At 45.2% G+C, this 142,317-nt stretch overlaps 8 protein-coding genes and 1 pseudogene across 15 annotated transcripts; 4 read left to right on the top strand and 5 right to left on the bottom strand.

The window, feature by feature from the left end:
* Positions 1–35,169: 35,169 nt before the first annotated feature.
* On the top strand, positions 35,170–36,503 carry LOC123182927 (reticulon-like protein B9). Its single transcript, XM_044595610.1, has 4 exons — positions 35,170–35,371; positions 35,477–35,799; positions 35,931–36,000; positions 36,101–36,503. The coding sequence occupies exons 1-4, from the start codon at positions 35,236–35,238 to the stop codon at positions 36,274–36,276; spliced, it is 705 nt and encodes a 234-aa protein (XP_044451545.1). The 5' UTR covers positions 35,170–35,235; the 3' UTR covers positions 36,277–36,503.
* A 1,319-nt stretch (positions 36,504–37,822) lies between these two features.
* On the bottom strand, positions 37,823–46,092 carry LOC123182926 (putative disease resistance protein RGA3; annotated as a pseudogene).
* Positions 46,093–47,543: 1,451 nt separating this feature from the next.
* LOC123182925 (phytochrome-associated serine/threonine-protein phosphatase) lies at positions 47,544–51,739 on the top strand. The gene is made up of 10 exons (XM_044595609.1): positions 47,544–47,850; positions 48,031–48,177; positions 48,260–48,327; positions 48,902–48,959; positions 49,150–49,260; positions 49,344–49,394; positions 50,131–50,274; positions 50,350–50,445; positions 50,534–50,605; positions 51,378–51,739. The coding sequence occupies exons 1-10, from the start codon at positions 47,770–47,772 to the stop codon at positions 51,459–51,461; spliced, it is 912 nt and encodes a 303-aa protein (XP_044451544.1). The 5' UTR covers positions 47,544–47,769; the 3' UTR covers positions 51,462–51,739.
* Positions 51,740–54,431: 2,692 nt separating this feature from the next.
* LOC123182924 (E3 ubiquitin-protein ligase MBR2) lies at positions 54,432–57,441 on the bottom strand. Its single transcript, XM_044595608.1, has 5 exons — positions 56,622–57,441; positions 56,332–56,493; positions 55,096–55,191; positions 54,852–55,001; positions 54,432–54,750 (listed from the first exon to the last, which is right to left on the bottom strand). The coding sequence occupies exons 1-5, from the start codon at positions 57,120–57,122 to the stop codon at positions 54,619–54,621; spliced, it is 1,041 nt and encodes a 346-aa protein (XP_044451543.1). The 5' UTR covers positions 57,123–57,441; the 3' UTR covers positions 54,432–54,618.
* Positions 57,442–63,963: 6,522 nt separating this feature from the next.
* LOC123182923 (phospholipase D alpha 1) lies at positions 63,964–67,094 on the top strand. 3 transcript variants are annotated; one of them, XM_044595607.1, is made up of 4 exons: positions 63,964–64,198; positions 64,291–64,353; positions 64,429–66,313; positions 66,403–67,094. In XM_044595607.1, the coding sequence occupies exons 1-4, from the start codon at positions 64,103–64,105 to the stop codon at positions 66,840–66,842; spliced, it is 2,484 nt and encodes an 827-aa protein (XP_044451542.1). In that variant the 5' UTR covers positions 63,964–64,102; the 3' UTR covers positions 66,843–67,094. The 3 variants fall into 3 exon arrangements, with proteins under 3 accessions (XP_044451542.1, XP_044451541.1, XP_044451540.1); XM_044595606.1 differs by having other exon boundaries at positions 64,426–66,313; XM_044595605.1 differs by having other exon boundaries at positions 64,408–66,313.
* Positions 67,095–71,666: 4,572 nt separating this feature from the next.
* LOC123182922 (lipid phosphate phosphatase 2) lies at positions 71,667–74,451 on the top strand. Its single transcript, XM_044595604.1, has 8 exons — positions 71,667–72,271; positions 72,397–72,710; positions 72,815–72,902; positions 73,023–73,132; positions 73,213–73,306; positions 73,470–73,658; positions 73,760–73,819; positions 74,037–74,451. Exons 2-8 carry the CDS (start codon positions 72,462–72,464, stop codon positions 74,222–74,224), a joined length of 978 nt encoding a protein of 325 aa, XP_044451539.1. The 5' UTR covers positions 71,667–72,271; positions 72,397–72,461; the 3' UTR covers positions 74,225–74,451.
* A 3,530-nt stretch (positions 74,452–77,981) lies between these two features.
* Positions 77,982–79,894, bottom strand: LOC123175144 (homeobox-leucine zipper protein HOX7). Its single transcript, XM_044590147.1, has 5 exons — positions 79,609–79,894; positions 79,222–79,466; positions 79,062–79,141; positions 78,656–78,956; positions 77,982–78,155 (listed from the first exon to the last, which is right to left on the bottom strand). Exons 1-5 carry the CDS (start codon positions 79,856–79,858, stop codon positions 78,072–78,074), a joined length of 960 nt encoding a protein of 319 aa, XP_044446082.1. The 5' UTR covers positions 79,859–79,894; the 3' UTR covers positions 77,982–78,071.
* A 3,533-nt stretch (positions 79,895–83,427) lies between these two features.
* LOC123182919 (putative disease resistance RPP13-like protein 1) lies at positions 83,428–88,362 on the bottom strand. Of its 5 annotated transcripts, none has more exons than XM_044595596.1 (6): positions 88,113–88,362; positions 87,660–88,017; positions 87,305–87,587; positions 86,951–87,139; positions 83,835–86,475; positions 83,428–83,733 (listed from the first exon to the last, which is right to left on the bottom strand). In XM_044595596.1, the coding sequence occupies exons 5-6, from the start codon at positions 86,462–86,464 to the stop codon at positions 83,712–83,714; spliced, it is 2,652 nt and encodes an 883-aa protein (XP_044451531.1). In that variant the 5' UTR covers positions 86,465–86,475; positions 86,951–87,139; positions 87,305–87,587; positions 87,660–88,017; positions 88,113–88,362; the 3' UTR covers positions 83,428–83,711. The 5 variants fall into 5 exon arrangements, with proteins under 5 accessions (XP_044451531.1, XP_044451534.1, XP_044451533.1 ...); XM_044595599.1 differs by having other exon boundaries at positions 86,951–87,587; positions 87,660–87,851; positions 87,961–88,017; XM_044595598.1 differs by having other exon boundaries at positions 86,951–87,587; positions 87,660–87,818; positions 87,961–88,017.
* Positions 88,363–88,369: 7 nt separating this feature from the next.
* On the bottom strand, positions 88,370–92,438 carry LOC123182921 (ankyrin repeat-containing protein NPR4). Of its 2 annotated transcripts, XM_044595602.1 has the most exons (6): positions 92,352–92,438; positions 91,256–91,473; positions 90,464–91,140; positions 89,715–90,253; positions 89,264–89,601; positions 88,370–89,180 (listed from the first exon to the last, which is right to left on the bottom strand). In XM_044595602.1, the coding sequence occupies exons 3-6, from the start codon at positions 91,080–91,082 to the stop codon at positions 89,051–89,053; spliced, it is 1,626 nt and encodes a 541-aa protein (XP_044451537.1). In that variant the 5' UTR covers positions 91,083–91,140; positions 91,256–91,473; positions 92,352–92,438; the 3' UTR covers positions 88,370–89,050. The 2 variants fall into 2 exon arrangements, with proteins under 2 accessions (XP_044451537.1, XP_044451536.1); XM_044595601.1 differs by having other exon boundaries at positions 88,370–89,601.
* Between the last annotated feature and the right edge of the window lie 49,879 nt (positions 92,439–142,317).

Here is a 142,317-nt window from a genome sequence, read left to right as displayed (position 1 = left end):
CTGTAGAAGCAGATTTGCTTGATCCGGAGGGCTGAAAGAAGAAAGATCGATTCGTTAATATATCTTCAAATTAAAAAAAACATGTGATGATCACTAGATGCCTGCTTATATAAATATACCTCGCCGGTAGTCTTTGTTATTTCAAGATCAACATTGTATTCGTCATCATAATCATTGTCTGCGTCATCATAATCATAATCATAATCATAGTTCATGACTTCATCAGCTCGGTTGTCGAGATCGAATATCTTATCATCACCCTCCCCGGTATTGTTCAGATATTGGGAGCTGTCATTTGCTTCATTCAGATCATCTGGCCTGCTAGGGCTGCGTATGATCTCGAACAGGGCCTCTTCTCCCTCTCTGCCGGTATTGTCCGCCATAGCTTTTATTTAACTAATATAGAAGAAATATAAAACAATTTAGTATTCAAAATACAATGCATGGATGCAATCAATAAGGAAAAACTGAATCATATAGTACATAATATGCATCGCCTCAAATAATATATAATCTCAAATACATCATCTCGAATAATATATAATCTCGAATACATCGTCTCGAATAATATATAATCTCGAATACATCGTCTCAAATAATATATAATCTCGAATACATCACTGGCTAGGTAGCTAATAAAGATCGAATACTATAGAAGAATCTAGGCCACTCGCGGTTCCTAGGGCGCGGGCGGTGGACACCCAAAGACAAGGAACCATCACAGGATCATATCTCCGGTCATCTGCCCAAAGAACCTGCCAGGTATTGGAGAACCTGACGTCCATAGCAGCCATGTAGCGATGGACGTGCTCGTCCTCCTCCCTGACACGACGACGCACCACCTCCGGCAGGGCCGGCTCTCTCTGCACCGAATGTGGCCCACACGAACGCCACCAAATGAGATCAGGGTCGACGACGGGACCCGAGGCCGGGTTCCTCACCAAGCGTTGCGCCCCTCCAGGTAGCACCTCCTAGTGCCAGCCCGGCGGAGCCCAATCCCGGACATGGGTCCTCTGAAGCAGGACGTCGTCGCGAACGGGTCGACGGCGAGGATGCGGGCCGGGCATCGTCGACAACAAATACTATATGCCGCAAAAGTAAAGTAACATTTTTTAAATGTTTGGATTGTGATAACTAAAATTCTATATGCAAATTCTAACAATTTGACATTAATCTAATTCATCTAACTAAAACTAATTCTAAAATTTCTAACATTTCTATATATATATAACTAATATTTCTATAACATTTCTAATATTTCTATAACTAAAAAACAGAAAAATTGCTAACATTTCTGTAAATATTTCTATAACTTAAAAACAGAAAAATTTATAACATTTCTATATAACTAACATTTCTAATATTTCTATAACTAAAAAACAGAAAAATTTCTAACATTTCTCTAAATATTTCTATAACTAAAAAACAGAAAAAATTTCTAATATTTCTATAACTAAAAAACAAAAAAGTCTAACATTTCTATAAATATTTCTATAACTAAAAACATAAAAATTACTAACAATTTTACAACTAATTAACAATGTGTGTGTGTGTGTGCGTGTGGACATGGCGGCCGGGGCAGGCGCTCACCGGCGAGGCGAGGCGACGAGGGGCGGCGACGGGGACGGCGATGGGCGGCGATGACGCGGATGGCGACGATGGGGACAGGGACGGGGCGGCGACGACGAGGACGGGGACGGCCGGGGCGGCGACGACGGGGACGGGGCGGCGACGGGGGCGTCGACGAGGGGTGGCGACGGGGGCGGCGACGGGGGGCACCGGGCGACGGGGCAGAGGAGAAGAAGCAGATGAAAACTGATGAAATTTCTAAGTGCTGCTTATGTAGGATGGGCCTTTAGTACCGGTTGGAGCCACCAACCGGTACTAAAGGTCAAATTTGGCCAGCCCAAGCAGCGGGAAGCGCACCCCTTTAGTACCGGGTGGTGGCACCAACCGGTACTAAAGACCCCCCTTTAGTACCGGTTGGAGCCACCACCCGGTACTAAAGGGTGTGCGCTGCCAGGCGAGGGGCGCAGAAGTTTAGTCCCACCTCGCTAGTTGAGGAGCGCCAGGACCAGTTTATAAGCCCCGACGCGGGCACTGCATTGAGCTCCTCTCAATAGCAGGCCTTCTGGGCCTACCTCTCCTACTCTGCCTGTGGGCCTACTGGGCTTGCCGGCCTGCATCCTGGCCCAACTACAGGTTGGGTTTCTAGTCGTATGCAGGCCGCTCTGGCCCAGTAGGTGGGCTTTTTTATTTTCTTATTTTTTTGCTTTATTTATTTTTGGTTTATTTATTTTTGAGTTGTTTTTTGCTGTATTTAGAGTTTCTTTGGGAATATTTTTGCTTTAGGTACAAAAAATTACAAACTTTCTGTTAGTGCCGGTAGTTTACAAATTTGAATAGTTTACATTTTGAATTATTTGAAATTTGTGTGAATCACTAGTTTGTGAATAACTTAACTTTGAAAATAGATTTTCAGTGATTCTTTTTTCTTATGTTTAATATTAGTGTGTTTTATCATTATGTTCAATTTGGTAATGCTTAGGTTATTTAAAAAATGAAATCCCTTTGTAACGGATGAGTTTTCGTCCGAAACCCTGATACTTCGAAAGAGATTGTCCATTTTATACACGAAGTGCATCCAGTTTTTGCGGTAACCCTCTCTACTTTTTTGCACATGCTATGTGGGTGAAATTATGATACCATGCCAACTTTCAACCTTTTCTGAGTTCATTTGAAATGCTTTTCAATTTCAGGGTCATTTAGCTGAAAAAATCAGTAAATGCATAAAAGAATTTGTTTGCACATAAAATTTCTTCGCGTTTCAAATGCCAAAACACATAACTACCCTAACTATTATAGAGATTCCCTCCTGGGTGTGAAACACAGAAGAAATTGATGATAGTGAAGCCGATCACATCCCAGATCTTTGGGTGTGAAACTTTTTCTTCACGTATGTCCCTTTGCGCCGTAGCCATGGAAAATCTTCATCATTTAACTGGATGATCGGGTCAATATTCACTGTGAATGGAGCAATTTCATCAAACTTTTCATAATCTTTTGACATGCATGTCTTGTCATCCACTCCCACGATGTTTCTCTTCCCAGAAAGAACTATGTGGCGCTTTGGCTCATCGTATGATGCATTCGCTTCCTTATATTTTCTTTTCCTCGGCTTGGTAGACATATCCTTCACATAGAAAACATGTGCCACATCATTAGCTAGGACGAATGGTTCGTCTGCATACGCAAGATTGTTGAGATCCACTGTTGTCATTCCATACTGCGGGTCTTCCGTTACCCCATATCGTGTCATATTGACCCATTTGCACCGAAACAAAGGGACCTTCAAATCACGTCCATAGTCAAGTTTCCATATCTCCTCTATGTAACCATAATATGTTTCCTTTCCCGTCTTGGTTGTTGCATCAAAGCGGACACCACTGTTTTGGTTGGTGCTCTTCTTGTCTTGGGCGATCGTGTAAAATGTATTACCATTTATCTCGTACCCTTTGAAAGTCATTATATTCGAAGATGGTAACTGGGACAGCGAGTACAGGGCATCTTCAATAGAGGCGTCATGCATGGTACGTGTCTGCAACCAGCCGGCGAAACTCCTGGTTTGTTCACGTGTAATCCAGTCATCAGACCGCTCCGGGTGTTTGGAGCGTAGAAAATTCTTGTGTTCGTCCATATACGGAGCCACCAAGGCGGAATTCTGTATAACTGTGTAGTGTGCTTCAGTGAGAGAATGTCCGTCCATACATATTTTTTGATTCCTTCCTAGCGTGCCTTTTCCATCCAGTCTGCCCTTATGCCGCGATTCAGGAACACCACTCGGCTTAAGGTCAGGAATAAAGTCAATACAAAACTCAATGACCTCCTCATTTTCATGGCCCTTGGAGATGCTTCCTTCTGGCCTAGCACGGTTATGAACATATTTCTTTAAGACTCCCATGAACCTCTCAAAGGGGAACATATTGTGTAGAAATACAGGACCCAAAACGCTAATCTCTTCGCATAGGTGAACTAGGACGTGCGTCATGATGTTGAAGAAGGATGGTGGGAACACCAACTCGAAACTGACAAGACATTGCACCAAATCATTCTCTAACCTTGGTATGATTTCTGGATCGATTACCTTCTGAGAGATTGCATTGAGGAATGCACATAGCTTCACAATGGCTAATCGAACGTTATCCGGTAGAAGCCCCCTCAATGCAACCGGAAGCAGTTGCATCATAATCACGTGGCAGTCATGAGACTTTAGGTTCTGGAACTTTTTCTTTGCCATGTTTATTATTCCCTTTATATTCGACGAGAAGCCAGACGGTACCTTAATACTGAGCAGGCATTCAAAGAAGATTTCCTTCTCTTCTTTGGTAAGAGCGTAGCTGGCATGACCCTGATGTATGCCGTCTTTTCCATGCATACGTTGCTGGTCCTCCCATGCCTCAGGTGTCAGGGTCACGCAAAGATTATTCGTCACGTGCATCACGTCGATTGCAGAGCGGACCTCTAGATCTTTCCAATAGGGCAGTTTCCAAAATATAGATTTCTTCTTCCACATGGGTGCGTGTCCGTCAGCGTCATTCGGAACAGGTTGTCCGCCAGGACCCTTTCTAAAGACTACCTTCAAATCCTTGACCATATCATGTACATCAGCACCAGTACGGTGGCGAGGCTTCGTCCGGTGATCCGCCTCACCTTTGAAATGCTTGCCTTTCTTTCTTACGGGATGCCTGCTCGGAAGAAATCGACGATGTCCCAGGTACACATTCTTCCTACAATTGTCCAAATATATACTGCCGGTATCATCCAAACAGTGCGTGCATGCGCGGTATCCCTTGTTTGTCTGTCCTGAAAGGTTACTGAGAGCAGGCCAATCATTGATGGTCACGAACAGCAAGGCCTTTAGGTCAAATTCTTCCCCCATATGCTCATCCCACGCACGTACACCTGTTCCATTCCACAGCTGTAAGAGTTCTTCAACTAATGGCCTTAGGTACACATCAATGTCGTTGCCGGGTTGCTTAGGGCCTTGGATGAGCACTGGCATCATAGTGAACTTCCGCTTCATGCACAACCAAGGAGGAAGGTTATACAAACATAGAGTCACAGGCCAGGTGCTATGGTTGCTGCTCTGCTCCCCAAAAGGATTAATGCCATCTGCGCTTAGACCAAACCATACGTTCCTTGCGTCATCTGCAAACTCCTTCCCGTACTTTCTCTCAATTTTTCTCCACTGCGACCCGTCAGCGGGTACTCTCAACTTTCCGTCTTTCTTACGGTCTTCTCTGTGCCATCGCATCGCCTTGGCATGCTCTTTGTTTTGGAACAAACGTTTCAACCGTGGTATTATAGGAGCATACCACATCACCTTGGTAGGAATCTTCTTCCTGGGGCGCTCTCCCTCGACATCACCAGGGTCATCGCGCCTGATCTTATCGCGCAATGCACCGCATACCGGGCAAGCGTTCAAATCCTCGTACTCACCGCGGTAGAGGATGCAGTCATTAGGGCATGCATGTATCTTCTGCACCTCTAACCCTAGAGGGCAGACAGCCTTCTTTGCTTTGTACGTACTCTTGGGCAATTCGTTGTCCTTTGGAAGCATATTCTTTATCATTACCAGCAACTTTCCAAATCCCTTGTCAGATACACCATTCTCTGCCTTCCATTGCAGCAATTCCAGTGTGGTGCCCAACTTTTTCTTGTCAGCTTCGCAATTCAGGTACAACAATTTCTTTTGATCCTCTAACATGCGCTGCAACTTCTTCTTCTCCAAATCACTTGCGCAGTTTCTCTTTGCATCGGCAATGGCCCGACCTAGATCATCAGCAAGCTCATCTGATGCCTCTTCTTCAGCTTCTTCCCGCATTGCCAGCTCAGCTTCTTCCCCCATTGTTGTATCATCGTATTCAGGGAACCCATGGCCAGGATAGTTGTCGTCGTCCTCTTCTTCATTGTCTTCCATCATAACCCCTCTTTCTCCGTGCTTGGTCCAAACATTATAGTGGGGCATGAAACCGGACTTGAACAGGTGGACATGAATGGTTCTTGACGTAGAGTAATTGTGATCATTCTTACAGACTAAACATGGACAAGGCATAAAACCATCCGCCCGCTTGTTTGCCTCAGCCGCAAGCAGAAAAGTTTGCACGCCATTAATGAACTCGGGAGAGCATCGGTCATCGTACATCCATTGTCGGCTCATCTTCATTACACAACACCGAATAGACCAAATTAATACAAGTTCATGCATAAAGTTCATACAAGACTTAAATGCAACAAACAAATAACTCTCTAACTAAAGAATTTAAATGCAACAACAAATGCGATCAAGATCGCAACTAAGGTAACAATTGATCCAACAGCATAATGATACCAAGCCTCACTATCAATGGCATATTTTCTAATCTTTCTAATCTTCAAGCGCATTTTCTCCATCTTGATCTTGTGATCATCGACGACATCGGCAACATGCAACTCCAATTCCATCTTCTCCCCCTCAATTCTTTTCAATTTTTCTTTCAAATACTCGTTTTCTCTTTCAACTAAATTTAACCTCTCGACAATAGGGTCGGTTGGAATTTCTGGTTCACAAACCTCCTAGACAAAAATATCTATGTCAACTTGATGGGCATAATTTGTCATAAACACGAAATGCAACAACTAGTTTTAAAAGAGAATATACCACATCCGAATCATAACAAGGACGAGGGCCGACGGGGACGGATATCAAAACCATGGCACTATGTATAACAAACAACGTACGGGTAAGATAATTATACGAGTAACTATATATCCAAATCACACAAACATCAATTTGGTAATGTAAAACATTCATGAACAAGAGGCTCACCACAAGGTGGTGCCGGCAACGGAACGGTGCGGGCGATGGACTGTGGTTACGACGGAGATTTAGAAGGCACTAAGTAAACCACACCTACATATGCAAACTAAGTGTTAGTTTTGACCACAAATTGCATATAAATCAAATACTAGCACATATATTTTCTACCAAATTACTAAACTCATAAATTAATCACTATACAAAGCATTGCAAGAGCTAATCTAGCAATGAGAGATGAAAGGACAAAGTTGCTAACCTTTGTGATCATTTGAATGGATGGGGGCCTTCAAATCTTGACAAATTTTGGGCAAAATGTGTGATGAGCTCGAGAGGAAGAAGGGAAGAACAGAGAGGAGAGGGGAAAGGGGAAGAACAGAGCGAGCTCGGGTGGACGAAGGGTTTATGTAGGACGACCTTTAGCACCGGTTCGTGCCATGAACCGGTACTAAAGGTGTTGGAGGGGCCCCGGACTGACAACATCCTGCCACCACTCACTTTAGTACCGGTCCGTGGCACGAACCGGTGCTAAAGGTCGGCCACGAACCAGTACTAATGAAAGCGGCTGGCTAGCCGTTGGAACCGGCACTAATGCACACATTAGTGCCGGCTCAAAAGAAAACCGGCACTAATGTGCTTGACATTTGACCCTTTTTCTACTAGTGGGTGTATCTTACCTCACACATCTCGCTACTGCTCGGGAACACTGTCCAATTGATCCCTCTGTTCGCTCACGTACTATTTTAAGTGAATCCTTATTATAACATGCACACAAATTTTGGGCACTTGTATTCGACTTAAGTCAGTGTGCCAACGTATCTCATATACTTACTACTCCCTCCGTCTAGGTGTAATAAGTCACGTTAGAAGGTGCAACGGGACCAAGGTGCGTGCGTGTGCGTGTGTGTGTGTGTGTTTAACAGCATGTGTGTGTTAGAGAGAGCGACAGATCGACCTACTCCTACAGAGAGATGTTGTGTAGTGTACGATTTTAGCCGCGAGAGTCGGTGCATCCTCTCGTTTCCGGGCGTGTCCGGTAGGGACATGCGGACAGCTGCCACGCCCGCTCCTGACCAGCCTGGCCCACCCAAAGCCCCTCCATCGCCCGCGCGCGCTTCCCGCCCGAAACGGTCAGCGCCGCTCCAAAGAATCGGTGCCGCATTCATGCCCGGGCAGAGCGGACGCGACCTCTCACTGGCGCAAGAGTGATGGTTGCTTCGTCCGTCCAACTTACTGCTGGGTCTATGTGATTTGACGGCTCATTGGTCTTTATTACTGAGGTGGTAGGACTGCTGGATGTCCCACGCTTTCGGCGAAAGGAGGTACTACTACTAGATTACAATTTTCTCCATTCTTACAGCGGAGGCGTGCAAGAGCAGTGAAAACACGCAGGCTCAGTGATTACATGGCCCACCTCACACTATCACCGTGCGACACCTAACTCTTTACATAGTACTCCCTCCGTTCCTAAATATTACTAGATGAGTCCCCGCGCGTTGCCGCGGAACAGCGGTATATCTCTCTGCGCAAAATTATCGATTTCATAGAACTAAAAAAACTCTATAACCGCATGACAAATGTGGTAGCCAAACTAAATAAACTCCCATCATCATTTAGATCATCCCACGTAAGGAAAAAAGATCAGCCAACTCCTACTGCATAATGGGATTATATTTTTCTTTTTGACATGTTAATGGGACTTAAAAGCTCACTTACATGCATGCTACCGGTGCATGCTTGCATGCAGACATGTTGATGTGATTTAAAACCCACTCACATGCATGTGCCACGGTATTTCTGCATGCTTGCATGTGGCTTAGTGCGGAGCCTCTCAACGTCTAGATCAGACGGCTATTATGGACTGATTTACTTCATCTAACGGCTACATCAATTTTGATGATGTGGCTCAAGGAGAGGATAGAGAATTCCTAGTAGTGGGGGCTAGCTATTACTAGTAGATAAGTCTTTGTAGAGATTCCACTACATACGGAACAAAATGAATGAATCTACACTTAAAATGCATCTATATACATCCGCATGTGGTTCATGGTGAAATCTCTACAAAGACTTATATTTAGGAACGGAGGAAGTACTAGTATAGTACGTACTGTAATTTATCAGCGAGATAAATTTGTACAATGCTATGAAGCTTCCAGCTTCTGTTACATGTATCTTGCGTCCAAGGTTGCCCGTTGCAACATTTCATCAAATACAAAGGAGACTAACATGCATGCTATTGCATCTCAATGATTGACAGATCATAGCAAATATGTACTCCCTCCGTTCCAAAATAAGTGTCTCAACTTTGTGCAAACTTTAGTACAAAGTTGTACTACTACTAAAGTTGACACTTATTTTGGAACAGAGGCAGCTAAAGAAAAAACGATCCATGCAGTCCCTAGCCCTTGAACCGTGAACCCTGACCAGGCTTCAATTTGCTGGCAACGTTCGAGCTTCCTAATAAATGAAGTTTGCAACCTTTTGACCATCGGATCATTTTGTGCAGTTTCACCAAAATCGAGATGAGCATCCCTGTGGCAAAGAAATTGAAGAAGCGTGATTAGAATAAGATTACTGGGACTAGTTGATGAGACATAAACTCATCACAAATACAGTACGTAGAAGCCAGTAGAGGTATGTGCGGGGCAAAGAAGTAGAGAAATATCCACAGGGAGTGATGTGGGCAGCTGGAGCAGTGGTGCAAGCCGGCTGTAAAGGGAGTTGTACCTGAGGGACGTAGCTCAACCTTGAGGAGGGCGGCGGGAGGCGGCAACTGCCCACGTCGCGGCAGTGAGCAAGGGACGAAGGCAACCTCACCGGCTTTGTGAGAGAGAACGGCGGGGACCCCTGATCGGGACGTGCCGACAGTGGGTTTTCGCCGTCGGCGACGGCCACCGCATCTACACTAAGCATCCACCCCTTCCCCAAGCGGACGTGATCCGCCGGGATGTTAGAGATGTGGCCACAGTCGTTTTGTGCGAGAGAGTGTGAAGAGAGCAACCCCAGCAAGCAACCGTGTAGGCTGGCCCGTCCTGACTATGTATATAGTGGAGCGGTTTCCTTTTCTCTCCATATGAACCTATCATATTGCGTACGTGCCACTGAAGAAAAAAAACTTTATTTATAAATGACGCGGCACCTACTACTCGTTCTCCTATAACCTTGCGCTTGGCATCTCCAAAATATTAACCTTGCGATTGGCTCTTCGCCTCTTCGGGAAGTCGAGCAATAATGGTAGTGCAGTATATATCGTTCTGGCTATATGAGACCGAATGAATTGCTGCACGTCCACCACGTGGGCGAGGGTCGAGGGGCGAGGGAGAGTGCTACATACGGAGCAAAATGAGTGAATCTACACTCTAAAATACGTCTATATACATCAGTGTTTGGAGTATGTACTAGTAGTTCATATTGAAATCTACTAAAGGACATATATATTCCAAACAATATGATATAATCTCTATAACCAAGGTAGTAGGGACGAGGAGTAAACGGAGGGAGTAGTAAATTTTTCTCCTCGTCCTGCGAGCCACCGCGCGCATGGGCGAGGGAGCGGGCGTAAGGCGGAGCAAGCTTCACCTCATCCTGCGAGCCACCGCGCCCGTGGGCGGGGGAGACGGCGTACTAAGCAAGCTTCTCCTCGTTCTGCGAGTTGACGGGACACATCAAAAGTACTCCAGTGTATAGAGCCTTGCCTCTAAGGTAGGCCCCACATGGTTTGCCTCTTTTTTTAACATAACACGTCAAGTCGCAATTTGTTTGTTCACCCGTGGTAGACGATCCTCCCTCCACCAAGTGGACAACCAGTACACGTGCCAAATTACCACGTGGGCTGCCTTTTTCGTACAGAAATGAGCTCCACCGTGTACCCGCGCGGGTGTGGTTGGGAAAGAGACGGGAGTACGTGCGCCGTGCATGCACCTCTTCTCTTCGTGCACGTCCCCCACCTACGTGGGTGTGTGTGAGAGATACAAACCGCGTTCGTGAGTGTTTTTTGTTTTGGGGTGGGGGTGGGGTGGGGGTTGATTTCGTGAATTATTTGTGGGAATATGTGTCGATGACATCTCAAACAAAATTTTGCATGCAATGTGTGTGAAATGGAGGCCTATCCATATCATACATAGAGGGTCGGGCAATCCACGAGAAGAGAGGGAGCGGTCATAGCTATCGATAGAGTCGAAGAGAGGATCAAGTGGGTGGGTGCGAGATCGATGAAGAGAGCCATCGAAATTGTGTGTGTGTGCAAGTCAAAGATATAGGGCGACTGGCCTACCGGAACGTTAGAGGGCACATGTCAAGTTTGTGTGTGGCAGGGAGACATGACTAGAGCGCTCGATGTATCGGTGTGTGTGGGGGGGAGGGGGTGGGGGGAGGGGTAGGCAGAGGCCTAACTATAGAGGTAGAACGACTCGTATATGTGTTGAGAAGGAGAGACCCAGCTATGTCTTGAGGGAGATCGGTCGACATCCATACATAACTGAAGGACGGGAAATATGATGGGACAGAGAGAGAGAGGAGAGAGAGAGGGAGGGAGAGGGAGGGAGAGGGGTAGAGTGCTGGATGGGTGATGGAGTTGCTTCTCGAAGATGGTGGGAGAGGCCTACTAGACAAACTGAGGGTGGAACTGCAATGTTATCAATAAGAGTGGGGATGTGTTTCTGTGTGTGCCTGTGCGTGATAGATCTGTCGGGACGCATCCATGGATGATGAAGGGGAACCATGTGTTTGGTAAGCAAACCTAACTAGATCGGTAGATCAATTGTTGTTTGTCGGAGGAAGGGAGAGACACAACTAATGAGGTAGATCGATTGACGTGTGGGTAAAAACGAGTTATAAGGACCTAGCTAGCTATATGTATAGCGAGAGATCGGTCGGTGTACGTCCATTTGTTAGAGGCAAATAAGGCCCAGCGAGACGGATAGACAGAGAGAATGGAGCTAGGAGGTGGTGCGAGAGGCCCAACTACTAGCTAGATAGGGGGAGTGTGCGGTTGTGAGATCGATGAAAAGAGGGGCGAGAGTTTACACGTGTGTCTGACCGTATGAGAGACACGAGGCAAGGACACATAAAGGAGGAGATTGAAGGTGTGTGTGTATGTTGTAGGCAGGCATCGCTGGAGAGGTTTATCGATCGGTGTGTGTCGGAAAGGAGTTGTGGAGACTCTGGGAGAACGACCTAAAGAAAAAAATGAATGTGCCCGGTGGATAGAATGCCGAGGGAGGGGGAGGGCGAGGAGGGCGTGTGCATGCACGAGAGAAAGTTAGTGGTAGCTACAAAGGTTAGAGGATTGTGTGGGTGTAAGAGACTAACAAAGATCATAATTTGATATGAAAGCGGATTCATATATTTGAATAGGAGATCATAGTGTTTTAAACATTGCATGCATGAATATAGCGGTGATACACGTGCTGTGCACATGTTATACCATAATGTGATAATGCATGGCGTTTGCAACTCACAGCTAAATGCCGAACAATCTAAACCATACTATACATCAAACAATCTCACATTTTATTTGAATTTGTGATAATGTGTGGCGTTTGCAGCTTACAACTAAATATCGAACAATCTAAACAATACTATATATCGAACATTCTCACATTTTATTTGAATTTGTGGTAATGTGTGGTGTTTGCAACTCACATCTAAATACTTGTAGGCGTAGGGGGCGGGGCACCATACATAATGTGATAAACACATTATACATATGAGACATGGTTTAGATTATGAAGATCTAGCTAGAGCTAGAAATGTAATGTGATTTGAAATCAAAATAAAGTGGATTCAAAAAATCTAGTTCGAGTTCATATAGTACACATAGTTCATATGTAACTCGAGACTAATCATGTGGTGTGCTGTGAAGATAATACACAAACGATGGTTTAACTTGACAATAATGATGATTGTAGATCTTATTAAAACAGAGAAACGAATTCAAATGCTTTGACTTCACAACAATCATTACTGTAGATCTTATTCAAATAGAGAAACGAATTCAAATTTAGTTCATATTGAAGCGGTAGTATATACGTTTGGAATGCACTAAAACGTTCATTTGAGTAGTAGGTTGCATGCATTATACACGTAGCGAAATATTTTAATTGAACATAACATGAATTCAAAGTTTTGAATGACATTTGTAGTGCGCATTGATTTGGTACAGTACACGTTAGGCTTGTCCGGAAATTTCAACCCGCGCCTTGTTAGCCCGAAATATTTAAGATATATCTTTGTCTCGTTGTGCTCCGACAACTCCCTCCATCTCAACCCGCGCCTTGCTATTCCGAAATTACAACGCGCGCGAAAACTCCCACCTCCTGTGAAATCCCGACACGCGAAATGCCCGTGGTACCCCTGAACCGAAAGAACCGCCTCAAATCGGTGGGGGTACTTTCGTAACTTACCCCACATTTCGGACAAGCGCGTCTCTAAGCCATGGTTCCCCACTGCCATCCCATCCGCCCACCCATTCGTACACCGAGGCCGCGAAAACCCGCGACGAAACCCCACACCCTGCTCCGTCCGCCACCCAGCCGGAGCCTCTTCCCCGACGACGTCGTCCACAGCAACACCTCGACGTCCCTCATCCACCGTACCGGATGAGGATCCGTCGTCGATCTCATCGTCCCGCCGGTTCAGCCACCCCGTCCTCCACCTCCAAGGAGCTGCCCCGACGTTCCCCTCGTCTTTCGCGCCACCTCCATTCCCACACCGCCGTCTTCACCTGCACCACCGGAAGAGCATCATCATCACCGTTTCCTCGGATGAAGCTGCGGCCTAATCGGCGCCACCAAAGAGGTTGTACACTAATCGCCGCATTTTCTTCTTGATTCGATCTCACGGTGCTGCCGGCGCTCGGTCCCGAGCCGACACGGCGCGGCTCCATCCACGGCGGCGTCGCCGGCCACTTCCTCCACGGCGTCGCTCCCTCGGCGGCGACGTCCACATCAGTAGGAGCTGCTGCTGCTTTAGCTCTCGCTCGCGCTGCTGCTCTGCTCTTGCTCTCGGTCCCCTGCCTGGTCTGCTCTTGCTATTGCTCTTGCTCGCGCTGCTGCTCTCGCTCTTGCTCTTGCTTGCGATGCTGCTCCGATTTAGCTACACTTCAGTCGACTGAATCGACTTTTGGGTCAGTCGATTTTCAGGGGGTGGGGGGGCTCGCCGGGGTGAAGGAAGAACCAGCCGCAGCGGGGAGGGGGGCTCGCCGGAGAGGTACCCCACTATCTATCTTAGGGTTCAGGATGGGGGCGGTGGTCGCCGGCGGTGGCGGGGCGTTGGCGGGGCGGTGGCGTGGGGATCGCCGGAGAAAAAGCTCGGCACGGGGGGGCCTAGAGGGATGGCCGGGGCGGCGGCGGACCGGCGGTGGGGAGTGTTTTCGGGGCGGGCGGGGCGGCGCACCGCCGGCCGCGGGCGGCGGGGGGCTGCTGTTTGGCCGGTGGTGGCTGGCGGCTCAGGGGGGTGGAGGTTGAAGATGAACCGCAGGCCCTTGATTTCGTATCCAACGGCTGCAAAATCGACTGACCAGAGATGAAAAAGTCAGTCGACCGACGTGTAGCCTCACCTTGCTAGTGCGTTCAGTTTCGACAGCAAAATTCAGTTTCGACAGTTAAGTTCAGTTTCGACAGTTAAGTTCAGAGATGAGCGGCTGATGTATTTTACATCTAGCACTTTGTGGTTATGTATTTTACGTCATGTATTGGAGATGCTATTAGAATTCCACTCAGGTTAACGTTGTTCGTTGTCTCTCTTGTCCTGCTTCAGCCTCGGCGTCGTACAACTCACCGGAGCTGCTCCAACGACGAAACCCTCCATCACAGCGGAGCAGTACCTCGGGCTCCATCTCCAGACGCCTAAGATCTTCTTCCCCTCCTCCGACAGCAAAGTCAGCCGGAGCATCCTCACCGGCCAACCCAATCACGCTGAGATCGACATGGCTTCGCCAAAGAGGTTGTACACTTGTTGCATCTCTTTTTTACTCTACATGTTATATATATTGTCCACTGAGCACACGGATTTGTTCCTTTAGTGTCTCCTTGAAAGAAAAAACGTAGGAATTTTAATTTTCACTTGTCCTCCTTTTCAAATTCCTATTCATGAAGCACAAGACTAAGAGATAGTAGCATAATAGCATTATAACCGTACATTTTCTTGTGGTTTGACTTAATCTCACCATGCTTCTTTGCATCCTGTGATCTTCCAATTGTTGTGAATCAAACACCCAGATTGGCAGAAATCCTGTGTTTTTAAATTCTCTGTTTTGCACGTGCATTCCTATCCTATTCCTGTCTATTTCCTATCCCTGCATTGTTGGAATCCTCCAATTCAAACGAGCCCTTACAGAATTACTTCTCTTACAGATAGTTGTCAAAGAAAACCTTGCGTGGTTTGTCCCGCTCCTGCTGCGCCGTCGTCCACCCCAGCTCAGCTGCTCCAACGACAGAAGGGTCCAGCACAGCAGGGATCCGGCCTCCAGACTGTCTTTCGCCGCCTCAGATCTTCTTCCCCGCCGCTGGCAGCCATGAAAACTGCATTACCATCATCAACCGAGCAGATGACCTCGAGGACTACACGGGTCCGCAAGAGAGGTCGCACTCTTTCGTGTCTGCTTACGTTATGCATCGCTTAATATTACATGCTACTTTATCGTCCTGTTCACCGATTAGACTCTGAGTCAGCTCCAAACTAATGGTCAAACTTGAGTTTTTAAATGGTTGTGGGGTACATATCGGGGCCGCTATCAATAGTATCTATCTACTATCTGGTTAATCTCCGGTGTCTACTATGAGTTTCATGTTGGGTGGGAAACAAACAGTAAAGAAGCCATTATCTGTATTTTTTAACTGAAGCCATTATCTGCCTGCTATTATTGGTTTTGGGTCTATCCACAGGTTGCTACCATCACTCTGGATTTCTGCATGCACTCCTTACATAATCTCACTATGTTTTATTCCTATGCATGACAGTTATTGTAAACAATGGAACTGAACATGTAGAGCAAAAGAGACGAGCCTTGCGTGGCAATAAAATTTCATGCAGACGTCGCTCCATGGTAGGCGCAAAGGCAGCCCCCCTCCACGCATTTCGGATTGTAATCGAGAGGAAGATATCTGTTCTGAGGGGGATTCAGAAGGAGAAGACAACTCCTATTTACCCCCTGAGGTCTTCGCTCTAACTTGGCATGCTGATGTTGGTTATATCATGCATATGGTGTCTTGCATTGCTTACTTTATACATCAAATATGTCATCTGCTTAGTTTAGACATCCTTTGTGCGAATGCCATCTGTTTAGTTTATTCATCGTTTATGTGAATTATGCAACGCCATCTTGTTTAGCCAGGCATCATATATGTGAATTTTGCAATGCCATCCTGCTTAGCCAGTCATCTTATATGTAAATTATATCAGGCCATCCTTTTTTTCGTTACATATTACATTTGTCAACAATGTTAGTACATTCAACTGCTCTTCGTGTGCATCAGCCATTTGACACGGTGATGGCAAATTCTGGAGTGAAAACAAGGTCTTCAGAGCAGACTATGCTATCTGACGAAGCGCATATCTCGCTGGTTACGGATAGCTCCTCAGAGGAGGATTCAGAGACAGATGACCAGTCCTATTCCCCCCCCCCCGAGGTGTATGCTCTAACTTGGCAGGGTTATGTTGCTCATATCGTGCGTATGGTGTCTCGCATTGCTATGTCATTTGATTAGTTTAGACATGCTTTGTGTGAATGCCACCTGTTCAGTGTCTAATTACCATATATGTGAATTATGCATTGCCATCTTGTTGCAAGACATTATATATGTGAATTATACAATGCTATCTTGTTGCAAAGGCATTATATATGTGAATTATGCAATGCCATGCTGTTTAGCCAATCATCATGTATGTGAATTATATCATGCTATCATTTTTTTGTATTACGTGTTCCATTTGTCGACAACGTTTGTATATTCAACTACTCTTCCTGTGCATCAGCCATTTGAAGCGGTGATGGAAGTATCTGGAGTGAAAACAAGGTATTCAGAGCAGACAATGCTACCTGCTGAAGCAGACATCTTGCTGGTTACAGAGAGCTCCTCAGAGGAGGATTCAGAGACTGATGACCAGTCCTATTTCCCCCCTGAGGTCTATGCTCAAACTTGGCAGGGTTATATTACCCATGTCATGCATGTTGTCTTGCATTGCTTAGTTTTTACATCATATATGGATTGCCATCTGCTTACTTGCTTACTATATAAATCATATATTTGAATTATATCATGCCATCATGTTTACATAGTACATACACATCATCTATCTGAATTATGGCATGGCAACCCATTTAATAAAGACATCATATAGTTATATCATCTCATCCTGTTTAGTGTTTACAGTCATCATATTTTGAATTATGGCATTCTATCCGTGAATGTATGTGAATTATGGCATGCCAACCTATTTAATAAACACATTATATAGTTATGTCATGTCATCCTGTTTACATAGTCTCATATTTTGAACTATGTCTTTCCATCTTTTTTAGTTAGCCATCATAATGTGAAATTGTGTCATGCTATCCTGTTTAGTTAGCCATCATATATGTGAAATTGTGTCATGCTATCCTGTTTGGTTAGACAACATAAATATGAATTATTTCATGCCCTCTTTTATTCCCCACTATCCATTGCACCTGTCTATCATACAATGTCTATACTTTCAATTACTTTTCTTGTTTATCAGCCATTTGAATTGGAGAGCGTGATGGCAGTATCTAAGGGAGTAACAACACGGTCTTCAGAAAAGATAGTGCTACCAGTTGATGCAGATAGAACCACGGTTGTACTTGCCCAAGGACCAGATCCACCACACATAACCCAGACTCTCGCAGATTGTACCCCTACCCAGTTGGACAGAGAACCAGCTACACCCCTTCTAACCCCAACCCCGGCAGATAGTAACCCAGTTCCAGTTGACACAGCACCGTCTCCACCACAGAGCACCCAAACACGAGCAGTTAGTAAGGGAACTGCAGTGCCCAAAGCACGAGGACCACCACTCCGAATCCCAACTCAACGCTTAAAGGAGAAGAAGATTTGTTCTCAGGTCAGGTTCTGTAGCTATGGTTCATACTCCTTTGCTCTTGCATTACTGTATTTACTCATACCAACTATTTTCAAATTTGAAGGATGGAATTGAAACTCCAATGGCGCAACAGGTATGTTTTAAACCTGTTTCTTTAACTGGTTTGCTGTTGTAACCTGCTCTATGTTGATTTCAGTTTCAATTGAATAAACAGTTATGTTCTCATGTCATGCACATTACAAGTGTTGTTATTGCTCTATAGTTACCCACACTTATATTCTGTCTATTCTGCTTTGTCTTGAACAAATATTATTTGAACTGTGTCTCTATCTTGATTTGGCAACAAAAACTAGAATGATATAGACCATAAAGTGACCATGGTACATAGATATATGTTTGTTTCATGCTGTTATCCTGTCCACTTTACTACTGAACTCATTTACCAAAATGAGTTTCATATACAACATGGTAAACATGTGATGTGTCTGCTTGTTTCTCTTTTAGAATGCGGACAAAATATTGGAGAACAGTACCGCGTTATCCAATGGTAAAGGAAGTAATGCAGATAAGGTTCAAGATAGTGAGACATCCCTGTTGGTCTCCAAGAAAGCTGATAAAAACTATCTTGACGACAGTGAGGGAACCCAAAAGTCCTGTCTTGATGTAGTGTTCGAGTTACTGGCCACTACTGCTGGCACAAGCTCTTCGAACTCGCTGCCTGAATCAGTTCGTCTTCTTGAGTCTCAACTTCAAGTTGAAAGACATCGATCAGATGTGCTGCGACAGGAAGCTGAAGGACTGAGGAAGTCCCTGCAGAATTCAGATGCATATTTTCTGGTGCAACAGCAAGCGCTGGAGGATTTAAGCGCCAAACAAGAGAAAGTTAATAAGCTTGCTAAGCATCTTGCCAGCATTATGGGTACCCAGGATATTGTTTCTTGAGATCTTCTGAAGTGGTTTCAGTTCTGGATTTGTTTTGCTGCGGCGTTTATTTGCGCTGGTCGCCAACTTTGACAACCAGTGTATATGATATGCTGCTTTGTTCCCTATATTTGCACTGGTGGCGAACTTTGATGCCCAGTGGATGTAATATGTGTAATAGCCGTGATAGCCTAGCGTTAGTTGCTTGCTTATTTATTTCCTTGTTGTCTTGTTTATTTGTTTGCTTGTAGTCATTGCAGTTCTTTTTCCGCGGTTAGCTAGTGGCTGCAATAACCTATTTTTTAAAACTAGGCCACAATAACCATGGGCTAATATTTACTGTAGTGACACTGGGCCTCCTACTGGCCGTAGAAACAGTGGGCCTTCTACGGGCCGTAGAAACAATGGGCCTTCTACGGGCCGTAGAAACAATGGGCCTTCTGCGGGCCGTATCATCAATGGGCCTTATACGGGCCGTATGATCGATTGGCCAAACATGGGCCAAACAGACCGCATTATGGCCGTAAACGGGCTAGAGTTGGAATCGTCCGTTCATGGGCCGACCATAACGGGCCATCGTTAATAGGCCGTATTTGGTGATGCTATGAAAATGGCCCAACAGACTAACGGTCCACAAACGGGCCGACTGTAACGACGGGCTGAATTTGGCCCACAAGCAGAAAATGACAGTAACGGGCCGTAAGTAACCGAATGCTGCAAATGAGCCCAAGAATAAATGGGCCCTCAGAAGGCCGAAAGTTAACTTGGGCTGGAAACGGCCCAACGGAATAACGGGCCGTTAATGGGTATAAAGTGATACACTGTTCATTACGGGCCAGTTTCACCACGGGCCGTTAATGGGTGTAAAGTAATACACTGTTCATTACGGGCCAGTTTCAGCACGGGCCGCTAATGGGCCAAGAGTTACAAAGGGCCTCATATGGGCCGAAAGACGTCATGGGCTATACATGGGCCAGAAGTGAAAACGGGCTGGAATCATATTGGATGGCCCAGATGACGCTACTGGGCCTAATTCGGATAGGGCGTAACGGGCCTTGGGTTAGCGGGCTGTAAATGGGCTATATGCGAACAGGCCGTTAACAGGCTTTCCATGGGCCGGCCCGCCAGCTTTTGACCAAGTCAAACGGGCCGGCCTTTTCACAGGAATGGGCCACTGTTGGGCCGTGCCACGTGTCGACGTATCATAGGCGCCTTCTGTCCAGTGAGTGGATGACATCTGTCCCAACGATGAGCCGACACGTGTTTCCTCTAGCCAATGATGATTTTACACGTGGAAAATCCCCATTGGTCGGGGCTGTTAACGGGTTATCGGATCCAAAACCCGACCCGATAGCTTAACGGCGTTCCGTTACGGTGGATGCCACGTGTCGGTCACCCTTGACGAAAGCACTTCCGTGACGCCCGATTTATCGTCATGGAAGTGAACACTTCCGTGATGATAATTTTGGTAATGTCATGGAACACTTCTACGACAGCACAGGTATGACTATCTTGATTCTGTCATAAATTTGTCATGGATGTACATGCATGAAAAAAAAACACGACCTACTGTGACAAACACGTATCATCACGGAAGTGTAATTTTTTTCTAGTGATACATGGATCCCATCTCAGATTTCATGGCCTTAAACCATTTTGCGGAATCTGGGCTCATCATCGCTTCCTCATAGTTCGTAGGTTCGTCATGGTCAAGTAACATGACCTCCAGAACAGGATTACCGTACCACTCTGGTGCGGATCTTACTCTGGTTTACCTACGAGGTTCAGTACTAACTTGATTCGAAGTTACATGATCATCATCATTAGCTTCCTCACTAATTGGTGTAGTAGTCACAGGAACAGATTTCTGTGATGAACTACTTTCCAATAAGGGAGCAGGTACAGTTACCTCATCAAGTTCTACTTTCCTCCCACTCACTTCTTTCGAGAGAAACTCCTTCTCTAGAAAGGATCCATTCTTAGCAACGAATGTCTTGCCTTCGGATATGTGATAGAAGGTGTACCCAACAGTCTCCTTTGGGTATCCTATGAAGACACATTTCTCCGATTTGGGTTTGAGCTTATCAGGTTGAAGCTTTTTCACATAAGCATCGCAGCCCCAAACTTTAAGAAATGACAACTTTGGTTTCTTGCCAAACCACAGTTCATAAGGCGTCGTCTCAACGGATTTTGATGGTGCCCTATTTAACGTGAATGCGGACGTCTCTAAAGCATAACCCCAAAACGATAGCGGTAAATCATTAAGAGACATCATAGATCGCACCATATCTAGTAGAGTACGATTACGACGTTCGGACACACCATTACGCTGTGGTGTTCCGGGTGGCGTGAGTTGCGAAACTATTCCGCATTGTTTCAAATGAAGACCAAACTCATAACTCAAATATTCTCCTCCACGATCAGATCGTAGAAACTTTATTTTCTTATTACGATGATTTTCAACTTCACTCTGGAATTCTTTGAACTTTTCAAATGTTTCAGACTTGTGTTTCATTAAGTAGATATACCCATATCTGCTTAAATCATCTGTGAAGGTGAGAAAATAACGATACCCGCCGCGAGCCTCAACACTCATCGGATCGCATACATCAGTATGTATTATTTCCAATAGGTCTGTTGCTCGCTCCATTGTTCCGGAGAACGGAGTCTTAGTCATCTTGCCCATAAGGCATGGTTCGCAAGCATCAAGTGATTCCAAAAGCCCATCAGCATGGAGTTTCTTCATGCGCTTTACACCAATATGACTTAAACGGCGGTGCCACAAATAAGTTGCACTATCATAATTAACTTTGCATCTTTTGGTTTCAATATTATGAATATGTGTATCACTATGATCGAGATCCAACGAACCATTTTCATTGGGTGTGTAACCATATAAGGTTTTATTCATGTAAACAGAACAACAATTATTCTCTATCTTAAATGAATAACCGTTTTGCAATAAACATGATCAAATCATATTCATGCTCAACGCAAACACCAAATAACACTTATTTAGGTTCAACACTAATCCCGAAAGTATAGGGAGTGTGCGACGATGATCATATCAATCTTGGAACCACTTCCAACACACATCGTCACCTCGCCCTTAACTAGTTTCTGTTCATTCTGCAATTCCCGTTTCGAGTTACTACTCTTAGCAACTGAACCGGTATCAAATACCGAGGGGTTGCTACGAACACTAGTAAAATACACATCAATAATGTATATCAAATATAGCTTGTTCACTTTGCCATCCTTCTTATCCGCCACATACTTGGGGTGGTTCCGCTTCTAGTGACCAGTCCCTTTGCAGTAGAAGCACTTAGTCTCAGACTTAGGTCCAGACTTGGGCTTCTTCACTTGAGCAGCAACTTGCTTGCCGTTCTTCTTGAAGTTCCCCTTCTTCTCTTTGCCCTTTTCTTGAAACTAGTGGTCTTGTTAACCATCAACACTTGATGCTTTTCTTGATTTCTACCTTCGTCGATTTCAGCATCACGAAGAGCTTGGGAATTACTTTCGTCATCCGTTGCATATTATAGTTCATCACGAAGTTCTACTAACTTGGTGATGGTGACTAGAGAATTCTGTCAATCACTATTTTATCTGGAAGATTAACTCCCACTTGATTCAAGCGATTGTAGTACCAAGACAATCTGCGCACATGCTCACTGCTTGAGCTATTCTCCTCCATCTTTTAGCTATAGAACTTGTTGGAGACTTCATATCTCTCATCTTGGGTATTTGCTTGAAATATTAACTTCAACTCCTGGAACATCTCATATGGTCCATGACGTTCAAAACGTCTTTGAAGTCCCGATTCTAAGCCGTTAAGCATGGTGCACTAAACTATCAAGTAGTCATCATATTGAGCTAGCCAAACGTTCATAACGTGTGCATCTGCTCCTGCAATAGGTCTGTCACCTAGCGGTGCATCAAGGACATAATTCTTCTGTGCAGCAATGAGGATAAACCTCAGATCACGGATCCAATCCGCATCATTGCTACTAACATCTTTCAACTTAGTTTTCTCTAGCAACATATATAAAACATAGGGAAGCAACAACGCGAGCTATTGATCTACAACATAGATATGCTAATACTACCAAGACTAAGTTCATGATAAATTAAAGTTCAATTAATCATATTACTTAAGAACTCCCACTTAGATAGACATCCCTCTAATCCTCTAAGTGATCACGTGATCCAAATCAACTAAACCATGTTCGATCATCACGTGAGATGGAGTAGTTTCAATGGTGAACATCACTATGTTGATCATATCTACTATATGATTCACGCTCGACCTTTTGGTCTCAGTGTTCCGAGGCCATATATGTTATATGCTAGGCTCGTCAAGTTTAACCTGAGTATTCCGCGTGTGCAACTGTTTTGCACCCGTTGTATTTGAACGTAGAGCCTATCACACCCGATCATCACGTGGTGTCTCAGCACGAAGAACTTTCGCAACGGTGCATACTCAGGGAGAACACTTATACTTTGATAATTTAGTGAGGGATCATCTTATAATGCTACCGTCAATCAAAGCAAGATAAGATGCATAAAAGATAAACATCACATGCAATCAATATAAGTGATATGATATGGCCATCATCATCTTGTGCTTGTGATCTCCATCTCCGAAGCACCGTCATGATCACCATCGTCACCGGCGCGACACCTTGATCTCCATCGTAGCATCGTTGTCGTCTCGCCAATCTTATGCTTCTACGACTATCGCTACCGCTTAGTGATAAAGTAAAGCATTACAGGGCGATTGCATTGCATACAATAAAGCGACAACCATATGGCTCCTGCCAGTTGCCGATAACTCGGTTACAAAACATGATCATCTAATACAATAAAATTTAGCATCATGTCTTGACCATATCACATCACAACATGCCCTGCAAAAACAAGTTAGACGTCCTCTACTTTGTTGTTGCAAGTTTTACGTGGCTGCTACGGGCTTAGCAAGAACCGTTCTTACCTACGCATCAAAACCACAACGATAGTTTGTCAAGTTGGTGATGTTTTAACCTTCGCAAGGACCGGACGTAGCCACACTCGGTTCAACTAAAGTGAGAGAGACAGACACCCGCCAGTCACCTTTAAGCAACGAGTGCTCGCAACGGTGAAACCAGTCTCGCGTAAGCGTACGCGTAATGTTGGTCCGGGCCGCTTCATCTCACAATACCGCTGAACCAAAATATGACATGCTGGTAAGCAGTATGACTTATATCGCCCACAACTCACTTGTGTTCTACTCGTGCATATAACATCAACGCATAAAACCAGGCTCGGATGCCACTGATGGGGAACGTAGTAATTTCAAAAAAATTCCTACGCACACGCAAGATCATGGTGATGCATAGCAACGAGAGGGGAGAGTGTTGTCCACGTACCCTCGTAGACCGAAAGCGGAAGCGTTAACACAACGCGGTTGATGTAGTCGTACGTCTTCACGATCCGACCGATCAAGTACCGAACGCATGGCACCTCCGAGTTCAGCACACGTTCAGCTCGATGACGTCCCTCGAACTCCGATCCAGCCGAGTGTTGAGGGAGAGTTTCGTCAGCACGACGGCGTGGTGACGATGATGATGTTCTACCCACGCAGGGCTTCGCCTAAGCACCGCTACGATATTATCGAGGTGTAATATGGTGGAGGGGGGCACCGCACACGGCTAAGAGATCAATGATCAAGTGTTGTGTCTCTGGGGTGCCCCCCTGCCCCCGTATATAAAGGAGCAAGGGGGAGGCCGCCGGCCAAGGAGGAGGGCGCGCCAAGGGGGGAGTCCTACTCCCACCGGGAGTAGGACTCCTCCTTTCCTTGTTGGAATAGGAGAAGGGAAGGGAGAAGGAGAAAGAAGGAAGGGGGCGCCCCCCTCCCTAGTCCAATTCGGACTAGTCCATGAGGAGGGGTGCGGCCACCCTTTGGGGCCTTTCTCTCCTTTCCCTATGGCCCATTAAGGCCCAATACGAATTCCCGTAACTCTCCGGTACTTTGAAAAATACCCAAATCACTCTTAACCTTTCCGAAGTCCGAATATAGTCGTCCAATATATCGATCTTTACGTCTCGGCCATTTCATGACTCCTCGTCATGTCCCCGATCTCATCTAGGACTCCGAACTCCTTCGGTACATCAAAACACATAAACTCATAATATAACCGTCATCGTAACGTTAAGCGTGCGGACCCTACGGGTTCGAGAACTATGTAAACATGACCGAGACACCTCTCCGGTCAATAACCAATAGCGGAACCTGGATGCTCATATTGGCTCCCACATATTCTACGAAGATCTTTATCGGTCAGACCGCATAACAACATACGTTGTTCCCTTTGTCATCGGTATGTTACTTGTCCGAGATTCGATCGTCGGTATCTCGATACCTAGTTCAATCTCATTACCGGCAAGTCTCTTTACTCGTTCCGTAATACATCATCCCGCAACTAACTCATTAGTTACAATGCTTGCAAGGCTTATAGTGATGTGTATTACTGAGTGGGCCCAGAGATACCTCTCCGACAATCGGAGTGACAAATCCTAATCTCGAAATACGCCAACCCAACAAGTACCTTTGGAAGCACCTGTAGAGCACCTTTATAATCACCCAGTTACGTTGTGACGTTTGGTAGCACACAAAGTGTTCCTCCGGTAACGGGAGTTGCATAATCTCATAGTCATAGGAACATGTATAAGTCATGAAGAAAGCAATAGCAACATACTAAACGATCGAGTGCTAAGCTAACGGAATGGGTCAAGTCAATCACATCATTCTCCTAATGATGTGATCCCGTTAATCAAATGACAACTCATGTCTATGGCTAGGAAACATAACCATCTTTGATCAACGAGCTAGTCAAGTAGAGGCATACTAGTGACACTCTGTTTGTCTATGTATTCACACATCTATCAAGTTTCCGGTTAATACAATTCTAGCATGAATAATAAACATTTATCATGATATAAGGAAATAAATAATAACTTCATTATTGCCTCTAGGGCATATTTCCTTCATTGTGGCGGTTGCAAACGCCCGGCACGCGTCTCCGGGGTGTGGCCCCCCTCACGGACGGCACCGCCGCCGACACCTGGAGGGGGGAAACGGACGCGTCGGGTCTACACGGAGGGGATCTTGTTGTGGGTCTGGCCCGGATGTTGCTCGAAAGTGTTCCTACGGGCTGACCTAACACAACCGGGTGGATAGGTCCACTGGTGAAAGCCCGTCCGTGCAAAGTCAAAGGGCTAGATCCCGTGGTCAAACACTGCAGGGTTAGGCGGGACGGGGGACATAGGGGGTAGCAATGCCACCGGAGCATCGCACCGGGACCTCATACATGCCGTACGGTCTGGTGGCATGTCCGAAAAGGCGGCACGCCTCTCCGGGGTGTGCCCCCCCCCCCACACGGACGGCGATGACACGGTAGTAGACATTCTGCGGTAACGATGCGGTGTGAATGTTATTAAATACTCAGAGCGTGATAAAATCATGAGTTTTTTACATGACGTGGGCACATGTGCTATAGGACTGATGGTAATTTTTCATAATTTTTGGTGATGGAGAAGTATCTGAACACTTCCCTCTACGCGGATTGCTCTTCGCGTGTCTACGACTGTGGCCGGCGGCCTCCGGGGGCTAGCATGCCGCCAAATCTTGCGTAGGCGGCCTCTCACAAGTCTGGAAGTGTTGTGGCGGTTGCAAACGCCCGGCACGCGTCTCCGGGGTGTGGCCCCCCTCACGGACGGCGCCGCCGCCGGCACCTGGAGGGGGGAAACGGACGCGTCGGGTCTACACAAAGGGGATCTTGCTATGGGTCTGGCCCGGATGTTGCTCCAAAGTGTTCCTACGGGCTGACCTAACACAACTGGGTGGATAGGTCCACTGGTCAAAGCCCGTCCGTGCAAAGTCAAAGGGCTAGATCCTATGGTCAAACACTATAGGGTTAGGCGGGACGGGGGCCCTGGGGGGGTAGCAATGCCACCGGAGCGTTGCACCGGGACCTCATACATGCCATACGGTGTGGTGGCATGTCCGAAGAGGCGGCACGCGTCTCCAGGGTGTGCCCCCCCACACGGACGGCGATGACACGGTAGTAGACGTTCTGCGGTAACGATGCGGCGTGAATATTATTAAATACTCTGAGCGCGATAAAATCATGAGTTTTTTACACGACGTGGGTACATGTGCTATAGGACTGATGGTAATTTTTCATAAATTTTGTGATGGAGAAGTATCTGAACACTTCCCTCTACGCGGATTTCTATTCGCGTGTCTACGACAATTGCCAGGGGCCTCCGGGGGCTAGCATGCCGCCAAATCTTGCGTAGGCGGCCTCTCACAAGTCTGGAAGTGTTGTGGCGGTTGCAAACGCCCGGCACGCGTCTCCGGGGTGTGGCCCCCCTCACGGACGGCGCCGCCGCCGGCACCTGGAGGGGGGAAACGGACGCGTCGGGTCTACACGAAGGGGATCTTGCCGTGGGTATGGCCCGGATGTTGCTCCAAAGTGTTCCTACGGGCTGACCTAACACAACCGGGTGGATAGGGCCACTGGTCAAAGCCCGTCCGTGCAAAGTGAAAGGGTTAGATCCTGTGGTCAAACGCTATAGGGTTAGGCGGGACGGGGGCCCTGGGGGGTAGCAATGCCACCGGAGCGTCGCACCGGGACCTCATACATGCCGTACGGTGTGGTGGCATGTCCGAAGAGGCGGCACGCGTCTCCGGGGTGTGCCCCCCCCCCCCACACGGACGGCGATGACACGGTAGTAGACGTTCTGCGGTAACGATGCGGCGTGAATATTATTAAATACTCAGAGCGCGCTAAAATCATGAGTTTTTTACACGACGTGGGCACATGTCCTATAGGACTGATGGTAATTTTTCATAATTTTTGGTGATGGAGAAGTATCTGAACACTTCCCTCTACGCGGATTGCTCTTCGCGTGTCTACGACTGTGGCCGGCGGCCTCCGGGGGCTAGCATGCCGCCAAATCTTGCGTAGGCGGCCTCCCACAAGTCTGGAAGTGTTGTGGCGGTTGCAAACGCCCGGCACGCGTCTCCGGGTGGGTCCAGACGCCGGGAACCCTGGCGTCTGGCCCCTGGACTCCGTTAAGCGTGCGGACCCTATGGGTTCGAGAACTATGTAGACATGACCGAGACACCTCTCTGGTCAATAACCAATAGCGGGACCTGGATGCCCATATTGGCTCCTACATATTTTACGAAGATCTTTATCGGTCAGACCGCATAACAACATACGTTGTTCCCTTTGTCATCGGTATGTTACTTGCCCGAGATTCGATCGTCGGTATCTCAATACCTACTTCAATCTCGTTACCAGCAAGTCTCTTTACTCATTCTGTAATACATCATCCCGCAACTAACTCATTAGTTGCAATGCTTGCAAGGCTTATAGTGATGTGCATTACCGAGTGGGCCCAGAGATACCTCTCCGACAATCGGAGTGACAAATCCTAATCTCGAAATACACCAACCCAACAAGTACCTTCGGAGACACTTGTAGAGCACCTTTATAATCACCCAGTTATGTTGTGACGTTTGGTAGCACACAAAATGTTCCTCCGGTAAACTGGAGTTGCATAATCTCATAGTCATAGGAACATGTATAAGTCATGAAGAAAGCAATAGCAACATACTAAACGATCAAGTGCTAAGCTAACGGAATGGGTCAAGTCAAACACATCATTCTCCTAATGATGTGATCCCGTTAATCAAATGACAACCCATGTCAATGGCTAGGAAACTTAACCATCTTTGATCAACGAGCTAGTCAAGTAGAGGCATACTAGTGACACTCTGTTTGTCTATGTATTCACACATGTATTATGTTTCCAGTTAATACAATTCTAGCATGAATAATAAACATTTATCATGATATAAGGAAATAAATAATAACTTTATTATTGCCTCTAGGGCATATTTCCTTCACCTAGGGGGATAGATTGGTAGGAAAAGACCATCGCTCGTCCCCGACCGCCACTCATAAGGAAGACAATCAATAAATACCTCATGCTCCAACTTCGTTACATAACGGTTCACCATACGTGCATGCTACGGGAATCACAAACTTCAACACAAGTATTTCTACAATTTCACAATTACTCAACAAGCACGACTCTAATATCACCACCTTTATATCGCAAAACTATTGCAAGGAATCAAACATATTCAGTGATCTACAAGTTTTATTTAGGATTTTATGACTAACCATGTGAATGACCAATTCATGTCATCTCTCTGAATAGATATAAGTGAAGAAAGAGAGTTTAATTCTTTCTACAAAAGATATGCCCACGCTCTAACAAATATAAGTAAAGAAAAAGAGCATTCTACAAATGGCGGTTTTCTATGTGAAGAGAAACAGGCAATCCAAACTTCAAATGATATAAGCGAAGCACATGAAGCATTCTATAAAGCCATACTCAAAAGATATAACTGAAGTGCAAAGAGCATTCTATAAATCAACCATGGACTATCTCATACCAGCATGGTGCATCAAAGAAAAGTGAAAACTAAGTGCAAAAGACGCTCCAAGATTTGCTCATATCACATGAACGAAACGAATCCGAAAACATACCGATACTTGTTGAAGAAAGATGGGATGCCTACCGGGGCATCCCCAAGCTTAGACGCTTGAGTCTACTTAAATATTTACTTGGGGTACCTTGGGCATCCCCAAGCTTGAGCTCTTGCCTCTCCTCCTTCTCCTCACATCGAGACATCCTCGATCTTCGAACACTTCATCCACGCAAAACTCAACAGAAAGCTCGGTAAGATCCGTTAGTATAATAAAGCAAATCACTACTCTAAGTACTGTTGCAAACCAATTCATATTTGGTTTTTGCATTGTAGCTACTTTAATATAAATTTTCCATGGCTTAATCCACTGATAGAAATTGATAGTTTCATCAAAACAAGCAAACTATGCATCAAAAACAGAATCTGTCTTAAACATGACAGTCTGTAGTAATCTGAACATTCACCATACTTCTGGTACTCCAAAAATTCTGAAGTTTTTTGGAAAAATAAACAATTTGTATAGAAAGACAGTGCAGAAAGTTTCAGAACCGTTTGACGTTCCAGTAAAAAATGTAAAATCGCGCACTACAGCCAAAGTTTCTGATTTGCACCGCACAAACCAACAAGCAATGTAAACATCCTAAAGGCAAATCTTGGCACATTATTTTTGTTTTTAAACTTTATAAAATCACACAACAGAAATAAATGACTCTCTAAAACTTCCGGGTTGTCTTCCTGGCAGCGCTTTCTTTAAAGCCATTAAGCTATGCATATAGTGCTCAAGTAATGGATCCACCCGGATCCCAAGGTATATCAAAGACAATTTTAATTAACAATGATTTGTGATTTAGTAGTGAGCACAAAGTAACATATATCATCCGACAACGAAGTCTAACTCTCTTCCTATGTATCGGCATGTCATAAAAGAACAATTCATGCACACATAGTAAAGGCCAATGCATAGTATAAACAGTTTCTTGCAATTTTATCATATTGGAAACATGGAGAGGCGGAGATGTAGTTCCTCTCTCATAATAATTGCAAGTAGGAGCAGGAAGCACATGCATATTATATCTATCAAAATCATCATGTGTAGTAGTAAAACGCAACCCATCAATATAATCCTTAATAAGGGCAAACTTCTCCGATATAGTGTAGTCGGGAGTAATCAAAAAGATAATAGGACTATCATGCGTGGGTGCAATAGCAACAATTTCATGTTTAACATAAGGAACTATAGCAAGTTCATCTCCATAAGCATAATTCATATTGGCATCTTGGCCACAAGCATAGCAAGCATCATCAAAAAGGGATATTTCAAAAGAATCAACGGGATCATAACAATCATCATAGCATTCATCCTTCGGTAAATTCGAAGGGAAATTAAATAATGTATGAGTTGGAGAGTTACTCTCATTAGAAGGTGGGCACGGGTGATCAATCCGCTCTTTCTCCTTTTGTTCTTCGCTCTCCTCATCATCTTTTTCATCCAATGAGCTCACAGTTTCATCAATTTCTTCTTCCATAGACTCCTGCAAAATATTAGTCTCTTCTTGGACAGCGGAGGAGTGCTCAATATATGGTTCAACATAGGGATTAGAAGCATAATTATCATAACAATATTTAAGTATGGCAAAATTTTCATATTTGTAAAGAGTAGCATCATACGTTTCAATCAAAGAAGCAATTTCATAAGCACCCTTAAAAGCAACAAATTCTTCAATTTGTTGAACATCATAGTAATTATAAACACCCTTAGCATACGAAGATACGATTCCATTATCACTAAACTCACATTGGTAGGGAAGGTGTTTCTTAGGGTCTTCAGAACAACAAGTAAAATCATATATTTCACATAAATTCCAAGCATAGCATTGCAAACGATGAATTTGATCCAGTAAAAGTTTTCCTTTTTCAGATATGTGGTGTCGCACATAACAAGCATGCTCATCTAAAGATTTTCCCTCAACTAAGCTAGTTGGGGTTTCAGCACAAGCACATAGGGATCGAAGATGATCCAAGTAAAAAGCTTCAGGAGTGTGATAGATTTTGAGTGGTTCTTCAACCATTGGTGTAGTAGGTACAACGAATTTTTTTTGGTATTTTGCGTTTCCTACCCATAACTAAAGATAGAAAACAAGTTAGGACAGAAAATAAAAACTACTTAGTGATAAAGCAAACAAGCACACACGAGAATATTCACCCCACGCTATAACTCCCCGGCAACGGCGCCAGAAAAAGGTCTTGATAACCCACAAGTATAGGGGATCAATTGTAGCCTCTTTCGATAAGTAAGAGTGTCGAACCCAACGAGGAGCTAAAGGTAGAACAAATATTCCCTCAAGTTCTATCGACCACCGATACAACTCTACGCACGCTTAACGTTCGCTGTACCTAGAACAAGTATGAAGCTAGAAGTACTTTGTAGGTGTTGTTGGATAGGTTTGCAAGAATATAAAGAGCACGTAAATAAAAACTAGGGGCTGTTTAGATAAATACACAATAAAGTTAGTATAGCGAGTGTGGAAAAGTGGTGGTAGGAGTTGCGAAATTGTCCCTAAGCAATTGACTACTTTACTAGACCGATAGCAAGTTTTATGTGGGAGAGGCCACTGCTAGCATGTCATCCCTGACTTGGAATTCTATGCACTTATGATTGGAACTATTAGCAAGCATCCGCAACTACTAACGTTCATTAAGGTAAAACCCAACCATAGCATTAAGATATATTGGTCCCCCTTCAATCCCATATGCATCAATTTCTATGCTAGATTGAAGCTTCTGTCACTCTTGTCCTCCAATACATAGTCCTATTAACATACAACTAACCCTATGGTGTGATCCACGCGCGCGCTCATAAGATGGGCACCAAAGGGCAGCAACATAACCACAAGCAAATTAAACCAATCATAGCAATTCACCAATTACCGATAGGACAACGAAAATCTACTCAGACATCATAGGATGGCAACACATCATTGGATAATAATATGAAGCATAAAGCACCATGTTCAAGTAGAGGGTACAGCGGGTTGCGGGAGAGTGGACAGCTGTAGATAGATGGGGGAAGGTGATGAAGATGTTGGTGAAGATGATGGAGGTGTTGGTGCAGATTGCGGTGACGATGATGGCCCCGGCGGTGTCCCGGCGCCACCGGAAGAGAGGGGGAGAGGGCCCCCCTTCTTCTTCTTCTTCTTCTTCCTCAACCTTCTCCCTAGATGGGAGAAGGGTTTCCCCTCTGGTCCTTGGCTTCCATGGCATGGGAGGGGCGAGAGCCCCTCCGAGATGCGATATGTCTCTCTGCCTCTCTCTGTTTCTGCGTTCCAGATTCTGGCTTTTCACCGTTTCTTATATTCCCGTAGATCCGTAACTCCGATTGGGCTGAAATTTGAACACGATTTTTATCCGGATATTGGCTTTCTTGCGACAAAAGAAGGGCACCAACCGCCTTACGGGTGGCCACGAGGGTCAGGGGCGCACCCACCCCCTGGGGCACGCCCCCCTGCCTCGTGGCCCCCTCGGGCATCGTCTCGCGTTGATTCTTCTTCCTAAAAATCACATATATTCCAAAAAAAATCTCCGTCAGTTTTTATCCCGTTTGGACTCCGTTTGATATGGATTTTCTACGAAACAAAAAACATGCAACAAACAGGAACTGGCACTAGGCACTGGATCAATATGTTAGTCCCAAAATAGTATAAAAAGTTGCCAAAAGTATATAAAAGTTGTAGAATATTGGCATGGAACAATAAAAAATTATAGATACGACGGAGACGTATCAAGCAACAAGAGCAGTAACTTAGCAAAGATCAATATGAGCAAAATGTAGGCATTAGATCAGCAATGGATATTTGTGTTGGATGACATTCATCATGTGACAGTCACAACCTAGAGTGATACATAATAGCTCCAATTTATCAATTCAATGTGGCCATGTATTCCATATATAATCATACATGCTTATAAAAAGAACTTGCATGACATCTTTTATCCTACCCTCCCGTGGCAGCGAGGTCCATAAGAAAATCTAAGGGATATTAAGATATCTTTTCATAGAGAACCGGAACAAAACATTAACATATTGTGAATACATGAACTCCTCGAAGTACAGTCCTCCCTGAAGAGTATCCAATTATTGTCACCTTAGGGTCTACGGATCAGAATAATAACAAGTGCATACAACTAGTAGATAGGATCAAGAATTCAAATATATTCATGAAAACATAGAGGGTTTAAATCTGAAATCATGCCACTCAAGCCCTAGTGACAAGCATTAAGCATAACAAAGTCATAGAAATATCAATCCCAGAACATAGTGGATACTAGTGATCAGGCCCTAACAAATTGACTCGACTGCATGATAAATCTGATCCAACTCCATCACCGTCCAACAAACCAATGAAGAAATTACTCACTCCTAGTGGTGAGCATCATGAAATTGTTGATGAAGAAGAGTTGATGGTGAATACGGGAAAGAATCCCCCTCTTCAGAGCCCCGAATGGACTCCAGAATAGCCCTCCCGATGAAGAACATGAGGTGGTGGCTCTGTATCGTAAAACGCGATGAATTTTTTTCTCTATTTTTTCTCGGAAAACCTGAATTTATAAGCTTGGAATTATGTCAGACGGTCTCCTATGGGACCCATAAGGTATCAGGGCGCGCACTGGGGGGTAGGCGCGCCCTGTTGCCCTGTGAGCAGCTGGTGGCCCCCCTCCGATGGATCTTCGTTCCAATTATTTATTTTATTTATTCAATTAAAAATGTCCGTAAAGTTTTGTCCGATTCCGAGAACTTTTATTTCTGCACAAAAACAACACCATGATAGTTCTGCTGAAAAAAGCATCAGTCTGGGTTAGTTTCATTCAAATTATACAAATTAGATTTCAAAACAAGGGCCAAAGTATTTTTGAAAAGTAGATACAATGAAGACGTATGAGTGGGTTACGCCTGTTAGGTTGGGCTGCTCTTTCTGTCTCTCCCTCTCTTTTTTGCTATTTTCATGTTTGTCTTAAAACAATTTCACAAATAGTTTTTACGCAAGGAAAAGAAGCAGAAAATGTAGGGTTTTAATTTGAGATGAAAGAGGAAAATTCCTACAAAAGCGCGTCAAACGAAATGGAACATGATGAAGGCGAAGGTGCAGAAAACTAAGTATAACAAATTATTCTTACTGGTTGGAAACATATTTCAAAGCCTAAGACCATTACTTTTTTTTTTTGAAGTATTGATATGTTTATCTAAATTAATAACCGTGGCAATGCACGGGCATTTCAGCTAGTTATCAGGTAGAGGGGCGGTGTTGCATTATTTTAATGCCTGGTGAATTTGGCATCGTACATGCCGTGGATAAGCCTCCCGGTGGTTAATTATAACTGAAGAACAAAGCTTTTTACCAACAGTCTGAACTCTGAACCCAATGCCGTTGGTAGAAATGCTCGAGGCACAGGCAATGCAGGGGGGACACCCTTCGTCCAAGCAAAGTAGAAATGCTTTGACGGAGCTGCACTCACAGACGCACGTAGGAGCCAACAAGATGCAAACGCAAGACACTGTTTTAAAAAGCATGCACAAATCTTTTACTGTGAGAGAGTTGGCTGGCTCCCGAGTCTTGGAGGCTCTGGCAAGGGCATCTCCCCGGCCCCCGGCAAACCTCCGCCTGAAGCAAGCCTCTTGCCCCGGCATCCCTCCACCCCCCCCGGCACAAAGCTATCCCTTCCTTCCCGGACTGATCGACCTCCCATGCTCTTTCCGGCATGAACGAAGCGCTTATAAGTCGAGAAACTTGTGTGACCTGCATGCCCAGCGCTCACCAGATCAGAACTTCAGAACACCACCACGAGAGCGGCAGCGATGGCGACGACTCCGAGAGCCACGGTTCCTCACGTCCGGAGCGACTCCGAGTCCGACGACGAAGGCCGCCGGGCGCCCAACGTCAGCGTCTTCCGCCGGCAGCGGCCGGTGCACCGGTTCCTCGGCGGCCGGAAAGGTGAGGCGCTCCATCGAGCATTAACATTTTTTCTCCTCTGAGAACCGCACCGCACGCACTGTCACCTACTGACTGAATGCCGTGTGGTCTCTGAACTGTTGGCAGTGGCGGACGTGCTGCTGTGGCGGGACCGGAACCTGTCGGCGGGCATGCTGGCGGGGGCGACGGCGGTGTGGTTCCTGTTCGACGTGGCCGAGTACAACTTCGTGACGCTGCTCTGCCACGCCGCGCTGCTCGGGATGCTCCTGCTCTTCCTCTGGTCCGTCACGGCGCCGCTCTTGGGCAGGGCACCGCCGCGCGTCCCGGAGGTGATCGTGTCGGAGCACGCCTTCAGGGAGGCGGCCATGGCGGTGCACCGCAAGCTGGAGCGCTCCGTGGCGGTGCTCTACGACATCGCCTGCGGCAAGGACCTCAAGAAGTTCCTCTCGGTACCACAGTCTCTTCTCCCTTGTTTGCACGTGCCCCATGCATCATCTGACAGTGCCCGGCTATTTCCTTCGGCTTAGCCAAGTAGCTGACCGTCTCCTATATGGCTATATGTTCTTTTCCTCCATGCAAGGTGATTGGATCTCTGTGGGTGGTGGCGGTGATCGGGGACAACTGCAGCTTCACGACTCTGGTCTACGTTGGTAAGGATACATCACCAAAAAATTAACAAACAAAAAAAAAGCAGACATGATGATCGACGAACTAAGGATTTTTTGTGATTTGTTGTTCGTTGGGGTGCAGGATTCTTGTGTGCTCTGACGTTGCCGGCGCTTTACGAGAGGTACGGGACGGAGGTGGACCACCTGGTGGCCAAGGGCGGCGAGGACCTCCAGAAGTTCTACAGGAAGGTGGACGCCAACGTGCTGGACAAGATCCCCAGAGGCCCCGTCAAGAGCAAGAGAGCGCACTTCCACTAGGGTTCATCAATATATACATCGTGGTTGATTTCAGGAGGTCGTGATGGTGATAGTGCCGGTGCGTGCGTACGGGGTTTGGTTTCAGGGGAAATGGCAAATGGACTCACAAAGTCTAGTTCAGTTGCGAGTCGTGGCAAAGTGTGTGTATGTGTGTGTGTGTGTGTGTGTGTGTGCCTGTTATAAACTGTTAATTGTGCTACGGATATGATGGAAGTAATGAGAGTTGAGTTGAGTGATGTTCCTGTGAGAATTGCTTCTTGTTGGTGTCCCCCTTCTCAAAGTGAAACAAAACGCAGTGCCAAGCAAAGTAGAGAAGATGAAAAAATGGGAATGGACGCCACAGCACCGCGACCGCCATGTCATGGGCATAGGGCACGATCACCACTGTCTTCCCGCCGCGCCATCCAGCCTTCCTCTCCGACGGCCCCCATCCACAAACCAACATCGCATATGTCAGGCCTTCTACATCGGCGGTGCATCCGAAGACGGCTAAGAGTTTAGCCCTGATGTCGGGCACCATTGCGACCGAGCTTTCAAGAGGCAGCAACAACTAATTTCTCTCAAGTAGCACATAGCAGCATGAACCACTCTCAGATTTACTGCTGCAGCCTGCAGATAACTAGCTTGGTGTGCAACAAGGCAACCCAACCCATGGTACTTGTGGAATTTTGTTAGAATCACAAAATGTAACCAAAATGAATCCTATATGGATCAAGGACAAGCCCCTTCGATCCACACAACGGCTAACACTCGACGGAATCTCTTGCTTGCAGCAGAGCACCCAAACACACAATCCCACCGACTGCCTACAAACTCAAATTCAGAATTCTCATTCACTTTCACAACGAAGATGTGGGGATACTTATACTAGAGGCACATAGGCTTGGGAAAACTGAAAAACAGAGGATTAATTCGTGAGAAACAAGCTGTGAATGGAGCAAACTTGCGGAGTCTTGGCAGTAAGTAACTCTTGGGCCGCTTGCATGGAAATTGCATAAGTTTTGACTCGAAAGCTTAAATCATGCACATTTGTTGTGACATGCCAGATCAGCTCAAGGAAGACAGGGCTTAGTTCTGCCAACAAACTGAATGAAGTGGGGGCTCGACGCGGAGTAGCAACCGTTGGCGGTCCATTTCCATCAGACCCCATCTTGGTGCTAGGACTTGAAAACATCCTTGGGGTATGGGTTCGTCAACTGGGAGCAAATTGAGAGGAACACCTGGACGATCACACCAAAACGAGTTAGTGTCAAACGCCTGAACGATCACACCACATGTAATGTGAGCTCTGTAAACATGTGCTTACCACTTCTGACGGATGACACATCATCGCTTCTAAGCATCGGTAAGGGTGTGCCCACTGCCGAAAGCTCCCACACATTGTGGTTCCAGGGAAGGGGATTTCTAGACGCCTTTCCCTTGCTTTTTTTTTCCCTGCAAAGAGGCTGATTTGAACTCAGGACTTTCAGGACACAAGTGGAGATATTTTACCACTTTTTAGCTTTATCAGTAAAGAACAAACAGAAAAGGAAGATTGGCCTACTAACTTTTTAAATGGTCACTTCATGACTCCGAGGCTTGGCTCACTCAGAATATCAGGACGAATGTTTCATTTACTGTTATTATTCGGATAGAGGAGCTATGTCCTGAATGCCAACTACTCCCTCCGTTCCTAAATATAAGCCTTTGTAGAGATTCAACTATGGACCACATACGAATGTATATAGATGCATTTAGAGTGTAGATTCACTCATTTTGCTCCGTATGTAGTCCATAGTGAAATTTCTACAAAGACTTATATTTAGGAACGGAGGGAGTATAAAATTCACTGTTGGTTGTAATTGTTCTGCAGGGAGTAATGAACTTAAGGTCAGAAAAATGTACAAGGGAAGAAAACTCACGAGCAAATGTAGATGCTTAATCATTACCTAGAACACTGAAGGATGCCAGTGCAACCTCAGCTTATATGCAATCCACACCAGATGGCAGTTGGTAACCACAGGATCAGTACTTTGCCAGAACATAAACCTGATGGTAGCGCACACTGATTAAGTCCATGAACAGAGAATCATCACACACTGATATTGTATGAAATGTGTCTTAGCATTAAGCGGTTCAGACAAGGCTAAACAAACATCGTTGCATTAAACCAACAACAATAAGGGAGGTCTGCTACCTTGACCATATAAAGTAACAAGACAGAAGATGGAATGGAGGCAATGAAGCTTCACTACAGTTTCGGTGATGCTCATCCACCCAAATTGTTAATCTCTTAAAACAAATGCTATCCAAACACTAGGAATACTTGGCCAATGAGTGCACAAGCAAATTGTCCAATGCTCCAAGAAAGCAAAGAACAGAACCTGCAATTTTTGTGTAACATGAAGGTTACTAATAATTATGGTAGGAATACATAGCAATATGCTTCCATATTGTCAACTAATATTCGAATATAAATTCTCCTCCCGGGTCGCCCCCGCTCGGGCGGCTCCGGAGGCTCCCCAAACCCCAGCCAAAAAGCACCCCAGTGCTAGAGATCTCCGGCCGCTGCCGCCGCCGACCTGTTGATGACGTGAGGGAATGGTGGCCGGCGGGTGACGAATGGCGCCGTCGATGGGCGTTGCATCCTCCCGTCCAATGCGGGGAAGCGGAAGTAGGATTGGCAGCACGTCGGTCTGTCCTGGGTGTTGCTTGAGGTGGCCATCGTCCCCCTGCCGGCGGCATGGAATGGCCTCTCGTCGGTGGTGTGCTCTCGCTGCTGGCTCTCAATGGCCTGTGTGTGGACTGTGGGGATGATGTTGGGCTGGGAGAAATCCCGTCCTGTTGCGGACGACGGCGACGCTTCCGGGCGCCGTCACCTTCTTGAAGGCGTCGTTTAGGCCCTTATCACCCCCCTACCGTGCAACGGGGGAAACCTCAGATCCAGCTTACTGGTTCAGGCAGTGGCGGCGCTATGGCGTCGTTACCTTCTTGGAGGCGCTGTTCGGGTTGCTCGAGTCCTACGACAGTGCTTGCTGCTAGGGTTGGCCTCCACTTGGAGCGTGGGCCCCTAGGGCGCAATGTAGACTGATGCGGCATCTCTTCGACGACGCTCTCCTCAGGTCCAGTCGGGTCCTGCTGTCCATTCGCCACTCTCCTCTCGGCGTAAGGGTGGGCTGTACGTTGACACGTGCTTGGCTTGAGTTTGGGTTGTGCTTCGAGTTGTTTGCTTCGGTTGTGAAGCGGTCTGGTGGCTCTGTGTCCTGACCTCTCGCCATCTTGGCAGGGGTTAGGCAAGGCGTGCCCTTGTTGTTGTGCGTGTGGTTGTGCGTTGTAAGCCGATTGGCATCACTTGTATGGTTTTTGGGTCCGGTTTTCCTCATAAACTGGACCAACCTTCTATCTATTCGATGAATTTAGCAGTGATCCTGCTAACATTCAAAAAAAATTCGAATATAAAAGGCAATGATACCTATTTAAGAGTTATGGGTGCCTTATTACCTCCTAGGAGATAGTAGATCACCACGATCAATCTAAACTGTTGGATCAAAAGGAATGACCAGTCCCGAATGGTTTAGGAGCATCTTAAAATTGCTCAACATTTATACATTCTGTAGAAAAAGGGAACTTGCATAAGAATTATAGGGTGGCTGTATGTGCAAATACAGAAACACTGGACAATTGCGTACCAGCGATTGCTGCAAATTATTGTGGCAAACTACCAGCGGCCCATTGAACATGATGACATTCTAAGCTCCAGAATGCTCAGATAGTTGATCGTTCACAGGGACCGGAGAAATAAGACCGGATCATCTGAAACACCTTCACTTCACATTGCTATTTACTTCAAAAAGAAAAATTGTGGATTTTCTTCATTTTGTTGACATCTGACAGCAAAAGATAGGTGCCTCAGTATGCAGGGAGTTGTAGAAGGGTCATGAGAAGATAGCTGCTACTTGATACTTACTTTTCCCTCGAAATTGGCAAGCACACAAAGGATTAATAATTCCATAAAAGCAGAACTGGAGGCAAATTTGCAGAATCGATATGTGATGTCTCGTGTTTCATGTCCCATTATTCAGGAGTCTGCTTCCTGTCCTGAAAGAAGATTGCAGAATGCATCGCATTAAATTTTTGATACATGAGCAACTAGGTTGCAAATTCAGACGTGCAAGTTGCTTATTACCTGTTGAAATTCTGTTAAATAAAAATAGATTTACCATGCAGCTGGCAGATGAAAGCAGAACAAAGGCAAGTGTGGGACAAAACCTACCACACCTCCTGCATAAGAAATTTAATAGTTCTGGTTAGAAAAAGGGGAGCTGCATAAGAATTGATTATAGGGCAGCTGTATGTGTAGATACAGAAGTCATGAACGGGATGTGAATGAAATCATATAAATCGATGAGCAGAAGTTGGTTTTCCGTTACTTACTGGCAGATTGGCGTGTGCCTGGCAGCCTGTCAGATTTCAGAAGCTATGTACATATTGCAAACAAAGTGGAGCCTGCTAGCCTGTCAGAATGTACTACTAGAAGTTAAGATAAAGCACGAATAGGGGGAAGCCTCACTTTAGAGAAATAAGAAGAGGGAGGCGACAAGTGTTACCTTGGGCTAACAAGGCTCATAACAAAGTACTCGTAAATATGGATATGCTTCTTTCCATTTCTCAGCTTGCTCTCTTTGCTCAGCACTGTCAAACCCTAGAATTAGAACTTGCAGCGAAGTGGGGAAGCTCTCCTCTGGCACTGGCAGGCATCGGAATTCAGGACAACTACCGACATGTAATTCTTTGAGAGAAGAAAGGCATTGTAATCCTTGAGGGAGGGACTGCAGAACCGTGCAATCAAAAAATCCTAGTGTCTGGAGGGAGGTGAGGAGCTGAAGCGCATTCTCTTGCTCTTCCGTGAAACCTGTTGCCCGCTTATCATCATAGAATTGCAATTTGTGGAGGGTAGCAGAGAGGTGGTTGCAAATGGGAGCAACCAGCGCTGCCGAGATGCTATCCACCTCCAGTGTCTCCAATTGGAAGGAACCCGCATCCATTAATTTGGACCTTGCTACCTCTGAGAGCAGATCTGCTGCTAGAGAGTTGCCGCTCCAGTTCCGGACCTCCAATTCCTTGAGGTTGACCATGATGAGAGGATTGAACCCATCCAGTGTTAAATTCTTGCAGTTTTCTAGAGTTAGATGGGTGAGAGACGTGAGGTTTGAGAGCAGAGCCATTGATCGCATGCCTGACTCTCCCCAAATATTAAGTATCCTGAGGGAAGCAGGGAAAGGGTTGGTCATAGGAGCTCCACCTGCTGCTTCTCCCATGGGCCACCGAGAGAGCAACTTGTCGCAGTAATATATTTCTAATGATTGGAGCGACGTGATGTCCTGGATTCCTCCTCCATCCTCCGCAAGCAGAAGAACCAGGCCCTTCGACGTCCAGAAGCGAAGTGTCCGCAGTGAGCTGGATGATGGGAACTGTATTACTCGTTCCTCCAGGTCTTCAGATGAAGAACTTATCTCCAATTTTACAAGAGCTGGGCAACTATTGAACACTTTTGATAGCAATTTTCCAGTAAGATGAGATACATCTACACTGAGACTCTCAACTTTATCCATGTTGTGGAAGACAATACTGCCATCCAGTTCTCCGCAGAACATGCTGTCGCATCTTCCGACAGCTAGTTTTCTTAAGGATTTAAGCTTTTCGAGGTCTGCCCATGAAATGTGAGATACATCTCCAATACTCATATCCTCTACTTCACCCAGATTGTGGAAGGCCAGAGCACCAGTATACTCACTAACAACCATTTTTTTTCCATTGTAAGACAACCTTTCTGAACCTTTTTTAACAATAAAATCTGTTAGTGTGGAGGTGTGAGGCATGGGGGCCAGACACAACTTGGGGCAACCATCAATGTGAAGCCTGCACAAATTGGTACAAGAGCACTCCGAGAAGGGCATCACACATAGATTGGGACAATTGCTGCAATCAATGCTTTCAAGGCCTGGAAACATATGACAATTAGGTTCCACAACCCACTTGACGAGATCTGACAAGTCATGAAACACAACTTTCTTCAACTGCAAAAGACATTTGCCTGTAACACCACCATAGTCAGGACCAAACTGACGCAGCCCAGAAATGCTCTTCAAGCTGAGTTCCCTGAGATATGGTAGCTGCCCAAAAGGTGGAAGAGTTCCCCAAGACACGCCGTGTAAATGGAGAGTCTCTAAATTGTTTACCCTTATCACAGGACACAGCCAACCAGGACAAGTGGTGCCACCATGATTTATAATGCCAAGTGCTGTAAGGTTAGAGTGTGGTTGAAGAGCATCAAGAATATCAGCATGTACATCAGTCGGTTGCTCTCTGCCCCATACTAATGTCAACTCTTTCAAATCCCTTTTCAACATCAATTTGGCATCACTAGCTTCTTCCTTGGTTGCCACATTTTCAAGATTATGTATACCGAGTGTTCCCCCAAGCTCTCCCAATTCCCCCAACTCTCTTAAATCAAATCCATCAATTTCTTTCTTAACATGGAATTCTTTTAGCTCATGCAGATACTTTATCTTTCCAACCTCAGGAACATTGGAGTGGAGTTCTTTCTTAGCGAGGAAATCGCGTAAATTCACAAGGCAGCTAATGTCTTTAGGCAAATTAGAACTACCACACCACCGACTTAGGTCCAAGGATTTCAAGTGATAAAATCTGGATAGTGTGCTAGGTAAAGTCATTTCTGTGACATTGGGTGATCGAATTTGCAGGTACTGAAGGTGGATAAGTTTTGAAAAGCTTCGTGGCAGAGATTCAAGGGACTTCACTGCTATAACTAGGATGCGCAGGCCTTTTGTTTCTTTAAACGTATCTTTTAAGATCTCAATGATTCTTTCTTCATATTCTCTAAAAATCATCAATGTCCGTAGATTTACAATGTCTATCCTTCCTTTTAGTTTACCCATTTCTTCCCTAAATTTTTCATCATATCTATTCTCTATGGTGACGGATAGGTGCCGAATAGATTGTGGGATGGCCTCAGCTCTAAAATCTAGATCACTTACATTGAGGCATTCTTGTGCAGAGACAATCCGAGATAGCTCATGCATTAAATCATGCATTACATAGTATTCATGAAAAGGAGGATATTTAGAAACCTCCTTCATGAGAAAACCATTTTCCATTAGATCTTCCATGTAATTCTTATCGCTTCGGTGGCTAGAGTCTATGATGCCTATTGCAATCCAAAAACGATTAATTCCTGAAGTGCTAAACCTACAATCTTCAGGATAAAGGGAAAAATATGAGAAGCATTTTTTCAGATCGAAAGGGAGGTAGTCGTAGCTAATTTTCAAAGATGGTATAATATCATTATCATTTTTCTGGTTTCGCCACTCATGATTGTGAAGAACTCCGTTCCAATGTTCCCGGGAAAGATTTTTCTTCAATAGTCGACCAACTGTTTTGGCTGCTAGTGGGAAGCCCTTTAACTTGCTTGCAATTTCTCTTGCAATACAAGCTAAGTCATCTTCATAATCCCTGGGCTTATGTTCACCAAATATACATGCTTCAAAGAATGTGAAGAAGTCATTAGACTCCAAGCCTTGCAGTTCTACTGAATCAACTGTTTTCATCATTCTTGCTAGTTTTGGGAATCGAGTTGTGACAAGTATCATGCTGCCTTTGGCGTCCCCTTTTGTGAATGGAGCTAGCAAGGTTTTCCACTCATCCTCACTATCGCATTTCCATATATCATCCAAGACAATTAAGAACCTTTTGGTCTTCAGTCTCTGCGCAATGGATTTTTGAAGTCTGTCTAGATTGGTTGTTTCAATTGCAATTTCATTTTCAGTTGCAGGTATGCAGTTAAGAATCTGTTGGGTGAGTTTCAACACATCAAAATCAGTTGATACACACACCCAGACCATAACAGCAAAGTGCTCTTCAGTCCTACCATCATTATACAGGTGTTGGGTGAAAGTTGTCTTTCCAAGGAAGAACAGAAACAGTTTGACTGTGATGTGTGCCACTTGTGATATCATTGACAATTTTCTCAAAAATGTCTCTCCTCCCGTGCAGTGTATCTTGTATAATTGTGGACCCTATGTGAGGCCGTTTTAGGGTGACGGCTGTGCTGCTGCTTGGAACTTTGTTGAGCAAATCAGAGACGGGATCACACAAAGAGTGTATGTCATTTATCACTGACTTAATTTTTCTGGACATGGTGACTCTGTCGAAATGTAACTTATCGACATCGCCATCATCATCAGCACTAGCAGTAGCAGAGTTGGTTGCATAGTGGTGTGGGCTATTGGCAACAGCAGTAGGAGCAGAATCATCATCTTGCGCACGCGAGCAAGAAAAGCATGGGAACCAGTTACCGATGGTGTGGCGAGCAGCATGGCCACCATGGCGAGCATGGCCACGGAGGCTATCGCCGAGATCCGGCGCCGCATAGTTGGTGCCGTCGAGCTGGTCCTGGATCTTGAAGTAGTGGAGCTCATCCAGCGAGTCCTCCGCCTCGTCGGCCTTCTTGCTCAGCTCCTCCAACAAGGCCTGCAGGGCGGTGACGTTGCTCACGTCCCTCCCCTTGGCCACTTGCAGCAGCCCTTGTGTGTGCAACAGTTTTGTTTTGATCTGCTGGGAGTTGTGGCCGAGCTCGAGGCTGTCGACATACGCGGCCACCAGGTCATCAGATAACTTCGTGAACACCTTGCCAAGGAGCGAGCTCGCCACGCCGACAGCCACCTCCATCCGCGCTCCGATTCACCTCGCCAAGGATTGGAGTAGTTGGGACTTGGGAATTGAGAGTAATCAGGAGGGCAGCCATATATGTCACCTATTTATACACTGGCCGTCAACCTATAACCAGGGAGCTTCTACTCTACTACTCCTCGCATGTCTGGTATAATCCACTCAAAAATAAACTACACTTACTTTATGTCTAATTACAATCCCAGTGAGAGCACTCCATGCTTAATTTACTAAAAGCAGTGAGAAGATAAGATTTGGATCTCCTTGCAGATCAAGTAAGGCATTTACTTTAGCCACCTGCCATTCCACTTCCCTCCCCGCCAAGGCTTTATTGGTCGCAATTACATTTAACTAACAAAAGCTTAAAATTTTCATATTGTCCATAGTTGTGTGTAGGACCAAGACGACGGCTATAAGAGGAGCTTTGGAAAACTTGTCTTTGCAAAGTGCTTGAAGCAGCGGCATATACGTGTGCAGCCAAATGATGTAGGGTAGCCGTGGAGTAGCTGATCGTCCCAACCTCCGGTAGCCGGATTTATCAAATCCGTCATTCGTGTCAACACTCAAAAGTGAATGTCTAAAGTGTTGCAGGTTAATTCTCATGTTCCAAACTGTTTCGAATATTTGATTGCATCAGGTGACACTAACATGCACAGAAGCTGAGACAGGCAGACAGCCATGCTAGCAAAACAAAACAACTATAAACAAGAGCGCTGTGAAGAAATGAGGGCGTACGTAGTTGAACAACGATGTGGACAGCGCCCTCGAGGCGGGGTGCAGGAGGCGCTCGGCACAGAGGTGCCTGCCGGAGCTCGCAGGCCTCCGCCGCCTCGGACACCCGGCAGAGGGCAGGTCAGGGTCGCTCGCGAGTCGCGACGGGAGGCGGCCGGCCTAGCAGTGGAGGCGCGTCCGCTACCGGAGTCGGAGGAGAGAGCGGGACAGGGTCGCTTGCGACTGGGGGGCGCGGAGGAGTCTCGCGGCGGCAGGAGTGACGTACGGCCCCGGCGGCGGCGTGCGTCGTGCGAGAGAGGGGATCGAGCCAAGCCAGCGCTGGCTATCTGTCTCGTTCATGTCTGTAACGGCTGGGCACCCAAGCCGACTCCGAATTTTGGGAATTATTTTTCGCAAGCCGAGCCAGAGCTAGCCTCGGCTCGAATTTTCCCGAGCTTCCCCGAGTCCAGCCGTCGATTCCATATAGACGGCACCAGTTCTCGATGACCACTGTGGTGCAGTTGAAAAATACATCAACCCGGTGCTCAAACTTGTCTATCGATGCAAATTCCGTGTATTGCGCTTTGCTTGGCATGCCAGTGTGACGTCAGGTCCACTGTCGGTGGCTTCTGAAAGCGGGCAGAGGGGCTGGGGCGTTTTTTAGAAGAAAGAAAAAACAGAATTTGTACCAAATCTCGCAAAGAAGCTCTTGAAACAGCTAATACCCCAAATCCTAAATTGTGCTTCCCACATTGTAGTCGAAATCTCAAACCCTAGGCAGGCAATGGCGACAGTGTGGGCATTCTGGCCAGCGAGTGGACCACGACGGTGACCCTCGTGGGCGAGGAGAACGTTCGCGGAGATGGGTGGCACATACAAACGGAATCTCGAGGTGTTGTGCGACCCACAACTCTCAAACCCCCTCTAAGATGGGCGCGCCGGCAAACCAAAGTTCGAGAATGAGAAGTTATGGTACAAGATCACCTAGGAGGTGTACTATAACCCCAAGAAATCCTCGCATGTGCTCAATTCACCCCTCATTTCTCTATCTTGGTGTTTTGTTTGATGGTGTATTGTAAATGAATTGGGGGAGATTTGATTATTATTTTTTAGGACGGTGAGCTCCCCAATTTTGACTTTGGACTGTTGCAATACTAGTTTTGATCCTTGGGCTGTTGCAATACTAGTTTGATCCCTATTACAATGAAGTAGAGCACGGTGTGGAGAAGTCCGGCCACCTGCTAGACCGAGTGCGCCGTGTGTGCAATTCCTGAACGTGGTGGAGGCAGACGAGGAGACAACCATGTTAAAGCAGAAGAAAACCTTGTATTGGCACCCCAAAAACCTTCAGCAATCGTCACCAGCGCTTTTGCTAAAAAATGGCATTGCATCACTTCCCTGAAAGAAAGAAAAAAATGCCATCACCCAACAATTTGTCGCGCCATAGGCTTAGGGTGTGCTATACACCCTCTTTTTGCTACCACCGCCTCATCCACTCATTCTACATGGCCTCTATCTTTGATTTGCTCATCCATTGACACACACCACCTCCTCGATGTCCGGCCATCATCAGTTACCATTAACCATCTAGATCGTTGGCCAACCCTTCTTCTTGCCCTCATTCTCTACCCTTTCACCTTGTATGTTTCGTCTCCTTCCTCGTCATTGATGTATCCGCCTTGCGTTCAATCCCCAAGACTATGGACCGCATGTTTGAAGCATACATTTTTCGAATGGAAATTCATCACATCACATGGGTATTTGATTTTTTTTTCTATAAGAAAGAGGCTAAATGGAGAAGGAAGTGACTGGCCAGACATGTGGGGCCAACGGGAAATCCCTATCCAAGATTTCAAGGCTTAAAAAATCCAAAAACAAAGGGGAATTGAAAATTCATGCTCCTCGAGCCCATTCCCTTCCCCTCTCTCGCCACCCCCTTTGATTGGATCGAAAAACAAAATCGTCGCTCCCACCAAAATCCAATCCCCAATCCGCCGAAACCCTAGCGGCGAGGAACGGGAGGCCGTAGCCGGGGGATTCCAGCACTCCGGCGACATGGATTTGGATCTGTGGATCGTCAAGGTCAAGGAGGGGCAGCACCTCGCCGAGCACGAGCTCCAGTCCCTCTGCGAATACGTACGCTCCCTCTCTCCCCCCTTCCGATGCCCCAACCCCGCCGGCTTCTCCTCCGGCGTTTCGCCACTGTCCAGCGCCGCCGCCTGGCCTAGGTCCTGGAGGTCTGAGTGGTGGCTGCTGTTCAGTGAGCTGAGCTGAGCTGAGTGACTGATGCTCCTCTGTGTGGTGAAACCATTTCAGGTGAAGGAGATCCTCATCGAGGAGTCCAACGTGCAGCCGGTCAACAGCCCCGTGACGGTGTGCGGCGACATCCACGGCCAGTTCCACGACCTCATGAAGCTCTTCGCCACCGGCGGCCATGTCCCCGACACCAACTACATATTCATGGTCTCTGGCTCTGCTGGTAGTTTGGTGTCTTATACTGGACTGGCCATCCTGGTTGCTGAACTGAGCTTGTGTTGACTTGCAGGGCGACTTTGTGGACCGCGGGTTCAACAGCCTTGAAGTCTTCACCATTCTTCTGCTTCTAAAAGCTAGGTATGCCATTGAATGTCTGCTTGAGCATTTAAATGACTGTACTTGCTCCGCACAATTATCATGTACGGTACTTGAATCTCATTAACATACTTTATGATGTGCTGTTTAATTTGCTCCTTTTCCCAAACAGCACCTTCATAGATTTCCAATGTTGTTTTAGCTTGCTGTCATCGGTACTCTAATTCACTAGTATGCTGTGGTCAGTGATTCAGCACATGTGAGTTCATATGTAACGTTGCTAGGAGGGTTGTTTCCACCTAAGGGAAGTTAGAAAGTTCAGGGGGCTATACTTGATACTCCTTCGCTGTAGAATGAACCATTGACTCATGCTTAATAAAATCTCTCAGCATTAACATACTTGCTGACTCAATATTGCTGAAATAACGGTTAGCACTGAATATTTCTGTTCGAATCCAGTTTATTTTGCTTTGCACTGGAAGAGTTATTTTCAGTTCATCACAAAAGAAAAGAACTTATTTTCAATTACCTCGGTATCATGGCCATGACTGTTTTTCAATTCCTCGCAAACGATAACTGTCCTATTCTATTTATTAATTTTCATGACTGTCATTAGGTATCCTGGCCACATAACCCTTCTGCGTGGGAACCATGAAAGCAGACAGTTGACACAGGTACAATCTTTCCTAATATTCGAATGCTTTTTTTTAGTTTTAGTTTGTCTCAGGGGGTTCTTTTCTAATGAGACATATAATCTCACTTATTTTTGTTGCTTTGAGGTTTTATGCAGGCTAACCAATACAATTACAACTAAACCAATCCTATCATGTGTGTATCCTAATATATATTTTTTTCTTTTCTTAGGTGTATGGCTTTTATGATGAGTGTCAGAGGAAGTATGGGAATGCGAATGCATGGCGGTATTGCACTGATGTTTTTGATTACCTTACTCTTTCAGCAATCATTAATGGCACAGTAAGTTATGTTAGGTAAAGAAGTTAAGTCCTATGTTCAGATGATGTTAACTCATACTTAGTAACATGCATGTTGATATTTAGGTCCTCTGTGTTCATGGTGGGCTTTCACCTGATGTACGCACAGTTGATCAGGTTAGTTATTCTGTTCACTTTTGGCTCATATTCCCGAATTGATGCTTTCATTTACACTGTCCTGGTGAAATCAAGATATAGTTATCCACATTTTCCTGTGTAAAATTAATTATTGTTCTTTGTTTATTCAATTTGTTCAATCATATAATGCCCCTTTGAGTAGCTTCCTTTGTTTGTTTGAAGGGTGTACTAAACAGACTATTAATCAGTAGTACGATCAGAAAATGTGTCTCTTAGAGTCTTAGGGCCAGTTCTTTTGTAGCTTATTTGGTACTGTGGAAATAAGCTACCACCTACCCAGCTTATTCTAGAAGCTCAACCTAAAATTTTATTTTAGAAGCCTAGTAGTTAACCCTTAATTAGTAGGCTTTTAAAATAAAATTTTAGATTGGGCTTCTAGAATTAGCTGGGTAGGGGGCAGCTTATTTCCACAGCCCCAAATGAGCCACAAAAGAAGTGTACTGTTGTATTCATGTGGATCGTCTTCTGTTAGAGACTTAGAGTCATCTTTGTTATACACATTTCCTTTCGGTGAGAAAAATATACTTTCCAACTGTACATATATGTAAAGCGGTAGTTTCATGGAACTACTCAGTACTCACGGAGAATCACTACCTGTATATGATTTTGCTTTTCCTGTTATATGAGACTGGATCGTTTAAGTCAGTGCCCAGTGAAATACCAAACCAAATGTGCAAATCTGATTAGTAGTTTTGAATATCTTTGTTGTGTCCAGATGCGGACAATTGATCGCAACTGCGAAATTCCTCATGAAGGACCTTTTTGTGATCTAATGTGGAGTGACCCAGAAGAGATAGAGACATGGGGTGTTAGTCCCCGTGGAGCAGGTTGGCTTTTTGGATCACGGGTGACAACCGAGGTATGGCATATTGCTCTTTTCGTTTCAGGTTGTCTCCATGTAAGATTTTTACTGACGCTTGTTGTTCTGATGCAGTTTAACCATGTTAACAATCTTGAGTTAGTTTGTCGGGCTCATCAACTAGTCCAGGAAGGCCTAAAGTACATGTTCCCAGACAAGGGTCTTGTAACTGTAAGCTCTCCATTTACACATGTCAAATTGTCCGAGAACTTGCATGTAGTTCCAGATGCTCACTGTTTATTTGTGTATTTTTTTCCAGGTGTGGTCTGCACCTAATTATTGTTACAGATGTGGGAATGTTGCTTCTATACTAAGCTTCAGCGAAACTATGGTAGGTCACTCCATCACTACCAGACTTAGTTCTTCATTTGTGTTTTATGTACTTTATGTCTACTGCTGTCTTCGCCTGCGATAATTTGCTAGACATGCTTTATTGGCTTCAAAACTTTCAAGAAATCGTTCCTACTCGGGCTTTGATAGGTTCCATTGGAAACCTTCTTGAGTCTATCGGTGAGGTATATAATGATAATTTCACTGTTTTGTGTATGAACTCCGGAGCTCCTGATGGCATATCCAGATAGAGAACAGAAGCTGCGATTTGATTTTCAGGCTGTTTTGATCCTTGTTACATAGTAGTAGCATTGCAGCACAAGTTGCAACAGTTCCTGTTATGATTGATGAAGTCGCTCCTGTATTTCTGTGCACTATTGATGTTAACAAACTAACAGTAATAAGAGTCTTGAAAAGAAGTTAGTCCAGATTAAGCAAGTTAATATGACCTGAGGTTCTGAGAAGGAACATATCATCCCAGCTTCCAAGCTGTAGACTTACCAATAAACAGGCGAATGTGGCTTGTTTGGTAACAAATGAACTGGTGCCTTGTATCTTTCCCTGATAAATAGAAGTAAAGATCATAATAATTACAACAATCTCCATTCAATTCCCTAATGTCGCAGTACCTGATACTCCTGTGTTTTATGCATACCATGTTTTTCAGTTATTATCTTAAAAAAGGAGATTTGTTATGTCATCTTTAGTGGGGACTGACTATGCCACCTTTTGTATTTGATCATTTTAATCGACCCTTTTAATTCCGTTGGCAGGAAAGAGATGTCAAGATCTTCACAGAGACGGATGAGAACAACCAGATGCGAGGGCCGAGAAGTGCGGTCCCGTATTTCCTTTGACCTCCTTTGTACATTTTTTTTTGGCGATTTTCACTTTTGGTGCTCATTGTTGTAGCTTCAGCTCACAGTGCAATCTGATCATCTGATGCATTTGATTTCACCGCTTGTCTTAACCTGCTGTATACAATAGATTATTGGCCCCGGTTTTGTCCTTCATCGCCTGTACACACCTAAGTTTAATTCTAGTATATTTTGGAACCAACTTATGCATTCTAGAAGATATGATGTATGAACACATGGAGGAGGATGAAATATTGTTGTGTGTGCGGGGTATTCAATCTTGCTCAGCAGTCAGCCGAAGAACTCTGTGGACACAGTTAAATTCTGCGGCGAACGCAATTAACACTTGTGAGTCATGGCATTTTTCTTTCTGAAGCTTGTTTCATTTCTTGTGAGCAGTAATTCAGTAACAGATGGGTCTTGTCCGCACTGGAAACCGTGACCTGTCTGACAACACAGATTCACTGAGATGTAAGCAATACCAAACTGAAAAAACATACCGAAACTCTTCGACCGAGATGGGAATTCGCCAATTCATGCGTCACGAAATCTTGGTGAACCACCAAGGATTGCTAGTTTGTCCCAAGCTGCCTCATTTCCAAAAGCAATCTAGTTCTCTCCTCCTGATGTTACTGGCCCAGGAATAGCAGAAAACTCCCATGTTCTTTCAGACCATCGAAAACTCCATGTTCAGACGCTGTCACCAACGTAAACTAAAATAGCATTATCGATGTAAAAAATCACCGCAGCGACACACCATCGTCTGACTCCACGAGAAATCCCACCGAGCTGGAGGCTGGCAGGTAGCAAGAACTTGGAGTTGCCATGCCTCGGTTTGTCACCATGCACCAGCAAGAACGTATTTAACCTGGCCTCAGTCGCTCCGAGCAAACTATGGCGGCGATGGAGGGCGGGAGGATCCGAGCGGCGCGGGGCTACGGCGGCGGCAACGAGTCGGTGTCGGTGGGCGACGGCATGAGCATCTTCGGCCAGAGCCAGAGCCAGAGCCAGAGCATCGACGTGCGGCGCCGCGGGAAGCCCCGGCGGCGAGCCACGCTGCCCAAGGTCGTCAAGGTAGGCTTCATGTGAGATCGTGCCGGGTCTTGGTGTTGTGCTGATAACATCGACCGTGGTGACTGCGTGCAGAACGTGTCGTCCGATGTCAAGCAGGTGGCGAGGTCCGGCTCCGGCACCGATCGGCTGCCGCACCGGCGTCCGGCCGCCACGCCGGAGAGAGAGAAGGAGAAGGCGAAGGCGCGTGTGGATCCTGAGCTGTTCGCGGGCAAGACGCTGGAGCAGCTCGTGGAGCAGGCCGACGCCAAGCAGCTGGTGGAGCAGCCCAAGGCGGGGTCGCAGGGGCCGGACAAGGAGAGGGCGCGCGTCGTCGCTGCAGCGGAGCCTGAGCTGCCGGCGGTCGTGGCCAAGAAGCAGCTGGAGCGGCAGGGGTCCCGCAGGTCGGAACTCCTCAAAGGACCGCGCGCGAACGTAGCCGGCCTCGCCGCAGACGTCGGTGGCGCTCGGCCGATGGAGTCGAGCGGCGGCGCGACGTACGCCGAGGTGATGCGTGAGCTGGACCGCGTCAAGAGGGAGCTGCGGGAGCTGCAGCGCGAGGTGAAGGCCGCGAGGGAGGCCAAGGCCGGCATGCCCATGGCCGAGGAGGACGCGGCGTCGGCGTCGACGAGGAGCCCTGGTTCGGTCGTCGCCCACGGCGCGAAAGAACGGCCGGGTGCCGACCACGAAGCGAAGGAGGTGCGCGTCGCCTTTGAGCTCACCGGAGCCGGCCGGTCGTCTACCAGGGAGACGGAGGAGGAGGTGACGAGGTGGACCCCGCCGATCATGGGCCGTCAGAGCGTGTCGAGCGAGCTCGAGGCGTGGCTAACCGCGGCGAGCTCCGACGACAGACGGCTCCGCCACGGCTTCGGCCACTCGTCGGACTCGGAGATCACCGACGAGGGACACGACAGCTCGCCGTCGCTGCAGGCGGCGGAGGCCAAGCTGGACATGGCGCGGGCGGAGCTCGAGTCCGCCAAAGGAGAGAGCCTCCAGTTCACGGCGTCCATGGAGCGCACGCGCACGGAGGCGGCGCGCCTCGCCGAGGAGATCGGCCGGCTGGAGGAGCAGGAGAAGAAGGCCGGCGCGCAGGTGCGGCAGCTGGAGGCCGCGCTGCGCGACGCCAAGTGCCGCCTGGGCGCCGTCACGGCCGCCGACGAGATGGCCGGCGAGATCCTGGCCGACCTGGAGGCGACGCTGCGGCAGCTGGAGGAGGAGACGGAGGCGGCGGAGAAGGAGAAGGCGCTGATGGAGCAGGAGGGCCAGTGCGTCCAGGACGACGCGGATAGCGTGGACGCCGAGATCGCGGCCGCCGAGCAGAGGATCAGGGGCTCGATCAGGGAGCTGGAGGCGGCGAGGGCGTCGGAGGCCGCGGCGACGGAGAGGCTGAGGGCCGCCGTGGAGGGCGCGGCGATGGAGAGGGCGTCCATGGCGCCGCGGAGGTCCGGGAACGTGACGCTCCCGAGGTTCGAGTACGAGTACCTGACCGGCCGCGCCGAGGTGGTCCGCGCGGTCGCCGACAAGAAGGTGGCCGCGGCGGAGGCGTGGGTGGATGCGCGGCGGGCCGGCGAGAAGGAGATGATCATGCGGGCCGAGGCGATCGAGAGGGAGCTCGGGCTAGAATTACAGGCCGTGGACGACGAGAGCGCGGGGGAGCAGCGGAGGACACGCGACGGCCTGCAGCGCGCGCACACGTCGAGGCGAGCCGTGATGGTGAAGGGCTCGTCGGCGGCGACGTCAAGAAGGAAGAACACGCCGCCGTCGCCATCGCCGCCGCCGTCACCATTGGCGCGGCACCCGCGGGCGCAGTCGCTCGCCATAAGAAGCTACCTGAAGCTCGTCGGCGGGAAATGCACGAGGCCATGACTGAGACGCATTGCAGCGCAGGAGAGGTGCAGCTCAAATGGCGAACAGACGATGGGGACAAGAATATCATTTCTATATGCATGTGTGCCTGTGTATCTTTTCTTACAACAACCATGTGTATATGCAGAGCAGCAGAGGGGGCTGTACAAGCAGAACTACGTATACAGAACAACCACCCTTTCAGATATGATATGAATACAAGTATTCTACCAGAAAATACAAACTGTGGCGTAGGAGACTCTCATGGTTTTGAGACGGCGACCTTGCAAAGTGGGCAGGCGTTCTTCCGGGAGAGCCACTGCTTGATGCAGTGCACATGGTAGCCGTGGCCGCAGCTCAGCCTCCCTACTTCCTCACTCGCTTCAAATTCTTCCTGAAAAATTGCAATGATTTGTAAGTTCATGTTAACTTGCGAAGAGCCGATGCCCATGTGATATGGGGACTGAATCGAAAGGAGCAAGTTCATCGTCATACTTGGCAAATGCTGCAGCTCCGCTCCGTCTCTGTTGAGAAATGCTTGCGGTCGAACGGCAGGTGTTTGCCCACCCTAAGGCCGCGAACGATCTCGTCGTCGCGCAGCCCTGTGCTTACATAGCCGATCCTGTCCTCGAGCGCGAGTAGCTCCTGTCAAATGATGCAACAATGTTCTTTGTTAAGTAAAGACAGCGGTGTGCAACCTTAAATCTGTTGCAGATGATGGGCAGCGGAAGGAGGGTACCTCGTAATTCATGTTATCGACGTCAAGGCGCCAATCCTGGTATTGATCATACATGCCCATTCTTCCCAACAGTAGTCTCGTTCGAAACATCATTATCTGAATGTTGTCAAGGATAATACTGAATGTTATCTTAGGAGTAACAGATAACATGAGTTTAAAGTGCATGCTACATATATCCATTAGCAGAATTACTCAAGGGATCTAAAGAGCTTATGGCAGTAGTGAACTGGAACAACCTATCAAATGATGACCTGATGCCAACAACTAGTGTAGAACAGACGAAAAACATGTTCAGAACTGATCAGCACGAAAGTGGCACACAGCAGCATTGTGCTCCATGAGCAGGAAACTAGCAAAAAATAGTACAGTTCTTTGATCAAGAACAACTAGGTATTTTTCTGTATCCTAAGTGCAGAACCCAAAGTCAAAACTACCAGCGAAGGCCGCCTTTTGACTCACAAACATGCCAGTTCATATCCTAAAGTTCACTTGAAGGAGGTCAGGTTCTTATTATCCTTGCTCAGGCATTCAAAATCCTTCAGTGTGCTCACCACATTCTAAAAATCACGTTAAACAACGAACCAACCATCCATCCCAGCAGCATGGCAACTAGTTAACCAAAAGAATCAGCAACATGGTTGTTCAGTCCAGCACAATGATTCAGCGTTTTGTGTGTGTACACAACAGGGAAAAGGAAATCTGCATCTACACTCAAAGGGCCGCTGCCTCTGCACCTAACATATCTACCACCATCACCTGCTCTCATGTGCCTCCATCCAATCTGCCGCGCGCTCGCGTTGCGTTGCGTGTCGTATAAACATAACTACAACCAGCCAGGGGTGATAAACTACTATACTGTACCAATCCTAGAGCTGCAACCAACCACTTCAGTATAGAACGTGTGAGGATCGTTTTGTATGGTGGTACCATGTGATGTGAGTACCATGGCATAGAAACAAAAATGCCAAATCAGCATGGACCATGGGCTGCATATGATGGCTACTAGTAGAGTATAAGATTTAGCATGGACCCCTTGATAGTCTGAAACCACCTACGATGGCTGCTGTGAGATTGCCCAATCAGAATGATTCTTGAGGAATGTGGAGGACCAACCTATCGTGCATCAACAATGATGAAATGAATGCTGGATGGAAGTAGTGTGAGCTTTTGTCGGTGAGGTTCGCAGGGTTGGGGAAATGAAATGGTGCGTGGAATGGAACAGATGTTGGAGTGTACCTCTTCGTCGGTCCTGTCGTAGGGGTGGGCGTGGCGGTGGCGGGCTGAATGTAGGAGGTCGGCGTCGTGGAAGGGCATGTGGAAGCGCGGCGGCGAGTCCATGAAGGAGGAGGATATGTGCTCCCGCATGGTGACCCTGCGCGCCCGCTGCTCGGCGGTCCTCTGTCAACAGGAAATCAGAAGTCGATTCAGAACGGGATGGAGATTCAGTTGGATTTGAGCAGAATTCGTCCAGAGTTGTAGCACGGAGAGACGCAAGCAAGGAGAAGGGGGACAGCAAAAGTACAAACCTCCCTGTGTCGCCTCTCCCCGTCCCCGCGGCGGCCTGGAGCCGCCGTGTGGTGGCGCGCCACGACGCAGTCCACGGACGACGCCTCGGCGGCGAACGGAATCCCCGGGGTGCAGGTGCACCACACGTCCCCAGCAGGCGCGACGCCCGCCCCCGCGAGGCCTCCGCCACCCGCGGCCCTCCTCTCCCTAGCCCTCCGCCTTCGCCGCCGCTGCCGCCGAGTCTCGCGCCAGTCCTCCTCCTCTTCCTCCTCCTCCTCCTCCGCTGCCGGGGCCGGGCGCACGGAGGCCGAGGCGGGGACGGGCGCGTGGGCCCGGGACGCGGCGGCGGACGCGCAGCCGAGGTCGCGCAGGCGCAGCGCGAGCCACTGCTGCTTGCCCCGCCGCGCCTCCTCCTCGGGCCCCCGCGGCGGGGGAGAGGACGAGGAGGACCCCTCGGCGCGGGCGAGCAGGACCCGCAGCGCCACCCGGCGCCGCTCCGCCGACGCGCCGTCGCGGGCCATCGGAGCGGGCCAGCCGAGCAAGCAAGCGAGCCCTCCCTCCCCTTGCGCGCGGCGCTCGTGCGGCTCTGACTGACTGCTCGCGGTAGGTGCGGCGAGCGGGCGGAGGCAGTTGGTTATTCGGGGGGGACGAGCAGAGGCCGATGGACTAGAAATAGGGAGGGAGGTGGTCGTCGGCCCGTCGGCGTTGTGCGGGGCCGTCGGATGCTGATCGGGCGGCCGGGGACCGGGCCCTGGGGCGCTGGGCGGTCCACGGGGGGTCAGTGGGTCAAGGGAAGCAGGCGAGGCGGCGCTTGAGCAGTAGGCTCCTCCCGGCTTTCTGCTTTGGTGGATAAGGATTAAGGAGGAAGACTCATTAACTAGGGTCGTGTGTGTGATTGGGGTGATTGAGCCGTCCACCTCACCTCGCCTCTCCCTTTCGTCGACCATACCTGTTGAATAAGTAGGCATTTTCCCATATAGTTTAATCCAGAAAAATAGTGGATAAAACATGAATAGCAAAATACTGATGAAACTAGAAACTAACAACATTTCGTTGAGACTAGTCATGTAATCGAAAACACAAGCAAAATGCATTATATCCATGTCAATCGCTACTAGCAATAAACCAAATGCTAGCCCTGACAGTGAGGATAAGATGACATACGACGCAGTAGCAGAAGATGCGGATGTCCCGATCGTCATGTTGCTGAATAGGTCGTTGACGTCGGGGAAGAAGTCGTCGTTGGGGAACTCGTCGTCGGTGATGTCGCCGTTCGCAGCCACGATGAACAAGAATCCAGTAGTCGCGCAAGGACGCTCCCCAAAAACCTGATCACCCCTCTCCCGTACCGGATCACAAGAGGCGAGGTTTCGGAGGCCTGCTGTCAGGAAGGCCTTGCTCAAGCGCCGCCTTGCTCAAGAGGCGAGGTCTCTCTCCGGTGCACGCCAGGAAGCAAGATGGGAAAGAGATTGGCGGTGCAATGCTCTGGAACAATGCGAAGAGTTGTGTCTCGTTGGGAAGAGGAGCGACCTCTTATAGGAGTAATGAGATGAAACTGAAATACCAATGTGTTAATGAAGAAATGAAACTGAAACCAAAATATTGATGCCATCAATGAGGAGATGAATGTCACCATTCAGTTTTATTTTCCATTAGCGCAAATATTTTAGCTTCTTTCTTGTCATGCATGAACGTGCCACGTGGGCCTATGGGAATTTCCTAGAAATTATTGGATATAAAAGATGGTCTTAATATCAATAATTCTAACAATACCAACCGTGGCAGCCAGCGTCGATGATCGGCAGGGAGTCGCTGCACGGCAGGCAGGCAGGGAAGCCAATCAGTCGACCGGCTTGGCTCTGCATTGCATTGGCATGCAATCATCATCAGATGGGATGCAATGGAATTAACTCCGCCTCGCTGCTGTCCGCACTGCAGCTTGGTCGCCCGCCTGCAGCTGAGTGTTGCCAGCCACAGTATGTTGGCGTGTTGTCCCGACGGTGAGAAGCTACTCGCGCGTCCAGGATAACGGACGGGGACGTCGCGATCGAGCATTGGATCGTATATGGGCTGCGGCAGCGTTTGTTTGCGCTGCGTGGATTTGTCGCCTGTGTTCTCGATTGGCTGTATGTATTTGGTGCCAACGTGCATGCCGCGTAACCTGTATGGCCTAGTATGTACCGAGAAGAGCTTTGCCACACTTACGTAAAGATTTTTATGTAACCTAAGCAAAAGGTGACTTGAAGACTTGACTTGGGACATCTCCAACGGAGATCTCCGGGTCAGCGATGGAGCCGCGTCGAGTTCGGGTGTGGAGGTGATCCGTCATTTTCTTCTTTGGTGGCTGCTATGGTGACGCCAGACATGTGACGGGCGTTGGTGTCAAGCTCAGAGGATTCTTCAGTCTTGTTTGTAATTTTATTTCTTGGCTGGTGTTCCTGCGTGCAAAGGCTAACGTTCTACTATTTTTTCAGTTTGGTCAGATTGGTATGTACGTGGCTTGTACTATGATCTTTATGATATAAATGAGACACGTATTATCATGCAAAAGTAAAAGGTGTCTTGGCCTAATTTGGTTCGAACGGAAATAAGCCCAGAACCACCCCCTGAAAATCAGGGGTGGGGACAATTTAGGGTTAAGGACAAAACGTAACTTTACGTACTTGGTTACGTAAGTCTATCATTTTTGTATCGAGAATTTGTGCCCGCCCTGCTTTTTATCTATGCTATGTACAATTATTTTCCTTTGTACCAAAATCTGATGTTGTACTAATTTTTTTGTTTGTCCATGCATAGATAATTTTTTTGGCAGTCCAGCAACTACAAGAGAGTAGAGATAGGAAGTATTCTGCATGACATCATGAAGATGAATGCTGGTTTCTCTCGTTTTACCTTGAGCTTTTTTTTTGAAACATCTCGTGTTACCTTGAGCTTTATTGGGAGGGATGCTAATGTTGGGGCGCATCTTTCTGCTAAAAGAGCAAGCGAGTCTAGGCGTAGATGCTTATGGCTTAATTATACCCTTCCTTTCCTTGCCGACATTTTACAGCAAGATTGTAATACTGATCTTTGATTAATAATGCTCATTGATTTCACACAAAAAAAGATCGCACTGGGAATCCAAACCGTTCAGTCAAGGGACCAGGTCCACTTTTTTCGCAATTAGGCCGTAGAGAGCCAATCACCTACGTGGGCCAAGAGGCTGGCAAACCCTATTTGACGCATACTGCGTTAAACAGTCAACGTATCCCACGTACGAGCGATTTTTGGGTCGGCCCATATGTACATACGTACAGCTTTCAGTTCTGGTTTCGACAACCTTCTACAAAGTTCTCAGCCGGTTTACCGGTTAAAGGTTCCTAAACAGGTTTCTTATATTTAATTCTATTTTTCCTTTTCTCAAGTTTATTTACTAAAAACAATGTTCAGAATTTTTATGAAAATCATTGTTTTTAAAAAATGTTCATGATTAAAAAAAATTCAAAATCTTCTCTTTTTCCAAAACTGTTCACATATTTGAAAAATTGGCTCGTGTTTTTCAATTTTGTTTGGGAGTTTCAGAAAATGTTTCTGTTTTATAACATATAATTTTTATTCAGGTTTTTGAAAAAAAATGCATTTTTGAATTTTGTCCATGAGTTTCAAAAGGTATTCTCATTTAGGAAAATCACATATTCATTAAATGTTCGTTATTTTTGCAAAACTGTTTGCATTGAATTTTTTTTAGTTTCGAAAAATATTTCCATTTATGTTTACTAACAAAAAATGTTGGCATTTTCAAAAATTGTTCGGGATTTTTCTATTTTTTCAGGGGTTTAAAAAATTATTCACATTTTCATTTTTTGTTTGGGAGCTTCAAAACATGTTTAAGTTTTTAAAAAATCTTCAAAATTTTAAATCTATTTATGATTTTTGAAAATGATTGTCTTCAAAAATTTAAAAAATTGTTTGGGGTATGCTGATGCCGCTTAGTTCTCTAACGTTTATCGCTGCTTTGTATTCATAAAATGGTCATTAGGTAAAGTGGCTAGCTATGTGCACACACGAGCTAAAGGTCCAGTGTTCAATTCCATTTTGCGCTACATTGACTGTTTGTAGGAAAACACAACAAATAGACGATTTTTGGTCGTGGGCACATGAAAAGAATGGAGTTTTTACAGTACGCTCAGCGTACCGCATGCTAGTTACTACAAAGTATAGCCGGAAAGCTTGGCTGGAAGGACGTTCAGACTCCTCCAATTTTGAAGGTGAACAGAAATCCTGGTCTAAACTATGAAAGGTAGATGTGCCTTCAAAGGTCAAAATCTCCTCTGGAGACTAGCCCAACAATCCATCCCAACAGCGGACTTGTTACACCACCGGAAGATGTCTACTGTCGACAGTTGTGGGTGCGGAGCTACAGATTCCTGACAACACTCTTTATTGCATTGTCACGTTGCTCGATCAGTTTGGGCACTGCAAGCCCCTAAACTCTTTCAGGTCTTATCCGAAACGACCGAGCCTGACGCAAAGCGTTGGGTGTTCACCCTTCTGGAGGTGCTCCCCTCGGCGGAGTTTACCCAGGTGCTGGTAACCCTCTGGCTATCTGGTTTTCTCGACGGCAAGCATTGCATGAAAATATTTTTCAAAGCCCGATGTCCACTCACCACTTTGTTATGAAGTACATCCGAGAACTCAACGATTGTAAACCAAAAGAGGTGCAACACACTCCCGCCACCAGATCAACCATCAGGAAACCTAGGTGGATCCGGCCACCAGTGAACTTTGCCAAGATAAGGGTCGACGGGGCTGTAAATAGAGCAAATGAGGAAGGCGCTTACAGTGCGGTGTGCAGGGAATACAATGGGAATTATTTGGGGTCATTGGTGATCAAATGCGCCGGCCTCACTGACCCAACAACACTTGAGGCACTGGCTTGCCGGGAAGCTCTTGCACTAGCTCAAGACCTATCATTGTCTCATGTTGTTGTTGCCTCGGGTAGCAAGGGCGTGGTGCACGACATCAATCTTGGTATAGGAGGAATGTATGCAACTATCGTGAAGGAGAACAGAGATACTGTGGAGCTCTTTCAACAATGTACCTTCATCTTCGAAGGTTGGGAAACTAATCAAGAGGCACATAGCCTTGCTAACCACGCTTTTGGTCTGGAATCGGGGCGCCATGTGTGGCTGATAAACCCCCCCCCCCCGATCTGAATTGTATCCCTATGAACATTAGTAATCAATAAAGCAAGTGTGTTTAGACTCGAAAAAAAGGAAAACACAACAAATAGGAGCTCCTATTGGGCTATCTTTTTGCGCTACAAATGGGAGTTAATTCCTTTCCGCATCCTTTTTTCCTTTGATTGAGCCGCAGGAAATAAATGCTATCTATGTGGGATTCGAACTTAGGATCTCCCCTGCTGAACGAAGGCTCTAGCCGACCGACATTTGCATAGAACTGTGTTACAAGAGAAGGTTTATTAGCCAATTAGTAGTACCCCCTCAGATTCTTTACACCTAATTCCATCAATTTATATACGTTCACGAATTGTCTGAAATATCAGCAAGCCTTCTCACTCACATCCACCATTCCGCTAGTCTGCAAGGCCGGTTGGCGCGGCTGAGAGCTTTCTGGAGTGAGCGGAGGCTGCTCTGGGCCAACGGAGCCAGATAGATGTCTCTCCCATCATGTTGGGGACAATTCATCGGCGTCATCTGCCTTGTCCCCTGTGTTGCCTACCACCGAGGGCTAGTCCATCACCGTGCTGGTGGCCCGGTGCTACAGATCTCACCTGAGCTTAGAGAACTATATGTCTGAGCCTTGCCTCGCCTCTGTCAGTGGAGCATATGAAGGTGGGCTCGTCGGTAACCTCGTGTGAGTGACATGCGTCGCCTCTGTCATGCGAGAAACCGGAGGTGCTTGAGTCCGTTGTGTCGGTGGTTCCTGTAGTTGATGATGTCGATGCAACTGGTGTTTTGGTGCTTGCTCATAGGAGCCTCTTGGTTGACGACAACTCTACACCAAGAATACAATGAGTTCTACAATTTCTTGGACAAATGGGCGGCTGCGCACCTTGGATCGATCCGGCAAGACAAGTGGCAACCTCCTGAAGGAGAAACCAGCCAGGAAGAAATCAAATAGGAACAAAAGCAAGATGGGTGGCGCCACCGAGAAGGCATCTGCGATTTCATGATGGAGGGTGCCGCGTGCCTTTGGTTGTCTGAGTTGTTGTTGTCAGTGTTCTCGTCAAGGGTTCCGATGTGTTGTACAAGTGTAAGGGTTGTGGTCGTTGTGTATTGGGAGCGTTTGGTGGGCAGCCAGCTGTGCGGTTATGATGTTTCACGCTTTGTGAGTAGTCCGATTATGGGTTGTTTGCAATAGTTAATTAATAGACAAGGCAAATATTTTGCCTTCGTTTCAGAAGAAAAACTATACTTCCTCTGTCCCATAATATAAGAACGTTTTTGACACTACACTAGTATAAAAAATGTTCTTATATTATGGGACGGAGGGAGTACTTTGTAAAAAAAATGATCACCCTCAGCGATTTGGCCTTGGTTTCATATCTATCCACACTGGGCAGTCGATGTTTACCTAGGGTATGAAGGGCCTCGGTCCATCTATCCTGAATCGCTCACTGTGTCTCAGGGGAGGGTCGGGGAACGCGTCGGTTTTCACCGCTTCATGGGCGATGAGGGGAGAGGAAAGGGGGTCGACAGACTCGACACTCGACATTGGGATCAGTCGGTTTGTGGCTCATGAACTTTTTAATTTCGCACCACGTGTTGTGGTTGAACTTTTTTTCTTTCTATTTTTCCCTTGCAGTTGAAAAAGTTGGAAAATGAAGAAATAAGATGTCTAGTCAATTCCTAAAATGAGATTGATAAATCTCAATCGACTGAGACTTAACGAAGTCTTAGTTGATACAATATTCGTGAGATCTTACATGAAGATTAACCTAAATTTTTCTTTTAATTTTTTCTTTTCTTCTTTTTGTATATTGTGTTTAAATGCCAGTAGACTGAGATCTAGCCGCAACTTTCCCAACAATAACACTAAGCCTTGAGTGGTATGCAACATCTAGAAAGCACACGAGCTTTTCCGCAGCAGTAAAAAGCAGAACCCCGCATGCGCCAGAATCTTCACCGCTTCTCCTCTAAGATAAAGCAGCCAGCGGGTAGTAAAATCTAGGACTGATGACTGACTAAACTAAACAAACAATCTGGAAGAACCTTTGCTTTTCTTGCGCTAGCTGTTCTAAGATAAGATCCCTTGCCTCGATACCTTTCAGTAGCCTTCTCGAGACGTCTTCTCCTGAATTGTTCTTCAAGGAAGGAAGGGAACGGATGAAAGGAAGGAAGTTACGCTGACCCACATCCCCATGGATAATCCTTGCATGCTCTCTGCAGTCGATGGGAGACTGTATATATACAATACAAGTGTCGGCTTCGGAGGCCAGCCAGCCGTCGAGCGCGAGAAGCCATAGTTGAAGAAGACGAGGAGGAGGAGGAAGAAGAAGATGGCCCAGATGCTGCTGCACGGGGTGGTTGACGCCAAGATCCTGGAGGCCGACCTGTCCGTCACCTCCGACGGCCAGCTCCGACCCACCCGCAAGGTCCGCCATGGCTTCCTCTTACCTCGTACACTCTTCTACAATGTTAGCTGTGATTTCAGTATAGTAATATGTGCATGCATGGATGTTAGCAGACCGTTATGAAGAAGAGAGTCTTCTCATGGATCAAGAAGTTGTCATTCTGCAACAACACTCAGGTTGGATTTTGTTAGAAATTTCATTGAAACTTTTAACCATGCCTGACCACGTAGAGAAACGCGCGCTTGCAGCAGCTGGAGAACGCCATCGGGCTCGGCGGCACGGCGGGCAAGCTGTACGCGACGGTGGACATCGACAAGGCGCGCGTCGGCCGGACGCGCATGGTGAGCCCGACCAACGCGCCCAGGTGGGACGAGTCGTTCCACGTCTACTGCGCCCACGACGCCAGCCACATCATCTTCACCGTCAAGGCCGACAACACCGTCGGCGCCACGCTCATCGGCCGCGCCTACCTCCCCACCGGCGGCGACGTGCTCGCGGGCCAGCGGGTCGACCAGTGGCTCCCCATCTGCGACGACAAGCGCCGCCCGCTCGACGGCGGGGACAGGATCCACGTCCAGCTCCGCTTCACCGACGTCGCCGACGACCCGGCGGCCCGCTGGGGCGCCGGCGTCGGCTCCGCGGCCTACCCGGGCGTGCCGCGCACCTTCTTCGGCCAGCGCCGCGGCTGCCGCGTCAGGCTCTACCAGGACGCCCACATCTCCGACGGCTTCGCGCAGCGGGTCCAGGTCACGCTCGCCGGAGGGAAGCCGTACCAGCCGCGCCGGTGCTGGGAGGACGTGTTCGAGGCGATCACCAACGCCCGGAGGATGGTCTACATCGCCGGGTGGTCCGTCAACACCGGCGTCGCGCTGGTGCGCGACCCGCGTAAGCCGTCTTCGGGAACGCTCGGCGAGCTGCTCAAGAGGAAGGCGGCCGAAGGCGTCAGGGTGCTGATGCTGGTGTGGGACGACCGGACGTCGCTGGGCCTCGGCCCGATCCGGCGCGACGGTCTCATGGCCACGCACGACGAGGACACGGCCACCTACTTCCGTGGCACGGGCGTGCGCTGCATCCTGTGCCCGCGGAACCCCGACCAGGGCAGGAGCTACGTGCAGGACGTGGAGACGGCGGCCATGTTCACCCACCACCAGAAGACGGTGATCGTCGACAGCAGCCGCAACGCCGCAGCCAACGCGTCGCCGGGCCTCGTCAGCTTCCTCGGCGGCATCGACCTCTGCGACGGGCGGTACGACACGCAGGAGCACCCTCTGTTCCGGACGCTCGGCACCACGCACCGCGACGACTTCCACCAGCCCAACTTCCCCGGGGCGTCCATCAGCAAGGGCGGGCCGAGGGAGCCGTGGCACGACATCCACTGCCGCGTCGAGGGACCGGCGGCGTGGGACGTGCTCGACAACTTCGAGCAGCGCTGGCGCAAGCAGGGCGACGGCGACAACCACCTCGTCACCCTCGACCGGGGCTGGGCGGCGCGCGAGGCGGTCCAGGACGCCGACTCGTGGAACGTCCAGGTGTTCCGGTCCATCGACGGCGGCGCGGCGGCGGGGTTCCCGGAGAAGCCCGAGGAGGCGGCGCTGATCGGCCTCGAGACGGGCAAGGACCACGTCATCGAGCGCAGCATCCAGGACGCCTACATCCACGCCATCCGCCGCGCCCGCGACTTCGTCTACATCGAGAACCAGTACTTCCTGGGGAGCTCCTACGCGTGGCGCCGCGACGACGGCGTCACCGTGGAGGACATCAACGCGCTGCACCTCATCCCCAAGGAGCTGTCGCTCAAGATCGTCAGCAAGATCGAGGCCGGCGAGCGCTTCGCCGTCTACGTGGTGGTGCCCATGTGGCCCGAGGGCGTGCCGGAGAGCGGCTCCGTGCAGGCCATCCTCGACTGGCAGCGCCGGACCATGGAGATGATGTACAAGGACGTGGCGCTCGCCATCCAGTCCAAGGGCATCCAGGCCAGCCCCACCGACTACCTCACCTTCTTCTGCCTCGGCAACCGGGAGGCGCCCAGCCCCGGCGAGTACGTGCCGCCGGAGAGGCCCGACCCCGACACCGACTACGACAGGGCGCAGCAGGCCAGGCGTTTCATGATCTACGTCCATGCCAAGACCATGATAGGTAACCGATCGATGCCCTATTGCCATGTCAACAGTGAGCTTTGATGCTACTCTCACTCATGTCTTGCTGACATTTTATTTGCATTGCAGTGGACGATGAGTATGTCATCGTGGGATCGGCCAACATCAACCAACGCTCCATGGACGGCGGCCGGGACTCGGAGATCGCCATGGGCGCGTACCAGCCGGGCTACCTCGCGTCCACCAACCGGCCGGCGAGGGGGCAGGTGCACGGCCTACGACTTGCCCTGTGGCAGGAGCACCTGGGCCAGGCCGCGGCAACCGTCGACCTCCTCCAGCCATCGAGCCTGGCGTGCGTGCGCAGGGTGAACGAGGTGGCGCAGCAGCACTGGGACATGTTCGCGAGCGATGCGCCGCCCCAGGGAGACCTGCCGGGCCACCTCCTGGCTTATCCCATCGGCGTGAGCGAAGGCGGAGAGCTGCTGGAGACGACGGCATTCTTCCCCGACACCAAGGCCAGGGTGCTCGGCAACAAGTCCACCTACCTCCCCCCGATCCTCACAACGTGAAGACGTACGAGATCCTCTACGACTAGGATGATGACTGCTCGTTGTGAGATGGACAGACAGTGATCAGGTGATCTGTACATGGATTGTATGTTGTAAATTCGTCGTGTGGACTGTGGAGGATGGATGAACGTGGCTGAACGTGTATAAACGGTTTTACTATACAACTTGAGAATTGGGATTGCTGGTGCTGTAAATAACAGGGTTCTTACATCTAAGTAAAATCATAATGAGGGTTCTCCCTCCTTTACTTTTCTTTTTCTCTATCCCATTTACAGAAAATAGAGTTTTCTCTTTTTTGTGTGCAGAAAATAGTTTTCTCAAAAAACAAACAGAAAATAGAGAGAAGGAAAAAGAGAAGAAAAAAAATAGTCAGTGCGTTTGGAAAATATTGAAACCTTTTATGTAGAGCCTATGATTTATACTTAGCAAAAAATAGAAGTTTCACCCTGGAAACGAGCGTACCTCGTTGGAGGCGACGGTTTCATGTTATATAGGCGGGGGCGTATCCCTGAGATATGCATATAGGCAGTTTAGATTACATCTTGAGAATCAAGTAAAGAGAGAAGATAGAGATGAAAGAGGTTACAAGAATATTGTCTAACTCTATCTCTAACTAAACTAGTTCGGCCCAGGTGGGACCATTGCGCCTAGCATATCATGTTTAACACCCTCCCATAATCACAACTTGGTCAAGTTAAGATTATGTTTAAACTCTTCAAAACTCCTCATAGGTAAGGCCTTTGTAAAACCATCCGCAACTTGATCTTGAGAGTGAATAAATCGAATGTCCAATTTTTTGGCAGCAACTCTTTCTCTGACAAAATGAAAATATATTTCGATGTGTTTGGTCCTTGCATGAAAAAACTGGATTAGCAGAAAGGTATGTGGCACCAAGATTATCACACCATAGACATGGAGCTTGCTTGCAACGTATGCCAAGCTCTTTCAACAAGGATTGAACCCAAATGATTTCGGTTTGTAGCATTAGCTAATGCTCTATATTCTGCTTCTGTGCTAGACCTTGACACAGTAGCTTGTTTCTTTGCATCAAGAGATTAGATTAGGACCAAAGAAGACTGCAAAACCATCTATTGAGTGTCTATCATCCAGACAACCTGCCTAGTCAGAATCAGAGAATGCACTAACAAGAGTTGATGATGACTTGCTGAATGTTAGTCCGATGCTCAAGGTATATTTAACATATCTAAGTATGCGTTTTGCAGCTGTCAGATGTACTGTAGTAGGTGCATGAATGACATACTTTATTGACAGCAAAAGAAATGTCAGGCCTAGCCAGAGTTAAGTATTGTAGTGCACCAACCATACTTCTGTACCTGGTGCTGTCCTCTTGATTCAAGAGTTCTTCTGAGAAGGACAATTTTTCTGTACTAGACAACGGTGTTGATGCTGGCTTACAACCCTGCAATCCTGCTCTGGCTACAAGATCAGTTGCATATTTCTCTTGAGATAAATGAAGACTATCTTCATTTTTCTTTACTTCAATGCCAAGAAAATAATGCAAGTCTCCAAGATCCTTAAGAGCAAACTCAGAATTCAAATCTTTTAGCAGTCCTGTAACAGCCTCATTTGATGAACTTGAAACAATGATATCATCGACATAGATAAGCACAAATATAGAGATATTTGACTTATTGTAAATGAACAATGAGGTGTCATACTTAGAAGGAGCAAACCCAAGTGTTTGAAGTTTTGAGCTTAATCTGGAGTACCATGCCCCTAGGAGCTTGCTTCAGTCCATACAAGGCCTCATCAAGTTTGCACACATGAAAAGATTTGTTTCTGTCCTCAAACCCAGAAGGTTGTCGCATGAACGCTTCCTCTTCCAGAACACCATGAAGAAACGCATTCTGTACATCTAGCTGTCTAAGACTCCATCCTGTCTTAGACTCCATGCTAAGCTGGGGCGGTGGTGAATCCATGGTGGGAATCCGAAGGCCGGTTGATTCATTGAATTGAAACCCTACGATGGCGAGATGCACCCCAGGCTCCGATCGAGGACGTGGCTCCTTCTCCGGCGCCGCGCTCTCCAAATCTGGCGTGCGGCGAGTGCCACCTCCTCCGTGCGGCAAGGCCAGGTCCACCCAACTTCCGCCTCCTTGAGATGCGTGGTGGGCTACGATTCCGTGTCACTTTCCATCAGGTAGTTTTTCAAGAGTTCTCATGTTGTACAATTTTTGATAGGGCGAGAGTTATTCACATTACTCACGATTCATGCAAATACTTGAAAAAATGTAAATCATGGAAGATATAAAGTTTTTTTTACAAACGCACTATGGACGCAAATGCACATAACACATACTCACGCCTATGAACCCACACATCCTGCCTCATCGAGACTGATTTCATGAACAAATCTAATGTAAGTACCTAACCATATAAAAAAAGAATGAAAGTTAACCATCTAAGCCATGTTTAGTTCGTACTAAGTACAACTACGAGTCTTTATTAAACATTATGACCACATGTGGTGTTCAAAACACATAATAGTGTTAATTTTGTCTTTTTTAATGTAGCTCACATGTTAAAATATCTCCTAATAAAAATATTGCAAAAGGCATACGGCATTGATGAAGCTAGCGGTCCCCTTCCCAGTCCCTGCAGGCGGCACCCTTCTCTCTCCTGATTTCCTCCCGCCAGTGTCCATATATAATTTCTCGATCTAGCATGGGAGGCAAACCCGTCACAGTAGTAGCAACATCGCGACCACCAAGTCAGCCAAGACCGAAACACACGACAATAAGCTAGACATACCAAAAAAAGAGCCAAAATGGTAACAAGGACCTGTATGTACCACACAAAAAATGCAATGACTTGCATGAATCAGTTAGGAAAAGAAAAGGTATCGCTCCACCAGCTCCTTTTAAAGCCACCATGTCTTTTTTTCTCATGCAAAACAAGCAACAAAGGCGCACACACGGGCTTCTCGGCTGGCGCGGCATGCCGCCGCGTCTTCACCCCCTAGTCTAAATATAAGATCTTTTAAAGATTTCAATATGGGTGTGTAGGGCTAGTTTGGTTCATGCCCTGAGCACTATGCCTGGGACGAAGCGAAGCCTGAAAATAGGCTGGGAAACTGCTAGATTCTACCTGGCCAGGCACGCATGGGGGATGGTGTTTGGTTCGTGAACTTGGCCTGGGGAAAGTTTTACCTAGGAATATGTGCCAGACGCTGACATAAGTGTAGCTAATATCATGATTTGGTCCAGGCAGCACAACCAAGCATGGAGAAAGGGACGCCTGGGCCAGGCTGATCAGCCTGCCTGAGCTTTTTTTTTTAGGAAAGGTTGCCTCTTTTATTTAATCAAGTGTAGCTCGGGATGTCATCCGAAATTACATCCAAAATGCAGTCTGGGGGAACCCCCAACCAAACCTTACACAATTCATCACCTACCCCTACTTTTGCTAATTTATGCACGGCAACATTACCGGTGCGTTTCACCCACGTCACTTTGTAGTCATTCTTCAACGCCAGCACCTGTTTGATTTCCTGAATCCATGGTCCAGCTCCCGAATAATTGATGCCCTTCTGGTTGATCATTTGCACCACCGGCAAACAGTCCAACTCCAAATGGGCATTCTGTACATTGATCTCCTCAGCTACCTGCAAAGCTCTTTTGCAAGCCAAAATCTCCACTGCTTCAGGCTCCACAATGTGTGGAAAATGATGGCACACTCCGGCCAGAAATGCCCCATTATGGTCCCGAAGCACCGCTCCACCACCAGCCTTACTCTCTCCTTTATTAACCGCACCATCAGAATTGATCTTAACCTATCCATCTTCAGGTGCTTCCCATTTTTGTGGCTGATCCGTCCTTTCTTGCCTCGGCTTTGGTTGATCAGCCTGCCTGAGCTAGATACTATATTTTATTGGTATTTTTTAACTAGGTCAGGCTAATGGGAAGGCCAGGACAGGCACCCTTTTTTTGTTAGGCATCAACCAAACAACCATCAGGCAGATTTCAGGCACATGCCAGGCCAGGCGCGTCGACCCGTGGAAGCAATCCAAACTGACCCATATAGTATATAGACGCATTTTAGAGTGTAGATTCATTTATTTTGCTTCGTATATAGTTTGTATTGGAATCTCTAAAAATGCTTATATTTAGCAACGGATGGGAGTACACCTTAAAAACACATTGTTTATATATAGAGCATCCAAATCAAAATCCACTCTCACCGATGTGTTCCTTGCAATGAGATATTGAGATCCTCAACACCAGATCCCACATGAGCATGTTCCAACAATTCTTGTTGAAAAGCAACTTTCTACCATGAAAAGCAAGTCTCTAGTATGAACATGCTTTTGTAGCACAAACTAATAAGTTGAGACTTTCTTTTTGAAAAAAAAAGCAGGACCCCACATGATGTTTCCTTGCATTTACATGTTTACTATCGTCATGAGACCTTTTAAACTAAATCCCGAAGAGACTCGTTGAGATGAATACTCTCTTCAAAAGCAACTACCGTGTTGTTGAAAAGCAAAGCGTGTTGTATAAATCTGTCAAAACCAGTAGGTTGACCGGGTTGACGTATTTTCAACACTTTCGATTATATATAAATTTATTCCCTCTCAATCACACAGTATAAGTGTCTCAACTTTATACCAAGGTTAGTATAAAATTGAGACGTTTATTTTGGGGCGGAGGGAGTATATGGTATTTTATATTGTCTTGGCTTTTTCTAGGCGGCGTGTCGACCCTCTACTTGTGTTGATCATTCGCCGGCCGGAGTACTTGGCTTTGAAGCGTCTGTCGACGCATAATAAATCCCAGACAACGGAAGCATTGATCTCCAGCAAGAAGATATTGTATCCTTTACGTTGACGGGTCGCACCTGGCCGGCGAACCACCGGCGAAACAGCCGTCGCCACAGCTCACGAGGGGCGGAAGTCAAGGTGCAGCAGCGGCCGGTCCCCAACGGCGCGCTCCATTCCAGCAACAACCTGAACCATTCTTCACGGGCGGGCGGGCTATAGCCGCCGCCTGGCCTAGCATACACCTCCCCCTTGTCAGCCGCTCCCAGTTGGCCACCCGTCTCCGGCACACGGAGAAGACGCGACGAAGCACCGTCGGAATCAATTCCAGAAACAGACCCCTTTCCAACTCCCCAATCGACGGCGGCGGGCGTCCAGCATCCGTAGCCGCCGCACCCGACCGGAGCCCCAGCCCAGAGGGCGGGCGGAGGAACACAGAGATTCAAAGAAATAGAGGAGGCACCGAGGCAGGCAGGACATCGAGCCTGGTGCCACCCCGTGCTCGCCGCCGTTCAGCTCGCGGCCGCTTCCCCTGCAGCGAAGGAGCAGCAGCAGGAGGAGGAGGAGGCGGTGGTGGTGCTCGCCCCTGAAGCCGCCGTCGACTTCGGACCGCCGGCTCCGGCAGGAGGAACCTCCGCGCTTCGTTCGCCCTCCCGTGAGTACCTGTCGTCACTGCACCTGTCATCTACGCACTTGCGGTCTCCGTCTGTCTCGCTGCACATGCCCTGTCCACGAATCCAATCCCACTCCCCTAGCGCTAATCTTGGATGGACAACGCAGGCTCGCCAGGGGATCCGCCCGGCGAATCCATCGAATCGCCCCTCCTGCCCGCGCCGGAGACCAAGATGCCGCCACCGGGACCGGGAGCGGCGGCGGCGCCCATCCAGCTGGGGGTGCCGCCCCCGTACCTCCGGACCCACGGGGCCAAGATGGCGCGGCGGCACATGTACGACTGGATCGTGCTGCTCCTCCTCGCCGCCATCGAGGTCGTGCTCAACCTCATCACGCCCTTCCACCGCTTCGTCGCCGAGTTCATGATGGACGACCTCCGCTACCCCATGAAGCCCAACACCATCCCCGTCTGGGCCGTCCCGGTAGGTTCCCCATCCACCTGACTCCCTGCCTTATCTGCAAAATTTCTTCTTTTTCCTCCATTGACCGGACCTTGCTCGCCGGCGACGGCGGTGGACGGATGCAGATATACGCCGTCATCCTGCCGATGCTCATCTTCGCCGCCATCTATGTCAAGAAGAAGAATGCCTACGACCTGCACCACGCCATACTAGGCAGGTTATCCTTGCGGTGCTACCATTAATTGTTGTGCTGCAGCAGCCTGCAACTGCGTCAGTTTATTCAGAACACCGCTCTTGTCATCAGTTCTGAAAGATGTGTGGGGAAATTTGCAGGCCTGCTGTTCTCCGTGCTCATCACCGGCGTCCTCACCGACGCCATCAAGGACGGCGTCGGCCGGCCTCGCCCCAACTTCTACTATCGCTGCTTTCCTGACGGGGTGCCGGTGAGCTCTCTTCCTAATTGCTTCTTCAGAGCTTTCCATTTCTTCAACATTTGCCATGCTGAATCCAATTGCCTTTTCAGAACTACGAGGCGGTCACGCGACAAGTCATATGCCACGGAGACGCAAAAGTCATCAAAGAAGGGCACAAGAGCTTCCCCAGTGGCCACACTTCATGTAAGCTTGGCCACCATCTGCAATTCTGAAGACCATCTGAACTTGTTTGAGTTGTACTGTAGCACGAACTGGTTATCTTTCTAAATCACTTCCCCCTTGGCAAAAAAAAAAAAAACCAGTTCGATCTGATAGTTTTCTCGTGTACATCTGGTATGGAATGCAGGGTCCTTTGCCGGGCTGGGCTTCCTGTCGTGGTACCTTGCCGGCAAGATCAGGGTGTTTGACCGGGGCGGACACATTGCCAAGCTCTGCATCGTGATCCTGCCGCTGCTCTTCGCTGCGATGGTCGGCGTGTCACGGGTCGCAGACTACTGGCACCACTGGCAGGATGTGTTTGCCGGTGGAATCCTTGGTACGTGCCAACTCCATCGGAGCCGTTATAAGTTCAGTAGTGTCTCCATCTCTTGAAGATCGCACTGACAGACCGCTGATCATGTGGGTGTATCTCTGCAGGGCTGGTTGTTGCTTCGTTCTGCTATCTGCAGTTCTTCCCGCATCCGGCTAGCAAACACGGTACATTTACAATTTATCCTGGATTAACGAAATAGATTTTCGCCCCGCTTTATATATAAAGCAACCACCACATCCACATGAGTACATTTGTTCTGGATTGTTAGTGCATACATAATGCCACTGCTCTTTGTTTCCGCCATTGTCGGATGTACATAAATGAAGCCCTTTTTCGCAACTACAGTATAACTGAAGTGGAATGTTACCTGTTCTGTTTCAGGGCTGTGGCCTCATGCATTCCGGCACCACAATCCGAACCCGGAAACTGAGAACCAAGGAACAACAGATACCCATCAGTCGGTGCCGCCGCATGATCTGTCCATGGTACAATATGTTGCCTCCATGGAGATGAGAACCAATGGCCGAGCGTTGGATAACATGGAGGCTGGCAGCGGCAGAGCCTGGTAACTGAAGACGACCACCATGGGGATGGGGGCAGGCACGCACCATGAGAGACATCAACCTTGTAGGTAGGTAGGTACTAGTAGAACTCTTGTTCTGTATATGTTTCTTGTAAAGACAAATAAAATTGCGCGATTTCGTTCGTGGTTGGACCGAATTAGTTCTAGTCCTTGAGTTTTCAGAATCAATCCATTGATCTAGTCCTAAACAAGTGCATTTTCTGTTCATGCAAATGCAGTATATACTTTTGCTATCACTTGCACCAAAATAAAATAAGTATTTTGTGCATAACGTAACATGTTAGGAATTGACAAGCTGCCCCAAAAGGGAACGAAGAGGGAGTCAAATAGTGGTCATATCTTTTCGAAAAAGCTTATGGAACCAATTGAGGGGATATGATGAGTAAATAAAAAAACATTTTTGCGGAAAATACAACACATAGCCACCCTAAAAAAAATCACATAGCCACTGGTATTGTGGATTTAAAAAAAAACCCGACTGATTTAGGGGCATGGTCTGGTCACTGCTGCGTTTTGACGGGCTTTTATGACTGGTGGGGTCCACATGTTTGAGCTATGGTTGTCAAAGTTTGACAAAACGATACATGTACACATATTTGAGCATTTGGCCAATGAAAAAGAATATTTATATATGGTCTAAAGGCATTACTGTAAAAATCCTCGAATGTAAGCGAAAAGATTAAATAAAGCCCTCTTTGAGTAGTTTTTCTCCTGGGTATCTTCATAATTGGCAGTAACCTGTTGCAGACAGAACAAAGGACTGATATGCACATAAAGAGAAGAAATGTAAATATAGGGCAGTAGTGTATTTACAGACTTGAAGTTGAGTAATGACCACTCTTTTCTCAGACAGTAGCAAGTCAGAATCAAAAATGGGTTTATAAAGCGGTTGCAGAACAAATTTAGATCTCACAGAGGCTTGGTCTACCTTGAGTAATTGTGACCTATCACAAATAGGGTGACGGAACATTACACCATCAGAGTGGATGATGAAACAATGAAGTTGAAGAAAATCATCGTCTTACGAAAAAAGGAAGACACGATCGTCACCTGACAATGGCCACAATTCGATCTGCTGACCAGTTACAACTGGGAACTCAAAAAAACTAAACGCCTCATCCTTGTTTACATGTACTTATGCCTTTCCAGACTTAATCGTTTCCCATCTAAAGTAAAATGAAATGCTCCCGTAGGAGACAGTTCGGATCACCGACATCTAATTTGCACCACATATGGTACAAAAAGAATGACATCCATGTGCTAAAGCTAAACTAATATTCTATAATATGAATGTGACTCCTTTTATGAATTTAACTTTGCAAATCAGAGAACATCATTCTCCATATACCATAAAACGATGACCAATATATTCAAAGATGACAATTTTGGACAAAATCATGGCAGTACGGCTACCTACAGGTTTTACCACAACAGGTGCACTGCAAATAGGATGATGATAGACAGATTCAAGGACCAAATCTGTTTGTAACATTTTGGCGTATTGGTCTACTTATTTATTTTGGACCATTACAAAATAGCCTAGCCCACTTTGGAAGCAAAATAAAACTGTAACTGTTGGTTTATTTGTGAACATTCAGCACTGAATTGAGCTTGGAACGGCACCTTTAGAAGGTCATAAAACAATAACAATTCAGAGCAATCAAGAATAACCAATTCACTAATTCAGGCCAATGAATCTTATATGTGAGTACAAACAGTGCGTATATTAGAAAATGTGTGAAGTACTAAGGTACTCCCTCGTTTTTTGACACTAGTGTAGTGTCAAAACAACGTCTTACATTATGGGATGGAGGGAGTACTGAGGTAGCAGGAGCAATAATTGCTAGAGTACCATTAGTTCAGAGCTATAAGACTGAAATAATCCCTCTGACTATCACAGTACAGAAAAACAATTTCTCAAGTAGTACAACCTCCGTTCCTAAATATAAGACATTTTGGCAGTTTAAATCAAACTGGAACAGAGCGTAAGTACTATCAGTTGAGAGCAACAACAAACTGGAAACCAAAGCATAACCCAGACATGAATTGCTCGATTATGGAGACATACCAGACATGAATGGCTGTAGGTTTCCGCCATGGGATACAAAGGAAGGCCTGACCTCGAGCTAGAGAAAGAACAACTTTATATGGTTAAGCCTTGCTTAGGGGCAAACTCAAGAAAAATATTTCTGGTTTAGCCTCGCCGCGGAGAATGTTCCATAGGCTCCTTGAGACTCCATCTGGTTATGTATTACCTGATCCCCTATATCTATCTCAGTTCCAAGGAGGTTTTGGATTGCTTTGATGTTTTCTGAAAGCTACAATTTGATGCAACACTTATCATTCATAAATATACATATGAACAAACTGCAAGTGAAGGATGTGGGCCAGGAAGATGAACACAATGGTGATTTAGTAGATCTAAAAGACGTCACATTTCTAGTTATGTAAAGCTAACCACAGCATCATCATTGCTTATGGGTAGAATTGTTTTTTACTTGATCTCTTAAAACTCAGAATTGTTTACTTGATCTGTTGACACTTGAGATATGGCAACTATATCAGTATCATCAATATTGATGGGCAGCCCCCTGGTGTTTGCAAAAGCATCCAAAACCTCCTTCAGAAGCCTGGCTTCGTTAAATTCTCCTTTCAATACCCTTCAAAAAAAGATTCTCCTTTCAATACAATTAGGGTGTCGTCTGCGTACTGGAGCACCGGACAAGGCACGCTATTCAGAATAGGGTGTTGTGGCAAACCTCTGAAAGCAAACTCTTTAATAATTTTCTGCAAAACATCCGCTACTCATTGATTGGATGTCCGGATTTCAGATCGCGTAAGTGTTTGCGTTGATGTTGGATGGATCGTCTGCGACAGCGAGCACACACACGTGTCGCCGTCCTTGTCGAAGTGTAAGCACCCAATCAAAGCTTCGAGTGCGAATATATGCTACTCTAGTGTTGTAGCTGGTCGTCCACTTCAACAGGTGTAAGCCAGACCTGGCCCTGTCAACTTTCTGTGTCTCTTCCCTTGTCTCGACGTGCGTAATCGCCAAGCTTATCTTACGATGCTTGACATGGAAAAGTGTGTTACAAAAGATGCAAATAGATCATTACTAAAAGTAGATGAGAGAGATGATATGTTTTTTCTAAGAACGGGGAGATGATACGTGTATGTTAACCAAATATGTTAACATGGCTATACCCCTGGAGCATGACTATAGGCGCTCATTTCCATGAACTAAATCACATAATACAGATCGATGACAAGTTGGTCATGGCCATCAGACACATCTCAATGCCCCATGGCCTGTCCGGACACCCTTGGCACAGGCGCCCGGACCATCCCCTTCATGATCTCCTGTCTAGCCAACAGCTTCGTTTAGTCTCTTTTGGCCATGCGACGGCGCATTTATATAATAGTTCTGAGTTTCATATGTTCGACCCAAACACCTAACCCTCTGCATATTCCAAGTCCAAACTATATATATCCCTATATAGACAATCGACATAATTTTAACGTTGTGTACACTTAGGTGACAGGTGTGCGGCGCATATCCAACTTGATGCTGACGGCGTCCGGAACCCAGAATTCCACACATCAGTTTGATTATTTGGCCAGTGTTGCTACACGTTGCATGCTCCCTCTCGTTTCTTTTTGCCGGCAATCACGCAACCACCAAGACAAGTTTCATAACTGGCAAATTCTCCTACACATACGCATATGTGATGACAGTGATGCAGCCTCAATGATTGTAATTTGCAGAGGTCCGCATCACCAATTTCATTGTCCTTTTCAGCCAGCACGCAGAGTCATTGGGTCACAGTTAATGTTTAACCAGGAAATGGCATGTGCCACACTGTGACTGGTACACAAATGGAAATTAGAGATCTGCCGACAATTGCCAGGATGACACTCTGCAAACCACATCATCGATCGATTATATTTTTTACACAAAGCCAAATCAACTTTCCAAAGTCAGCCACGTAATAGCAAATTCCACACCTACTACTCCCTCCGTTCCTAAATATTTGTCTTTATAGAGATTTCAACAAGTGACTACATACGGAGTAAAATGAGTGAATCTACACTCTAAAATATGTCTACATACATCCGTATGTGATAGTCATTTGAAATGCCTAGAAAGACAAGTATTTAGAAACGGAGGGAGTATTTAGGAACGAAGGGAGTATAAGCGAGCTCAGCTCATCTACCGTTATAAAAATGGCTAAACTGTAGAGTTTACAAAGTAGATGTACACATGGTTTTCGACTCCTTTCTACGTATGTATGTATGTACATCACTGGTGACAAAAACACAAGAGGCTATTTACATAACTTAGGCAACATGAACGGGCCGGCCAGGCTAGCCAGCCACGTCACAATGTCGCCGACGGCTGGCGGCGGAGGGGGGGCACCGGGTGGGTGACGGTGAAGGGGCCAAAGTGAGGCCTGCCGGGAAACAAGGTGGACATCGGCGACGGTCCCGGAGATGACACGGCGGAGACGGTGGAACGGGCGGTGGCGTCACATGATGAGCACGCTGGGAGCGCCGTGGCGAACCCAGACATGTGGTGATTCAGATTGTAGAGCGGATACGGGGCACGGGAGGCGCGCAGCTCCGCCACCTCCCGTTGGAGCTTACGGTTCTCCCGTGCCAGCGCGTCGCAGCAGCGCTTCAGGCGCTCGCAGTCCGCCTCCGTCTGCTTCAGCTTCGTCCTGCGATAAATATGATGTTAGATTTCGTCGCTCTTCTGTTCTGGAAAATGGTGACATCAAAACTCAAAAGGGGAAAACTACTGGTGTATAGATTTTGTTACATACCTGGCTCTTCTGTTTTGGAACCAGACCTCAACTTGGCGTGGTCGAAGGCTCAGCCGGTTGGCTAAACAGCTCTTTTGTTCCTGGATATATGCCGAATGAATGAATCCAGCTACATCATCCACTTATTTTGATCGATTAGAAAAAATATTGCATAGCATACCAGGGTTAGCGTGCTGTGCTCTTTGAAGCTGCTCTCTAGAAACGCAGATTGTTCCTTGGACAGCCTCAGTTTCTTCCTCACCCTTCCACCTCCATTGTCTTCATCCTCTGAACCTTCCTCATCAACTCCCTGTGTCACAGGAACCTCCATATGCATGGACGGCGGTGACAAAGACCTCGCTGTCGATGCTCTGCCATCCACCGGAACAGCAGCGTTCACATCAAACCCGCGTGAATTCGCACTCGCTGTACAGAAAAAATGACTCAGCAACATACAAATAATTTTACAGACAGAAGCTACGAGCACATAGCAACATATGGATGGACCTACTGGGATGGGAACCGATCAAATTCAACAGCTTGTTCTGCAGGATTCTCTTTAACTTACCTGTTTGTGCAGAGGCTTGGCGAAAAGGGCTTGCTCTGACAGGCAGTTCGGGGCATGCTTCATCGCTATCTTCTCCCTCCGCAGTTTCTATGCTTGTTCTCTGGTTTTCTTGGCCAGCTCTTTCGGTAGCCGTTACTCGTAGCCCTAGTGCAAGGTCGTCGTGGTCTTCTCCTTGGCATGTCGCCGGCGCAGGCATGGTGTTGGCCTTCACTGGAGTCGGAAGATCGCCTAGACTAAGCTCAAGCTCCATGTCAAGGAAAGGGAGGGGTCTTGGAGTGATGAGGCAAAGAGGAAACAAATAGCAAGTACCACATATATAGTGGTGGTCGGCCAATCAAGTAAGTAATCATCAGTTTTGACAAAATAAACTCAAACATGATTAAGTATCAAAGAACACGTTTGTATTGTTATTATTATATAATGCTTGTCCCATCAACCTCCAATATTATATCATCTCTCCTGCTATTCCAATTTTTTTTTTATCATGGTAGGATAAGTGTGCAATCTATTTGAACTTTGGAACTACTCTTATAGAGAGGGTTAACTGGAGATTTTCATATTTCAACCGAGGTCCACAAAACTATCATTTTGACATTAAAAAATAGGAGATTCTCAGAGGGGCATTATTACGAGCTATTATGAGTTTATGACATTTGCATTTCTCCCAGACATTAGGAAGCTATAAGACATTTTCTTTTCTTAAGGCAACAACCATTCTTGTCATTCCAAGAAAAGGCATGGTTGAAAACCAAATAATTTATGCAACTAGTGCAATAGAAATCTGAAACACTTTGTCTTTTCTTAACAAAATTACCAGTTTTGCCCTTCCAAGAAAAGGCATGGTTGAAAGCCAAATAATTTATTCAACTAATAGAGGATTATCATTAATTTGATCAATAATTGTGCATTGCATAAATAATACAGAATATGCTTTGTCAAAAGATTGCTTGGAAAGTTATCTCTCCTTAAGAAATGATAAGCTTATCGGTAAGACAATTCTTACTGTTAACCAAATCCGTACAGCAAGGCAGAATGCTCACTGAATCTATCACACTGACTGCTACGGCTGCCTATGGAAATAGGAGTAGTTGGTACCGTGATGTCCAAATGTCAAAATCTGAGCTGCGATCATCTTCAAGCTGAGGTGGTCTAGATACTCCACAAATAAGTAGCCCATGATGTGACAATCTGGAGTCTAATGTATGGACAACACGTAACAAAGCACTTTTTCAGAAGTTGTAAGAACCACTACACTAGGTAGCAAGTCCAATTGTGTAGCAGATGTTCTAGAGTGGCTTGGATGAGAGACTGGGAATTTTATTTTTTTGAGGACATGCAGGAGAACACACAAGTTAGTACAGGATACAAGCAAACTCCAACCGCCTACAACCTGAGGGCGATGAAACAAGGTGCTCTGGTGACACCCCCCCCCCCCCCCCCCCCCCCACACACACACACGAGAAGAAGTTGTGTTTGCAGTCATCATTTATTTTTATATTGCGTCGCAGATTACACCTTGCAAGGCGGTCATCGGGTGAATCGTTTACCAAGAATTCTGCGACCATCCTTATTGGCTGTGTGCATCCTACTATGCAGAGGCCGTGTGTGTGCTTCTTGTGTTTGTATCCTCTTGATGCTCCATTTTGAGCTAATAAAATCCGCCCTTTGTTGAATTCCTCTGAACTTGACAGGTACATATTGTAGTAGATGGGGAGCTGCAGAGGCACACGTGCAAGATTAGAACTGCTTCCAAGGTGAAGATCAGAAGCTGCATCCCTTTCAATCTCATTAATCTGCAAAGAGAGACCTTGCCAGGGTTTTGTGCGGAAGTGCAACCATTTCCATCTGAAGTGTCTAATCAAAATGGCTACAAGACTTTGAATTTGCCCCCGTGCATAAGTATTATTATATTGAGCGTGGGCCTGAATCTTCCAGTTTTGACTCCAGTCGGACAAGATTCTGGATCATGATGATCAAGCAGCACATATGCACACGAACTCTCATTTCTTATCTATGGGCGTGCGAGTTTCCAGTGACAAGGATCAGCGATTACACAGACAACGAACGGTTCTTTGTCGTAGTTGCAACAGAAAAGTTGAGGACTTTCTCTTGCAGAACTTAACATACACCTACACATTGCTTTCACTAAAATTTCAGCCATAGCCTACTTTGACAACTAGACCAGTAATATGTGTAAAATATTGCTTGACAATATATTTGGGAGGATAAAGTACAGGGAAGGCTGTTCGGCATGGCCAAAGGTACATATATACAAAGGGCAAACTGCCTCTTGACAACTTGTAGATTTGAAACTAATAATGTACAGGAAAAGTGAATGAGCTGAGGTCACCCTTTTGTTCTCACCGAATATTTAATTACAAAACTGATTAGATTTCTTTGCAGATAGACACGATACGACTGTTTGATTTTGGGGAACACTTTGACTCAGTTGAAAGGGCGGATGAGTTTTATGCAAAATAATGTGTCTGTAGAATATAAGCTTTCATAAATCCTTGTTACGGTTAACTGATTTGAAATATTGTCTGACAACAGAAGTCAACTAATATATCATCTATAACTCGGTAACCAATAGCTTGCTTTTTAAGGAATCACGGACTGAAGCAACAGCACTAAACCCTGGAATAGTACTTACTTTTCCAAATCCGGGCACGTCAATGGATCTTTAGGTTTTAAATTTTTGTTGAGAAGTTCCTGATAATATAATTTGCTGCCGTTAAGTAAATTTCTGATAGCAAAGTGTTATAAAACTGCATTTGGGGGTATGAAAACAGCTACGGATCAGAATATAAATGATTTGATGGCACATCGTTGTGTGCTAGAAACCTTCCGTGTTCATATTATGAAACAAGCTTCCTAATTACAGCAATTTATCGGTAAGAAAAGGATCATTCAACGAATCATTAGGAGAAAGTTGGTGACATCTACCCTGTGATATTTTATTATGTATTGGAGCAAAGTACAGCTACCGCAAAAGCATGAAACATTATTCATAAATCAAAAGGTAGAGTGAACGAATGAAGGCAATAAATCTCCATAAGTTTTTTTGACCGGAAAAACACGACTCTAATGCATATATTTTTATTATTTTTCAAACATAAATGTACAAGGAAAACAAAGAAGTAGAATGAAACCTAAAGCAGAGGGCGGGCTAGTCCCAAAGAGGTAAACAACAGAAAAACAAGAAGAAAGCTCTACTGACGACTAGCCCAGGATACATGAAAAATGAAACAAGGCCCTTAATGGAAATTCTGTACCTAGCCTTGAAAAGTGTTGTATCTATTTCCCTTCATAAACCCCAGACAATGTCTCGAAAAATAAGCAGGCTTCTCTAGCTAGTTCAGGCTCTCAAGTCACCCAAGCATCATCATCAGCACCAACAATCAGCATCACATGCATATACTGGTGAGCAGAAGTACACTGCCTTTTACTCTGCTGCACACCGCAATAAATTCCTTTTGAGAAAGGCTGAGCTGCCTGCTCATTTTACAAACTGATCCTGATTTACTCCCAAATCCCACAGTTTGTACGCCGCATCTGGAAGTGCAGCCTTCTGCCAGCCATACGAGCTACGAAAGGGCATTTAGGTTAACTTTGTGACGGTTGGGAATAATCATCAGAGGAGTCCAATTCTGGCCCCTGCAAACTGCTATAGCAAACTAGCTAATGCTTTTTTACTTCTGAAACCTGAAACGTGCCCTCTTACAAGCCAAGAACCAGAGAGGAAGGAGAAGCCAAAGAAGAAAGACATCACAAGCACAAACCACAGAGCTAAGAACGAAAACTACAGGAGAAGGGGAAATATCACAAACAGGCAGATGCGGTGCTCATCAATGGAAGGTGAACATGTTGCAGAGTTAAGATGAACCAAAACACGATTGCGATTCTCTGTCGTTTCATAGATTACAACGAGTTTGCTACGATGGTGCAAACTGGGAACTGATAGTTATCAGTACAAATATGAGAAATTGTTGATGGTATGAAACTCAAGGGCAGAAATCACTAATCAGCCACAGACAGACATATAGATGATGAGGCAAAGGCACGAAGTCATGTTGTCCTCATTTTCCACGTAATCTAGCTATTTATCTCCGGTGCCTCCAGTCCCTTGAAGAACAAAAAATGATCAGTAAAGCAATTTGGGACTATTGGGAATTTCGAACAAAAGGGTAGTAAAGCTGGACAGGAACTGAGTGTTAGGTAAATACCTTAGGTGGGATATTGTATTGATCTGCTCCGCTTCCTTTAACTTTGGACACATGGATATCTCGACGGTCTTTATTCTTGCAAGTGCCTTTGCTCCACCAATTGAAACTAGGTTTGGACAATCATTGATCACCAATTTCTCAAGTGATGCAGGAGGTGATATGCTCTCGAGTTGAAAACAATGTACAACAGTAAGTGATGTTAATCTTGGTAGGTTATGTGGTTGAAACCAACTTGGGAGCCAGCTATCGTCATAGTTTTGGAGGAACAAAGACTTGAGACTGATAGGAGGCTGTAGAACTTCAAGCACTTCAACATCATTGTTGTCGATATCAAACTCAATATCAGACTCAGGGAAACCTGTGGGACGATCCTCCCGCATATTCAGTTTCAACTCATCAAGATATTTCTTATTCTTCAGGTTTAGTTCTGCGGCATGATCTTTACTTAGCAAGTGCACATCAATAAGCTCCAAGTGCCCACGGAATTGGTTCAGATTCTTCATTAACGTAATCTTTCTCCACTTGTTATCTGGACCAAGATACATGCGACACCCATCATAATATGTTAATCCAACTGATTCAAACTTCTGCAAACTAATCAGTTTACCAAAGTCATCGGGCAAGCATTCTAGCCTGCAATTCTTGGCATATAAAATTTGAAGATGATAAAGCCAACAAAAAGTTGAAGGGATTTTCTTCAGAGGGCGAGCTTTGTTGATTTCAAGGTACCGAAGATGCTTCCAATTGCCAATATTATCTGGTAACTCATTTGTGGAGTCACAAGAAATCACGCGCATACACAGAAGTTTAGTACACCATTCGCCCATTACAAAGCCTGTTTTTCTCTTTAAATCCTTCTTGCAAATTAGGGTACGCAACTTTGTGTAATTGCATAGCTTTAACAAGCTGGAATCATCAAACTCACTGCTAGGGAGTACGTAGAGATGACGAACATTCTGGGGAACTTTATCCAAGTCACTCCTATTTCTTAAGATGCAGCAGTCCTGCTTTGAAACCATTTGTGCCATGTCGTGTAGCAAGTCATGGATTACATATCTACTACTAATTATTTGAAAGAAGGATCGTTTTACAAGGTCTTCAAAATACTGGCAACCAATATCTTGAATTGGAACACCACACTGAGGATCCACAAAACCTTCTGCCACCCAAATTTCAGCTAAGCGTGCCTTATGAAATCTGTAATCTTTAGGGTACACAGCACAAAATGCAAAGCATTGCTTCAGGTAGAGTGGTAAGTACATGTAGCTCAACCGAAGTGCAGGCAAAATGTCAGTCTCCTCTTGTTTCAACTCCCACAGTTCACTCTCGAGTATAGAATTCCAATGTGATGCTTGAAGGTCCATGCTTAACATGCGTCCTAGAGTTTTGGCGGCCAGAGGTGAACCCTTTAGTTTAGCAAGTATACTTCTACCAATGCTCTCTAACTCAGGATCGTTATTAGAACCCTCAGATCCAAACGCACACAATTTGAAGAAATTCCAAAAGACGTCGTCCTTCAGACCTTCAACTATAACGGGCTCCATTGTGCGCACCCCCTCGGTAACATTTGGACATCTAGTCGTGACCAACATCACACTTCCATGTTGGGCACTTCTAAAAGGTGCACAAAACCTCTTCCAACACTGCCCATTTTCCTTCAAGGCATCATCCCACATGTCATCGAGGACTATCAATAGCCTTTTATTGCTCACATGGTTAGAGAGATCACACTGAAGAGAATCCAAATTATCAGTTGTTGCCCCATTTCTAGTACATGATTGTATCACCTCTTTAGTTAACCCCTTCACATCAAAGTCATCCGAGACACAAATCCAAATTATCATCTCAAAGTGAGATTTCACTCGTTGATGACTACAAATATGTTGGGCCAAAGTAGTCTTCCCAACACCACCAATTCCAACAATTGGCAAAACATGAAGACCCAATATTCCCGATTCACTACCAACATGATTGCTTGATGATGAGCTTGCGGATGCATTGACTGAACTAGTTGTTCTCTTGCGTTTTGAAATTGTCGGTACATTGAGAAATCCCAGTAGCCGCTTTAGTTCCTTGTCACGACCAAACATTTTTGTTTCATTTGGCAAAGATGTGGTCTCTGGTCTGACTAATTTGTCAAAGCATCGTGTAACTCCACGGAGCCCCATATTCTCCAGCTGACTTGAAAGATGGTTCAACCTCAGTTGGACATCATTCAGTTTGTTGAGGCTACCTTGTACGGCGGTATGAAAGAAGTCAATGAAAGAAGATTGGCTTGCATTGCCCTCCACTTGTACCTTCTTCTCGTACCATCCAAACTCATCAAGAAGGTCCTCGGCCTCAGCCACTGCATCCTTGAGATTAGGAAGGAGCTTGGCCACAACATGTTCGTGGCTTCTCCACTCTGCTTTATTAACGAGGTCGTACATTGCAGGAAGGGTATCCCTGAGGCGTTGTAGGCCACTCTCCAACTGCAACACATGGTCCTGGAGAATTTGCTCCTGTGAGCCACTCCATCGGGAGTAAAGAGAGGGAATGGCAGATTTGGCCCATTGAAACAAAGTGACACATTCGTTGACGGCACCAACAACCCCAACAGCGGATAAGCTCATGCTGACTGGAATAGACATTTATATCCGTCCTGCGAGCAAGCAGTCGATGCAATTAGCATTTAGGAAGTAATTTTTCTAGTCAGATTATATAACAAGCTGACTATTTGTATACAACAAGCCAACTATTGTAGTGATTATTTTCTCAAGATATGTTTCCACCAAAAATCCTAATGAAGTTAGTTCCAACGGATAAAGTAGAGAAATGTCATGAAGTGAGAATTAGCTGATAAAGTTTAAATATTTCTTTGCAACTGTTAAGTGTTAACGCCCTGACCAGAAATCACGTACGTACGTAAAATATACACTGGGATATTCAAGTGAGATTTATTCACATATGAAACTCAGTTTGATTATGATTTATGCATGCGATATTTTATCTTTGATTTCAGAGCTACAATAGATTACTGGGTTCTGTTTTGAACAAAACATGGAAAAAAACAAAGGGGTATGTGGAAAGCGGAAGGAGAAATGAAACCATAGAAGAAAGCAAGGTTGAGGGCTCACCTGGACCAGTGCTGCTTGCCGTCAACGAGCGATTCACCGTCAAATGTGCAGCAGCAGCAGCAGCAGCAGGAAGAGGTGATAAATCTTTGATGGGTGTGAAGGAAAGGGAGCTTAACAATGTCTTAGAAAAAGCCAATTCTAGGCGGAGAAACCAACCATGGTCTCGCCCGGCCTCACAGCTTTGTCTGCCTGCGACAACAATGAAGTGAGATGCCATGCATATATGATTCTAGATATCATCGTATCTTAAGTTTGTCATGCTAGCTGCTCCTTGTTGCATATCCTATTTTTTTTCCAAGCTGGACACGGTCACTAAGACAAATGAATTGAATACAAAGCAAGCTGAGTACTGACAAACTGTTTTCTTTAGTTACTGAAACACCAGTAAGAGTAGCAAAAGAATGCCACTCCAGTAGCAACAGAAATGGGCAAAAACGCCAAGCTCGATTCCTTTCGATGATCAAGGCCAAGGGGATCGAATGCTTAACAAGGTGAAACGAACGCCGCCGATTTGGCTGCACTCAAGAACACAGATGACCGATCCACGCAGCGAGATGCATATGCTGCAGAAGCCTAGACACCAGTATTTGTTTGGCTACAAGAATTCTTGAGAGGTCCAGGGCACACCTCAGAGCCACTGCATTATTTGAGGTCATCACATACAGGCTTTCATTCATTCAGTTAAGTCTACAATGGAGTTTGTACTTACAATTTACAAGTACAGTAGTTGTTGTTTCTTTCGAAAAGACAAGCACAGCAGTTGTATCTCCTGAAGATTGCGCTGACAAAGTGTCGATCGTGTCGTGTGGGTGTATCCGTACAGTGCTGGTGGCTGCTTTGTTCTGCTACCTGCACTTCTTCCCACATCCTGCTAGCCAACACGGTAGTTGATCCTGAATTTCTAGTGCATACATGATACAGTTTGATACATAATGTAATTCAGGATCAACGGTGTCAGGTGTTACTAGCAATTCAGTTGATACATAGTGTAATTCAGGAGTACATAATACCATTGCTCTTTGTTCTGCCGGTGTCAGGTGTTTCAAATGAAGCCCTTTTAGCAAACTCTGTTCGGAAATAAGTGGCATGGTTTTAGTTCAGATTAAAGCCACATCACTTATTTCAGAACAGAGGCAGTAGTATAACTGAAATGAAATGATACCTGTTCTGTTTCAGGGCTGTGGCCTCATGCGTTTCATCATCACAATCTTGACCCAGAAACTGAGAACCAAGGAGCAACAGATACCTCGGATTGCCATCAGACAGCACTGCCGGGTGATCTGCCCGCCGTCCCATATGTTGTATCCAAGGAGATGAGAGCCAACGCTAAGTCCTTGATCCGGGTGAACTGGTGGCACAAGTTGCTTCAACTTATTACACTATGTCCTCTGCTATCATTAGTATTCATGGCTCCTGATTTGTTGTAATAAAAGTGTAAAATTTAGTGATTTTGTGGTCCTTACATGTTATCCATGGTGTAATGATTACATATTGTGCTTTAAAATGTACAGGTCATACTTTGCCGTGATATATCTATAAGGATTGCTGTTTTACAAGCTAATATTGTGCTTCTGCTTGCAAGCAATTTGCAAATAAATTATTATTTGGCTTACCAATTATTTGTACACATCGGTATTTGTTATAAACAGACTGCTTTTTTGTGCATCAGTCGATACATTCATTGCACGTGCAATCTTACTAGTGCTCAACAGTACCTGAATTCTTCATATATAATATACTTTTCTGTGGTGCTTTTAGCATCTTTTTTTATGGTTTCATGACAACTCTCTTGTCTTTCAGATGCTGATAACCCATGGCGACTGCCATTGCAGATGGCATGAATTATCTCTAGAGACCGGATCACTGCATTTAGTTTAAGTGGAATACAAGAATAACATGACCACATTCTGTCCCAAAATTTGAGCTGAATACAAGAATAATAGCACAATATTTTTTCATGATGAGTGAACAATTCTATATGAGTAGCCAAACAGTGTCAACTACAGATAGATTACAAAATGTTACAAGGACCAGAAGACAAATACCTGAGGTCACACAATGTCAAGGAGATCAGAGTTGAAAGTTTTTCCCAGCCGAAATCTAAGACTCAAGACAGGCCATTCGCCCAGCAGCTTCGTGAGAATGGGCAACAAAGCTACTGTAATGCAAATTGCAATGGCCAACCAGTGGAGATGTCGGGGCAACACCGTATATAAACCAGTTGAAAAGGCTGTGGTAGTTGCCACATATGCAAACCACATGAGCTTCTTAGTAAATGATCTATAGTAAACCAAGAACTCGTAATCCTCCCACCTTGCCATGATGCATATGAAGGCGACAGCAAATGAAGAGCACATTGCTAAGGTGTCAGAGATCAAGAATGCCTGAAATGCAACCTTGCGAGACATGACGGGAAGTCCTTCGCTTCCAGCGCCATTGCTGTATCCTCCAGGTAGGGTGAACGCGGCAGCAAAGGCGATTGTCGTAATGAGGATTGCTACTAACGAAGTGTTGGTTGTGTATATTTGAGTTAGTGATTTTGCATCCTTCCTTGATGCATTAGTCGCCTCTTGCTTGGCTTTCCGATGAAGATTATAAATAGATCCAGTATGTTGAGGATTCGCTTTTAGCATAAGCATGCACACTTCATTCTGCATGAATTAATAAAAGGGAAGGTACAAATGACCTCATTCTGGGTACAAATGACCTTATACCATAAGCATGCACAATTCATTCTACATGAATTAAAAGATAACATACGTACCCAGTTTAAAGTTTTGGCATTCTGTATGACCTTCCACAGTTCCCAAGTTGCTGGATCACCATTGTTGTCGATCATTGTTACATCTATATCCTCGTGAGACAGTAAGGCAGCGACTATTTTAGGATTGCAACTTTGGACTGCATAATGTAGAGGGGTTTTTCCTTGGTTGTCTTGCATGTTAATGACTTTGCGAAGCTGCGGTGTCCTCAGGATAAATTCGGTGAACTCTGCATGATTGTTAATTATAGTTGTATGTAGGAGTGTCCAACCATCCTGGTTATCTACTTGACAATAAGGAGCATCAGGACAATGTTTAAGAATCTCTCCAGCAACATCAATATGACCTCGATATGCGGCAGCATGAAGCAGGGGAAAACCTTTTGTGCTCATTTCATACCCTAAAGAACAATCATGTTCTAGCAATACTCGTAGCATGTCAACCTTGTTATAAAGGACAACCAATCTTGCTGGTGTATTGCCGTACTTGTTAGCTGCTCTGGCCATTTCAGGTCGCATCCTCATAATTTTTGTAGCAATGTCTGAAAAATAGTCAAGAGGCATGAATTAGTCAATGATGGGCCGAGGAACGATGATTGCCTTTGGCGCACAACTGATACTGTAGATGCAAAAGCCGAGGAACCATAACATCAAATATGCTGTAGATGATCCTAAATTTTCAATCCCATGGCCGCTTTGATGTAAATACTACACTATATTACTGTAATCTATGCTGCGCACCTAGGTCTCACCTCCATTCCCGTTTGTAGCTGCAGCATGCAAAGCATTGTTGTCACACCGTCCCGCATGACTAGAATCTGGAACATTCAAGAGTTCCTCAAAAACATCTGTAAAATTTCTCTTTGCCGCGATGTACATGGGTGAGTCATTGAACTTGGTCACATGCTTCGACAGGTCAGGCTCTGCTGCTATCAACTCCAGCGCAAGCTCCCTGTGGCCGCTGCGAATGGCATGGTGCAGTGCATTGCATCCATGCGTGTCTTGTTGCAAGATTGCCTCACTCAACCGCCGTGAGCGGTAGCATCGGAGTAAGACAGAAGTCAATGAGACCCAGCCACGTGTAATGGCAGTGAGAAGAGGCGTCTCCCCATCCAAATTTACAGTGGCAAGGAGTGATTCCTCCAGTGCCACCACATCCGTGCAAAACACCTGGTGACCATGGATGGAGGATATGTGGAGGCAGGTGTTCCCTTGCAGAGTTTTTCCAAGAAGAATGCTTTGATCTTGCGAAGCCATCTCCTCCATTGATGTGGAATCACCAGATGCGGCTGCTTTCAGGAGTCGTCGGTCCATCTGTGGCTCTTCGTGTCCTCCTTCCGATGAACTAGCTGCTGATGTATTGTCTGTCATCCATATCTTGATTTAACTAGCTGCTGATGTATTGTCTGCCATCCATATCTTGATTTAACTGTGGAGGAGGAAAAAAAAAGAGCAAATAGAAAATCTGCTAAATTAACCGAGCTCCATTAATTCTACTCCGAAAGTTCCGCAAAATTATCCAACCTCAAAGGAAAGGGACTCACCTGACCTCAAAGGAAAGGGACTGGAGTACTCCACAGGAGAAGAGAAATGCTAGCTAGCTTCGTGCTGTTTACTAATTCTCTTCCAGTGGGATATCTATACATATAGTGGACAGACAAGCAGAAGCAACCAACCAGTTGATGAAAAACAACCAATAAGCCTCTTTATATTCACTGACCATAAATGCGCGCACATGTGAAGATCAATCGGCATGAAGAATCTGCGAGTAGGAGGCAGTACAGTTACCCTAAAAAATTAATACAAGACAGGCTGTCCAGTTCTGCAAAATTAGACAAAATTTGGAAGCCCGCTGAACTAATGCCAGAATAGTAATTAAGTAGTCGGAAGATGAAGAGAACATCCCACTAAACTAATGTTCCATGGAGCATGACATTTGATCAGCCATGCGACTGCACCTTTGATCTGATGATGACTCCGCAAACACGGTCGTCATCCTAGCACTCAGGGGGCATTTGGTTTGGTTTGGCTGAGGATATCCCTAGCCATGTGTGGTTGGGGATATCCCCATCCTCGTGTTTGGTTCTAAATTGAGAGGTGGTTAAGGTCTTAAGGGTAGCCAAATTTATGTTTGGTTAGAGACGAATACCTTTGCTGTGATGACCTCTTTGCCATGAAATGGCAAGATTTCCCCCCTATACTTGTAATTTGAGTTCTGTTTTTTCAATCAACTAATAATTACACAAAAAAATATGTATCATGTAATATCTCAACAACACCATACGAAAAATGTATTGGATTGTAACTCCATGGTCCAAACATATCCATGCGCACAACCAAATGCATACACTGTAGTCTGACAAAAAAAAAGTGTCTGAAACTACATCATACAAGGCAAGCCATACATTAGCAGATCATTAAAAGATGAGCACCAGACCGAAGCCGGTGTTGCTATCTCATGGCACAGCCAGATGCAAACATACTACCTTGAAGAATGTTATCTCCAGTCTATAATTAAGCAAAGCACGCGCCGCCATTCCCCGCCGCCGAGCTCGCCATCTCCTAGCCGCCCTTGCTCACGTGGGCAGAGCTTCGGGACCGAGAGAGGAAAGGGAGAAGGAGAGGAGAAAGCGGCTGCACCTCGACCGCGTCGCCGCCGCTTGCTCAAACGCGCCGCCGCCGATCCAAATTGTAGCCGCCGCAACTGCTGCCTTGTTCGTGGCCGTGAGGAGAGAAGCAAAGTGTGGATAGAGTGCTTTGTTCGGGAGGGGCGAGAAAAGAAGGGAGATTTGATTATTTGCCACTTATTACTTTGCACTTTGACAATCTGCCACTTTTTACATTGGATTTGATTTTTTGCCACATCTTACTTTGAACTTTAGTTATTTGCCCTTTTCCCCCTAAAAACAATCCTTTCAAATGTACTTGATGGTATATGCTTGATATATATCCAAAGTCAGTGACCATATTGCCCTTTGTACATGTTTGACTGAATTAGACCGAGCCCTTCACGTAAAATTCCTCAAATTCCCTAATGTGCCCGATGAACCTTATTGGGCTAAGTCTCTCCACATGGAGGTGTGTTGGCAGCCCAACATTAGCCCATAAGTCCAACACATGTCAGCCGTTGATCTTCGCTGCATCCAACGGTTGAGAGCGCTTCTAAGGGAACTGAGGCAAGGAGAAAACCCCACTCCACCCCTCCTGGTGTGTGGCTGCCATTCGTGAGAGTGAGAGAGAGAGAGAGAGAGAGAGAGAGAGAGAGAGAGAGAGAGAGAGAGAGAGAGCACACAAGAGAAAACACAACCTGAGAGAGAGGAAGAAGAAGAAGCAGAAGTTATGTCTAGATTTGCTGCATCTGACTAGACAGTGTTCAAGCTGGTGGTTGGAGGCTCAAACGTGCTTGGATCGACCCCAAACTTGGTGAGCTCGTTGCTTACTTTGAGTACTTCGATCTGGTTAGTTGGTTTGAGGATTGGGTCAGTGGAGCATGAGATTTGAGAGTGGTTTTGTCAGCTCTGACTGCTGCAGTTTCAGAACAGAGTAGTTTTGGGAGACGAACGGTTTGGGTAGGCAAATGATGTCCGATTGAGCTGAAATTTGGAGGGGATGTCAAGAACTCATGTGTCTACTTGTCTGCCAAATTTGGTGTTGTTTGGTTCAGCAGTTTGCAAAACACTGAAGAGTACAGAAGCCGTGTAAACTCTGCTTTGCTGAAATCTGGCCTCTTATGGCTGTTGTTGCTGTTGCCGGTTGGCAACATGGAGAATGTGTTGTAAATCTCTCTAGAGATTCTAGAGAAGACTTTGTACTCATCATTCTCATAGTGAAGTTGCGTGGACCGGTCGGTCCACAGCCGTGGTTTTTTACTCCTCAAGTTGAGGAGGTTTTTCCACGTTAAATCCTGTGTCACGTGTGCATGTTGTTTGTATTATTCCGCTGCTTACTTGTTGGTTGAAGCTGTCCTCAAAGTTCATCACAAGTGAAGGGGGTTGTGTAGTGTGCATATTTGCTGTGTCGGTGAATTTGTGCAGCGCATTGTTGCTGTCCAGCCCCAACAAAGTGGCATCAGAGCCTTGGTTTGCTTGTGCAAATTGCTGAGTTTCTTGTGGTGAAAGATGGAAGTGAATACCAGCAGGATGATATCCTTGAATGGTACAAATTATCAAGCATTGAAGGACAAGATGGAGGACTTGTTGTATGTGAAAGATTACTGGAAGCCAGTGTTCTCCACTGAGATGCCGGAGGGCATTGAGGAAGGTCAGTGGAAGGTACTTCATCGCCAAGCTTGTGGGTTCATTCGGCAATGGGTCGATGACAATGTTTTGAACCATATCATTGATGAGACACATGCACGCACCATATGGCAGAAAATGGAAGAGTTGTTTGCCCGGAAAGAAGGTACAAACAAGATGTTCTTGATCAAACAATTGATGTGCTTGAGGTACAAAGAGGGCATTCTAATTGCAGATCATGTGAATACATTTCAAGGCATTATAAATTAGCTTTCTTCAATGGGAACAACATTTGAAGATGAAGTGAGAGCTTTGCTGCTACTAGGCTCATTACCGGACAGCTGGGAGACCTTTAAGGTCACGGTTTGCAATTCATCACCTAATGGAGTTGTCACTTGGAATCTTGTGAAAACCAGGGTACTAAATGAAGAGTCCAGAAAGGTGGCTGAAGCTAGTTCTTCCTCACATTCAGAGGTGTTGGTCACTCAGTCCAGGGGGAGAAGTAAGAGCAGAGGTAGGAGCAAATCAAAAAGTAAGTATGCTAATTACGAGTGCCATCACTGCCATCAGAAGGGCCACATTAAGTGGCAATGTGACAAGTGGAAGAAAGAAAAAAAGAAAAAGAAGAAGCAAGATCAGAAGCAAGTTGACAGTGATAGTGACACAGAGGGCAACCGAGTTACTGCAGTAGAAGAGGACATCATGCTTGTTATGCATGAAGTAAATGTGGGCAGATTTGGTTCCACTGTTGAGGAGAAGATCACTGTTGTTTCTGATGAAACCGCCAACCTTGTGGATGGTGACGAGATGATTTGGATACCGGACAGCGGTGCTACCATTCATGCTACATCTCGCAGAGAGCTCTTCGCTAACTATATATCAGGTGATTTTAGTGTTGTGAAGATGGGGAACAATGATAGAGCAGCCATCATTGGAAAGGGATATGTGCATTTGGAGACCGCAAATGGTACAAGGTTAGTCCTCAAATCTGTGAGGCATGTTGAGGCACTTCGTCTCAATATTATTTCAGTTGGTTTGCTTGATGGAGATGATTACTTGAGCAGTTTTGGAAAAGGGCAGTACAAGCTCACCAAAGGTAACATGATTGTTGCAAGAGGTAAAATGGTCTCAGTTTTGTATCATGTTCATGCTAAGCTCTTTAGTGCTTCTGTCAATGCACTAGAGAAGGATGATCATTTTGCTCTATGGCACAAGAGACTTGGGCACATGAGTGAGAAGGGGATGACAGTGCTAGTGAAGAAAAATTTGTTGAAGGGTGTGAAAGGAGTTCACATTAAGAAATGTTCAGATTTTCTAGCAGGGAAGCAACACCAAGTTGCCTTCAAGACTCTACCTCCTCACAAGAAGCCCGAGAAGCTGGACTTGATACATTCCGATGTTTGCAAAATGTCGGTAAGATCTCTTGATGGTGCTAAGCACTTTGTGACTTTTATTGATGACTTTTCCAGGAAAGTTTGGGTCTCCACTTTGAGGACCAAAGATCAAGTATTAGGTGTATTCAAGCAATTCCAAGCCTCGGTTGAGAGAGAAACTGAGAAGAAGATCAAGTGCATCCGCACTAATAATGGAGGAGAGTACATTGGGCCGTTTGATGCATATTGCAAGCAGCAAGGTATTAGGCATCAATTTACTCCCTCAAAGACACCACAGCTGAATGGTCTTGCTGAGAGGATGAACAGGACAATTGTGGAGAGAGTTAGATGCTTGTTGTCAAGTGCAAAGCTACGTAAACACTTTTGGGGTGAGGCTTTGATGACTGCAGTTTATCTTATTAATCTCTCACCAAGTTATCCTTTGCAGGGAGATGTTCTTAACAGGGTCTGGTGTGACAAGGACGTCTCATATGACCACCTGAAGGTTTTTCGGTGCAAGGCCTTTGTTCATATTCCTCAAGATGAAAGGTCAAAGCTTGATTCGAAGACACGATAGTGTATCTTTCTTGGCTATGGTGGTGATGAGTTTGGCTATAAGCTGTTTGACCTATAGCAAGGAAAGTTGTGAGAAGCCATGATGTTGTGTTTGTTGAAGACCAAACAATTAAGGATATTGTGAAGACAAAGGGGCAGGTTCCTCCTCAGCAGCAGAAAGACATGATTGATTCCGACCCAATTCCTGCAGCTCCAGCTCCTGTGCAAGTTGAAGCAGATGCAGAAGATGTACATGGTGGTGCAGGTGAAGAAGATGCTCCCCAGCAGCAGCAACAAGAGTATGATGCTGAAGTTGATGATCCGGATCAGCAGGAAGCACCAGCGCCAGAAAGTCCACCAGCTGCTCCACTCAGAAGATCCAATAGGGGTCGAATTCCTTCCAGCAGGTATCCCTCAGATCAATACGTGGTGTTATTATCTAACGGTTCAGAACCTGAATGCTTTGCAGATGCAATGGAAGATGAGCACAAGAAGGAGTGGAAAAAGGCAATGCAAGAAGAGATGGATTCCTTGCATAAGAATCATACTTATCAGTTGGTGAAGTTGCCCAAGGGCAAGAAAATTTTGGAGACCAAGTGGGTCTACAGAATCAAGCAAGAAGAGCACACATCACATCCAAGGTAGAAGGCCAGGTTAGTTGTAAAAGGATTCGGCCAGAGAAAAGGCATTGACTATGATGAGATCTTTTCTCCGGTTGTGAAGATGACATCCATAAGAGTAATCCTTGGCATGGTAGCAAGTCTCAACTTGGAGGTTGAGCAAATGGATGTGAAGACTGCATTCCTTCATGGTGAGTTGGAGGAAGAAATATACATGGAGCAACCTGAGGGGTTTCTTGTGAAAGGCAAAGAAGACTATGTGTGCAAGCTGAAGAAAAGTCTCTATGTCCTGAAACAAGCACCAAGACAACGGTGCATGAAGTTTGAAACTGTCACGGGGGAGCAAGGCTACAAGAAGTGTAGCTCAGACCATTGTGTGTTTATTCAGAGGTTCTCAGGTGATGATTTCATCATATTATTGCTCTATGTTGATGATATCCTGATTGTTGGCAAGAATGTCTCTAGGATTGCTAAGTTGAAGAAGGAGTTGAGCAAATGTTTTGCTATGAAAGACTTAGGTCCAGCAAAGAACATTCTCGGGATGAGAATTGAGCAAGACAGAAATTGCAACAAGTTGTACTTGTCTCAAGAGAAGTATATTGAGAAGGTACTTCAGAAGTTCAGGATGGAAAATGCTAAAGTTGTGAGTTGTCCACTAGCAGCCCATTTCAAGTTGAGCAGAAAGCAATGTCCTATCACTGATGAGCAGAAAAAGGAAATGCATCATGTTTCTTATGCTTCAGCAGTTGGGAGTTTGATGTATGCTATGGTGTGTACAAGGCCTGACATTGCTCATGCAGTTAGTACTGTGAGCAGATTTATGTCCAATCCAGGAAGACCTCATTGGGAAGCCATGAAGTGGATTTTGAGATATCTCCGGGACAACACAAATCTCAAACTTTGCTTTGGTGGTGGTGAAGCCAAGCTGATTGCTTTTTCAGATTCTGACATGGCTGGAGATGTTGACAGAAGGAAGTCTACTTCAGGTTACTTGACTACCTATGCAGGGGGAGCGGTGTCATGGCAAAGCAGGCTGCAAAAGTGTGTGGCATTGAATACAACTGAAGTTGAATTCATTAGAGTAACATAGGCAAGCAAAGAGCTATTGTGGCTAAAACGGTTGGCTTGTGAGCTTGGTTTTAAGCAAGACAAGTATGTGTTGTTTTGTGACAACCAAAGTGTTATCCACTTGAGTAAGAATGCAAGTTTTCATTCAAGGTCTAAGCATATAGAAGTTCGTTATCATTGGATTCGAGATTTGTTGTATTCCAAGCAAATGCAACTTGAGAAGGTTCACACCGATGACAATGGGGCTGATATGTTGACTAAAGTGGTGACAAGGAAGAAGCTCGAAGTATGCCGCCGGCTCGCTGGCATGGCTGCCAGAAGGCAGTGGCACCCTCCATGATGTCGGGAGGGGGAGTTTGTTGGGCTAAGTACCTCCACATGGAGGTGTGTTGGCAGCCCAACATCAGCCCATAAGTCCAACACATGTCAGCCGTTGATCTTCGCTGCATCCAACGGTTGAGAGCGCTTCTAAGGGAAGTGAGGCAAGGAGAAAACCCTAGCCACTCCACCCCTGCTGGTGTGTGGCTGCCATTCGTGAGAGTGAGAGAGAGAGAGAGAGAGAAGACAAGCGAAAACACAACCTGAGAGAGAGGAAGAAGAAGAAGCAGAGGTTCTGTCCAGATTTGCTGCATCTGACTAGACAGTGTTCAAGCTGGTAGTTGGAGGCTCAAACATGCTTGGATCGACCCCAAACTTAGTGAGCTCGTTCTTTACTTTGAGTACTTCGATCTGGTTAGTTGGTTTAAGGATTGGGTCAGTGGAGTGATACGTCTTTAACGTATCTATAATTTTTGATTGTTCCATGCTATTATATTATCTGTTTTGGATGTTTAATGGGCTTTATTATGCACTTTTATATTATTTTTGGTACTAACCTATTAACCGAAGGCCAAGTGCAAATTGATGTTTTTTTTCCTATTTCAGTGTTTCGCAGAAAATGAATATCAAACGGAATCCAAATGGAATGAAACCTTCGCGAGGATCGTTTTTGGAACAAACGCAATTCAAGAGACTTCGAGTGGACGTCAAGGAAGCAACGAGGCGGCCACGAGGTAGGGAGGCGCGCCCAGGGGGGTAGGCGCGCCCCCACCCTCGTGGGCCCCTCGTGGCTCCACCGACCTACTTCTTTCACATATATATACTCATATACCCTGAAAACATCCAAGAGCACCAGGAAACCCTATTTCCACCGCCCCAACCTTCTGTACATGTGAGATCCCATCTTGGGGCGTTTTCCAGTGCTCCGCCGGAGGGGGAATCGATCATGGAGGGCTTCTACATCAACACCATAGCCTCTCCGATGATGTGTGAGTAGTTTACCACAGACCTTCGGGTCCATAGTTATTAGCTAGATGGCTTCTTCTCTCTCTTTGGATCTCAATACAAAGTTCTCCTCGATTCTCTTAGAGATCTATTCGATGTAATTCTTTTTGCGGTGTGTTTGTCAAGATCCGATGAATTGTGGGTTTATGATCAAGATTATCTATGAACAATATTTGATTCTTCCCTGAATCCTTAAAAGCATGCATGATTTAATATCTTTGCAAGTCTCTTCGAATTATTAGTTTGGTTTGGCCTACTAGATTGATCTTTCTTGCAATGGGAGAAGTGCTTAGCTTTGGGTTCAAACTTGCGGTGTCCTTTCCTAGTGACAGCAGGGGCAGCAAGGCATGTATTGTATTGTTGCCATCGAGGATAAAAAGATGGGGTTTATATCATATTGCATGAGTTTATCCCTCTAAATCATGTCATCTTGCCTAATGCATTACTCTGTTCTTATGAACTTAATACTCTAGATGCATCCTGGATAGCGGTCGATGTGTGGAGCAACAGTAGTAGATGCAGAATCGTTTCGGTCTACTTGTCACGGACGTGATGCCTATTGATACGTCTCCAACGTATCTATAATTTTTGATTGTTCCATGCTATTATATATTCTGTTTCGGACGTTTAATGGGCTTTATTATACAATTTTATATTATTTTTGGGACTAACCTATTAACCGGAGGCCCAGCCCAAGTTGCTGTTTTTTTGCCTATTACAGTGTTTCGAAGGAAAAAGATATCAAACGGAGTCCAAACGGAATGAAACCTTCGGGAACGTGATTTTCGGAACAAACATGATCCAGAGGACTTGGAGTGGACGTCAAGCAACCGACGAGGAAGCCACGAGGCAGGGGGGCACGCCTACCCCCTGGGCGCGCCCTCCACCCTCGCGGGCCCCTCGTAGCTCTCCTGACCGACCTCCTTCGCCTATATATACTCATATACCCTGGAAACATCATATACGGAGCCAAAACCCTATTTCCACCGCCGCAACCTTCTGTACCCGTGAGATCCCATCTTGGGGCCTTTTCCGGCGCTCCGCCAGAGGGGGCATTGATCACGGAGGGCTTCTACATCAACACCATAGCCTCTCTGATGATGTGTGAGTAATTTACCTCAGACCTTCGGGTCCATAGTTATTAGCTAGATGGCTTCTTCTCTCTCTTTGGATCTCAATACAAAGTTCTCCTCGATTCTCTTGGAGATCTATTTGATGTAACTCTTCTTTTGTGATGTGTTTGTCGAGATCCGATGAATTGCGGGTTTATGATCAAGATTATCTATGAACAATATTTGAATCTTCTCTGAATTCTTTTATGTATGATTGGTTATCTTTGCAAGTCTCTTCGAATTATCAGTTTGGTTTGGCCTACTAGATTGATCTTTCTTGCAATGGGAGAAGTGCTTAGCTTTGGGTTCAATCTTGCGGTGCTCGATCCCAGTGACAGTAGGGGAAACGACACGTATTGTATTGTTGCCATCGAGGATAAAAAGATGGGGTTTATATCATATTGCATGAGTTTATCCCTCTACATCATGTCATCTTGCTTAAAGAGTTACTCTGTTCTTATGAACTTAATACTCTAGATGCATGCTGGATAGTGGTCGATGTGTGGAGTAATAGTAGTAGATGCAGGCAGGAGTCGGTCTACTTGTCACGGACGTGATGCCTATATACATGATCATACCTAGATATTCTCATAACTATGCTCAATTCTATCAATTGCTCGACAGTAATTTGTTCACCCACCGTAATACTTATGCTATCTTGAGAGAAGCCACTAGTGAAACCTATGGCCCCCGGGTCTATTTTCCATCATATTAATCTCCCGTCAACAAGCTATTTCTGGCGCCATTTATTTTGCTTTCTTTACTTTTAGTCTTTATCATAAAAATACAAAAAATATTATCTTATCATCTCTATCAGATCTCACTTTTGCAAGTGGTCGTGAAGGGATTGACAACCCCTTTATCGCGTTGGTTGCAAGGTTCTTATTTGTTTGTGTAGGTGCGTGGGACTCGAGCGTGGTCTCCTACTGGATTGATACCTTGGTTCTCAAAAACTGAGGGAAATACTTACGCTACTTTACCGCATCACCCTTTCCTCTTCAAGGGAAATTCAACGCAGTGCTCAAGAGGTAGCAAGAAGGATTTCTGGCGCCGTTGTCGGGGAGTTGATACGTCTCCGTCGTATCTACTTTTCCAAACACTTTTGCCCTTGTTTTGGACTCTAACTTGCATGATTTGAATGGAACTAACCCGGACTGACGCTGTTTTCAGCAGACTTTCCATGGTGTTATTTATGTGCAGAAACAAAAGTTCTCGGAATGACCTGAAACTCCACGGAACATCTATTTGGAAAATAAGAAAAGTACTGGAAGAAAAATCCACGTCAAGGGGCCCACACCCTGTCCTCAAGGGTGGGGGGCGCGCCTACCCCCCTAGGGCGCGCCCCCTACCTCGTGGGCCCCCTGACGCTCCACCGACCTCAACTCCAACTCCATATATTCACTTTCGGGGGGAAAATCAGAGAGAAGGATTCATCACGTCTTATGATACGGAGCCGCCGCCAAGCCCTAAAACCTCTCGGGAAGGCTGATCTGGAGTCCGTTCGGGGCTCCGAAGAGGGGGATTCGTCGCCGTCGTCATCATCAACCATCCTCCATCACCAATTTCATGATGCTCACCGCTGTGCGTGAGTAATTCCATCATAGGCTTGCTGGACAGTGATGGGTTGGATGAGATCTATCATGTAATCGAGTTAGTTTTGTTAGGGTTTGATCCCTAGTATCCACTATGTTCTGAGATTGATGTTGCTATGACTTTGCTATGCTTAATGCTTGTCACTAGGGCCCGAGTGCCATGATTTCAGATCTGAACCTATTATGTTTTCATGAATATATGTGAGTTCTTGATCCTATCTTGCAATTCTATAGTCACCTACTATGTGTTATGATCCGGCAACCCCGAAGTGACAATAATCGGGACCACTCCCGGTGATGACCATAGTTTGAGGAGTTCATGTATTCACTATGTGTTAATGCTTTGGTCTGGTACTCTATTAAAAGAAGGCCTTAATATCCCTTAGTTTCCATTAGGACCCCGCTGCCAGGGGAGGGTAGGACAAATGATGTCATGCAAGTTCTTTTCCATAAGAACGTATGACTATATCGGAATACATGCCTACATTACATTGATGAATTGGAGCCAGTTCTGTGTCACCCTATGTTATGACTGTTACATGATGAACCACATCCGGCATAATTCTCCATCACTAATCCAATGCCAACGAGCTTTTCACATATTGTTCTTCGCTTATTTACTTTTCCGTTGCTACTGTTACAATCACTACAAAACCCAAAAATATTACTTTTGCTACCATTACCGTTACTTCCATATTACTTTGCTACTAAATACTTTTCTGCAGATATTAAGTTATCCAGGTGTGGTTGAATTGACAACTCAATTGCTAATACTTGAGAATATTCTTTGGATCCCCTTGTGTCGAATCAATAAATTTGGGTTGAATACTCTACCCTCGAAAACTATTGCGATCCCCTATACTTGTGGGTTATCAAGACTATTTTCTGGCGTCGTTGCCGGGGACCATAGCTCTATTCTTTGAGTCACTTGGGATTTATATCTGCTGGTCACTATGAAGAACTTGAAAGACGCTAATACAACAATTTATCCCTCAACTACGAGGGGAGGTAAGGAACTGCCATCTAGCTCTGCACTTGATTCACCTTCTGTTTTGAGTAAGCTTGCGACACCTAAACCTGCTTCTGCTATTCGTTCTGATATGGCGCTGTTGGAAATATGCCCTAGAGGCAATAATAAAATGGTTATTATTATATTTCTTTGTTCATGATAATTGTCTATTGTTCATGCTATAATTGTGTTATCCGGAAATCGTAATACATGTGTGAATACATAGACCACAACATGTCCCTAGTGAGCCTCTAGTTGACTAGCTCGTTGATCAACAGATAGTCATGGTTTCCTGACTATGGACATTGGATGTCATTGATAACGGGATCACATCATTAGGAGAATGATGTGATGGACAAGACCCAATCCTAAGCATAGCGCAAAGATCGTGTAGTTCGTTTGCTAGAGCTTTTTCCAATGTCAAGTATCTTTTCCTTAGACCATGAGATCGTGTAACTCCCGGATGCCGTAGGAGTGCTTTGGGTGTACCAAACGTCACAACGTAACTGGGTGACTATAAAGGTACACTACAGGTATCTCTGAAAGTGTCTGTTGGGTTGACACGGATCGAGACTGGGATTTGTCACTCCGTATGACGGAGAGGTATCTCTGGGCCCACTCGGTAATGCATCATCACGGGATCATGCATTATGGTACGAGTAAAGTGACTTGCCGGTAACGAGATTGAACAACGTATTGGGATACCGACGATCGAATCTCGGGCAAGTAACGTACCGATTGACAAAGGGAATTGTATACGGGATTGACTGAATCCTTGACATCGTGGTTCATCCGATGAGATCATCGTGGAACATGTGGGAGCCAACATGGGTATCCAGATCCCGCTGTTGGTTATTGACCGAAGAGTCGTCTCGGTCATGTCTGCATGTCTCCCGAACCCGTAGGGTCTACACACTTAAGGTTCGGCGATGCTAGGGTTGTAGAGATATTAGTATGCGGAAACCAGAAAGTTGTTCGGAGTCCCGGATGAGATCCCGGACGTCACGAGGAGTTCCGGAATGGTCCGGAGGTGAAGAATTATATATAGGAAGTCCAGTTTCGGCCATCGGGAAAGTTTCGGGGGTTATCGGTATTGTACCGGGACCACCGGAAGGGTCCCGGGGGTCCACCGGGTGGGGCCACCTATCCCGGAGGGCCCCATGGCCTAAAGTGGGAAGGGAACCAGCCCCTGGTGGGCTGGTGCGCCCCCCCATGGGCCTTCCCTGCGCCTAGGGTTGGAAACCCTGGGGGTGGGGGGGCGCCCCACCTTACTTGGGGGGCAAGTCCCCCCTTGGCCGCCGTCCCCCCAGGACCCCTATATATAGTGGGGGGGGAGGGAGGGCAGCAGCACCCTAGCCCCTGGCGCTCCCTCTCCCTCCCGTGACACCTCTCCCTCCCGCTTGCGCTTGGCGAAGCCCTGCCGGGATCCCCGCTACTTCCACCACCATGCCGTCGTGCTGCTGGATCTCCATCAACCTCTCCTTCCCCCTTGTTGGTTCAAGAAGGAGGAGACGTCGCTGCTCCGTACGTGTGTTGAACGCGGAGGTGCCGTCCGTTCGGCGCTCGGTCATCGGTGATTTGGATCACGACGAGTACGACTCCATGAACCCCGTTCACTTGAACGCTTCCGCTCGCGATCTACAAGGGTATGTAGATGCACTCCTTCCTTCTCGTTGCTAGTAAACTCCATAGATTGATCTTGGTGATGCGTAGAAAATTTTAAATTTCTGCTACGATCCCCAATAGTGGCATCATGAGCCAGGCCTATGCGTAGTTTCTATGCACGAGTAGAACACAAAGCAGTTGTGGGCGTAGATGTTGTCAATTTTTCTTGCCACTACTAGTCTTATCTTGTTTTGGCGGTATTGTGGGATGAAGCGGCCCGGACCGACCTTACACGTACGCTTACGTGAGACAGGTTCCACCGACTGACATGCACTAGTTGCATAAGGTGGCTAGCGGGTGTCTGTCTCTCCCACTTTAGTCGGAACGGATTCGATGAAAAGGGTCCTTATGAAGGGTAAATAGAAATTGGCATATCACGTTGTGGTTTTACGTAGGTAAGAAACGTTCTTGCTAGAAACCTATAGAAGCCACGTAAAAACATGCAACAACAATTAGAGGACGTCTAACTTGTTTTTCCAGCATATGCCTTGTGATGTGATATGGCCAAAAGGATGTGATGAATGAGATATATGTGATGTATGAGATTGATCATGTTCTTGTAATAGGAATCACGACTTGCATGTCGATGAGTATGACAACCAGCAGGAGCCATAGGAGTTGTCTTTATTTTTTGTATGACCTGCGTGTCATTGAATAACGCCATGTGAATTACTTTACTTTATTGCTAAACACGTTAGCCATAGAAGTAGAAGTAATCGTTGGCGTGACAACTTCATGAAGACACGATGATGGAGATCATGGTGTCATGCCGGTGACGAAGATGATCATGGCGCCCCGAAGATGGAGATCAAAAGGAGCAAAATGATATTGGCCATATCATGTCACTATTTGATTGCATGTGATGTTTATCATGTTTTACATCTTATTTGCTTAGAACGACGGTAGTAAGTAAGATGATCCCTTATAATAATTTCAAGAAAGTGTTCCCCCTAACTGTGCACCGTTGCGAAGGTTCGTTGTTTTGAAGCACCACGTGATGATCGGGTGTGATAGATTCTAACGTTCGCATACAACGGGTGTTGACGAGCCTAGCATGTACATACATGGCCTCGGAACACACGCAATACACTTAGGTTGACTTGACGAGCCTATCATGTACAGACATGGCCTCGGAACACGGAAGACCGAAAGGTCGAGCATGAGTCGTATAGAAGATACGATCAACATGAAGATGTTCACCGATGTTGACTAGTCCGTCTCACGTGATGATCGGACACGGCGTAGTTGACTCGGATCATGTTTCACTTAGATGACTAGAGGGATGTCTATCTGAGTGGGAGTTCATTGAATAATTTGATTAGATGAACTTAATTATCATGAACTTAGTCTAAAATCTTTACAATATGTCTTGTAGATCAAATGGCCCACGTTGCCCTCAACTTCAACGCGTTCCTAGAGAAAACCAAGCTGAAAGATGATGGCAGCAACTATACGGACTGGGTCCGGAACCTGAGGATCATCCTCATAGCTGCCAAGAAAGATTATGTCCTAGAAGCACCGCTAGGTGAAGCACCCATCCCAGAGAACCAAGACGTTATGAACGCTTGGCAGTCACGTGCTGATGATTACTCCCTCGTTCAGTGCGGCATGCTTTACAGCTTAGAACCGGGGCTCCAAAAGCGTTTTGAGCAACACGGAGCATATGAGATGTTCGAAGAGCTGAAAATGGTTTTCCAAGCTCATGCCCGGGTCGAGAGATATGAAGTCTCCGACAAGTTCTTCAGTTGTAAGATGGAGGAAAACAGTTCTGTCAGTGAGCACATACTCAAAATGTCTGGGTTGCACAACCGCTTGACTCAGCTGGGAGTTAATCTCCCGGATGACGTGGTCATTGACAGAATCCTTCAGTCGCTTCCACCGAGCTACAAGAGCTTTGTGATGAACTTCAATATGCAGGGGATGGAAAAGACCATTCCTGAGGTATATTCGATGCTGAAATCAGCGGAGGTGGAGATCAGAAAGGAACATCAAGTGTTGATGGTGAATAAAACCACTAAGTTCAAGAAAGGCAAGGGTAAGAAGAACTTCAAGAAGGACGGCAAGGGAGTTGCCGCGCCCGGTAAGCCAGTTGCTGGGAAGAAGCCAAAGAATGGACCCAAGCCTGAGACTGAGTGCTTTTATTGCATGGGAAGTGGTCACTGGAAGCGGAACTGCCCCAAATACTTAGCGGACAAGAAGGCCGGCAACACCAAAGGTATATGTGATATACATGTAATTGATGTGTACCTTACCAGTACTCGTAGTAGCTCCTGGGTATTTGATACCGGTGCGGTTGATCATATTTGTAACTCAAAACAGGAGCTGCGGAATAAGCGGAGACTGGCGAAGGACGAGGTGACGATGCGCGTCGGGAATGGTTCCAAGGTCGATGTGATCGCCGTCGGCACGCTACCTCTACATTTACCTACGGGATTAGTTTTAAACCTCAATAATTGTTATTTAGTGCCAGCTTTGAGCATGAACATTGTATCAGGATCTCGTTTAATTCGAGATGGCTACTCATTTAAATCCGAGAATAATGGTTGTTCTATTTATATGAGAGATATGTTTTATGGTCATGCCCCGCTGGCCAATGGTTTATTCTTAATGAATCTCGAACGTGATGTTACACATATTCATAGTGTGAATACCAAAAGATGTAAAGTTGATAACGATAGTCCCACGTACTTGTGGCACTGCCGCCTTGGTCACATTGGTGTCAAGCGGATGAAGAAGCTCCATGCAGATGGACTTTTGGAGTCTCTTGATTACGAATCATTTGACACGTGCGAACCATGCCTCATGGGTAAGATGACCAAGACTCCGTTCTCCGGAACAATGGAGCAAGCAACCAACTTATTGGAGATCATACATACCGATGTGTGCGGTCCAATGAGTGTTGAGGCTCGCGGAGGCTATCGTTATGTTCTCACTCTCACTGATGAATTGAGTAGATATGGGTATGTCTACCTAATGAAACACAAGTCAGAGACCTTTGAAAAGTTCAAGGAATTTCAGAGTGAGGTTGAGAATCAACGTGACAGGAAAATAAAGTTCTTACGATCAGATCGTGGGGGAGAATATTTAAGTCACGAATTTGGTACACACTTAAGGAAATGTGGAATCATTTCACAACTCACGCCGCCTGGAACACCTCAGAGAAACGGTGTGTCCGAACGTCGTAATCGCACTCTATTGGATATGGTGTGATCTATGATGTCTCTTACCGATCTACCGCTATCATTTTGGGGCTATGCTTTAGAGACTGCCGCATTCACTTTAAATAGGGCTCCGTCGAAATCCGTTGAGACGACACCGTATGAATTATGGTTTGGGAAGAAACCTAAGCTGTCGTTTCTAAAAGTTTGGGGATGTGATGCTTATGTCAAGAAACTTCAACCTAAAAAGCTCGAACCCAAGTCGGAGAAATGCGTCTTCATAGGATACCCTAAGGAAACCATTAGGTATACCTTCTACCTCAGATCCGAAGGCAAGATCTTTGTTGCCAAGAACGGGTCATTTCCGGAGAAAGAGTTTCTCTCGAAGGAAGTAAGTGGGAGGAAAGTGGAACTTGATGAGGTGATAGTCACCCCTTCCGAACCGGAAAGTAGCGCAGCGCGGGAAGATGTTCCTGTGGTGCCTACACCGACTGGGGAGGAAGTTAATGATGATGATCATGAAGCTTCGGATCAAGTTACTGCTGAACTTCGTAGGTCCACAAGGACACGTTCCGCACCAGAGTGGTACGGCAACCCTGTCCTGGAAATCATGTTGTTAGACAACGGTGAACCTTCGAACTATGAAGAAGCAATGGCGGGCCCAGATTCCGACAAATGGCTAGAAGCCATGAAATCCGAGATAGGATCCATGTATGAAAACGAAGTATGGACTTTGACTGACTTGCCCGATGATCGGCGAGCGATAGAAAACAAATGGATCTTTAAGAAGAAGACAGACGCGGATGGTAATGTGACCATCTATAAGGCTCGACTTGTCGCTAAGGGTTATCGACAAGTTCAAGGGGTTGACTACGATGAGACTTTCTCACCCGTAGCGAAGCTGAAGTCCGTCCGAATCATGTTAGCAATTGCCGCATTCTATGATTATGAGATATGGCAAATGGACGTCAAAACGGCATTCCTTAACGGCTTTCTTAAGGAAGAATTGTATATGATGCAGCCGGAAGGTTTTGTCGATCCTAAGAATGCTAACAAGGTATGCAAGCTCCAGCGCTCCATCTATGGGCTGGTGCAAGCATCTCGGAGTTGGAACATTCGATTTGATGAGATGATCAAAGCGTTTGGGTTTACACAGACTTATGGAGAAGCCTGTGTTTACAAGAAAGTGAGTGGGAGCTCTGTAGCATTTCTCATATTATATGTGGATGACATACTATTGATGGGAAATGATATAGAATTCTTGGAAAGTATAAAGGCCTATTTGAATAAGTGTTTTTTAATGAAGGACCTTGGAGAAGCTGCTTATATATTAGGGATCAAGATCTATAGAGATAGATCAAGACGCCTCATTGGTCTTTCACAGAGTACGTACCTTGACAAGATATTGAAGAAGTTCAATATGGATCAGTCCAAGAAGGGTTTCTTGCCTGTATTGCAAGGTGTGCAATTGAGCACGGCTCAATGCCCGACCACAGCAGAAGATAGAGAAAAGATGAGTGTCATCCCCTATGCCTCGGCCATAGGGTCTATTATGTATGCCATGCTGTGTACCAGACCTGATGTAAACCTTGCCGTAAGTTTGGTAGGAAGGTACCAAAGTAATCCCGGCATGGAACACTGGACAGCGGTCAAGAATATCCTGAAGTACCTGAAAAGGACTAAGGATATGTTTCTCATATATGGAGGTGACGAAGAGCTCGTCGTAAAGGGTTACGTCGACGCTAGCTTCGACACAGATCTGGATGACTCTAAGTCACAAACCGGATATGTGTATATTTTGAATGGAGGGGCAGTAAGCTGGTGCAGTTGCAAGCAAAGCGTTGTGGCGGGATCTACATGTGAAGCGGAGTACATGGCGGCCTCAGAGGCAGCACAGGAAGCAATCTGGATGAAGGAGTTCATTACCGACCTAGGGGTGATTCCCAATGCGTCGGGCCCGATGACTCTCTTCTGTGACAACACTGGAGCTATTGCCCTTGCCAAGGAGCCCAGGTTTCAAAGGAAGACCAGGCATATCAAGCGTCGCTTCAACTCCATTCGTGAAAGTGTTCAAAATGGAGACATAGATATTTGTAAAGTACATACGGACCTGAATGTAGCAGATCCGTTGACTAAACCTCTCCCTAGAGCAAAACATGATCAACACCAGAACTCTATGGGTGTTCGATTCATCACAATGTAACTAGATTATTGACTCTAGTGCAAGTGGGAGACTGTTGGAAATATGCCCTAGAGGCAATAATAAAATGGTTATTATTATATTTCTTTGTTCATGATAATTGTCTATTGTTCATGCTATAATTGTGTTATCCGGAAATCGTAATACATGTGTGAATACATAGACCACAACATGTCCCTAGTGAGCCTCTATTTGACTAGCTCGTTGATCAACAGATAGTCATGGTTTCCTGACTATGGACATTGGATGTCATTGATAACGGGATCACATCATTAGGAGAATGATGTGATGGACAAGACCCAATCCTAAGCATAGCGCAAAGATCGTGTAGTTCGTTTGCTAGAGCTTTTCCAATGTCAAGTATCTTTTCCTTAGACCATGAGATCGTGTAACTCCCGGATGCCGTAGGAGTGCTTTGGGTGTACCAAACGTCACAACGTAACTAGGTGACTATAAAGGTACACTACAGGTATCTCTGAAAGTGTCTGTTGGGTTGACACGGATCGAGACTGGGATTTGTCACTCCGTATGACAGAGAGGTATCTCTGGGCCCACTCGGTAATGCATCATCATAATGAGCTCAAAGTGACCAAGTGGTTGGTCACGGGATCATGCATTACTGTACGAGTAAAGTGACTTGCCGGTAACGAGATTGAACAAGGTATTGGGATACCGACGATCGGATCTCGGGCAAGTAACGTACCGATTGCCAAAGGGAATTGTATACGGGATTGACTGAATCCTCGACATCGTGGTTCATCCGATGAGATCATCGTGGAACATGTGGGAGCCAACATGGGTATCCAGATCCCGCTGTTGGTTATTGACCGGAGAGTCGTCTCGGTCATGTCTGCATGTCTCCCGAACCCGTAGGGTCTACACACTTAAGGTTCGGTGACGCTAGGGTTGTAGAGATATTAGTATGCGGAAACCCGAAAGTTGTTCGGAGTCCCGGATGAGATCCCGGACGTCACGAGGAGTTCCGGAATGGTCCGGAGGTGAAGAATTATATATAGGAAGTCCAGTTTCGGCCACCGGGAAAGTTTCGGGGGTTATCGGTATTGTACCGGGACCACCCGAAGGGTCCCGGGGGTCCACCGGGTGGGGCCACCTATCCCGGAGGGCCCCATGGGCTGAAGTGGGAAGGGAACCAGCCCCTGGTGGGCTGGTGCACCCCCCATGGGCCTCCCCTGCGCCTAGGGTTGGAAACCCTGGGGGTGGGGGGGGGGCGCCCCACCTTACTTGGGGGGCAAGTCCCCCCTTGGCCGCCGCCGCCCCCCTCAGATGGGATCTCCAGGGGGCCGGCGCCCCCCAGGACCCCTATATATAGTGGGGGGAGGGAGGGCAGCAGCACCCTAGCCCCTGGCGCCTCCCTCTCCCTCCCGTGACACCTCTCCCTCCCGCTTGCGCTTGGCGAAGCCCTGCCGGGATCCCCGCTACTTCCACCACCACGCCATCGTGCTGCTGGATCTCCATCAACCTCTCCTTCCCCCTTGCTGGATCAAGAAGGAGGAGACGTTGCTGCTCCGTACGTGTGTTGAACGCGGAGGTGCCGTCCGTTCGGCGCTCGGTCATCGGTGATTTGGATCACGACGAGTACGACTCCATAACCCACACTTGAACGCTTCCGCTCGCGATCTACAAGGGTATGTAGATGCAGTCCTTCCTTCTCGTTGCTAGTAAACTCCATAGATTGATCTTGGTGATGCGTAGAAAATTTTAAATTTCTGCTACGATCCCGAATAGGCGCATGTTATTGATGATGCCACTTCTGCTATGCATGATACTTATGATGAAACTACTTCCATGCTTGATACTATTGTGCCACTTAGTGAATTTCTTGATGAACAAATTGCTAAGGTTAGAGAGAAAGACATTATTGAAACTGATTAAATAGATGGAAGTGATGATGAAGACTCGCCTGTTATTCCTGAGGGTTATGTTTTTTGAAAAAGAAGCTGCTTTAGCTATTTTAGCTTTTAAAGATAGATATGAACTCAAGAGGTTATTAGCTAAATGGAGGCAGCAATCTCTTAATGCTAGAATGAAACCTGACCCTGCTTTTGCTACTTCACCTATCTGTGTTACTGATAAGGATTATGAATTCTCTGTTCATCCTGATATAATTACTTTGGTTGAATCTGATCCTTTTCATGGCTATGAGTCTGAAACTGTTGTGGCACATCTTACTAAATTAAATGATATAGCCATCCTGTTCACTTATGATGAGAGAACAGGCTACCTTTATATCCTTAAAATATTTCCGTTCTCATTAAAGGGTGATGCTAAGATATGGTTTAATTCTCTTGATCCTAGTTGTGTGCGTAGTCCCCAGGATATGATTTATTACTTCTCTGCTAAATATTTCCCTACTCATAAGAAACAAGCTGCTTTGAGGGAAATATACAATTTTGTACAAATTGAAGAAGAGAGTCTCCCACAAGCTTGGGGGAGGCTTCTCCAACTACTTAATGCTTTGCCTGGTCATCCTCTCAAGAAAAATGAAATACTTGATATCTTTTATAATGGACTAACCGATGCATCCAGAGATTACCTGGATAGTTGTGCTGGTTCTGTTTTCAGGGAAAGAACACCGGATGAAGCTGAAATTCTATTGAATAATATGTTGACAAATGAAAATAATTGGACACTTCCTGAGCTAATTCCTGAACCTATTCCTAAACCAACTCCGAAGAAGAGAGGTGTTCTATTTCTCAGTCCTGAAGATATGCAAGAGGCAAAGAAATCTATGAAAGAAAAAGGTATTAAAGCTGAAGACGTTAAGAATTTACCTCCTATTGAAGAAATACATGGTCTTAATCTACCGCCTGTTGAAGAAACATATGATCTTAATCCATTACCTATTGAAGAAACTCATGGTCTTGATAACCCGACACAGGTAGTAAAGGTAAATTCTCTCTATAGATTTGATGAAGGTGATATTCCTCACTATAAGTCTACTAGACAATGCTTAGAAGAGTTTGATAATTTTATTGTCAAACAAGAAAACTTCAATGCTTATTTTGGTAGACAATTGAAAAACAATTCCGATACGCTTGAACACTTGGGTGATTATATGTCTAGAGTTAAAGGTGAACTTAAACTCATTACTAAACATGCTTCTATGGTTACCACTCAAGTGGAACAAGTACTTAAAGCTCAAAATTATTTGCTCAGTGAAATGAATAGTAAGAAAAATGATTATGCTGAAAATGTTAATGATGATGTTCATGTTGATGCTCAACCTAGTAATGACAATGATGTAGAAATTGAACCTGTTGTTGATCTTGATAACCCACAATCAAAGAATCAACGTTATGATAAAAGAGACTTTGTTGCTAGGAAACATGGTAAAGAAAGGGAGCCAGGGGTTCAGAAACCCATGCCTTTTCCTCCCAAACCATCCAAGAAAAAGGATGATGAGGATTTTGAGCGCTTTGCTGAAATGATTAGACCTATCTTTTTGCGTATGCGATTAACTGATATGCTCAAAATGAATCCTTATGCTAAGTATATGAAAGAAATTGTTACTAATAAAAGAAAGATACCGGAAGCTGAAATTTCCACCATGCTTGCTAATTACACTTTTAAGGGTGGAATACCAAAGAAACTTGGAGATCTAGGAGTACCAACTATACCATGCTCCATTAAAAGAAACTATGTTAAAACTGCTTTATGTGATCTTGGAGCCGGTGTTAGTGTTATGCCTCTCTCTTTATATCGTAGACTTGATTTGAATAAGTTGACACCTACTGAAATCTCTTTGCAAATGGCTGATAAATCAACTGCTATACCTGTCGGTATTTGTGAGGATGTGCCTGTTGTGGTTGCAAACGTTACTATTTTAACGGACTTTGTTATTCTTGATATTCCCGAGGACGATAGTATGTCTATTATTCTTGGAAGACCTTTTTTGAATACTGCAGGGGCTGTTATTGATTGCAACAAAGGCAATGTCACTTTTCATGTTAATGGTAATGAGCATACGGTACACTTTCCGAGGAAACAACCTCAAGTTCATAGTATCAACTCTATTGGAAAAATTCCATCGATTATATTTGGAGGTTTTGAATTTCCTCTACCTACTGTCAAGAAGAAATATGATATTCTTATTATAGGGGATGTGCATATCCCCGTTGAGGTAACATAGTGTCATTCGAAATTTCTCCGGTTCCATGTTAGTCGGAATGAGTTTGTTAACAAGACTTGATCAACCTTGTTAGTTGATTCCTTTTGATGAGCATGAGATGGATGAAACTAGAAGGCACAACCTTCTGTACCCTCTCTCTACTTTCTGTTATTTAGTTGAAATAAAGTAAAAATAGTATTTTTTCTGTCTATTTTCTGATTTATCCGTGCAATATAAAAATACCCCGAAAATAAAAGTTCTCCAAATGCCCTGAAAATGGAATATGATTTTTTATGGAATATTTGAGAATATCTGGCACTGAGAACATAGCAGGAGGGGCAAGCACCTGGCCATGAGGGTGGAGGGCGCGCCCTACCCCCTGGGCGCGCCCCTTGCCTCGTGGGCCCATGGTGGCCCCCTCCACTTATTCCTGCACCTACACACTTGTTCTTCCTCCCACAAACACCAATATCCAGCTCAAGCACGAGTTCTAGCTCATTTTGCTGCGATTTTCGATCTCCTTGCTCAAAGCACCTCTCGCAAAACTTCTTGGGGGATTGTTCCTTGGTATGTGACTCCTCCATTGGTCCAATTAGTTTTTGTTCTAGTGCTTTATTCATTGCAAATTTGTGCTACCTAGGTGACCATGTTCTTGAGCTTGCATGCCAAATTTATATGGTTCCAAGTAGTTCTAATGCTTGATATAGGCTCTAGTCACTTGTAGGAGTAGTTGCTATCAATTTTGTTGAGCTTGGTTCACTTTTATTTGAAGTTACTAAAAATTTCAGAAATTTTCAGAAAATAATGAAGAGATTTCTGAGGGGCTCATCGAGCCGAAGCTCAAAGGAAAAGCAGAATGAAGAAGCACAGAGGCCCAAATATAATTTACCTCGCACTTCGGAGGCCTCACCGACTTCCTTCGCGACCAACGTCATCAGTATCTCTTACTCACAAATACTTTTGTGCAAAACTTCTACTATTATCCTAAGGAAACACCTCCTACAGTAGAGTTTCATTTATATGTTGTTGTTAAGAAGATGCCACTAGATGAATTTTGCAAGGTTTGCAAAATACCTTTCGAGGGTAGTTTAGATGAACCACATCGTAAAGATGTGGACGGGTTTATTGACACTATTACTGTGGGGGAAACTAGGAAGGTTTCCGATGCAAGAATCACTAGCATACATTTTCATGTCTTACGCTACTTTGCTTTATTTGCTAGTCGTTGCTTAATTGGTCGCGGAAACTGTGGAAAGCTTAGTGTTCCTGATATTATCATTTTGTTCCATGGTTTATTTTCTGATAACACTGTTAGTATGGGTGGTATTATTGCTAAACGGTTAAGTTTGAACCGTACAAAGGGTCCCATCTTTGGAGGTATTTATGCTTCACGCCTTGCTGCATATTATAACATACCTATTAGGCACTATGAAAAATAAGAAAAATTGCTGCCCAATGCTTATTTAGATTATAAGAGTATGGTAGCGCATGATTTCATTGTTAAAAATAAGGAAGGGGCGCTTAAATACAAATTGTTCTTTGATAAGCATCACCCTGAGACTATTATCTTGCCTGCTCCTTCCTTGTTTAATTTATCTGCAGGCCCGTATCTCGTTCCGTGGGCGGCCATTTACGCTTACCGGAACCCTACACTAGCCCCGGAGCCAGAACCACAATTTGAGCCTCCACGACAGTCTAATTACTTTTGGGATCCGGAGATGACTGCCAGCCAGTGGCAATCAGAGTCTTCTTCATCTCAGTACAACCCCGGCTACAACTATGGATATCCGCCAGGCCATCCGTGGCAATAAACCAACTTAGGCCAAAAGCCTAAGCTTGGGGGAGTACGTATTTCCCACCGACATTACATTTATGTCCACACACTCATTGCGGTGCTCATACTCTTTCACTGTAATATCCATGCTAGTTTATTTTCTTTTTCTTGCTTTCTTCTTGTGTGTTTGTTAAACCTTAAGAAAAACCAAAAAAAATTAGTGGTAGCTATTAGTTAGTTTACCTTTCTTGCTGTAGTAGTAATAATTAAAAAGAAAACCCAAAAATATTTCCTGTTCTTCTTTTGCTTGTTGGGAGCTTTCCCGTGTAAATAGTTTTATTTCTTTTCTTTTCTTTGGGGGTCGATAGGAGAAGACCATGATTAAATTGTTGAAGTGGCTCTTATATGCATTATTGTTGATTTAACCAAGAGCCCATATTGCCTTGTCTTCTCCTATTTATTGAATGCTCGTAGATTCCAGCTTAGTCCAATGCACGTGCACTCTTATTATTTTCACTTCGTTCGGTCGTGCAAGTGAAAGGCAATTATGACGATATATGATGGACTGACTGAGATGAGAAAAGCTGGTATGAACTCAACCTCTCTTGTTTTTGTAAATATGATGAGTTCATCGTTCCTGATTCAGCCTATTATGAATAAACATGTTTGCAATGACAATTAGAGATCATAGTTGCTCGTGCCATGCTTGATTAGCTATGAGTTATAATGGTTTACCTTGCGTGCCAACATGCTATTAAAATGGTTGTGATGTGGTATAGTGGGGTGGTATCCTCCTTTGAATGATTTAAGTGACTCGACTTGGCACATGTTCACACATGTAGTTGAAACAAATCAACATAGCCTTCACGATATTTATGTTCATGGTGGATTATATCCTACTCATGCTTGTACTCAATGTTTATTAATTTTAATGCATGTTCATGACGGTTGTCACTCTCTAGTTGGTCGCTTCCAAGTCTTTTGCTAGCCTTCACTTGTACTAAGCGGGAATACTGCTTGTGCATCCAATCCCTTAAACCCCAAAGTTATTCCATATGAGTCCACTATACCTTCCTATATGCGGTATCTACCTGCCGTTCCAAGTAAATTTTTATGTGCCAAACTCTAAACCTTCAAATAAACATTCTGTTTTGAATGCTCGAATAGCTCATGTATCAACTAGGGCTATTCGTATCTTCCATGCTAGGCGGGTTATTCTCAAGAGGAGTGGACTCTGCTCCTCATTCACGAGAAAATGGCTGGTCTCCGGGATGCCCAGTCCCATGCTTTATGCAAACTAAATCAAATTAATTGCAAACAAAACTCCCCCTGGGACTGTTGCTAGTTGGAGACACTCGTTGTTTCGAGCAAGTCATGGATTGATGCTTGTTGGTGGAGGGGGAGTATAAACTTTACCATTCTGTTTGGGAACCGCCTATAATGTGTGTAGCATGGAAGATATCGCCATCTCTTGGTTGCTATGTTGACAATGAAAGTATGCCGCTCAAAATATTATTTATATCTATTTCAAAACCGAGCTCTGGCACCTCTACAAATCCCTGCTTCCCTCTGCGAAGGGCCTATCTATTTACTTTTATGTTGAGTCATCACCCTCTTATTAAAAAGCACTAGCTGGAGAGCGCAGCTGTCATTTGCATCCATTACTATTAATTTATATTGGGTATGACTATGACTGGATCTCTTGTACCATGAATTACAATGTTTAGTCAGTCCTTGATCTTTAAAGGTGCTCTGCATTTATGTTTTGCGGTCTCAGAAAGGGCTAGCAAGATACCATCTTATTATATCATATCATGATTGTTTTGAGAAAGTGTTGTCATCCGAGATTTATTATTATGGCTCGCTAGTTGATTATGCTATTGATATGAGTAAACATGAGACTTAAGAGTTATTGCAAATGTGGTTAGTCATAATCTTTGCTGAAAACTTGAATGTTGGCTTTACATATTTACAACAACAAGAGCAAACAGAGTTTGTAAAAGTTTTTCTTTATCACTTTCAGTTTATGAACTGAATTGTTTGAGGACAAGCAAAGGTTTAAGCTTGGGGGAGTTGATACGTCTCCGTCGTATCTACTTTTCCAAACACTTTTGCCCTTGTTTTGGACTCTAACTTGAATGATTTGAATGGAACTAACCCGGACTGACGCTGTTTTGAGCAGACTTTCCATTGTGTTATTTATGTGCAGAAACAAAAGTTCTCGGAATGACCTGAAACTCCATGGAACATCCATTTGGAAAATAAGAAAAATACTGGAAGAAAAATCCACGTCAGGGGGCCCACACCCTGTCCACGAGGGTGGGGGCCGCGCCTACCCCCCTAGGGCGCGCCCCCCTACCTCGTGGGCCCCCTGACGCTCCACCAACCTCAACTCCAACTCCATATATTCACTTTCGGGGAGAAAAAAATTAGAGAGAAGGATTCATCGCATTTTACGATTCGGAGCCGCCGACAAGCCCTAAAACCTCTCGGGAGGGCTGATCTGGAGTCCGTTCGGGGCTCCGGAGAGGGGGATTCGTCGCCGTCGTCATCATCAACCATCCTCCATCACCAATTTCACGATGCTCACCGTCGTGCATGAGTAATTCCATCATAGGCTTGCTGGACGGTGATGGGTTGGATGAGATCTATCATGTAATCGAGTTAGTTTTGTTAGGGTTTGATCCCTAGTATCCACTATGTTCTGAGATTGATGTTGCTATGACTTTGCTATGCTTAATGCTTGTCACTAGGGCCCGAGTGCCATGATTTCATATCTAAACCTATTATGTTTTCATGAATATATGTGAGTTCTTGATCCTATCTTGCAAGTCTATAGTCACCTACTATGTGTTATGATCCGGCAACCCCGAAGTGACAATAATCGGGACCACTCCCGGTGATGACCATAGTTTGAGGAGTTCATGTATTCACTATGTGTTAATGCTTTGGTCCGGTACTCTATTAAAAGGAGGCCTTAATATCCCTTAGTTTCCATCAGGACCCCGCTGCCACGGGAGGGTAGGACAAAAGATGTCATGCAAGTTCTTTTCCATAAGCACGTATGACTATATCCGGAATACATGCCTACATTACATTGATGAATTGGAGCTAGTTCTGTGTCATCCTATGTTATGACTGTTACATGATGAACCACATCCGGCATAATTCTCCATCACCGATCCAATGCCTACGAGCTTTTCACATATTGTTCTTCGCTTATTTACTTTTCCGTTGCTACTGTTACAATCACTACAAAACCCAAAAATATTACTTTTGCTACCGTTACCGTTACTTCCATATTACTTTGCTACTAAATACTTTGCTGCAGATATTAAGTTATCCAGGTGTGGTGGAATTGACAACTCAACTGCTAATACTTGAGAATATTCTTTGGCTCCCCTTGTGTCGAATCAATAAATTTGGGTTGAATACTCTACCCTCGAAAACTGTTGCGATCCTCTATACTTGTGCGTTATCAGGAGTCTACGCACAAGTCAAGACATACCAAGTACCCATCACAAACTCTTATCCCTCGCATTATATTATTTGCCATTTGCCTCTCATTTTCCTCTCCCCCACTTCACCCTTGCCGTTTTATTCGCCCTCTTTTTCCGTTCGCCTCTTTTTCGCTTGCCTCTTGTTTGCTTGTGTGTTGGATTGCTTGTTTGTCACGATGGCTCTACCTAGATTTGGTGATCTTCACCTTAAAAGGTTAGAAGAGATTGAAAGCAGCGTCAGAAGTTTCATGACCTTACAATTTGAGCATAACAATTTATTTAGAAACGAGCTTAAGGAACAAAAAAGCTTTATGGGTTACATGAATAAAGAGCTCGACGATATGTCTAAGGAATTTTATGGTTTGAAATCTCAGATTGCTCATCTCGAAAAATTAATTGCTGAAATTTCGGATAAGCAGGCCACCTTAGTTAATAAGATGGCCGCTAAACCGGAATTTTTTATGAGAATAAAGATGAAGATCTAAAATTTATTGATGTGTCCCCTATTAAATCTTTGTTTTTCAATATGAATATTGATAATGATGGGACTGGAGATGAGTCAACTTTAGTTAGAAGGCGTCCCAAAAATTCGGAGTTTTTAGATCTTGATGCAAAAATTGGTAAAAGTGGGATTGAAGAGGTCAAAACTTTAGATATCAATGAACCCACTATCTTGGATTCAGGGAATTTAATTATGATAATTGCTCTTTAATAGATTGTATTTCCTTATTGCAATCCGTGCTAAATTCTCCTCATGCTTATAGTCAAAATAAAACTTTTACCAAACATATCGTTGATGCTTTAATGCAATCTTATGAAGAAAAACTTGAGTTGGAAGTTTCTATCCCTAGAAAACTTTATGATGAGTGGGAACCTACTATTAAAATTAAAATTAAAGATCATGAATGCTATGCCTTGTGTGATTTGGGTGCTAGTGTTTCCACGATTCCAAAAACCTTGTGTGATTTGTTAGGTTTCCGTGAATTTGATGATTGTTCTCTAAACTTGCATCTTGCGGATTCCACTATTAAAAAACCTATGGGAAGAATTAATGATGTTCTTATTGTTGCAAATAGGAACTATGTGCCCGTAGATTTCATTGTTCTTGATATAGATTGCAATCCTTCATGTCCTATTATTCTTGGTAGACCTTTCCTTAGAACGATTGGTGCAATTATTGATATGAAGGAAGGAAATATTAGATTCCAATTTCCGTTAAGGAAAGGTATGGAACACTTTCCTAGAAAGAAAATAAAATTACCTTATGAATCTATTATGAGAGCCACTTATGGATTTCCTACCAAAGATGGCAATACCTAGATCTATCCTTGTTTTTATGCCTAGCTAGGGGCGTTAAACGATAGCGCTTGTTGGGAGGCAACCCAATTTTATTTTAGTTTTTTGCTTTTTGCTCCTGTTTAGGAATAAATCTTTGATCTAGCCTCTGGTTAGATTTGTTTTCGTGTTTTAATTAGTGTTTGTGCCAAGTAAAACCTATAGGATCTTCTTGGATGATAGTTATTTGATCTTGCTGAAAATTCCATAAACTTTCTGTTCACGAAAACAATTGTTAAAAAAATCACCAGAACGTGATAAAATACTGATTCCAATTGCAGCAGATCAATAAAACAATTATTTAGGTCTTCCTATTTTGGTAGAAGTTTTAGAGTTCAAGAAGTTTGCGTTAGTTACAGATTACTACAGACTGTTCTGTTTTTGACAGATTCTGTTTTTCGTGTGTTGTTTGCTTATTTTGATGAGTCTATGGTTAGTAAAATAGTTTATAAACCATAGAGAAGTTGGAATACAGTAGGTTTAACACCAATATAAATAAAGAATGAGTTAAATACATTACCTTGAAGTGGTGTTTTGTTTTCTTTCGCTAACGGAGCTCACGAGATTTTCTGTTAAGTTTTGTGTTGTGAAGTTTTCAAGTTTTGGGTAAGGATTTGATGGATTATGGAACAAGGAGTGGCAAGAGCCTAAGCTTGGGGATGCCCAAGGCACCCCAAGGTAAATCCATGGACACCAAAAAGGCAAAGCTTGGGGATGCCCCGGAAGGCATGCCCTCTTTCGTCTTCGTCCATCGGTAACTTTACTTGGAGCTATATTTTTATTCACCACATGATATGTGTTTTGCTTGGAGCATCTTGTATGATGTCTTTGTTTTTAGTTTACCACAATCTTCCTCGCTGAATACACTTTTGAGAGAGACACACATGATTCGGAATTTATTAGAATACTCTATGTGCTTCACTTATATCTTTTGAGCTATATAATTTTTGCTCTAGTGCTTCACTTATATCTTTTAGAGCACGGTGGTGGTTTTGTTTTATAGAAACTATTGTTCTCTCATGCTTCACTTATATCATTTTGAGAGTCCTACAAAACAGCATGGTAATTTTTTTAAATTGAAATTAGTCCTTATATGATAGGAATCCAAGATTAGTAAAAACTTTCTTATAAGTGCGTTGAATACTAAGAAAAGTTTGATGCTTGATGATTGTTTTGAGATATGGAGGTAGTAATATCAAAGTTGTGCTAGTTGAGTAATTTTGAATTTGAGAAATACTTGTGTTGAAGTTTGCAAGTCCCGTAGCATGCACGTATGGTAAACGTTGTGTAACAAATTTGAAACATGAGGTGTTCTTTGATTGTCCTCCTTATGAGCGGCGGTCGGGGATGAGCGATGGTCTTTTCCTACCAATCTATCCCCCTAGGAGCATGCGCGTAGTGCTTGGTTTTTGATGACTTGTAGATTTTTGCAAAAAGTATGTGAGTTCTTTATGACTAATGTTGAGTCCATGGATTATACGCACTCTCATCTTTCCATCATTGCTAGCCTCTTCGGTATCGTGCATTGCCCTTTCTCACCTTGAGAGTTGGTGCAAACTTCGCCGGTGCATCCAAACCCCATGATACGATACGCTCTATCACACATAAACATCCTTATATCTTCCTCAAAACAGCCACCATACCTACCTATTATGGCTTTTCCATAGCCATTCCGAGATATATTGCCATGCAACTTTCCACCGTTCCATTTATCATGACACGTTTCATCATTGTCATATTGCCTTGCATGATCATGTAGTTGACATCGTATTTGTGGCAAAGCCACCATGCATATTATTTCATACATGTCACTCTTGATTCATTACCCATCCCGGTACACCGCCGGAGGCGTTCATATAGAGTCATACTTTGTTCTAGTATCGAGTTGTAATCATTGAGTTGTAAATAAATAGAAGTGTGATGATCATCATTCATAGAGCATTGTCCCAAATAATAAAAATAAAAAAAATAAAAGGAGAAAGGCCAAATAAAAAAGGAAAGGCCCCAAAAAAGGGGACAATGCTACTATCCTTTTTTTCCACACTTGTGCTTCAAAGTAGCACCATGATCTTTATGATAGAGAGTCTCTTGTTTTGTCACTTTCATATACTAGTGGGAATTCTTCATTATAGAACTTGGCTTGTATATTCCAACAATGGGCTTCCTCAAATGCCCTAGGTCTTCGTGAGCAAGCAAGTTGGATGCACACCCACTTAGTTTCTTTTGTTGAGCTTTCATGCATTTATAGCTCTAGCGCATCCGTTGCGTGGCAATCCCTACTCCTTGCATTGACATCAACCGATGGGCATCTCCCAAGCTCGTTGATTAGCCGCGTCAATGTGAAACTTTCTCCTTTATTTGTCTTCTCCACATAACCCCCATCATCATATTCTATTCCATCCATAGTGCTGTATCCATGGCTCACACTCATATATTGCGTGAAAGTTGAAAAAAGTTTGAGATTACTAAAGTATGAAACAATTGCTTGGCTTGTCATCGGGGTTGTGCATGATGAGAGCGTTCTTGTGTGACGAAAATGGAGCATGACCAAACTATATGATTTTGTAGGGATGAACTTTCTTTGGCCATGTTATTTTGAGAAGACATAATTGCTTAGTTAGTATGCTTGAACTATTATTACTTTTATGTCAATATTAAACTTTTATCTTGAATCTTTCGGATATGAATATTCATGCCACAAATAAGAGAATTACATTGAAAATTATGCCAAGTAGCATTCCACATCAAAAATTCTGTTTTTATCATTTACCTACTCGAGGACGAGCAGGAATTAAGCTTGTGGATGCTTGATACGTCTCCAACGTATCTATAATTTTTGATTGTTCCATGCTATTATATATTCTGTTTTTGACGTTTAATGGGATTTATTATACACTTCTATATTATTTTTGGGACTAACGTATTAACCGGAGGCCCAGCCCAAATTGTTGTTTTTTTTGCCTATTTCAGTGTTTCGAAGGAAAAAGATATCAAACGGAGTCCAAACGGAATGAAACCTTTGGGAACGTGATTTTCGGAACAAACGTGATCCAGAGGACTTGGAGTGGACGTCAAGCAACCGACGAGGAAGCCACGAGGCAGGGGGCGCGCCCTCCACCCTCGTGGGCCCCTCGTAGCTCTCCTGACCGACCTCCTTCGCCTATATATACTCACATGCCCTGGAAACATCATATACGGAGCCAAAACCCTATTTCAACCGCCACAACCTTCTGTACCCGTGAGATCCCATCTTGGGGCCTTTTCCGGCGCTCCGCCGGAGGGTGATCACGGAGGGCTTCTACATCAACACCATAGCCTCTCCGATGATGTGTGAGTAATTTACCTCAGACCTTCGGGTCCATAGTTATTAGCTAGATGGCTTCTTCTCTCTATTTGGATCTCAATAGAAAGTTCTCCTCGATTCTCTTGGAGATCTATTCGATGTAATACTTTTTGCGGTGTGTTTGTAGAGATTCCATGAATTGTGGGTTTATGATCAAGATTATCTATGAATATTATTTGGTTCTTCTCTGAATTCTTATATGTATGATTTGATATCTTTGCAAGTCTCTTCGAATTATCAGTTAGGTTTGGCCTACTAGATTGATCTTTCTTGCAATGGGAGAAGTGCTTAGCTTTGGGTTCAATCTTGCGGTGCTCGATCCCAGTGACAGTAGGGGAAACGACACGTATTGTATTGTTTCCATCGAGGATAAAAAGATCGGGTTTATATCATATTGCATGAGTTTATCCCTCTACATCATGTCATCTTGCTTAAAGCGTTACTCTGTTCTTATGAACCTAATACTCTAGATGCATGTTGGATAGCGGTCGATGTGTGGAGTAATAGTAGTAGATGCAGGCAGGAGTCGGTCTACTTGTCACGGACGTGATGCCTATATACATGATCATACCTAGATATTCTGATAACTATGCTCAATTCTATCGATTGCTCGACAGTAATTTGTTCACCCACCGTAATACTTATGCTATCTTGAGAGAAGCCACTAGTGAAACATATGGCCCCCGGGTCTATTTTCCATCATATTAATCTCCCGTCAACAAGCTATTTCTGGCGCCGTTTATTTTGCTTTCTTTACTTTTATTTATCATAAAAATACCAAAAATATTATCTTATCATCTCTTCAGATCTCACTTTTGCCAGTGGCCGTGAAGGGATTGACAACCCCTTTATCGCGTTGGTTGCAAGGTTCTTATTTGTTTGTCTAGGTGCGTGGGACTCAAGCATGGTCTCCTACTGGATTGATACCTTGGTTCTCAAAAACTGAGGGAAATACTTATGCTACTTTACTGCATCACCCTTTCCTCTTCATGGGAAAACCAACGTAGTGCTCAAGAGGTAGCACCTATATACATGATCATGCCTAGATATTCTCATAACTATGCGCTTTTCTATCAATTGCTCGACAATAATTTGTGCACCCACCGTAGATTGTGCTTTTCTATCAATTGCTCGACAGTAATTTGTTCACCCACCGTAGATTATGCTATCTTGAGAGATGCCACTAGTGAAACCTATGGCCCCCGGGTCTATCTTCCATCATATTAATCTGCCGCCAACTTGCTATTTCTATCGTTGTTTATTTTGCAATCTTTACTTTTCAATCTATACAACAAAAATACCAAAAATATTTATCTTATTATCTTTATCAGATCTCACTTTTGCCAGTGGCCGTGAGGGGAATGACAACCCCTTTATCGCGTTGGTTGCAAGGTTCTTGATTGTTTGTGCAGGTACGAGGGACTTGCGTGTAGTCTCCTACTGGATTGATACCTTGGTTCGCAAAAACTGAGGGAAATACTTACGCTACTTTGCTGCATCACCCTTTCCTCTTCAAGGGAAAACCAACGCATGCTAAAGAGGTAGCATGGAGCATCAGATTTGAGAGTGGTTTTGTCAGCTCTGACTGCTGCTGTTTCCGAACAGAGTAGTTTTGGGAGACGAACGGTTTGGGTAGGCAAATGATGTCCGATTGAGCTGAAATTTGGAGGGGATGTCAAGAACTCATGTGTCTACTTGGCTGCCAAATTTGGTGTTGTTTGGTTCAGCGGTTTAAGAGTAGTTTGCAAAACACTGAAGGGTACAGAAGCTGTGTAAACTCTGCTTTGCTGAAATCTTGCCTCTTGTGGCTGTTGTTGCTGTTGCCAAGCTGTTGCCGGTTGGCAACGTGGAGAGTGTGTTGTAAATCTCTCTAGAAGTTCTAGAGAAGACTTTGTACTCATCATTCTCAAAGTGAAGTTGCGTGGACCAGTCGGTCCATAGCCGTGGTTTTTTACTCCTCAAGTTGAGGAGGTTTTTCCACGATAAATCTTGTGTCACTTGTGCATGTTGTTTGTGTTATTCCGCTGCTTACTTGTTGGTTGAAGCTATCCTCAAAGTTCATCACAAGTGAAGGGGGTTGTGTAATGTGCATATTTGCCGTGTCGGTGAATTTGTGCAGCGCATTGTTGCTGTCCAGCCCCAACACCATATAGCTTCCTCCCCGCCGGCTAGGCACTCCTCGCAGCCGCCCTTGCTGCTCTTTGGCGCCAGCCCTTGCTGCTCCCGCCACCGCACTTGCAGCTCTCTGGCGCCGCCCCTTGCTCATCCCTGCCACCATCCCATGCTCCTCGTTCCTCCCCACGAGCAACAGCAATAGCAGCAGGGGCGCCAAGAGAACGACGAAGGCAAGTGCCAACCACGAGCACGATGCACGCGGGGCCCAACCAGCAAGAGTCAGTGTCACAGCCCTAGAATTTGTTTGCAGATAGTTGCATAAGCATCTGTGCATCATGTTTAATTTCTGTTAAATTTGAAATGGGGATTGGTTAAACCCTAGCACCAGATCAAATCAAAATAGGTTCAAGTAAAAAACATTTTCAATGAAACCAAGATGCCCTTTAAAAATGTTCATGATCTAGTGAAAAAGGTGAAAACCTTATTCAGTGGTGATGCATATTTTTCATTGGCATTTTTGGTCTTTGAATTAAGTCACTAAGTATTTGAATTGGGGCTATAAATTTCTATAAATAATTCCCTAGCCCCAATAATTCTGAAACTTGTGTGGGGCCCTGGAATAATTATTCCATCATCCACAAAAGGTTTCAGCATTTACAAAATTGATTTGGTCCAGTAACCAAATTCAAACAAACATGCAAAATAGAAAAAAAAAACAGAAATAGAAAGAAAAGAAGAAAGCTTACCTGACGCTTACCTGCAGCCCACCTGGGGGCCACCACTGTAGTTGGGCCAACCCAGCAGCGGCCGACTTGCCAGTCATCTTCAACCCAGTGCCAGAAGGACGCTGGGTGCATGCTCGTCGCGCGCTCGCCACGCGCCGGGCCACCTCCTACTTCCCGTCGCTGCCTCGACGCCCTGGACGATGCCACGTTTTCCCCTGGACCGCCTCGTCCTCTCCCGTGCCTCTCTTCTCCTCTGCTCTCCTTCTCCCGCTGCTGCCGAGTGCCTCACGGCACGCCGACGACCACCACTGTGGTCATCGGCGACCCCACGCCTCACCGACATGCCAAGAAGCTCCGCCTCGTTCCCCTCTTCCTCCTCACCGAGCCACATGGCGCCGGATGCCCCGTGACGCCGCCTTGGAGCTCATCTTCAACCTCCTGAACCGACCGTCGCCGTCGTTGATTCGCCGTCACCAGCGCGTCCCCGAGCTCTCCGACGATTCCATCGGATGCGCTGTGAGCTTCCGTCGCTTCCCCCTAACCCCGTGGCGTTTTTCTCGTCGTAGCCGCCATTTCCATTGAAGCCGAAGCTCGCCGGCGCCGAGCCTCATTGCCGCCGTGGACACAGCCGCTGCAGCTTGCAGCAGAGCACACCACTGCACTCCGCGTGCTCCCACGAGCCTACCACACCCACTAGCTCGTCCGGAAACTCATCCCCGCGTCCAGTCTGTGCTCGCACGAACTCCGGCCGTCGCAAAAGTTGCCGCCGCCGTCAATTTAGTCCACTCTGGCGCGAGCTGTTGCCGCTGTTGGATGCGCGAGACTCTCAGCTTTCCGTAGCCACAAACCGCGTCCAAAACCGAGCCATGTGGGCGTTTTTTGAAGCCCTCCGCCATGTCTGTCGTCGCCAGCGTCAAATCGCCGGCGAGTTGACCTCGTTTGACCTGGGGTTTGACTCCCCTAGGTCAACGAAAGGTGGGCCCAGAGCCCTGCTAATTTTAGCTTAGCGCTAATTAACTTTTAGTTAACCCACTAATTCACTGACATGTGGGCCCAGGCCCCACTGACAGTTTAGTTAGTATTAACTTAACCCTGTTAATTAGTTGTTTCACTGACGTGTGGGTCCCAGCCGTTAGGTTTGACTTGGACGGCCTGTTGACCCGCTGAGGTCAGCATGACTTAATGCCGACGCAGTAATGCATTTTATGGATTTATTCTTGTTCAGGAAATTCCAGAAAATAGTGCTAACTTCTAAAAAACATAGAAATTAATCTGTAACTCCAAATGCAAAGATTTATATATGAAAATTGAAAAATCCAATCTATCCATCTGTACTAGTTTCATGCATGTTAGAGCAACCTAACCTTGCTGTTTAGATGAAACAAGATAATGCATTTATATGAGTTCATATTTTGGGTTTGCATTTGAATCTTTGATTCAAATGAACTCAAACCACCCTGTTCAAAGCTGCATTAGCCCAACACACTCATTTTGCCATGTCATTTGCATGCATCATAATGTTGCATATTGCCATGTATTTATTGTGTTACCGGTGTGATCTCCGTGGTAGGTTCTGCTCCCGAGGATATTCACGAGTATCTAGTTGAAGGGCAGTACCCCTCGACCACTCTGTCAGGCAAGAAAAACCCCCTTGTTCATTCCGATATAATCCCACTCTCTCGCTACTGCTCTCTTTTACTGCATTAGAACAACAATGATTCAATTGTTACATGCTGCGGTAGTTGAACCCCATTCCTCTGCATGACCTGTCATTGCCACAGTAAATAGATGAAACCCACTAGCATGAGTAGGAGTTGTTTGAGCCCTGATGTGCCTACTCATTCATGCTTGTTTGTCATGCCTGGTACTGCTTAGAGTTGAGTCAGGTCTGATTCATCGGGGATGAATTGGAGGTGTGTGAACATGTTCTACTGTTGAGAGCTAAGTGTGTCAACACGATTTGGTAAAGGTAGCGGTGATAGGCCATGTAGGAGTACATGGTGGGTTGTCTCATTGAAGCCGTCCTCAGGAACTGAGTTCTGTGTTTGTGATCCATGAACAGCTACTACCACACATTGGGCCCTGAAATATGACCCCGCTCGACTTATTATCCGCCCTTGTCCTCTGTCCAGGAGTTGCAACTAGTTTTTGGTGTTTTTAGGATATGTGTTGGAGGCCGTGCGTAGCGCTGACCCTAGGGGTGGGCTATGATGCGGTAGATACACCGTGGCCCGGTGTACCGAGTCGCCCGTTTGGTGTCTGGGAACCCTACACACATCGTTTGGGGCTGTGAGCGAAACCCCGGCCGGATCTCCTCGCAGATGGAACCCGAATAGGCGATAAACCTGGACTAGAGACTTGTGTGGTTAGTCAGGTCGTGGTCTACACCCACGTCGACTTTTGCTTGAAGTCTGCCGAGCACATGTCGTGTGCAGACGCTAAGTGGTGGAAACATGTGTGAAGAAGTACACCCCTGTAGGGTTATAGTTGATCTATTTGAATAGCCGTGTCGGCCATAAAGGACTTCTGGGTTGCCTGTACAGTTCATAGATAAGTGAAAGTGGATACTCTAAAATGCGCAAGATAAGCGTGAGTGCTATGGATGGCGTTATCGTAGGGAGACGGGAGTGGACCCATTGTGGTGTATTGATATGGTGAATATGTGGACTCGTGTGCGCCACCTCAAAAGAGTTACTTGCAGTTGTAGTTTAGGATAGCCACCGTGTCAAAGCTGGCTTGCTGCAGTTAAACTCCACCACCCCCGTTGTTGATACTGATGCATATGTAGCTAGATCTGATGTAAGTCTTGCTAGGTACATTTGTACTCACGTTTGCTTAATTTATGTTTTGCAGAGAGACTTCAGTCTCACTAGTAGTTCCGCGTGGACTTCGACGTTTAGCTTGTTACCTCAGCTACGATCTTGTGCCCTCGGCATGGTCTTGTAGATAGTCAGGCTTCTCAGTCTTTTCATTTGTAGTTGTCTGTAGTCAGACAAGTTAAGCTTCCGCATGTGCTTTGACTTGTATGATTTGAGGGTCATCAGACCCATGTTTGTAATACCTGGCTCTTCGGAGCCTAATGAATAAATACTTGAGTTGTAGAGTCATGTTGTGATGTGATACGTCCCTATCGTATCTACTTTTCCAAACACTTTTGCCCTTGTTTTGGACTCTAACTTGCATGATTTGAATGGAACTAACCCGGACTGACGCTGTTTTCAGCAGAATTGCCATGGTGTTATTTATGTGCAGAAACAAAAGTTCTCGAAATGACCTGAAACTCCATGGAACATATTTTTAAAAAATATTAAAAATACTGGAAGAAGAATCCACGTCAGGGGGCCCACACCCTGTCCACGAGGGTGGGGGGCGCTCCTGCCCCCTGGGCGCGCCCCCTGCCTCGTGGTCCCCCTGGCGCTCCACCGACCTCAACTCCAACTCCATATATTTGTGTTCAGGGAGAAAAAAATCAGAGAGAAGGATTCATCGCGTTTTACGATACGGAGCCGCCGCGAAGCCCTAAAACCTCTCGGGAGGGCTGATCTGGAGTCCGTTTGGGGGTCCGGAGAGGGGAATCCGTCGCCGTCGTCATCATCAACCATCCTCCATCACCAATTTCATGATGCTCACCGCCGTGCGTGAGTAATTCCATCGTAGGCTTGCTGGACGGTGATGGGTTGGATGAGATTTATCATGTAATCGAGTTAGTTTTGTTAGGGTTTGATCCCTAGTATCCACTATGTTCTGAGATTGATGTTGCTATGACTTTGCTATGCTTAATGCTTGTCACTAGGGCCCGAGTGCCATGATTTCAGATCTGAACCTATTATGTTTCCATGAATATATGTGAGTTCTTGATCCTATCTTGCAAGTCTATAGTCACCTACTATGTGTTATGATCCGGCAACCCCGAAGTGACAATAATCGGGACCACTCCCGGTGATGACCATAGTTTGAGGAGTTGATGTATTCACTATGTGTTAATGCTTTGGTCCGGTACTCTATTAAAAGGAGTCCTTAATATCCCTTAGTTTCCATTAGGACCCCGCTGCCACGGGAGGGTAGGACAAAAGATGTCATGCAAGTTCCTTTCCATAAGCACGTATGACTATATTCGGAATACATGCCTACATTACATTGATGAATTGGAGCTAGTTCTGTGTCACCCTATGTTATGATTGTTACATGATGAACCGCATCCGGCATAATTCTCCATCACCAATCCAATGCCTACGAGCTTTTCACATATTGTTCTCCGCTTATTTACTTTTCCGTTGCTACTGTTACAATCACTACAAAACCCAGAAATATTACTTTTGCTACCGTTACCGTTACTTCCATATTACTTTGCTACTAAATACTTTGCTGCAGATACTAAGTTATCCAGTTGTGGTTGAACTGACAACTCAACTGCTAATACTTGAGAATATTCTTTGGCTCCCCTTGTGTCGAATCCATAAATTTGGGTTGAATACTCTAGCCTCAAAAACTGTTGCGATCCCCTATACTTGTGGGTTATCAAGACTTATTTCTGGCACCGTTGCCTGGGAGCATAGCTCTATTCTTTGAGTCACTTGGGATTTATATCTGCTGGTCACTATGAAGAACTTGAAAGACGCAAAAACAACAATTTATCCCTCAACTACGAGGGGAGGTAAGGAACTGCCATCTAGCTCTGCTCTTGATTCACCTTCTGTTTTGAGTAAGCTTGCGACACCTAAACCAGCTTCTGCTATTCATTTTGATATGTTGCATGTTATTGATGATGCCACTTCTGCTATGCATGATACTTATGATGAAACTACTTCTATGCTTGATACTACGGTGCCACTTGGTGAATTTCTTGATGAACAACTTGCTAGGGCTAGAGAGAATGAAATTATTGAAACTGATAATATTAAAGATAGTGATGATGAAGACTCTCCCCCTAATAAATATGAATTGCCTGTTGTGCCTGAGGGTTATGTTCTAGATGAAGAATCCGCTAGAGCTATTCTTGCTTGCAATGATAGAAGTGATCTTAAGAAGTTATTAGCTAAATGGAAGCAGCAATCTCTTAATGCTAGAATGAAACCTGACCCTGCTTTTGCTACTTCACCTATCTGTGTTACTGATAAGGATTATGAATTCTCTGTTGATCCTGATATAATTACTTTGGTGAATCTGATCCTTTTTAGGGCTATGAATCTGAAACTGTAGTGGCACATCTTACTAAATTAAATGATATAGCCACCCTATTCACTAATGATGAGAGAACTCGCTACTTTTATATCCTTAAAATATTTCCGTTCTCATTAAAGGGTGATGCTAAGATATGGTTTAATTCTCTTGATCCTGGTTGTGTGCGTAGTCCCCAGGATATGATTTATTACTTCTCCGCTAAATATTTCCCTGCTCATACGAAACAAGATGATTTAAGGGATATATATAATTTTGTGCAAATTGAAGAAGAGAGTCTCCCACAAGCTTGGGGGAGGCTTCTCCAATTACTTAATGCTTTGCCTGATCATCCTCTTAAGAAAAATGAAATACTGGATATCTTCTATAATGGACTAACCGATGCTTCCAGAGATTACCTGGATAGTTGTGCTGGTTCTGTTTTCAGGGAAAGAACACCGGATCAAGCTGAAATTCTATTGAATAATATGTTGACAAATGAAAATAATTGGACACTTCCTAAGCCAGCTCCTGAGCCAATTCCTGAGCCTATTCCTAAACCAACTCCGAAGAAGAGGGGTGTTCTATTTCTCAGTCCTGAAGATATGCAAGAGGCAAAGAAATCTATGAAAGAAAAGGGTATTAAAGCTGAAGATGTTAAGAATTTACCTCCTATTGAAGAAATACATGGTCTTAATTTATCTCCTGTTGAAGAAACATATGATCTTAATCCATCACCTATTGAAGAAACTCATGGTCTTGATAACCCGACACAGGTAGTAAAGGTAAATTCCCTCTATAGATTTGATGAAGGTGATATCCCTCGTTATAAGTCTGCTAGACAATGCTTAGATGAGTTTGACAATTTTATTGTTAAACAAGAAAAGTTTAATGCTTATTTTGATAGACAATTGAAATATAATTCCGATATGCTTGAACACTTGGGTGATTATATGTCTAGAGTTAAAGGTGAACTTAAACTCATTAGTAAACATGCTTCTATGGTTACCACTCAAGTAGAACAAGTACTTAAGGCTCATAATGATTTGCTCAATGAAATGAATAATAAGAATAATGATTATGCTGTTAGAGTGTCTACTAGAACTGGTAAAATGACTCAGGAACCTTTGTATCCTGAAGGCCACCCTAAGAGAATTGAGCAAGATTCTCAGAGACATAATATAGATGCACCTAGTCTTTCTAAAAAGAAGAAAAGGAAAAATGATAGGACTTTGCATGCCTCTAGTAAACCTATTGCCGAAACACCTGAGAATCCTAATGATATTTCTATTTCTGATGCTGAAACACAATCTGGTAATGAACATGAAACTAGTGATAATGTTAATGATGATGTTCATGATGATGCTCAACCTAGTAATGATAATGATGTAGAAATTGAACCTGCTGTTGATCTTGATAACCCACAATCAAAGAATCAACGTTACGATAAGAGAGACTTTGTTGCTAGGAAGCACGGTAAAGAAAGGGAGCCATGGGTTCAAAAACCCATGCCTTTTCCTCCCAAACCATCCAAGAAAAAGGATGATGAGGATTTTGAGCGCTTTGCTGAAATGATTAGACCTATCTTCTTGCGTATGCGATTAACTGATATGCTCAAAATGAATCCCTATGCTAAGTACATGAAATAAATTGTTACTAATAAAAGAAAGATACCGGAAGCTGAAATTTCCACCATGCTTGCTAATTATACCTTTAAGGGTGGAATACCAAAGAAACTTGGAGATCCAGGAGTACCCACTATACCATGCTCCATTAAAAGAAACTATGTTAAAACTGCTTTATGTGATCTTGGAGCCGGTGTTAGTGTTATGCCTCTCTCTTTATATCGTAGACTTGACTTGAATAAGTTGACACCTACTGAAATATCTTTGCAAATGGCCGATAAATCAACGGCTATACCTGTCGGTATTTGTGAGGATGTGCCTGTTGTGGTTGCAAACATTACTATTTTAACGGACTTTGTTATTCTTGATATTCCCGAGGACGATAGTATGTCTATTATTCTTGGAAGACCCTTTTTGAATACTGCAGGGGCTGTTATTGATTGCAACAAAGGCAATGTCACTTTTCATGTGCATACGGTACACTTTCCGAGGAAACAACCTCAAGTTCATAGTATCAACTCTATTGGAAAAATTCCATCAATCGTTTTTGGAGGTTTTGAATTCCCTCTTCCTACTGTCAAAAAGAGATATGATATTCTTATTATTGGGGATGTGCATATCCCCGTTGAGGTAACATAGTGTTATTCGAAATTTCTCCGGTTTCATGTTACTCGAAATGAGTTTGTTAACAAGACCTGATCAACCTTGTTAGTGGATTCCTTTTGATGATCATGAGATGGATGAAATTAGAAGGCACAACCTTCTGTACCCTCCTTTTACTTTCTGTTATTTAGTTGAAATAAAGTAAAATAGTATTTTTCTGTCTGTTTTCTGAATTATCTATGCAATATAAAAATACCCCGAAAATAAAAGTTCTCCAAATGCCCTAAAATTAAAATATGATTTTTTCTGGAATATTTGAGAATATCTGGCACTGAGAACACAACAGGGGGAGCAAGCACCTGGCCACGAGGGTCCAGGGCGCGCCCACGCCTACAGGGCATGCCCTCCTGCCTCGTGGGCCCACGGTGGCTCCCCTCCACTTATTCCTGCACCCACACACTTCTTCTTCCTCCCAAAAAAATCACCATCCAGCTCAAGCACGAGTTCTAGCTCATTTTGCTGCAATTTTCGATCTCCTTGCTCAAAGCACCTCTCCCAAAACTGCTTTGGGGGATTGTTCCTTGGTATGTGACTCCTCCATTGGTCCAATTAGTTTTTGTTCTAGTGCTTTATTCATTGCAAATTTGTACTGCCTAGGTGACCATGTTCTTGAGTTTGCATGCCAAATTTATATGGTTCCAAGTAGTTCTAATGCATGATATAGTTTCTAGGCACTTGTAGGAGTAGTTGCTATCAATTTTGTTGAGCTTGGTTCACTTTTATTTGAAGTTACTAAAATTTTCAGAAATTTTTCAGAGGAAGAAATATGTTTAGGAAAATGTATCATGGTGGCCCTTCAAGGAAGCAAGGACCCAGGCTCGCAATGCGCGATGCCGATGATGAGCCACCAAGGAACGCTCCAGTGCGGCCTTGTGAGTGGCCTTCAGAAGGCTTTATGGATCGAGTGGGAATCAAGGAAGAATTTAACGCATATTTGCCGAATGCTGATCTTATGAGCTTCGAGGGAGAGAAGTGCCGCCAGTACCACTATCTCACTAGTTCATTTGTGAGGAGGTTTGAATATTCATCTTCACGTAATTCTCAAACTGTCTTATTTGATCTCTATGAAAAATATTACACTATGGACTTAGAGGATTTTACAATGCTTGCAAACTTCCACAATGTGGTAGTACTAGTGAACCTCGCAAATCTGAATTTAGAGAATTTCTTGCTAGTATAACTGTGGGGGAATCTAGAGACATAACACAAGCTACAATAGGGAGTATTCATTTTCCTGCTATATATTATTTTGCTCTCTTCATAAGTAGGTGCATAAATGGTAAGGATGAAGCATGTCACATGTGTGTCCCTGACCTCAGTATTCTTAGGAGTGCTGTGTTAGGAGATAAATCTTATAATTTGGGAGCTATTGTTGCACGCAGGTTGCATAATAATAAAATTAATGGAGATTTCTTTGGAGGAATTTATGCAACCCGCTTAGCTGATTTTCTTGGTGTAACCATACGTGATGATGATATTGAATTGCCTCCTACTTATCTAGACTTTAATGCTATGGTTCACCATCAGTTTGTTGAGAGGAATGAACCGCCTCTCCAGTACCGACTAATCTTTGACAGGCGTCACGCTGTCAATATTGTCCTCCCTGCTCTTGAAGGAAATATGCCCTAGAGGCAATATTAAAGTTATTATTTATTTCCTTATATCATGATAAATGTTTATTATTCATGCTAGAATTGTATTAACCGGAAACATAATACTCGTGTGAATACATAGACAAACAGAGTGTCACTAGTACGCCTCTACTTGACTAGCTCGTTGATCAAAGATGGTTATGTTTCCTAGCCATAGACATGAGTTGTCATTTGATTAACGGGATCACATCATTAGGACAATGATGTGATTGACTTGACCCATTCCGTTAGCTTAGCACTCGATCGTTTAGTATGTTGCTATTGCTTTCTTCATAACTTATACATGTTCCTATGACTATGAGATTATGCAACTCCCGTTTACCGGAGGAACACTTTGTGTGCTACCAAACGTCACAACGTAACTGGGTGATTATAAAGGTGCTCTACAGGTGTCTCCAAAGGTACTTGTTGGGTTGGCGTATTTCGAGATTAGGATTTGTCACTCTGATTGTCGGAGAGGTATCTCTAGGCCCACTCAGTAATACACATCACTATAAGCCTTGCAAGCATTGTAACTAATGAGTTAGCTGCGGGATGATGTATTATGGAACGAGTAAAGAGACTTGCCGGTAACGAGATTGAACTAGGTATCGAGATACCGACGATCGAATCTCGGGCAAGTAACATACCGATGACAAAGGGAACAACGTATGTTGTTATGCGGTCTGACCGATAAAGATCTTCGTAGAATATGTGGGAGCCAATATGAGCATCCAGGTTCCGCTATTGGTTATTGACCGGAGAGGTGTCTCGGTCATGTCTACATAGTTCTCCAACCCGTAGGGTCCGCACGCTTAACGTTACGATGACAGTTATATTATGAGTTTATATGTTTTGATGTACCGAAGGTTGTTCGGAGTCCCGGATGTGATCACGGACATGACGAGGAGTCTCGACATGGTCGAGACATAAAGATTGATATATTGGAAGCCTATGTTTGGATATCGGAAGTGTTCCGGGTGAAATCGGGATTTTTCCGGAGTACGAGGAGGTTACCAGAACCCCCCGGTAACTTAATGGGCCTTAGTGGGCCTAGGTGGAAGAGAGGAGAGGAGGCCAGGGCAGGGCCGCACGGCCCTCCCCCCCAGTCCGAATAGGACAAGGAGAAGGGGGCGGCGCCCCCCCTTTCCTTCCTCCCCTCCACCTCTTCCCCCTCTCTCTCCTAGTCCAACATGGAAAAGGGGGGAGTCCTACTCCCGGTAGGAGTAGGACTCCTCCTGGCGTGCCTCTCCCCTTGGCCGGCCGAACCCCCCTTGCTCCTTTATATACGGGGGCAGGGGGGCACCTCTATACACACAATTGATCAACGATCTCTTAGCCGTGTGCGGTGCCCCCCCTCCACCATATTACACCTCGATAATATCGTAGCGGTGCTTAGGCGAAGCCCTGCGTCGGTAGAACATCATCATTGTCACCACGCCGTCGTGCTGACGAAACTCTCCCTCAACACTCGGCTGGATCGGAGTTCGAGGGACGTCATCGAGCTGAACGTGTGCTGAACTCGGAGGTGTCGTACGTTCGGTACTTGATCGGTCGGATCGTGAAGACGTACGACTACATCAACCGCGTTGTGTTAACGCTTCCGCTTTCGGTTTACGAGGGTACATGGACAACACTCTCCCCTCTCGTTGCTATGCATCACCATGATCTTGCGTGTGCGTAGGAAATTTTTTGAAATTACTACGTTCCCCATTAGTGGCATCCGAGCCTGGTTTTATGCGTTGATGTTATATGCACGAGTAGAACACAAGTGAGTTGTGGGCGATATAAGTCATACTGCTTACCAGCATGTCATATTTTGGTTCAGCGGTATTGTGAGATGAAGCGGCCCGGACCGACATTACGCGTACGCTTACGCGAGACTGGTTTCACCGTTGCAAGCACTCGTTGCTTAAAGGTGACTGGCGGGTGTCTGTCTCTCTCACTTTAGTTGAACCGAGTGTGGCTACGCCCGGTCCTTGCGAAGGTTAAAACAGCACCAACTTGACAAACTATCATTGTGGTTTTGATGCGTAGGTAAGAACGGTTCTTGCTAAGCCCGTAGCAGCCACGTAAAACTTGCAACAACAAAGTAGAGGACGTCAAACTTGTTTTTGCAGGGCATGTTGTGATGTGATATGGTCAAGACATGATGCTATATTTTATTGTATGAGATGATCATGTTTTGTAACCGAGTTATCGGCAACTGGCAGGAGCCATATGGTTGTCGCTTTATTGTATGCAATGCAATCGCCATGTAATTGTTTTACTTTATCACTAAGCGGTAGCGATAGTCGTAAAAGCAATAGTTGGCGAGACGACAACAATGCTACAATGGAGATCAAGGTGTCGCGCCGGTGACGATGGTGATCATGACGGTGCTTCGGAGATGGAGATCACAAGCACAAGATGATGATGGCCATATCATATCACTTATATTGATTGCATGTGATGTTTATCTTTTATGCATCTTATCTTGCTTTGATTGACGGTAGCATTATAAGATGATCTCTCACTACAATTTCAAGATAAAAGTGTTCTCCCTGAGTATGCACCGTTGCCAAAGTTCGTCGTGCCCAGACACCACGTGATGATCGGGTGTGATAAGCTCTACGTCCATCTACAACGGGTGCAAGCCAGTTTTGCACACGCAAAATACTCAGGTTAAACTTGACGAGCCTAGCATATGCAGATATGGCCTCGGAACACTGAGACCGAAAGGTTGAGCGTGAATCATATAGTAGATATGATCAACATAGTGATGTTCACCATTGAAAGCTACTCCATTTGACGTGATGATCGGTTATGGTTTAGTTGATTTGGATCACGTAATCACTTAGATGATTAGAGGGATGTCTATCTAAGTGGGAGTTCTTAAGTAATATGATTAATAGAACTTAAATTTATCATGAACTTAGTACCTGATAGTATCTTGCTTGTCTATGTTAATTGTAGATAGATGGCCCGTGCTGTTGTTCCGTTGAATTTTAATGCGTTCCTTGAGAAAGCAAAGTTGAAAGATGATGGTAGCAATTACACGGACTGGGTTCGTAACTTGAGGATTATCCTCATTGCTGCACAGAAGAATTACGTCCTGGAAGCACCGCTGGGTGCCAGGCCTGCTGCAAGAGCAACACCAGAAGTTATGAACGTCTGGCAGAGCAAAGCTGATGACTACTCGATAGTTCAGTGTGCCATGTTTTACGGCTTAGAACCGGGTCTTCAACGACGTTTTGAACGTCATGGAGCATATGAGATGTTCCAGGAGTTGAAGTTAATATTTCAAGCAAATGCCCGGATTGAGAGATATGAAGTCTCCAATAAGTTCTACAGCTGCAAGATGGAAGAGAATAGTTCTGTCAGTGAGCATATACTCAAAATGTCTGGGTATAACAATCACTTGATTCAACTGGGAGTTAATCTTCCGGATGATAGCGTCATTGACAGAATTCTTCAATCACTGCCACCAAGCTACAAGAGCTTCGTGATGAACTATAACATGCAAGGGATGAATAAGACAATTCCCGAGCTCTTCGCAATGCTAAAGGCAGCGGAGGTAGAAATCAAAAAGGAGCATCAAGTGTTGATGGTCAATAAGACCACTAGTTTCAAGAAAAAGGGCAAAGGGAAGAAGAAGGGGAACTTCAAGAAGAACAGCAAGCAAGTTGCTGTTCAGGAGAAGAAACCCAAATCTGGACCTAAGCCTGAGACTGAGTGCTTCTACTGCAAGCAGACTGGTCACTGGAAGCGGAACTGCCCCAAGTATTTGGCGGATAAGAAGGATGGCAAGGTGAACAAAGGTATATGTGATATACATGTTATTGATGTGTACCTTACCAGAACTCGCAGTAGCACCTGGGTATTTGATACTGGTTCTGTTGCTAATATTTGCAACTCGAAACAGGGACTACGGATTGAGCGAACACTGGCCAAGGACGAGGTGACGATGCGCGTGGGAAACGGTTCCAAAGTCGATGTGATCGCCGTCGGCACGCTACCTCTACATCTACCTTCGGGATTAGTATTAGACCTAAATAATTGTTATTTGGTGCCAGCGTTGAGCATGAACATTATATCTGGATCTTGTTTAATACGAGACGGTTATTCATTTAAATCAGAGAATAATGGTTGTTCTATTTATATGAGTAATATCTTTTATGGTCATGCACCCTTGAAGAGTGGTCTATTTTTAATGAATCTCGGTAGTAGTGACACACATATTCATAATGTCGAAGCCAAAAGATGCAGAGTTGATAATGATAGTGCAACTTATTTGTGGCACTGCCGTTTAGGTCATATCGGTGTAAAGCGCATGAAGAAACTCCATAATGATGGACTTTTGGAATCACTTGATTATGAATCACTTGGTACTTGCGAACCGTGTCTCATGGGCAAGATGACTAAAACACCGTTCTCCGGAACTATGGAGAGAGCAACTAATTTGTTGGAAATCATACATACAGATGTATGTGGTCTGATGAATATTGAGGCTCGTGGCGGATATCGTTATTTTCTCACCTTCACAGATGATTTGAGCAGATATGGGTATATCTACTTAATGAAACATAAGTCTGAAACATTTGAAAAGTTCAAAGAATTGCAAAGCGAAGTTGAAAATCATCGTAACAAGAAAAGAAAGTTTCTACGATCAGATCGTAGAGGAGAATATTTGAGTTACGAGTTTGGCCTACATTTGAAACAATGCGGAATAGTTTCGCAACTCACGCCACCCGAAACACCACAACGTAATGGTGTGTCCGAACGTCGTAATCGTATTTTACTAGATATGGTGCGATCTATGATGTCTCTTACTGATTTACCGCTATCGTTTTGGGGTTATGCTCTAGAGACGGCTGCATTCACTCTAAATAGGGCACCATCGAAATCCGTTGAGACGACGCCTTATGAACTATGGTTTGGCAAGAAACCAAAGTTGTCGTTTCTTAAAGTTTGGGGTTGCGATGCTTATGTGAAGAAACTTCAACCTGATAAGCTCGAACCTAAATTAGAGAAATGTGTCTTCATAGGATACCCAAAGGAAACTGTTGGGTACACCTTCTATCACAGATCCGAAGGCAAGACATTCGTTGCTAAGAATGGATCCTTTCTAGAGAAGGAGTTTCTCTCGAAAGAAGTGAGTGGGAGGAAAGTAGAACTTGATGAGGTAACTGTACCTGCTCCCTTATTGGAAAGTAGATCATCACAGAAACCAGTTTCTGCGACACCTACACCAATTAGTGAGGAAGTTAATGATAATGATCATGAAACTTCAGATCAAGTTATTACTGAACCTCGTAGGTCAACCAGATTAAGATCCGCACCAGAGTGGTATGTTAATCCTGTTCTGGAGGTTATGTTACTAGACCATGACGAACCTACGAACTATGAAGAAGCGATGGTGAATCCAGATTCCGCAAAATGGCTTGAGGCCATGAAATCCGAGATGGGATCCATGTATGAGAACAAAGTATGGACTTTGGTTGACTTGCCCGATGATCGGCAAGCAATTGAAAATAAATGGATCTTCAAGAAGAAGACTGACGCTGACGGTAATGTTACTGTCTATAAAGCTCGACTTGTTGCGAAAGGTTTTCGACAAGTTCAAGGGATTGACTACGATGAGACCTTCTCACCCGTAGCGATGCTTAAGCCTGTCCGAATCATGTTGGCAATTGCCGCATTTTATGATTATGAAATTTGGCAAATGGATGTCAAAACTGCATTCCTGAATGGATTTCTGGAAGAAGAGTTGTATATGATGCAACCGGAAGGTTTTGTCGATCCAAAGGGAGCTAACAAAGTGTGCAAGCTCCAGCGATCCATTTATGGACGGGTGCAAGCCTCTCGGAGTTGGAATAAACGCTTTGATAGTGTGATCAAAGCATTTGGTTTTATACAGACTTTTGGAGAAGCCTGTATTTACAAGAAAGTGAGTGGGAGCTCAGTAGCATTTCTGATATTATATGTGGATGACATATTGCTAATTGGAAATGATATAGAATTTCTGGATAGCATAAAGGGATACTCGAATAAGAGTTTTTCAATGAAAGACCTCCGTGAAGCTGCATATATATTGGGCATCAAGATCTATAGAGATAGATCAAGACGCTTAATTGGACTTTCACAAAGCACATACCTTGACAAAGTTTTGAAGAAGTTCAAAATGGATCAAGCAAAGAAAGGGTTCTTGCCTGTATTACAAGGTGTGAGATTGAGTAAGACTCTATGCCCGACCACTGCAGAAGATAGAGAGTAGATGAAAGATGTTCCCTATGCTTCAGCCATAGGCTCTATCATGTATGCAATGCTGTGTACCAGACCTGATGTGTGCCTTGCTATAAGTTTAGCAGGGAGGTACCAAAGTAATCCAGGAGTGGATCACTGGACAGCGGTCAAGAACATCCTGAAATACCTGAAAAGGACTAAGGATATGTTTCTCGTTTATGGAGGTGACAAAGAGCTCATCATAAATGGTTACGTTGATGCAAGCTTTGACACTCATCCGGACGATTCTAAATCGCAAACCGGATACGTGTTTACATTGAACGGTGGAGCTGTCAGTTGGTGCAGTTCTAAGCAAAGTGTCATGGCGGGATCTACGTGTGAAGCGGAGTACATAGCTGCTTCGGAAGCAGCAAATGAAGGAGTCTGGATGAAGGAGTTCATATCCGATCTAGGTGTCATACCTAGTGCATCGGG

This window comes from Triticum aestivum, chromosome 1D, assembly GCF_018294505.1.
Source record: "Triticum aestivum cultivar Chinese Spring chromosome 1D, IWGSC CS RefSeq v2.1, whole genome shotgun sequence".
NCBI lineage: Eukaryota > Viridiplantae > Streptophyta > Magnoliopsida > Poales > Poaceae > Triticum > Triticum aestivum.
This window is presented reverse-complemented; position numbering and strand designations above follow the sequence as displayed.

What these genes read in the sequence shown, in the direction of transcription:
- LOC123182925 (XM_044595609.1), top strand. Translation starts at nt 47,770, where the DNA reads ATGGATTTGGATCTGTGGATCGTCAAGGTCAAGGAGGGGCAGCACCTC. An exon ending in CAGCAATCATTAATGGCACA is followed by an intron (nt 49,261 to 49,343) that starts GTAAGTTATGTT and finishes GTTGATATTTAG; the next exon opens with GTCCTCTGTGTTCATGGTGG. An exon ending in CAGACAAGGGTCTTGTAACT is followed by an intron (nt 50,446 to 50,533) that starts GTAAGCTCTCCA and finishes ATTTTTTTCCAG; the next exon opens with GTGTGGTCTGCACCTAATTA.
- LOC123182921 (XM_044595601.1), bottom strand. Translation starts at nt 91,082, where the DNA reads ATGACAGACAATACATCAGCAGCTAGTTCATCGGAAGGAGGACACGAA. An exon ending in AGCTACAAACGGGAATGGAG is followed by an intron (nt 90,254 to 90,463) that starts GTGAGACCTAGG and finishes ACTATTTTTCAG; the next exon opens with ACATTGCTACAAAAATTATG. An exon ending in ATGCCAAAACTTTAAACTGG is followed by an intron (nt 89,602 to 89,714) that starts GTACGTATGTTA and finishes TAATTCATGCAG; the next exon opens with AATGAAGTGTGCATGCTTAT.
- LOC123182923 (XM_044595605.1), top strand. Translation starts at nt 64,103, where the DNA reads ATGGCCCAGATGCTGCTGCACGGGGTGGTTGACGCCAAGATCCTGGAG. An exon ending in AGCTCCGACCCACCCGCAAG is followed by an intron (nt 64,199 to 64,290) that starts GTCCGCCATGGC and finishes GGATGTTAGCAG; the next exon opens with ACCGTTATGAAGAAGAGAGT. An exon ending in CCATGCCAAGACCATGATAG is followed by an intron (nt 66,314 to 66,402) that starts GTAACCGATCGA and finishes TTTGCATTGCAG; the next exon opens with TGGACGATGAGTATGTCATC.
- LOC123182927 (XM_044595610.1), top strand. Translation starts at nt 35,236, where the DNA reads ATGGCGACGACTCCGAGAGCCACGGTTCCTCACGTCCGGAGCGACTCC. An exon ending in ACCTCAAGAAGTTCCTCTCG is followed by an intron (nt 35,800 to 35,930) that starts GTACCACAGTCT and finishes CCTCCATGCAAG; the next exon opens with GTGATTGGATCTCTGTGGGT. An exon ending in CACGACTCTGGTCTACGTTG is followed by an intron (nt 36,001 to 36,100) that starts GTAAGGATACAT and finishes GTTGGGGTGCAG; the next exon opens with GATTCTTGTGTGCTCTGACG.
- LOC123182922 (XM_044595604.1), top strand. Translation starts at nt 72,462, where the DNA reads ATGCCGCCACCGGGACCGGGAGCGGCGGCGGCGCCCATCCAGCTGGGG. An exon ending in GCTTTCCTGACGGGGTGCCG is followed by an intron (nt 73,133 to 73,212) that starts GTGAGCTCTCTT and finishes TTGCCTTTTCAG; the next exon opens with AACTACGAGGCGGTCACGCG. An exon ending in GTTTGCCGGTGGAATCCTTG is followed by an intron (nt 73,659 to 73,759) that starts GTACGTGCCAAC and finishes GTATCTCTGCAG; the next exon opens with GGCTGGTTGTTGCTTCGTTC.
- LOC123182924 (XM_044595608.1), bottom strand. Translation starts at nt 57,122, where the DNA reads ATGGCCCGCGACGGCGCGTCGGCGGAGCGGCGCCGGGTGGCGCTGCGG. An exon ending in GGGAGAGGCGACACAGGGAG is followed by an intron (nt 56,494 to 56,621) that starts GTTTGTACTTTT and finishes TCCTGTTGACAG; the next exon opens with AGGACCGCCGAGCAGCGGGC. An exon ending in GGAGCTGCAGCATTTGCCAA is followed by an intron (nt 54,751 to 54,851) that starts GTATGACGATGA and finishes GCAATTTTTCAG; the next exon opens with GAAGAATTTGAAGCGAGTGA.
- LOC123182919 (XM_044595596.1), bottom strand. Translation starts at nt 86,464, where the DNA reads ATGTCTATTCCAGTCAGCATGAGCTTATCCGCTGTTGGGGTTGTTGGT. An exon ending in AATACAATATCCCACCTAAG is followed by an intron (nt 83,734 to 83,834) that starts GTATTTACCTAA and finishes TTGTTCTTCAAG; the next exon opens with GGACTGGAGGCACCGGAGAT.
- LOC123175144 (XM_044590147.1), bottom strand. Translation starts at nt 79,858, where the DNA reads ATGGAGCTTGAGCTTAGTCTAGGCGATCTTCCGACTCCAGTGAAGGCC. An exon ending in TTCCAAAACAGAAGAGCCAG is followed by an intron (nt 78,957 to 79,061) that starts GTATGTAACAAA and finishes TATTTATCGCAG; the next exon opens with GACGAAGCTGAAGCAGACGG. An exon ending in CCTTCACCGTCACCCACCCG is followed by an intron (nt 78,156 to 78,655) that starts GTGCCCCCCCTC and finishes TGTGGTTTGCAG; the next exon opens with AGTGTCATCCTGGCAATTGT.